This window comes from Equus przewalskii, chromosome 18 (assembly GCF_037783145.1).
Source record: "Equus przewalskii isolate Varuska chromosome 18, EquPr2, whole genome shotgun sequence".
Taxonomy (NCBI): Eukaryota; Metazoa; Chordata; class Mammalia; order Perissodactyla; family Equidae; genus Equus; species Equus przewalskii.
In genome coordinates this window covers 39,013,712-39,152,117 of record NC_091848.1, presented here as the reverse complement: position 1 = coordinate 39,152,117, position 138,406 = coordinate 39,013,712, and the positions used below count along the sequence as shown (strand labels likewise).

Sequence of the window (138,406 nt, the reverse complement as noted above, 5' to 3'; positions counted from 1 at the left end):
TATGAAGTAAGAGAAAAACAAGGGGAATGTGATTTAATATAGATGATACATTCTTTATTATAATTAGATAAAACTAAAATGAAAAAAATAATCTCTGGCTGACCTAAAGGAAGCACATGTTCCTGATAGGAAACAGGAAGTTATGGAAGTTCATAGAAAGGAGAGATTGCTTCTGGCCATGGGAATTAGGGAAGAAGTCATGTAAGCATGGAGTAGATAGCTTTTTAGTCTTGACCTTGAAGATGACTAGAATTTGGAAACGGAGGCAAGAGGCAAGAGAACATTCCAGGTAGAGAGTCCATCACAAACAAAGGTGAAGAGGCATGAAAATAAAACTTTGGGGAAATGATGAGTAGCCTGATTTGCATGGAATAAAGAGTATGTGCAGAGTAGTAGTGGGAGATCAGATTGGAGAAGACATACAATATGTTAATGCAACGGATCAGAGTAAAAGGATCTAATTTTGACTCATTCCTAATTTCCTCCCTCCATGGCTTCTCATCCCAATCAGAATAAAATCCCAGCTCCTTTCCCTGATCTATAAGGCCCTACATGGTTTGGCCTTTGCCTAACCTCTCTTTATCATTCTTTACTCCTTTGATTACTGCACTACAACTACTCAAGCTTTCTCTGATTCTCAAACATGTCAAGCTTGTTCCTGCCTTAGGATCTTTGCACTGCCTGGAAAGCTCTTCTCCATGATCTTCTCATCACTCAGTTGTTAAGTTAATATATCTATCACTTCTTCATCGCCTGACCTCTCAATTTGAAATAGTCATCTAGCATAACATGTATAAATATGAATTTCTGAGGACAGAAGGGTAACAGTGTCAGTTCAATCAGCAAATATTTATTGAGTACTTGCTACGTTCCATATGTGCTATATACATGAAAGACATAAAAATGAATGAAACACAGTTCCTGTTATCAATAAACTCATAACTTTTTCAGTTTTCAGATTTTTTTCCCCCAAAAATCTTGTGTCTTCCTAATTGTGGTGTTTCACTCTCAATCTTATTCTTATCTTTTGCAATCGCTTTTGGAGTCTTTCACATCCATAGATATAAACCATTAATACCCAGGGCTCACAATTTTTTGACCCCTTTTTGATTCCAATGGCCTCCTAGGGTAACTCAGTCATTCTCAGACTAAATTATATCTCAAACTTAAACATACGTTGAAAAACACTACCTCTAAAATCTCTAATTTTGAAATCTTTTCTGAAATAATCGGTCCTTTTACAACTTTTCCTCCCATTGAACTCATTGTTCATCTTCATTGTAACCTCCAATTGACACATCTCCGTTCTCTCAGACTACACGCTAGTCTGGCCTTGAAACTAGCCTAGGTCTCATGGTCAATTATTTTAGCTGTGCATTTTAGTCATGCATTTTCTACGACCTCAGAATTTTTGGTTTTCTTCACCTTCCAACATTTCTATCAGTCTCTACTAGTAGGCAAATCTAACCATAATTTCTATTCCTGTTTCTGGACTGTGTGGCACTGCAGGAGAAAGTCACAAAACTATGATTATAGTGTTCAAAATTCAACACCGTCTACCCATTTTCCAAATTAAGAACTTAGACATTATCCATGACTCTTCCCTCTGCCAGTTCACACATATTCAATCTATCAACAAGACTTGTAGATTCTACTTACTTAATAGGTTTCAAATCTGTCCATTTCTCTCCTTTCCTGCTGCCACTACTCCATTTAAAGGCACCATCATATCTCTAGATTATTACAACAGCCTTGTAAATTCACTCCGTGACTCCATTTTTTCCCCTACATTACTGACAATATGATCTTTCTTAAGATGCAATGCATATTGCTTTCTGCTTAAAAACACGTCGTTGCTCCCTATTCACTCTAAAGATAAACTTCTAATTCCCCAACAAGGCCATCTGATCTGGCTCCTATTATAGAGTTTATTATAATAGCAAATGGCTGCTGCTATGATTGCTGATTTGTCTACTTCTGTCAATTATACCTGTCTGGGCTCATCCCTGCCACCAGCCCTTATCAAGTTACACACACCCACACACAAAGAGATCTCTAGACATCTTAATCAGGATTTCATTGCATTTATGGATCAGTTTGGGGAGAGTTGGCATATTTACCATATTGAGTCTTCCAAACCTCGAATCTCTTTTTTTTAATGTCCTTCCTTCTACTTTCTTTCCGTCTTTTTTTGATGAGGAAGATTGGCCCTGAGCTAACATCTGCTGCAATCTTCCTCTTTTCTGCTTGAGGAAGATTGTCCCTGAGTTAACATCTGTGCCAATATTCCTCTATTTTATATGTGGGATGCCGCCACAGCATGATTTGATGAGCAGTGTGTAGGTCTGTGCCTGGGAGTCAAACCCACAAACCCCAGGCCACCGAACCAGAGCAAGCAAACTTAACCACTACACCACTGGGCTGGCCCTTGCTTCTACTTTCTTTAGGTTTAATCTGCTTTTCTGTTTCTAATTTCTTGAGAGGGATATTTAAATAAATTATTTTTCATTTTTATTTTTATAATATATGTATTTAGGAGAGTAATGCTTTTTAACTTTATTAATTTCCTCTAATTACAACTTGAGCTGCAACCCATTAGTTTTGTTTTGCCCCTATCCTACAGCTCTCCATGTTCATCATATTTGTCCTTTAAAATCCCACTCCAATTTGACCACTTTTCTGAGGCTTTTTCTGATCCACCACTGAGATACACATGATTGCTCCAACCTCCCAACCTCAGTAATGGTCTACTTGTTATTCGGTGAAAGACATTCATCATTTTCTATCTTGTAGCACAGGTACGTGATGTTGTTTCATTTCCTTTGCTCCTTGAGGATCCTATTAGTTTGATATGTTGCATTTTCATTATAATCCAGTTCAAAATACTTTCTAATTTCCTTTCTGATTTCTTCTTTGACCTATGGGTTATTCAGAAGTGTGTTGTTCAATTCTCAAACATTTAGAGATAATCTAAATTATCCTTTTGTTATTGATGTCTACCTTAATTCCACTGTGGTAAGAGAATATATTATGAATGAGATAAAATCCTATGAAATTTACTGAAGCTTGTTTTATGAGCTAACATATGATCCAGGTTGATTTTGGCAAATTGTGCACGCACACTTGAAAAAACGTACCTTCTGTCATTGTCAGATGCCATGTTTTATATACGTCAGAACAAATGGTTCCTCCTATGACTGTAGATTTCTTACTTCTGTCTCATTTTGCTTTATATATTTTCAAACTATGTTGTGGGTACATACAGACAAAATTTTTATATCATTTATGGCGAATCGATTCTTTTATCATTGTGTCATGTCCTTCTTTATCTCTACTAAAGCTTCTTGACTTAAAATTTACTATCTAATATTAATATAGCTAAATAAGTTTTCTTTTGGTTAATTTTTTTCCATCCTTTTACTTTCCATCTTTCTTTAGTTTTATATTTAAGATGTGTCTCTTGTAAGCACCATATACGTTTTAAAAATATCTAGTGTAAATCTTCCAATCAGAATATTTAGTCTATTTATATTTAATACAATTATTGGTATATTTAAGTTTTATCTACCATATTATTTGTTTTTTATTCAAGTAGCCTGTTTTATATCCCTTATGCTTTCCTTTTCTTCCTTTTTTTGATTGATCAAATATTTTTTGGTTCCATTTTCTCTACTATTAGCTTTTTCTGTTTATATATTCTTTTATTATTTTATTTAGTGATTACCTTTGGGATTATTACATATACCCTGGGCTTCCTATAGTAGATATACTTGATTAATTTGACCAATTCCCTGGCAATACTTGGACGTTAGAGCATTGTCATTCCATTTACTTTCTTCTACTTTTTGGTTATTATTTTTATGCATTTTAATTCTACATATATTTGGGACCCCACAAAACAATATTATTATTGTTTCATACTCTCAATATGCACTTAGATTTATTCATATATTTACTCTTTCTGTTTTCATTCTTTCTTGCATTTCCTTACTTTTATCTGGGATCATTTTCCTTTTCCTGAAGAACTCTCTAGTTGCTCTTTTAGTGCAATTCTTCTGGGGATGTATTCTCAGTTTTTGTTAGTCTGATACAATATTTCCTCTCTACTTTTGAAAGATATTTTTGCTGTGTGTATTTTGAGGGTCCGTATTTCTAGATTAGCAGTTATTTTCTTTTACATCTTATATTCTGGCTTCCATCATTCTGTTAAAAAGTCAGCACCAAATCAATTAAAAATTGAAGATAATATTTTTCCCCTTCTAGCCAATATAAAATTTTTTTCTTTGACCTTGGTTTTTATTAGTGTTACTATGATGTGTCAGGATGTGATTTTCTTTACATTCATCCTGCTTGGGGTTTGCAGGTCATCATGAATTAGTGGCTTGATGTCTTTCATCAGTTTTGGAAAAATTTTAGCTTTCATCTCTTCAAATATTGCCTTTGTGCTATTATCTATTCCTTTCTCTTTGTCTCGTTCCCTCTCTCCCCCTCACTCCCTCTCCTTCCTCTCCTTCTCTCCTTTAAGGACTCCAATTACATGTAAATTAGAATATTTCATGTTATTCTTTATGTTTTTTATGTTATTTTCTATATTTTTCATCCTTCTTCCTGTGTGCCAGCTTTATGGTAAGGTAGTCGTGAGGACCTGCTGCTGCTGGAGGAAACTGACCTGACTTGGAGCACCTCAGAAAACCTCTATGCCTGGATGTTGTTGAAAAGAATAGCAATCAGCAGCAGTATGGTCAAGGTTGGCATTGCAGCTGCCTGGGGCTGCGCTAAAGGTTGAGGCAGCAAGAGAGCAGCCAAATATTTTAAAGGGAGCCCTGGGGAGCAAGAGACCACAGGGAGTTTTGAAAAGCCCATTGCGTTGCTCTTTCTTCTTTGCTGGTCCTAAGCCTTCTTCTGTTATCATTTCCTTTCTGTTTAGAGAACTTTCTTTAGTCATCCTTTACTGGCAGGTCTGCTGGTGACAATGTTATTTAGTTTTCCTTCATCTGAGAATGCCTTTATTTTCCCTTCATTCTTGAAGTATATTTTCCGTGGATATGGAAACAGGGTTGACAGTTCTTTTCTTTCAGCACTTAGAAAATGTTGTGCCACTTCCTTCTGGCCTCCATGGTTTCAGATGAAAAATTTGCTGTCCAGGGCGCCAGGGCTGCCACTGCTGCAGGGTTTGAGCTGCACATCCTGCGCAGAATCACTTTGTAAATCAATAAACTACTTAACACATTAAAAAAATTTGCTGTCATTTGAACAATTTCTCATCTTTCCATTATAGACAATACATCATTTCTCCATAACTACTTTCATGATTTTTTCTTTCTGTTTCTGGTTTTTCAAAGTTTGATTACAATGTGTCATGGCTTAGATTTTTTTTCCTATGGTTTATCCTTTTTGTGGTTTACTAATATTTTTGAACCTATAAATTTGTGCCTGTCATCAAATTGGGAACTTTTTCAGCCTTGGAATATTTCTTTGAATGTTTCTCCAGCCCCACCCTCTTTCTCCTTTGCTCCTGGAACTCTGATGATGTAAATATTAGATCTTTTGTTATTGTCCCACACAGCGCTGAGGCTCTGTTCATTTGTTGTTGGTGTTCAGATTGGATGGCTTCCATTAATCCATTTTTGAGTTTACTGATTCTTTCTTCTGTCATCTCTAATGTATTCTTGAGTGCATTTAGTGAGTTTTATTTCATTTATTATAATTTTCAGTTTTACAATTTCTCTTTGTTTTTTTTTTATAGCTTTGTTTCTTAGCTGAGACTTTCTCTTTTTTTATTTGTTTCAAGAATGTTTGTATTTGCTAGTTGGAACATTTTTATGATTGCTGCTTTACAATCCTCTTCAGATAATTCCATTTCTATCTTGTACATTTTGGGTATTATGTTGTTAGACTCTGGATACTATTAATTTTTTTTTTTGGCAAGGTCACCCTGTTTAGATATAGTGCTCAGATAAAGTGGGGGTGCATGTTCAGCTGTCCACTAGGTCTTGTGACACCACACTGGGTCCTGTGACACCAACTGGCACCAACTCATTGCTGTTGGGTTTAGGTGGAAGTTGAGCTCCCTACTGGACCCCACACCAGAGGGGTGATAAGAGTGCCAATTAGCACCACCTCATACTTCCCTCTTTCACCTTGTTGCTACTGGGTGGGTGTGGGCTTTCAACTCTCTGCTGGGCTCCACTCAAACTGGGGATGGGGAAGTGGGGATAGTGGAGAAAGTGGAGGGCCAATCTGCATCACCTCATTTCATCTCATTGCTGCCTGGCAAAGACAGAAATTCAGCTCCCCGCTGGGCCCGGCTGACACAGAGCAGGAAGGAAGAAGAATGCTGACTAGTGCACCCCCTTTTCTCTCCTAGCAACTGGGTCAGCTCCTCGCTTGGTCATGCTGACACTACCTCAACGGGGGAATTGCAGTACTGCCTGTTATCACTGTTTGACCCTGCAGATGCAACCCTGCTGGGGAAATCAGAACGCTATCATTGGTTGAGGGATGAAAGTTCAGCTCCCTGATCAGTCGCACAGACACTATAGTGGAGGAGACAGTTCTTCCACTGGTGTTTGGTTAGAGTAGGATGGATATTGTAAAAACTGTTTTCTGTTCTGCTAAGCTGCTCTTTTTCCAGTTCTTTGGCTAGAGACAGCAGCCATTATGGAGGCCTTTTTTGGCTGCACCTGTTCGTCTTTCCACGTTATAGGCTTCTCCAGCACCCTGTCTGAAATATATAGGAAACAAAAGGAAACTCAAGGAATTTGCCACCATGTCATTCCTCAAATCCTGAGATCCCTAGGTGGTCCACCTTTTTCTTCTCACCTTTCAGAATCTTCCTATGTTTGTTGCGCTATGTGTAAGATTGTTTAGTAGAGAGAGGGAGGACTAGGAAGAAATGAGGCCACTCCCTCTTGGCCAGAACCAGAAATCTTAAGCTGTTCTTAAATGTACATTATAAAGTCTATAAATCTCAGTTTTTCTTGGCCATTCTCCTACTGCAGTACACTTTTTTTTAATAGAGTGATTCCTGTGAGTTTGCTTTCTAAAACCCCAAACATGATGTGATTTTTGTTTTGTCAACCTTTCCTTTCTTCCATAGACTATAGCAGAAGCTTTTGTGAGAGGCAGAATAATGCTTGGTGTGGTGCAGGGAGGGTCTATAAAGGCTTGTGTGGTCCCTGATAAATTAGGAGGCCAGTCTAGTGGCACATAGACTGTGCTGCAATGCATAACTTGAGTAGTGGCATATAGCTTACTTCCTAGGCTGGGCAGTAACATACAAAGCCAGCCCAATCTACTTTTTTTTTTTAATTTAATGGTGACTTTATTTGGTTTATTTCCTCACCAAGACATTGTAGATAAGAAGAGGAGGAGGGAATTGTTCTTTAGTATATAATGTTCCTTGAGTGTTGCCCTGGTATTTCTAAGGTCAGCTGTATTGGAAGTTGTCAGCTTTTCCCTGAAACCAAGCATGAGGTTCAATTTTGATGTCATATTGGAATCCACCTTTAATATGCCTGTTTTCTGCATTGCTCTGATGCTCCCTGAGACACTAGGAGCTCTAGAAGAGGTGGATTTAGTCCTAACTAAAGGTAAGTTCCTTATTGTTCTGGTTATGGAGGCAGCTTTGTATCATTATTAGAACAAATATGGACTCTGGACTGGCAGACTCTAGTTTGAATCTCTATTCTGTTTACTACTATGGGTCCGTTTGCAAGTTTCTTAATCTCTCTGAACCTTGAGTAAAGGATGATAATAACTGTTAACAGAGTTTCAGAGAGAATAAAATAAAATAATATGTACAAAGCATTGGGGATACAGTAAGCACTCCATAAATACTACAATCTACTATGTTAAGTTTAATAAGTGGCGAAGAAAGTTCAGATCTTCAGTAAGTTAGAACTGTATTGTTGTAAACCTATCCTGGGCTAACTCCATCTACAATCTCTAGAATATTCAATTATGGAAACTCAAAAGGAGCCAGAATTCTAATAATGAAGCCTAGCAGTCTCTGAGCTCATGGTAATAAATCCCCCAAAGACAAGAATCATATCTGTATTTCTCTTATATTCTCCACAGGATCCTCCCTACCCAAACCTCTCTGTTAGAGAAACTCTCCAGCCACAACCCAGAAGAGGGGAAGCCCTAGGGACTTTACCTTCCTTGCAGATTGGACCAAGGGTGGACATTAGCCCAAGTAGGGCTCATCCGAGTCTCTCAAGAATTTATAATTGAGACAAAGGTACAGAGAGTCAGATGGTGTAGGACATCAAATTCAAGGTGGTATAGGTAGTTGGGGGGCAGGGATGTGGGCCCCATGTCAACTTTTGTGTAAGCAAAAGTTAAACAGGCGTGAAATTGGAATCCTGTGAAAGAAGGTGGTCAGCAGAGAGGACAGATGAGCAAATCCAGAAAGAAAAGCTAAAGTGTGAGGACACAGTTTGAAAGAGAGACAGAAAGAGCCACAGAAGAGACAAAAACAAATAAGGACAGACATTCAGGGAAATGTGAGGAAGATAAGGGGACAGGGTATCAAACGGGACCCACACATTGGAATCGTCACCGAGAGTTCAGACGACGCCAGGTATCTGTTAACTGCACACACCACTGAGCCTCTGTTGCTAGCAGAAGCAGCCTCTTTACCCCTGATTGATGGTGATCCTGCCTTGCTTGAAGACTGTATAATGATCCCACTTAAGGTGATTACCTGGCAAGTGAGTGCCAATTCTCCTCATGCCCTACTTAGTTCTCCTTCACTGCCTCCACATCTACCACTAGAGCCAGATCCTAAAATGCCTGTGGGGCCAGTTACCAAGCCAAATTTGGAAGCAAGAGACCTGCATGGCAAAACAGTTACAAAATTGCACTAATGTTTATCAGCAAAACCCTGGGGGAATATACATGGAACTGAATTGTGAGGGTACCCCACAGGGATGGAGGAAAATAAATTTCAATTAGGCTGAAATTATTATGTAGGTGTACTTACCAGAGCTTCTGGATTCAATGTGCTATCACACACGGTTGGTAGAGTTCTAATTATTTTCTCTCTTTGTTCTGGGTAGACTGAAAATTGGATTCACTTCTGGCCTATGCTGAGTTGAGATGCCATATCTCTTGTAGAGGAAGGAAGAGAAAGATTTAGAGAGATGAGAATGTTAGAGTGGATCTGTTATATATTACCAGCCCCAAGGACATGCCTGTCATAAGAGCATTGAGAAATACATTAAAGGAGATAGTATCAACATATTTGAAAAGCACCACAGTGGCTGTCTTCTGTAGGTCAGAGATGAACATGGAAAATACTGATATTGAAACAGGTTCTATGATTTCAGTAAGGATGGTGACATCCCTGGGTGGCAGGGACTAATAAGTAGCACCAAATTACCAGAGATAACTTGGGCTGGTTATTTTAATACGCAGAAGAGCTGATGGGGTAATCATAATGGTTTGGCCCACAGGAATATTTGGCATTGAATAATTGATCACAGGGTGCCTAGCACTGGAATAGGAGGTTTAACATGTTTATCTAGGTAAAGAAAACTTTCTCTGAAGTAAAAGCCCTTTGGTGAGCATTTACAAAGGACACAAATGTTCTGACGCTCTGAGTTCGTTCTGAGAGATCCCTTCACATACTTCTTTCTCCAGGCCAACTTGTTATCAATCCTCATATCTTACTGCTTTCATATCCTGGATTGTCCTGCCAAATCACTAGCCCCCGTGCATGCATTTCTATAGAGCTGCTCCTCAGGCCAGCTTGCCTACAGGCGAAACAGACAGTGAGGTGTCCTGATGAGAATTCTGCCCACTGGATGGAATTCCCTGTTTTTCTTTACTGCAGGGCCACTCCTTGATGGGGCTGCTGCATTGCAGAAATCAACTCCAGCTGTCACGCAAAACTATCTATAAACTAGGCCCAGATTTTTTATTTTTCAGTCAACTGGCCATAGAGAACACTCCATGTGGCTTAAGCAAAGGACGAGGGTAGGATGGCAGTGCAATGGGAATAGGCATCCCAGGAGTGAAAGTCATCTGCTCATCTAATTTACACTTGCTCAAGCCCAGTCCCCAAGTATACCACATGATGAAGGAGTGTTGCTGGACATGCCTGACCCTATGGCTTGGTAGATCAAACACCTAATTCACGTGGAGCAGCTGGTGTTCCACAATCAAGTGCATGTTCAGTTTCTAACCACAGCCCAATAGCAAGCCAAGAGCTCTCTCTCAAGATGAGGGAATTTCTTTTCAAAACAGGCATGATTTTGCTCCAAAACCCTATGGACCTCTATTCTGACTCTCCTATTAGGGATTCCACAGAGTCCATACAGTATCATGACCAGTCACAGATATTTTACAAACCATTGGACTCACTGGTCATAAATAGAGTGACCATATAACTATCATCCAAACTGTGACGCTGTTGAGAGTGAAAGGAGGCCCTAGTAATAAATATTCTGGGACAACAGGCATAAATTAAAACTACCCTGAGATGTATGGTCATTGAGTCATAAAAGCCAAGTGGCTAGCTTTTTTGCTATGCATCCTTGACAGCCAGAGTACACATTGAAAGATGAGTCCAGGAAATTTTGATAGAGAACTCTCAATTCTAAAATATCCTGGATTAGGTTACTGAGTTTCGAGATAAGAAATCTTCAAGTATTGAGGGAGAAAAAGTAAATATTTAATCAGTTCTCAAATGTAAGTGTGCATGAGAAGCCCCTGGATGGTTTGTTAAAACAGATACTAGATTCTATAGCCGAAGTTCCTAATTCAGTAGCTGTAAAAGGGGGCCTAAGAATTTGCATTTTAACAAATTCCCAGGTGATGGTGCTGCTAATCTGGGGACCACACTTTAAAAAACATTGATCTACAGAGAAGAGGAAAAAGCTCCTCACAGACTGTCCTCAGTCCTTTTCCACGTCAACATTCAATACCAAAAGATAATAGAGCAATTGCTACAATATTCTAAAGAAAAAAATATACCAAGATGTGGTTGAAATTTTAGGGGTACTGACAGCTTTCATAAACAGGAACAAACTCAAGTAAGATTGCCCTGTGAGAACCTCTTGCAAAAGTCATGCAATGATGAAATCCAGGTAAGAAAAGATGAATAAAAATAAAGAACTTGGAATTGGAGAAGCTGCATTAAATATAAAACCAATACTAATTAGGAGAATTATGATTTTAAGATAGATAATAAATATTATAAACTTTGATAAAATATACTTATATATTTGTGTACACAAACAGAATAATATATCTCATCTATAAAGAATAAACTATGTAACCAAAATTTGAGCCTCCCTTAAGGAAGGGCAACGACTTTAACTTAAAAGGAAACTGAACAATATAACAGGTCCTAAAAGCACTTTTTTCATTCAGACAATATGTTGTAAATCACTTTTTTTCTCATAATAGGATCGAGAGGGCACAGTATATTTTTGACCTGAGGGTCGAAACAAAGGTTATACTTACTAATTCAGGTTCAGATGAGATCTCCAGGAATACAAAAGTTGATTAAGCTCTATTTTACCGAGAATTTCTCTGCTATATTTTCCTGCTATTCCAGGTAAAGAAATTAATACTCTTGTGCGGTCAAACTGTCTAATGACTCATCTGAGATACGAATCTTTGTGTTTGTCAAGAACTGTGAAATATGTTTGAGATCATGAAAAGAAGTCCGAAGGCCTGGCTAGTTCACGTCTTGATGATTCTGAACTTAAAATGAACTTTATGAACTCTGTCCTCCATGAAACTACCCCCCCACCAAAAGCACAGCATTTTATTCTACAGAATTATGAAAGACCAGAACAGTTTCTGATTTTTAAGATGGCCATCAGAAGTTTTTTTATCCCTTCTGTAGAAGCTGGAAAATAACCTTGAATAAAAATGGTCTTTTTCAGGTTTTCTAAAATAAATATAACTGGGAACTTTGCTTTAAAAACAAAACTAAGTTGGGAGGTGAGGAGCAGAGAGATTAGAGGAAATATGAGAGTGGCTAGCATTCTCATTTTTATACCAGGAAGTCCATTTGAAATCTGGGGTTTTAAAGCGCAATGACTCCAACTGCTCAACGTTTTCCATTGTTTTTTTCCCATAATCTGGGAGGGCTGTTTTCAAAAATAAAATCTCCTCAATTGAAAGATTTGAAGTTTAACAATTCCTCCAGTTTCACTTCACTTTCCTTTTCTTCTGTTAGAGTAGAAAAAAATTTAATTAAAACTAGCATTCAGGGCTGGCCCGGTGGCGCAGCGGTTAGGTTCACACACGTTCCGCTTAGGCAGCCCTGGGTTCGCCGGTTTGGATCCTGGGTGTGGACATGGCACCGCTTGGCAAAAGCCATGCTGTGATAGGCATCTCACGTACAAAGTAGAGGAAGATGGGCATGGATGTTAGCTCAGGGCCAGTCTTCCTCAGCAAAAAGAGGAGGAATGGCAGTAGTTAGCTCAGGGCTAATCTTCCTCAAAAAAAAAAAAAAAGACTAGCATTCATATGAACACATTTTAAAAGGATTTCTGTCACTCATTATATATGCAAAGAACACATTTTGGAATGATGTTCATCTACCATACTTAAGATTTTTATATTTAAGATATAGTAGACGTATCCTAGAATTCACTCATTATAAGTGTACAATTTAATGACTTTTAGTAAATTTACAAAGTTGTGCAACCATCACCATAACCCAATTTTAGAACATTTCCATCCCCCTAAAAAGAAAACTCTTGTCCATTTGCAGTCAATTCCTTCTCCAACACCAGTCCCAGGCAACCACTAATCTACTTTCTGTCTCGATAGATTTGCCTTTTCTAGACATTTCATATAAATGGGATCATACAATATGTGGTCTTTTGCATCTGGCTTCTTTCACTTAGCATGATGTTTTTGAAGTTCATGCATGTTGTAGTATGCATCAATAATTTTTTTTATTACTAAATAGAATTCCCTTGTATAGATATACTCTATTTTGTTCATCCATTCAGCAGTTGATGGAAATTTAGATTTTTTTCTACTTTTTAAGTTATTATGAATAAGGCTTCTGTGAATGTTTATGTACAAGTCTTTATGTAGATATTTATTTCTTTTGAGTAGTGTAGGGGATCAAAATTGGCCACCCCAAAATGTGTCTCTTTGGCTTGATTATTTTTAAGGACAAAAATCTCTGAAGGAAACTTTGACCTTCCCTCTAACTGCCTAAAAGAATTTCAGACAGAATGCCCTGAGAGGAAGAGGCTATCACTATAGATAATTCTAGGTGTGGAAGACCAGAAGGAATCTAATAAGGGCCACTTTTTCAAAAGATCTCTTTCAGGTCCCATTGTCTATAGATGGCCCAGCAAACATTTGTTTATCAAACATTTGCTTTTCCATCTCCATGTGAGTTGCCTTCCTCCCCTTTGAAATCCCAAACCACTACCCACAACATCCTCCTTTGTCTTTAGGTAAAGATGGAATTTAAGGTGGTGGCTTCAGCCATTTTGGTGAGTTACTCAGTTTTCCTGGGTTTCTCCCATGTACTCATATTATTAAACTTTGTTTGTTTTTCTCCTGTTTCTCTGTCTCCTGTCAATTTACTTCTTAGGCCAGCCAGAAGGACCTAGGGGGAGAGGAAATTATTATTCCTCCCCTACAGTAGATACCAGGGAGTGGAATTGCTGAGTCATATGGTAAATTTAAGATTTTTTTTTAATTGCCAAAGGCTCTTCAAAGTGGCCCCAACATTTTACATTTCCATTAGCAACATGAAGATCCCCACATCTCCACATCTATGCCACAAATAAATGTCTGTCTCTTTTATTATTGTCATTCTAGTGGGTGTGAAGTGGTATCTCATTGTGGTTTTAATTTGTGTTTTCCTAATGAATAATGATATGATACAGAGAATCTTTTCATGTGCTTATTAGTCATCTTTAGGTTCTCTTTGGTGAAATCTCTATTCAAGTCTTGCCTTTTCTTAAAAATTGGGTTCTGTCTTCTTATTGAGTTGTGAGATTTCTTTATATATTCTGGTTAGAAGTATTTTGTTAGAAATATGATTTGTGAATATATTCTCTAAATTTGTGGCTTGTATTTCCATTTCCTTAATGGTGTCTTTTGAAGTGCAAAAGTTTTGAATTTTGATGAAGTCTAATTTATAATTTTTTTCTTTTAAGGATTATGCTATTGGTATCATATCTAAGAACTCTTTAATCCAAGGACACAAAGAATTTCTTCTATCTTTTTCTCTAAATGTTGTAGAGTTTTAGCTCTTAGATTTAGGTCTATTATCCATTTTGAGTTAATCGTTCATGTGTGGTATGAAGTATGGATCTAAATCCATCTTTTTGTATGTGGATATCCAAATGACCTAGCACCATGGGTCTCTCGGGTACCATGGGGGACTATCTTTTCCCTCATTGAATTATCTAAACAGCTTTGTCAAAAATCAATTTACCATAAATATAAGAATTTATTTCTGGACTCTCAATTCTGTTCCATTGATCAAATATGTCTGTCCTCATGTCAATACCACACTATCCTACTTATTGTAGCTTTATAGTACATTTTAAAATTGAAAGGTGTAAGTTCTCTGATTTTATTTTTCAAGATTGTTTTGACTATTCTGGGAAACAGCCTTGCATACTTAGAATAAATTCCACTTGTTCATGGTGTATAATTATTTTTATGTATTAAAATATTTGGTAATATCCTGTTGATGATTTTTGCATCTAAGTTCAGGAGGGATGTTTGTAGTTTTATTTTTTTGCAGTGCCTTTTATAACAACTTTGCACTGGCCTCCTAAATGAGTTGGGAAATGTTTCCTCCTCTTCTATTTTCTGGAAAAGATTGTGTAAACTTAGTGTTAATTATCTTTTAAAGGTTTGATCGAATTCTCCAATGAGACTATCTGGGCCTGAAGGTTTCATTTTAGAGAGCTTTTTAATTAAAAATTTAATTTCCCTAACAGTTATAGGGCTTTTCAGATCATCTATTTCATCTAATTCATTTCAGTTTTGGCAGTTTATGGTTTTAAAGGAATTATCCCATTTATTCTAAGCTATTTATGAGCATAAACTTGTATGTACTACTCCTCTGTTATATTTTCTTAATGGCTGCAATATCTGGAATGATGTCTCTTATTTCATTTGTAATATTGGTAATTGTGTTCTATTTTTGTCAGTCTTGCTGGAGGTTTATCAATTTTACTGATATTTTTGAAGAACCAGACTCTTGTTTCCTTGGGTTTTTGTAATGTTTTCCTATCTCCAATTTTATTTTCTGTTCTTTATTATTTAATTCCTTCTGTTTGCTTTGGGTTTATTTTGTCCTTTTCTAATTTCTTGAAGTAAGAACAACTATTGAATGATACCTTTCCTCATCTTTAATGGAAGCATTTTAGTGCTATAAATTTTCCGCTCTGTACTGCTTTAGCTGAATCCTGCATATTTTGATATGTTGTGTTTTCACTTTTATTTTAGTTCTATGTACTTTATTTCTTTTGAGACTTCCTCTTTGACCCATAATTATTTAGAAATGTGTTTGCTCAGTTTCCAAGTGTTTCAAGAGTTTCCTGTTGTCTTTGTTACAGATTTTCAGTTTCATCCCATTACAGTCAGAGCACACACTCCACTGTGACTGCAATTCTTTTACCTTTGTCAAGGATTCTTTTATGGTATATCTTACGTTTTGTTTTGTTTTTTTTCTATTTGGTGAATGACCCAGGGGCAATCGAGAAAAATGTATTCTGCTATTGTTGGGTAGTCTGTTTTTTATATGCTAATTAGATCCTGTTGATTGATTGTGTTGTTCAGATCTTCTATATTCTTAAGACTTTTTCCCTAATAGTTCTATCAGTTGCTGGAGAGGAGGGGTGTTGAAGTTCCAACTATAATCGTAGATCCTTCTTTCTCATTGCAGCTTTATCAGTTTTTGCTTCATGTATTTGAGGCTCCATGGTTTAGTTTGTATCCATTTAGTATATTGTGTCTTGATCCTTTTATCATTATATGATGTCTTTTGTCTCTGGTAATTTGCTTTGCTTTGAAAACTACTTTGTGAGATATTAATGTTGCCACTCCTGCTCTTCTTTTTTATTATTAATGTATACATGGCATATCATTTTCCATCCTTCTACTTTCAACCTACCTGTGTATGAATTTGAAATTGGTGTTCCAAGTGAATTTCTTATATGCAGCATATAGTGTTTTTTTTTCTTAATCCATGCTGCCAATCTGTGTCTTTTGATTGGTGTATTTAGACCATTTACATTTAAGGTAAGTAGTGATATGTTAACACTTTAGTATGCTATTTTATTGTTTATTTTCTATTTGCTTCCTCTGCTTCTCATTGCAGTTTTTTCTCTTTATTGCCTTTCTACAGATTACTTGAACATGTTTTAGGATTCCATCATGATTTATTTATAGCACTTTTGAGTTTGTCTGTTTGTATGGTTTTCATAGTGGTTGCTCTGGGTGCTACTTATAACCATGTACTAGTATCTACATTTACCACTTCAAATGAAGTCTAGAAACCTCACTTCCGTATAGGTCCCTTTACCTTCCCCACCTTTAAGTATCATTGTTTTGAGTATTAGGTGGTATTATAATTTTTGTTTCAATCATAAAATATTATTTATAAAACTCATAAGGAAAACAATTGTCTATTGTGGGGACTCATATTTCTGCTCTTCCTACTGTTTCTTCCTGATTCCTAATGCTGTAAGTTTCCTTCTTTTATCATTTTCTTCTGTTTGAAGAACTTCTTTATCCTGTAGGGGTAGGTCTGCTACTCACAAAATATTTTAGTGTTCATTCATCTGTGAATGTTTTTATTGTCCCTTTATTCCTGAAAGATAGTTTTGCCAGATACAGAATAATGGGTCAAACAGTTCTTTTCTTTCAGCCCTTAAAAAGTATTTTGCCATTTCTTTCTTCATGGTTTCACATGAGAAATCCATTCAAATTAGTGTTCCCCTACAGGGAATGCATTGTTTCTTTCTGGCTGCTTCTAAGATTTTTTTTTTTTTTGTCTTTAGTTTTCAAAAGTTTAATTAAGATGTGTCTTGGCATGGATTCTTTGGGTTTATCCTGTTTGGTATTCAGTCAGCTTCTAGATTCATTCAATCGCTAGGTTGGTGTCTTTCATCAAATCTGGGAAGTTTTCAGCCATGATTTCTTCAAATACTCATTCATCCCCACTCTTTCTCTTCTACTTTCTGGGACTCCAAATATATGCAGAGTGAATATATTGTCCCTGAGGCTCTGTTCATTTTTTCCAGTCTATTTTCTATTGTTCAGATTGGGTGAATTCTACTGTTCTGTCCTCAAGTTCACTGATTCTGTCCTCCATCATCACCACTCTACTCTTGAACCCATCCAGTGAGTTTTTGTTTTATTTTTCAGCTTTATCATTTCCATTTGTTTCTTTTTTGCACAATTTCTATTTCTTTTCTGAAATTTTCTATTTTTTCATTTAAGAGAATTTGTAATCGATTGTTTTAACACTTTTATAAAGTCTGCCTTAAAATTCTTATCTGATAATTCCAACATCTGATTCATCTCAGTGTTGGCATCAGTTGATTTTGTTTTTCCTTCAAGTTGTGGTTTTCTTAGTTCTCTGTTTGTATTCTAGACATTTTGTCTATCATGTTAGGACCCTCTGAGCCCTATTTAACGATTTATTTTACAGGGAGTTACTCTATTTAGGTTTAACGTATGAATCTTAGCCTACTTTGTGGGTTGTAATTCCAATGGCTGTTTAATTTTCAGAGCCTTTGTGGTGTTATTTTGGTCTGCATGATGTATTCAGTGATGCTGGGGCTTGCACTAGTCTCTGTTGGTGCTGCCTGAGGGGGTGGCAGGAATTTCCTCTGGCTGGGTTACCAGCTATTTCTTGGTGAGGGAGGGGTGTGGAGAAATCCTTCTATTGATATCCCCCAGCTACCCAGGTTTTTCTGGGCCAGAGAGGAGAGTCTCAGTTCCATGGAGACAGTGGCTTCCAGAACCAGGTTGCTAGCTACAGGACTGCTAGCTGTGACAGGTCTTTTTTCACAGTCCTACCAGTCAGCTCTAGAGTCTCTGGCCCTCAGAGACAAAGAGGCTCCCCCAGCTGTACCACCTGCTTTACCTCAGTCTCTCTTACTGGTTCCTCCAACCCACTGCAGTCTGTCCCCATGGAAGAGTCTCTGTCCCAGCAGAGAAGGAGCATACTTCCCCCAGTCACTTATATTTGGCAGGGCTCCCCTGCCTAAAGTTGTCAGAGGGACTCCCACTAGATCCAGGAGGAAGAACGAGCTACTGGGCTACCTTTTGTTGCTAGATGAGAAGATGGAAAATGCCAGATCTGGGTGGCCACCTTCTTTTGGTTGGGGGATGCAAGATGCCCTGCCTTTATCTTGTTCCTCTGGTCCTAGGTTCCCAAATCAGCTCGCCTTCTTCTTAATATTCTTAAGAGTTTCCCTTTGCCTATTTCTTGTGCCATTTCCAAGGTTTATAAATTTGTGTTCAGTGGGGAAGAGCAAGGAAAAAAAGGTCCATGCTATCTTGTCCAGACCAGAAGTCTCTCACCTACTGAATTTTATGTGTTCATCATCTGTTAAAATTTTTATTTATTTATTTTTTGCTAATTTAGACCCAGTTACATTATGGATATCAAAAATCCTAAAGAGGGGCCAGCCCGGTGGCACAGTGGTTAAGTGTGCACGTTCTGCTTTGGCAGCCTGGGGTTCACTGGTTCGAATCCCAGGTGCAGACATGGCACTGCTTCACAAGCCATGCTGTGGTAAGCATCCCACATATAAAGTAGAGGAAGATGGGCACAGAAGTTAGCTGAGGGCCAGCCTTCCTCAGCAAAAAGAGGAGGATTGGCAGCAGATGTTAGCTCAGGGCTAATCTTCCTCAAAAAAAAAAAAAAAAAATCCCAAAGAAACCTTTGCCCAATGCAGACATTTAAACTATTTTCTCCACACACAATGAGGCTGGGAAAAAATGGATATATCAACACAACAGGATCTAAATTGAGCTTAAGGCCATATGCATAAAGATACTGTTGAGGCATACACATACACATACACATACACACACACACACACACACACACACACACCCCTCCTTTCAGGCCATCTCCTTCCAATCTGCTCAGGGAGGGTCTCTACATCAAGCACAAATGGATTCATAAAGCCACCAAAGGGGCTGGGTAAAATGGCCCCCTCCTCCTGGGGCTCTCTGAGTGGCAAAACCTGCCTGGATGCTTCTGCTTGGGAAACCTCAACTCTGCAAAGCTGAGTGGTGCCAGGAGAAAGGTGGCCCCAGAACTACCCAAGTTGGCCTGGCTCCTCTGCAAGCTTTAGTAGGGAAGAAAGCTTAACCCAGTCAAGGGCACCAAAGTAGATATTTATTTGGGGCAGAATCCTCAGGCCAGTACATTTTACTTCTTTTCTATTTATTTATATACTGTGATTCCCAAGAAACATTTAAAGTGATTTTAATGGGTACATAATATATAAGAAAATATAAATTAGACGTAGGCAAAGAAAAAAAAAGAGCAACATGAGGAAAACAAGGAACATGAATAAGGTTGGTGCAAAACTGCTTCTTTGTGATTTTCTACACTTGTAATAAATAACCCACGAGAGGGCATATCGCTGGGCTATTTCCTGTGCCATCTCTGGCTGGACCCTCAGGAGCACTCAGGACTGGGCATGGTGCAGCAAGGTGGAATCCTAACATGGAGATGCGCTATAGGGATAGAGACAAGTTCCCATGGACATTTCCGTATAGTACTCCATAGATTTCCCACTCCTGAAACATAGTTGATTTCTTCTTAAAGATTCCTGAGTTCTCCCTTTGAGAATGGCCATGGTTCTGAGCAGGGTAACCTAGTTGAACACTCAGGCTACTAAGTTCCAGAGGGATCGCATCCCACTTAGGGTCCATTACAAGTCAGAGACTATCTAAATATGCAGAGAATATGAACCAAGGCTAAAACTACAGTCATCAATTTCTCAAACTCTTGTTTTTAATATTCTTCTATTTGATTCTCAGAATCTAAGCCAAAACTGTTAGATACAGACTTGCAGTGTCCCTCCCACGTCAGCTGGAAAACTGGGTGATGCTGATGACGTGCCGAGAAGCAGCCACAGAAGTAGTGCTGTGCCCGGTGACTAAATGACCACACTCCTTCCACTATGGGAGCTCTCCCTCTCCTGAGGAATAGAAAAACACAGAAAAAATTCCAATCAGTTGAGAGCCATTGTCTATGCATACAATACACAAGGTACACTTGATTCTGGTGCAAATCCTGGGGCCGGGGGTGGGGGGGGGGGTGCTGGTGCTGGGACAGCAGATCACATACATCTTGATTCTTCATGAAGCCAATCTCTCCCCCAGACTTAGATCTCTCTTCCTTCCTACCTCTCTGGAGCTTCCCTCAAAGTCTCCAATTTCTGAAAATTTCTTAGACTCATTCACTCTGCTTCTTGCAGATTTTTAACATCTTCAAGTCTCCCTTAGACTGAGAAAGGTACCCTGCTTCAGTCATCAGTCCATCTCCCTACTATTCGTGCATGAAGACACGCCCAGTTCTACTTTCCCGATTGATTTGTATTCTCCTGAACCATTCCTTCTCAGCCCTATTGTAAAGAGTTTAGCTTCATACCTTAGTCTTTCTCTGAAGTTATTTTTCAAAGATCACTATTTAACCCCTTCCTGACCCAGCTCAGTGGCTTTTACTCAGAAGTTATTCCACTTGATCTCTGGGCTTTTTCAACTTGCTCTATGAGGGCAAGGACTCTGGTTTGCATGTCTCATATTTCTCTAAGTGTTACAAGGGAAGATTTTTATTTAGGGTTTGCTTTGCTTTTTGTGAGGAAGATTCACCCTGAACTAACATCCGTTGCTAATCCTTTTTTTTTTTTTTTGGCTTGAGGGAGTTTAGCCCTGAGCTAACATCTGCACCATTCTTCCTCTTTATATGTGGGATGGCTCCACAGCGTGGCTGATGAGTGGAGTAGGTCTGCACCTGGGAGCTGAACCTGCAAACCTGGGCCACCAAAGTGGAGTGTGCAGAACTTTAACCACTTGGCCACGGGGCCGGCCCCTTATTTAGGTTTTGAATATCTACAGCTGCAGTCTGTGAAGGTGACCTTTCTTACCTTATTTGAAATGGAAAAATAATATATCTGTCCCAAAACATACTGTTTAAAACATTGCATATGCATATATTTCAGGTTGCTATAAAAAAAATTTGAGTGTTTCCATTTTATCAGGAAAGTGAGTTTTAGGGGGCACAGTTTCTAATCAAAATGCTATGGGATGAATGCTTTCTGACACAAAGGAAAGCATGAAATGGGGCCAAAGGAATTTGTCCAGGGCTTGCTGAAGAAAAACCTAGACATGCTCAAGGAATAGACATTTTGAAAGTAGAAGATTAAAGCAGAAGAAAGTAGATTTTAAAGAAGATTTATTGAAAGCAGAAGATTAAGTATCCTGATCTAAAAAGTTTTTCTTTCTTAAATCAAAGAGTCAAGAAGGAATTTTCAGAAATCTTGGATTCTCTGCAGAAAGTCTGAGCTCACTTGGAGAGGAAAGGACACAGTTGCTTTCTCTGCTATGAGAACAGGTGTGCACAGGCCAAGTTTGGAACAAATCAGAAATGCCTTGGAAAGCTGTATCTGATAGGGCAGGATTAGAAAGAAAGATGATCGATTTGAAGGAGGCCAGGAACACAGAGGCCACTCAGTCTGAAACCACTGGAGCTTAAAGCTTGACGTTACAGCTTCTTATATTTCCGAGGTTATAGCCTTTGTGGAATGAAAAGACCACCAGACCTAGAGTGAGAAGACCTTGGCTGGAGTCCTGGTTCTGGAGTCAAATAGGAGGTTTCTCAATATGACTCCCATTTTCTCACGGGCACTGGGCAGAGACTAGTTCTTAACTATTTCGGGTTCCCATGAGATCATCTACATGGAGGCCCTTGTCTGTTGCTATCTACTTGTTAAACATTATTCTTGAGAGAGAAGGTGCATGTGCGCCAAAAGATTTCAATTAATTCATATTGCTATGAATATTTAATAAAGTATTTTCAATAAGTTTTGTAAAAAGTTATGGTAAAGCTGTAACTGCTGAAAGCTTGATTTCAGAAAATACTGACACGTGAACTCAAGGAGTGAACAGAAACTTCGTTATACGTAATCGAAGATCACCATCTAGTGGCCCCTTGTATTATAACTTCTGAAGCTGGCTGCAAGCTCCACAGATTTTGGAGGCTGGGAAAGCGTGTGGAAAGCATCAGCTCCACCAAAGAAAGGAGGGAAGAGCGAGACTATGGCCCTGGAGACTTCTGCTTCACTAAAGGAATCCGCAATGCAAGTTACAAACAAAACATTGTCCTCTTCAACTAATCTTCTAAATCAAGCTTTGGTCCTGGGCCTCAGGTCATTCATAATATAAGCAGACAGTTGAATGTGATAAAGTGATAACTCTTTGGCAGATAAGCTCAGATGGATGCAAAACAAGAAAGGCTTTTAAAGTTATCTTGAGCAAATTATTTGCTTCTCATGAGCAACTTTACAATTGAAAATAGGGTTTGCTTTCAGTAGAATTCTTGGTGTGTACATCTTGATGATAAAGGAAGCTATGATACTTCCCCAAAATGAGGAAGAAATAGTCACCAGAAAACATCATTGCCCCACATAATTTTCTTCTCTCTTTCTAATGAGGCAGCATGAGTTATTGCAAAGGGCACAGGTTTAAGAGTCAGAGGGCTATGTCCAAATTCTGGCTTCACTCCCTATTGCCTGTGTGACTTTGGCATGTTACTTAATCTTTCTGAGTGTCACAGGGGTGTTGCAAAGATTAAATGAAACAAGGCTTGGAAAGGGCTTACCCCAGTGTCTGGAAAGTAACTGGTGCTCCTTTTACCCTTCTCTCACTTATAAGAAGTCACATAATTTAACTTAGAAGAAAAGAAAAGAAAAAACTTAACTTAGAAGAAAACGGTGTTTGGATTTGGGGTGCAAAACTGGCTTTTAACTTACATTTTTCTGTTAAAATGAAGATAGATAGTTTGGTCACTATACGACTGAAGTAACAGTAGTTGTCTCAGCTTTGACTGACTCTGTTTTCTTTGAGGATGTAATTTTCTTACTTGGTAACATGGAAGAAAGAGTTGTATCCACTGAAAAAATGAAGATAATAATACAAACCTCACAGAGAGTTGTCAGGATTAAATGAGATGTTGCATAAATGTCCATAGTTCAGTACCACTTAGTGAGGGTACTGCTAATTTTCATTATTACTGGTCTTCGCCTCTCATGGGCCATCTGTGAGAATATGATATCATTGCCATTGATTATTTCCGAAATGCTTGAGGGCCTCTGCTGCCTTCTTCCTGAATCTCTCTCATCAAGGTTCTTCCCTAGAAAGACCAGCACTGTGGCTCGCATAATGTGCCTGCTCCTTTGCACAGACCGTGTGTGTGACTGGTTTTTAAACAAATCGCAGCAGAACTTGCATTTCCTGATGAGAGTTATATCCTTCAAAATGCGTGAGAGACTAAAATTCTTGTTGCTATAACATTTCTCTCCTCTGGGAATTTCCCTGAGAGCCTACTGCATATCCCTTTATCTCAACAAAAGCGAAACAAAAAGAGATTTGGGTCAAATAGAGAAACAGACTTTCATGGGTAGCTTGTAAGTTGGCTCTGAAGGCAGTTCATAAATTTTTTTTTTTTGAGGAAGATCAGCCCTGAGCTAACATCTGCTGCCAATCCTCCTCTTTTTGCTGAGGAAGACTGGCCCTGAGCTAACATCCGTGCCCATCTTCCTCTACTTTATATGTGGGATGCCTGCCACAGCATGGCTTGCCACGCAGTGCCAAGTCTGCACCTGGGATCCAAATTGGCCAACCCCAACCCTGGTGGCCCAAGCGGAACATGCGAACTTAACCGCTGCACCACCAGGCAGCCCCCCATTCATAAATATTTTTGAGCAATGGCAGCATAGTTTTGCAAAATGACAACATGAAAGGAATACCATCCTTTAGGTATATTAATTATAACATGATTTTTTAAAAGTCACATCTTAAAAAAAAAGTCTATATTCAAAGGCCCCAAAGGCCTATGTCTGCCTCTGTGCCCCTTTTAGGCTGGGAAGCTATGACTGACACCCATTGGTACCTTACCTATTCAGAGTCTTAAAGTTTTGACCCATAATTGAGATATCATGTGTGTTTTTTTTTTTTTCAAATCAGCCTAATGATCCTTTCCAGGAGGACTCAGAGGGCCTCATCAAATGCAAAAGGGCCTTGCATACTGACTTGCAGCACCCAGCAGCGGCACAAACGTCCTCTGTCGGTGGTCTAATTTGGGGTATGGAAATAGGGCTGCTAAGTAAAGCAAGGCAGCTATGACAGGAAGTAAAGCCTTAGCTGTGAAGACGTGTTCAAGTCCCAGCTCCTCTATGCACAAGGTGCTTATCTACTCTGAGCTTCATTTCCTCACCTGTGAAATGGGGGGACCCTGCCTGACCTGCCTCACGGGACACATGAGGGCTGCGCTAGGATGACAAGGCTCTTTGTCAGCAGCAGCATGAACCCCTCCCGCCCTCCGCCCTCACTGCGTCCTTCTAGCTCTAGCACGGGGGCTCACCAAGCCCACAGGACAAGCTGTGCAAAAAGGGAGGGGGTACCCTCAGTGGTGGCACGGCGTGGCCTGTGTCTGCCGTGGCCCAGCCCGACGGAAGGGTCCTTTCTGCCCACGCCCGACCGCAGCAGGATGCCCAGGCTCACCGAGCGCCTCTCCACACTCCCTTTTTTCCTGCCATTCTTGCCTGAGGTCACATCCAGGGAGCGGTAACTGGGTGGCTTCTCCTCAGGCCAGGGTGGGGAGCGCGAGCGGCGGCGGGGGCGGGGGCTCCCCCAGCTCCAGGGCTGCCTCTCCTTGTCCCGGTCGGAGCTCCCGGAGCTGAGGCCCGCGCGCGGCGGAGGCGAGTAGCTGCGGGGCCTGCGCCCGCGCCGCCTCGGGCCACCCTCCCGGGGGCTGGGCCCGCGCCGCCGCTCTCGCTCGGGGTAGCGGCTCCAGAGCGGCCGGTGGCTGGGCCGCCAGCGGACCTCGCTGGACGAGGGGCCGTCGCTGAGGCTGTCCCCGTCCGACCAGGGCATGGGTGACCCCTTGAGCCTGGAGCCGTGGTGCCTTCCACTCCGCTGTTGGCTCAGCTCCCTTCGCTCCAGCGCCCAGTGCTTAGGCTCCCGGTCCCGGAGCTCCGGGTGGAAATCAGAAGAGTGGCGCTGCCGTCCTCCCTCCCTCAGATCCCAGGGTCCCGGGGGAAGGGGGCTGAGCCGTGGCTGGCGGGAGGTGGTGCTGGTCCTCCGCGAGGATGGCAGGTCTCCGATCAGCGGGGGCAGGTGGATGACTCTGCGTTCCACCACCTCAGAGCCCAGGGAAGACAGCATGCTCCAGGGTTGGCCACGTATGGCTTTGGGGTCAGGCGGCAGAGGCTGGGCCAGGTTGAGGTTCCGCAACTCTTTCTCCAAATACTCTAGGACACCATTGGTGATGGGAGGGTGAGCGGTGGTCTGGGTCATTGGCATCTGTGGGAGGCTGGATCGCAGGGACAAATCTGAATGGAAACAAGGATAAGAACATGCAGAACTGCTGGCCCAAAACATGCTCCTCAGAATCAGGGCAGGAAAATGCCACATTATTTAGCTTGCATCCGTCCCCTCCCATCCTCAATCACCAAGATACCCACCATATTGGTCATGAAGGCCTGATGCAGCCAATGCTCCTACCCTTGCCCTCTCCCACCCCAAATCTCTGACAAGGTTTACCTCGCTGCAGCAGTGGGTGCATTGGATAAGATGAAAACTGGGAGCTCCTGTCCGCCCCCCAGAATACGGGTTTTTCCATTATCTGGGGGCCTAGGGCCTGAGCCTGCTTCATGTAGCGGTGGCGGGCCAGGGCTGCAGGGGAAAAAGGAGAAACGGAGACCCTCAGCCAGGGCAAAGCCCACACCTCCCACCTCACTTCTCTCCACCTAGCGGCCTTGACAAGAGGCCAGTTTCTCTCCTCAAAGTTCATGATGACCTACCTATCTTGCACGGGAGTAAGAGTTAAGAGAGTAGCGAATCGATTGTTCCTCTGGCAAGGAGCTAGGAATAAATTTCCTAGTCAAGATGGCAACGCCTGCACCCCAGGAAAGTACACTCTGAAAACTTGACTTCCTGGTCTCGAAAACATTTCATCTTCCTGCCCATTCCCAAGGTCACCTAAAAAGTATAGGTAGATACATGGATATTAGCAGGCCATGAAATCTCAGCCCAAGTCTAGAAGGTACAGATGCAAAGGGCCTAGAGGAGGCTGTGAGCCAGGGGCTGCCAGGGAAGCTCAGGGCTGCCTGCTCAGAGCAGAAAAAGAAAAAGAAAAAGAGAAGGACATAGATGCTGAGGTCCATGGGTAGAATATCTGGTAAAAGGAGGAGGATCGAAGAACATTTCTAGTTCTATTTTGCTCTATTTCTTTCTTTCTATTTCTAATACATCAGCCATGGGTGGGAGAAAACCAGTGGGAGGAAGGCAAGAGAATGCAAAAAGCTGAAGTGGATCCCAGTGGATCTTTTCTACTCTGCTCCTCACCTTATTCAATGTTGGGGTTTTCCCTACTTAGGGAGAATCTCTTAGAGGGAATCTCTAAGGGGTAGGGTGGAGGTGGAGAAGGGAAACACCATTTCCTTTCAGGGCAAAGAAAACAATATAGAAAAGCAGCACAAGGGATCCATAGAAAATGTCACTGCAGTCCCTTAGGTGCAAGTGGTCTGAAGCACACCACCCACAGTGAGCGCAAATTAAAAACAAAAGCATTTAGTTGTTTTTGTTCACGATTTCTATTTTGAGGTCATTGTGATAGTGCCACATGTCTCCCGAAGTCGCTGTCTAGTCACGCATACAGGAAACGTACTTGTGTGTTTAAGTGCAGGAAGTGCCTGCCTCAGGCCCCCAGCTCGGCACTCTTTCCATGTTCTGGGGTCCTCGAGCCCTGTGGCACCCCTGAAGCAGCAGGGCTCTGCCTGAAGCTTCCTCCTGCCACAAGTAGGAGGGGGAGAAGGCAGGCATTCCGGACCCGGCTGCACAGGGTGGGGGATTTACTGAGGCCAGCAGTTAAGGGGCCATTTGGATGGCTGCCCGGTGGCTCCAGCGTGAAACAAACTTCCAGCACAACAGGAAGTGGTAGCAGCAGAACCCCCAGAAATGCCTGGAGCTATGGCCCTCATGGTGAGTCACAGCCTAGCCCAGAGGAAATCGGATGGAAATTTATAGCAGCTCAGCCAGCTACCACACCTTCACGCCAACAGACAGACGGCACTCCTGACCCTCCAAAGACAAGCCCACATGCTCAGCACTTTCCTCGCCCTCTTGCTAACAGATGCCTCCCCTGAGCTCCCTATATGTGCCACCATCGGCACACCTGATGCCCTGATTAACACATGCCTGACATTTTACATTAACTAACTAGTCCTCAGAGAACTCCCTTAATGTGGGAATCAGATGAGGAAGTTGGGCTCAGAGAGGTTACCTTCCCAGCTCAAGGGCCCACAACGGGTAACCACCGGCAGAGGCAGGATGTGACCCTGTGTCTATCTGACGCCCAAGCCTGTGCTCCTTCTGCCAAACCACCGAGTCCCCAGACTCCTTTATTTCTGTGATGAAGCAAAAAAAAAAAAACAAAACACTCACAAACCCCAAAACCTTCTCCAGCAGTAACCCCTCACCTTATTTCTCTCCAGCTCAGTTCCACACCTTTCAAAATCCACTCCAGATTAGTCACTGCCTCCAAGGCCTGGGGGACATCTGATTCCACTGGGAAAAACTCTCCCATGCCCTGCCACTTTAGTTGAATCCCGGCTTCTTCCAGAGAGTACCATTCTCCCTTTTGGCCACTTCCTTCCCCTACTTCCCTAATTCAATGGGAGAGCAAGGGGGAGTTGGGCTTACTCCTTGCTCCCCAAATGACTTTTTTAATTAACAGGACACCCTGCACAGATTACTCCCTAGAGACCTTTCCAGATCCTCCATGAGCTTTCTTGTCAAATTTTCACAAACTCCAGAGATTAACCCACTGGCTCCCTTCTTAGCTGCTACAACGTTTTTACCAGGGTCCTCCCCTTCCCTGATGCACTGGAACTGGTAAAATGAGAGTAGAAAACACAGCCTCTGAGCTTCTCCCTTGCCCTCCTGTCCCAGAAAACAGCTCCATGGGGATGTCCAGACTATCAGGGTTTCCTGTCATTCACCTAATGGGGAATCAGATGGACAATAAAATAAGAAACATGGAGAAAGTAGCAAAGCTTCAAAAGCCTCCTAATAAGTTATCTCTGAACCTCACTGGAGTACAGTCTGCCTTGGTCACCTTTAATGAGTTTGTTAAAAATACAGACTTCTGGATCCCACTGCCAGGGACTCTCCTTCAGTCTAATGCAAGACAAGAAAATCTGTGTTTTCAACCAATTCCCTAATTGCAATACAGGGAGTCAAAGTGGAGTTGGCCACTGAGGATTCTCAATAACCTTCTGAGAAATATGGTCCTCAGGGATAGGTGTCCTTAAATATGGGCTATGAGAGTCAGATGAACTTCAACTTGAATCCCAGCATGTACTAGCTGTGTGATTCTGAGTGAGTTTCCAGAGCGTCTGAGCCAAGTCTCCTCATGTAGGAGGAGGAAGCTAGGGGCAGTCATACCTATTTCACAAGGTCATCAAGGTTAAATGAGCTAATACACACGAAATGCCTAATACATCACAGTCAATAGATACTAGCTCTTCTTGTTATAAGAAATTGTTATAAGAAGTTTCTTCTTTTGCCTTAGATCCCATAGGAGAGACAAAATTACACATTTGGAGACTAAATTACCAAAGGCATTTTATCCTCATTTCTGAGGAAAACTCAGAGCATATTCTTTAATATTTGTGACAGAAATGACAGCCAACACCAGCCCTTCTGCAGAGACCTGTGCCTCTCCTCCCCTGCAGCCAGCGTCACCTGTAGTGCCCCTGAAGACCTCCCTCCGCACGAACCTGTAACTGCTTATCATTCCTTACCAGCTCCTCTCCACTCTCACAGAACCCCTTCTGGGCCCTCTTTGGACCCATGGTCACATAGTCCTTTTGCTTTTTCCCATTCTACCAGTCTCCTCTGACTGGACTGACCAGTTACTTCAGCAACATCCTCAGGAGTTCCTAGAATCCCATACCCTTTGAACTCTTACCATTTCAGTTTTAGGGAACCACCAGTAGATGCTTCCTGGGCCCACACTGCCAGAACTGACTGTACAGTCAGGCAACCAACCTCAAATAGCCCTCCTTCCCAACCTGGCTTTCCTTGACTGATCTCTCCACCCTGCTTCCCTCCTCTAGAGCCACAGTTTAAACATGCCCCACTTCTGCCTTCCCCCCGACCCCATGCACTTTCAGCTGATGGCATCATCTTTGTTGAGGAAGAGGAACCAGTCCTGAGCATGGAATCAAGAGACCTATATCTATTCCAGGACCCGCCACTCACAAGCTGTGTGTAACTGTGGAGAAGTTTCTTTAGGCCTCACTTCCTTCCGCCGTGAGGGGTTGGGGAGTGGGTGGCATAGATCAGAGATTCTCATGTGGCCTGTGGTCTACTGCAGGGCGCACTTAGAGCTTCTGTGAGGACGAGGGCCAATAACCCATCTAGAGATGAAAGTTGTTTCTCCAGTTCTCATGGAAAAACTAAGATCCAGTTTCAATAACTTTCATCTTTAAGTTCTACTTTGGGCTGTCTACTAGTATTAAGTGAATTATCAAGGGTTACTAAAATTTGGCGTCATTTTCACTGTTTTCCTCTCAGGTCCTCTATTAACTCTTGCTGGAAAGTGGGAGCAAGTTAGGAAGGCAGGCTGTGGTCAGAGAAGTTCAAGAACCACTGACGTCGTTCTCAAAGCTTCCTTCTGTGTCTAGAATTTTGTTGGAAGCAAGTCCGGCTGATGTGAGCTCTCTCAGCTTCCTTCCTTATACTTTAATCATCTTCCACATTTTGATGGCTATCTCCCTCTCTTCAGAGGTCAGGCTGCCATTCCTTTCCTTTCTAAAGGTAGTCCGTTCACTGTAAGCCTGATGTCTCTCCCACTAGCTCCACCACTCTGCAGTGATCTCCTCCTCATCGTGCGTTTTACTCATTTTCTATTGGCCTTGGTTCTGTGCCTACAAATATGCTTAGGGTTATCTTATTCTAAAAACCAACAGTCACACACCTCCCTTACCCCATCCCCGAGCTTTCCTTAACAATTTTTGCCCCCTCCATGTAATCTCCTCTTGTCACCAAACTTAGGACAGTCTGTCCTAGGGGCTCACTTTGAAAGTGACGTCATCTGCTCAAGTCCAGGGACCTTTATTTGTGGCCTACATTTCTTTGTTTTACCATTTCTTCTAAATGAATTCTAACCACTTAGGAGAAACCTCTCTCTCCCAGAACCTGTTTATCAGCTCAAGGACAGCAGATATATTTACCATTTGTGCTGACTTTGTCCCCAGTCCTGCCTGTTTTAAGTGGCCCACTGACCTAGGGGCTCTAAGAAGCATCTTGGTTTTTCTCATCTCATTCTGCATATTCCTACTTCAGTGATGGTGACTTCTCCACGGCATCTTTCCCAGAGGCCCTGAAAGGTAGGAAGCTCCATGACCCAAAACTGAGTTCTCTGCTACTTTTCCTCTCTTTAAGGAATTCCTTGGTGTCTCAAACAATCTCATAGTGATCTACACAGAGGTAGCGTCAGCCGCTGCTGTGGGAATGTCAGGCACTCCAGAGTCAGATGAACATGGATTCAACACTGCCTCTGCTACTTACTAGCTGTGTGACTTCTCTGACTTTCAATCTCCTCATTTGTTCAATAGTGATGATATCTGCCTTCTAGGGGTGTGAAGATTCAACAGGGAAATATATGCAAAGGGCCTACAAATAGCAAACATCCAAAAAAAGTTAGTTCTCTTTTCCTGTAAGAAAGCAACCTCGGAACATAGGCCTGAAACCAGACTCAGCCCACTGACCTTCTTGACATTGTAGATTAGGTTTTGTTTCTATCTTAAGATGCAATTCCTTATTTTTCCTTTAAAAAAATTTCCTTTCAAATGGACCAAAATGATAAAAGTGGCTATCTCTGGGTACTCAGATTAGTCTTTACATTTTACTGAATTTCTCAAATTTTCTACAATGCAATACCTTACTTATATCATCAGGAAAAGGAAATGTTACTTAGAAAACACAAAATCTCCTTCCTTTTAAAGCGATTGATTCCACACCATCTATTTACTAAGAAAAGATTTGTAAAATAATTTTTATTCTTTTGCCTTTACCATGCATTCTGCAGCCAAATTTTCAGAGCATGTCATAATTCTGTTTTAAAAGGGCAATTTTCACCTCAAAGAAGGATCACGTTAAGGGCAAGATCTTCTTCTGTTCCCTCTTCCCTTCCTTTAAACACAGAGGTTCTCAAAGTGTGGCCCCTAGACCAGCAGCACCACATCACCTGGGAACTTCTGAAAAAACACAGATTCTTGGGTCCACCCCAGACCAACTGAACCAGAACCTCTGGAGGTGGAGCCAGCAATTACATTTTAATGAGCCCTCCAGGAGATTCTCACGTGAGCTTAAGTTTGAGAACCACTGCTCTAACACCTCTCTCCTCTGGTCTGTTTTTTTCAAGTCGTCTCTAAGGAGTGGGCTTCTCTCTCTCTGCTACATTCAAACCACTTCCTCCAGCCACCTCATGTCCAAGCAAGGTCAGTGCTAGGAGCAAATCCTGGAGTACAGGCTTCTCAGGGCCACTGAGGAAATGCCATCCGTAGGCAGAGCCATCTGAAGGAGGCCTCAGGCAGGCTAGCAAGCAGACAGACAGAAGTCCTCTCACCTGGCTCTACAGCTTCCCCGAGCATCATTTTTCTGGGCTGAGGCCAAAGTCCTCTGAGCCTGTGATGGGAGAACGGCATGGAGGAGATCCTGGAAGAACCTGAGGTTTTGATCTGGGCACGTGCAGCTGATCTGTCTGGGGCACCAAGCTCCAGTACCACCCTGTCCCACTGCTTGTCTGTCCCCTCTCACCTTCCTCAGGGCAGCAGCAGCGGGTGGGACAGCAAGGGCAGCGGATATAGCAGCAGCAATACTGAGGACAGCACTGACACCAGCACACTCCAATCAGCAGCAGGAGGAGCAGGGCTCCCAGAATGATGAAGATCACCGTCAGCCAGTCTGCAGGGAGACGCCAAGCAGGGGTTGAACTAAATCTGTGAGGCATGCTTCCAGTTCTAACATTCTGGAGGTCTAATAAACATAGCTCTTGACCTACAGGTTAAGGTTGACCAATATATTGGCAAAAAAAAAGTTTAGCTTTGATAAGGGAACTTTGGAGGTTGGCAATCCAACAAGCACCACCTGGGCTTGCTGGTTTCTGGTTTTGTCTTTTTCTGGATGTAAAAGTGTCATGATGGTGGGGTGGCCAAAGAGAAAGCTCCAGCAGCACTTACGCAGGACGATGAGCTTCACCTCCTTATCTGGATCTCCTGATGTGTCCCCTGGAGCCTCAATGGTGCAATAATACACTCCATGGTCCCACCACATCACTTCATTAATCACAAGATCTGCTCCTGCAAAGAAGGAGGGAGAAAGTACCAGTGGTTTCTAGCCTATGGTAGCTTCAAGACCCAAGCGTTGTCCTTCCACATCGTAAGAGGGCCCCTTGTAGTTCAGAGAAAGTTCCTTCCTGTGAGACCCTCCTCTTTCTTCAAACAGTATAGTGGTGCTGGAACCGACCATTCACTCACTGAGCCCTGCTAGGTAAGGATTGAAAGGATTTTGGATACATCACCTCACTTAATTCCCACCACAACTCTCAATTGGGTGAGGTAGAGATAGCTGTCTCTCAATGTCTATTCTCCCTTTCTCTCATGGTCATAGAATTTTTGGTCATGTACGTGGCCGCCCAGAATAAAATCAGTGTTTCTCATCCTCTCTTACAGATGGACACAGACATGTGACTCAGTTGTGGAGGACAGAAAGTAAGCAAAAAGGTCACATGACGGCTCCTAAGAACTTTCTTAAAAACAGTTTGGGAACACCTTTGCCCTTTTCTTCTTCGTCTCTTTTTCTACTCTGGTATCTGGATAGCAAATGTGATGGCTGCCATCTTGGACTGTGAGGAACAAGATGATATTCTTGCTGAGCTGGAAGGAGCTGAGGACTTGGGTCCCTGAGGACTTAATGGGACAGAGCCTCCACACTAGTTCTGGACTGTCCACCTCCATATTTATACGTGAGAATAAATAAACTTCTACATTGTTTAAGTCACTCATATTTTGGGCATTGCACTCGCAGTCAAACTTAATCCCCTTACAGTGGGTATGATTATTAGCTGTATTTCAGATGAGGAAACCAAGACTCCTGGAGGCTAAAAAAATGGCCTAATAACAGAGACATAATGCTCAGCAGACGTAGGTTCAAACCCAAGTCTCTCCACCTCACAGCTGGTGCTGCTAACTGCTAAGGTCCGATGTCTTCTCCAAACTGGGTGGAAAACTCCACAGCCTGCTACAAATGGATACATTTGGATCTTGAAGGGACAGGTTATGAGATTAACTTGAATAAGAAAGGATGAAATGTCAATATTTTAAATGTTACTCAAGAAAAGAATTCCAGTTCGTGAGCAACAAGCGCTGTGCTACCCCATTAAGACAGATGAATGATATGTTCAAGTTTAGTAAACGCAACAAATGTACACTAAAGACCTTTTGTGGGTTCATCACTATGTCAGATACTGTGGGAGACCTGAAGAGGAACAAAACCCATCCGTCTCTGTCCTGAAGGGGCTTAAAGGCTGGTCAGGGGCATCAGGGCAGCCTTCACGTCCCTCCTATGCCTAGTAGGTACCAGGGGACATCTTCAAATTCTTAAAGGCCTGAGCATTATAGACTTGCTCCTGCTTAGTCGGCAGTCATATCTGCAATTCTTTATTATTTGTTTGTCAAAAAACACTTATTGAGGAAATGAAACAAAACTGCGAGGTCATGCAACATTGGAGCTAACTTTGACTTCTGTTTCCTTCTCTTTCTACGTCAATCCCTACAATTTTTTTCCTACCCATGATTTTCCAAACCCTCTATCTTTCCCAGAAGCAAGCTTACCCCAGACTTGGAAGAACGGTGAGAGTGCTTTGGGGGAAATTCCCTCTCAAAGGTTAATGTGTGTGATAAATCTGCCCCAATTTTTATTAAAGATGTAAAGATTACTTTAGGGATGTGAGAGTAATGAGGGCATTTGGGTATGTTAATATTTTAAATGATCCAAGAACTGATTTGACAGATCATCCCAAATAATGCAAACACGGGCATCAAAGTGTCAGAAAACAAAGGCTCCAGGAAGTCACAACAAGCCTAGAAGTAAAAATAAGAAATGAGGGGAAATACTACCTTCTCACAGGAGTAAGAAAGAAGCAGAGTTTGATCCAAAGGTGGCTGGGAGTGGAGGTAGGGGACAGCACTGCTCAGAATTAGAAAAAAAGACAGAAAAGCAAGGACTATCACCTATGGGGACTTTCATCCCTCAAAAACTGTAAAGGAGACTTGCTAATTAAAGAGACTTTAGACTCTGGGTTCAGATCAGAGATAATTCTGCGGGCTCTGGAGAAAGTAGAACCACCCCGAATCTTTGAGGATGCACCTAGAGATTGGAAAAGAAAGACAGATGTTCCTTAAGGCCGAGAGTGCAAGGTCTGGCTTGGGGAAATCTGAGGTTGAATGTAAAAACATCAGACTTAAGGATTACAGCCAAGGTCTTATACACAAAATTGGACACAAGCATTAAACTGGCCCTCTGTAAATGATCCACCTTTAAGTCATCAGAGAATATTCACTGATGTCTTCACATTATTGCTATGGGTACCATGAGTGGCCTGCTGGGTGTATTCTCCCCCTTTTCTCCCTTCTAAACAGCAAAAATTTATTTGACACAGTACACAAAGCTCACTGAAATAGGCTCTGAATTCTGTGCCAATAACCTATTGCAGCAACCTTGGATTACAAGATAGGAATGTGGGGCGCTAACCCATCCATCCAAGAGTGTACTGAGCGATCATAACTAAAGTTCACTGCACACTCACTGTTTGCTAAGTGCTTTATGTGTGTCATCTCTCACTTAATGTAGACAACTCTCCAGAAGATAGGTACTATGGCAAGTCCCATTTTATAGAAATTGAGGGTAAAAAATTGAGGGGACTTGCCCAGGTTCACACACCCTGTAGGTACAGAATGGGAACCTTCACCTGAATCTGACCGCACGGTGAGGGCTCTAACCACATTCCTTGTACGAGGCACAAAGAATAGATATGCTTTCCACATAGCTCTGAGATATCACATTTGATATTCACTTCAGTGTGGGGATAGAGACCATTATGCTCATCTTTCAGATGAGGTAAGAGAGGCCAGAGAAACTATCTGCGGCTGGTCACTGAGCTAGCACGCAGAAGCAACAGGATACCAGCCAGATCTTTAGATTCTAAGCCCAATGCTCTTTCCTTTACCAATGGAGGGTGATGGTCTCAAGGTGGCCATCTACTTGGAAGCCCCTATTTCCTTAGATATGTAGAACAGGAGTGGCTAGAGGAAAACTCAGGAGCCTGGAGTTTGAGGGGGCCCTGAGAGCAATTTGTGGAAGGGATCAAAGGAGCCTGATCCACACCTTAGCCCTGAATCTCAGAGAAGCAAAGGAAACCACCCACTCTCAGACCATTAGCCAAAGCTGTAGGACATCCTCTCATCCAGAAACCAACTTCCAGGAGAGTGACTTCAGACGATGCAGCACTTTCTATGTATGTGGCCCTTTCCTCAAACAACGACAGTGACCAAGTAGACAGCAGGCAGCAGAAAAGAGGGGAAATCCCCACAATGACTCAGCCTACCAGGCCTGGTATCTACACCTCTCACCACCCCAGGTACCCTGCTGCCTCCCCCACACTCACGGTTCTGGATGGTGATCTTGCGCTGCCGGTAATCCACCCCCAGCACAGGCTCATTCTGCCCCCGCCGCTGGGCCACGATGCGCACCTCCCGCTGGTTGTCATTGCAATCATTTGATGGGTCCTGTCCCAGGGATAAAGCGGCCTGGTACGCTGAGGAGAGAGGACACACCCAAGTCACACAGCAAGGGGGAACTCCCGTGAAGAAACGTGCCCTTACTGTTCCCTGGGGGCAGTGAAGCATCTCAATTTTTCCTGAGCCTACGCATCCCCTGGGGATCTTGTTAAACATGAAGATTCTCATCTGTAGGTCTAGAGTGAGAATCTGAGATTCTACAGTTCTCATGAGCTCCCAGGTGACACCAATAAACTATACTTTGAGCAGCAAGACTCCAGACCATCCTAATAGGCCATCATTTCCAAATCCTGGCTGCATCCCCCTGTTTCCCATCCCAACTTCCCTTGCCTCATTTTCAGTCCCCTGGACTCTGCCCCGATGGAGTCCACCCACCTGCCCTTATAATACAATGCTTGAGAGCTGTTAAATCCGCTGGTGGCAAATGTCTATTACTCTAGTGTCTCCTACTTTCCCATTTGCCCCAGGCATTTTAAGAGTAACCCCAGGAAACAATGCCTCGATTTGGAGAGGGGTCTTTTGGGGACAATGTCCGGCTCTGTGGGTGGCTCAGACAGTTAGGTTTTGGGATTCACACCGGGAGAAATTAGTCAGGGCTGAAAGAGGTAAAGCTGATGCCTCCCCCCTCCTTTTCCTCATCTCAGGAAGCTCACTTCCTTCCTACAATCAGGGTGTCTACATCTATTCTCAAAATTTCTACAAGGTTAATTGTCCTGGGCTGATGGAAGGGATCTGGGGTTTGTTCGTTACGAGAGGGCAGAGTTGGGCAGCTAGGAAGAACTTTGGCTCCAGACAGCAGAACTGACATGAGAGTGGCAGCTGTGATTGAGAGGAAGGACTCAGCTAAATGTGGGGGGAGTTGTGCAGCACTAAGAGATATCCAACAATGAGTGTGTTCCCTGAGGCCAGTGAGCGTCCATCACTATGAGTGTTTAGTCAGCAGAGAAATGACCGTCCACCAGGAAGGCTGGCTGTAGGAGGGAAGGTGGCAGTGGGCAGGTTCACAAATGACCGCTCCTCATGCATCCTGGGGGGTGTCTTCTTGACTGCATTCCAAGATCAGGGCGGTGTTGGGAGGCAGATCTGCAACCCCATCTCAGTGCACTGGCATGCAACCAGGAGTAGATTAGGAGTCAGGACTTGCTCTGCCTTTTAATTAATGTCTGAACTGCCTTAAATCTTTCTAGAACAAGGTGGGACATAAATTTTAAAATAAATTATACGTGACCTTGAATAAGTTAGTTCATCTACCTGGCCTCAGTTTGTTTATCTATAAAATGAGAGGACTGCTTCAAGTAATCTTTGTGGCTTCTTCTCACTATAAGGGTTTGTGATCTGAAATAATTCCTACCCCCTAACGGCAGAACTTCACAGAGGGACCCAGGAAGAGAGAAGGGGGAGGGCACTCACATGCAGAGTAATAGTCAAAGATGGGGTCCTTGCAGAAGGACTTGAAGCGCCACGTCACCACCACGTCCTGGAGCTGGGCAGAGGTGGTGTAGTCACATTTGAGGACGATGGAGGCAAACAGGGTGACATAGCGCTCTGTGTGCTGGACTGCCACCAGCAAGGAGAGGCACCCTGCAGCCAAGAGTAGAAGATAATGCTGAAGGCAGATCAGGTCTCTGAGGGGTGACCTACTTCTGTTCATGGGGTGATAAAAGCAATGCAAATGAGCAAACACACCGCCTGACCAGTTGGAAACTCACAGGCAGAGTCTGAGTTCCTACTTGGCCTGGACAGGGTGTGGAGTAGAGACTGCAGACACCCACGTGACATTGAGGAGAAGAAGTGCAAGGACGACTCCCAAGGAGCTTATGGTCCATCGACAGTGATAATGCATCCAACAACAATAAAGAAATTATATTAAAAGAAGACCATCTAGGTACTGGAGTGACCTTGCTAACATATATATTTTTTCATATCACGTCTTTTCTTAAAACATTTTCCCATTTCCCTAAGGATAAAGTTCAACCTCTATAACCAGGATTATGGGGCCCATCGGATCTGCCTTCAGCCTCTCTCTGTTACCTCCTCTCCCTCCTGGCCCCACCCGACACTCAGGGCTTCAGCCACTCTGAACTTGTTTCAGTCCTTCCCATGCCAGGGTGACTGTCTTCTCCAGGTCTTCCCACATGTGGATTTCTCAGCTGGTGATACAGACTTTTCTTCCATATCACCAGCCACCACTCCATTCCCTTCACTAGGTTAATTACTCTTTATTCCTTAGGTCTTCAGCGGCACCCTTACCTCCTCAAGAAGCCTTCCTGACTGCAAGTCTGGGAAAGGGACCTCCCTCTGTTTTCCCAAAGTGCCTCGTCCTACCCCTGGGCAGCACTTTTCACACTTCTCGGTGATTGCCTGTTTACTGTGGGCTCTGAGAAGCTGACTGGGTTTGTCTCTAACTCACTCTTCAAACACAAGCACCTCATACTGTGCGTGTCACCTCCCTGGCACCCAACAAATGTTTACTGAATAAAGGATGGAATGAATGACCAACAATACATTAACCAGTGGAATTGGCAGTCCAGGTGGTCAACATAAGCAGAAAGCAAATAAAACAAAAATGATCGGACTGTGATAAACTTTATCAAGGAGACTTGAAGAATTTAAGATTTTTTTTCCTCTTTTTTAAAACTCCGTCTCCCTACCCTCCAAATCTACAGGCATACTTAAAGTTCCAGGTCTGCCTTGATGAGGAACCAGCTTGCACAGAAACGTCAGACGGGACTTTGGCATGGTCAGAGGTCCACACGTTCCCAACATACTAGAATGTTCCCACGTCAATATGGTTTCTAGTCTGAGTTATAAGGAATCTTCTCATGGGAGGTTTAGCAGAACACCACCACTCAAACTTGAGCATGCGCCCACCAGGAGGACCAGTGACAGCCCAGATCACCATCAGTAGGAGTTTCTGAGTCAGCAGGACTTGGGCAAGGCTGAAGAACTTACATTTCTAACAAATTTTAAGGAGATGCTGCTACTACTGCTCTGGACACCATAGTTTGAGAACCACTGGTGTAGACTAGATTAAAAAAACCCAGGCTTTGGACTCAGATACAACTGGGTTCAAATCAAACTTTACCACTTACTTGGACATTGGCAAGCTGTTTATTCTCTCTGAGCTCCTGTTTCCTCAGCTATGAATGGAGATTATAATAGTATTAATGTCTTCAGGTCCTTGCAAGAAGGCAATGAGATAATAATCTACTTCCGGCGCTTGGCATAGTCCTAGCATGGTGCCAGGCCCAGACGCTGCTGTGTTAGTGTCAGTATGTGAGTCTCTTTCCCTCTTTTCCCTTATTACAGGGGCCAAGGAGAAAGGGGTTCAAGCTGGGATTCTCTCCAATAGAGACTCAGGTGGAGCCACCTTCACTTTAACTGAGTTACTCCCACAAACAAAACAAATATAGTCACCCCCTGACAGAGCAGCTGGGTGGGACTGGATCCATGGCCAGAGTCACATGGTTCTGGGTCCTGCCTCACCTTCTAGACACAGCACTCATAAGACAATCTGCTGTGGCTTATGATGGGCACCTGTAACCATTTATCTCACGCCCATGGAGAGAGAGCAGAATGCTGCTCAGGACAGGCTCTGGCCCCCAGAAATGGCCTGGGCCATCTCCAGGGCTGGGCTGTAATGAGGATGTGCCCGTGACAGCAGTGCTAGAGAGAGGGTCTGCAGAAGTGGAGGCGAAACCTATTGGTGGGGAAGACATCATAGAGGGAAGAGATTTAAATCAGACACTAAGACTCAGGGAGGATTAAGATTACACATAAGAAATAGGGAGAGGGCAGAGAAACTCATCAGTTCAGGACGGAAGAAAGGAGTGAGCAAAGGCCCCTATCCAGAAGGAGCAGTTACTTGGGGAACCTGGAGGGAACCAGCCCAGCTGGTGTCTCCTGCTTTATGGGAGCCAGAGGGGTAAACAAGGCGGGGCTGGTGATGGTGAGTGGGAGGTGTGGAGAGGGAGTGGAGTGTGAATTGTACTCCAGCATCTATTTCTAGTTAATGGATAATCACTGAAGGTTTTTCTGAACAAGAGTAATAGGGTGAAAGTGGTGTTTTTAGGAAGATGGACGACTTCCTTATTCAGCTGTGAATGAAAAAAAGAACTTCATTTTGAAAATAAGCCTTGAGTAGTCTGGGGAAAAATAGCTGCTACCTTTACCAGCTGTGGGATTCCTGGAATTCAGTTCAAGCAGAAGGGACGAGCCAGCCCAGCATCTCAAGCCCACCATAATTTGCTCTTTTATATTTGCTTCTCCACCCTCACCACTCCTTTGTTTTTTTTCCAGAATTGACCTGAAATTGACCTTGGAGCTTTTGCCCAACACAGCTTTAACTGAACAGCAGAAGCAGCTACAGGTAAAATTTTGACACTGAATAGGATGCCATTGTCAACATTAGCTTATTTTGTTCAGTAACACGTATGGGTTGGAATAGAGATAAAAACACTGATCTGTGGTCTAAACAAAATCTGAGGTCCACATAGCACTTTCAAATATTTTCTTTTACAGCCTAAATATGATCCCTGGAAGGAGACAGGCTGTGACATTTTATACACAGCAAATCTGGGACTGGAAAACGTAAGTAGCTTGTTTGAAGTCATTAATTTCTAAGAGAGTCAGAGTCAAGATTTTGCCCCTGAGCAGTGCTCTTGTCACTCTGCCTGGCTCTTCTTTAAATAAGGGGAGATGTTTCGTATTCATTAGCTTGCAAATAATCAGAGTATGGGGCCAGGCAACATGGGACATAATTAATATACAATGGCAGCAGTCACTTTGATACAATGATTATTAACCTACATGTTCTTTATTTTGCTGAATGGTAATTCAACATAAAAAGCAGTTTATTCAAAAGACTCTAGTCAACATTATTTGTACAGAGGTGGAACATTTGTGGGGAGGGTTGGGTTTGCTAGGAGTCGGGAAGGGAATTTTGTTGGAGGCAGAAGCTACTCTGGGGTAGCTTTGAAGATTGCTGAATCTGACACTCTGAGGGAGGAGAATGGGGACAAAGGCGATCGCCTTTATTACCAAATCTTCACTCAGCTCCCCTTCCATGAACACCTTTATTATGGGCAAACGACACCTGAGGTGACACAACTCACCTTTACCAACGTCAGCACTGGCTTTGCTGCCTGGTTACCACTCTCTTTCCTGTCTTCAATTTCATCCCTTATGTGAATTTCAAGCCTTGAAATATGCCAGGTTCCCACATGTTTTGGCCATATTGAGCTCATTCACACTCCCTCCAAGGGTCTGCCGGCCCCACAGCATCCTGCACAGCTCTCAGACCTTCGCCCCATGCCCCCTACCACCCTTACACAGAAAGTGGGAAAGGGTCCCAGGACAAAAGGTACTGAGCAACCAGCAAATCCTTCTCCCTTCTTCTCAGTTGTTGCTCTGGATCTCAGCATCTCCTGTGTGCCAGGTGATGTGCATATATTATCTCTACTTCTCACAAAACCCCCTAGAGTGGCATCAACTCTGCTCATGAATGTGGGCCAAAGTTCCAAGACTATAATAGGCCAAGCCCTCTCAGCCTCAGGATTTGAACTAGGGTTGTGCTGACACCAAAACCCAATCTTTCCTAAGCAGGTAAGCTTGACCTTTTAAGTGGAGGTCAAGCACTAGACTCTCAAAAAGCAGGAGGATTTTCCAGATTGGGAAGAAGAGAAAGGAAGTAGCAAGATAGCTCATTGCAAAAGCAAAAACCTCCCATCTTTCTTTTCTTTAGCCTCTAACTTCTCTGTAAAACTAACCACATTGGGTATGCACACTACTAAGCAGGAAAGATTTTCAAGAAGAGACCAAAGACAGCAGAATCTGGGCTGAAACATCAACAGATTCAAAAAGATAAATGCCCTGTTTATAAGACGTCCTGGGGCATCTTTGCTCTTTTAAACTTAATACTGTGAGTTTTCAAAGTCTTAAATTTTTTCTGTTCTTAGATTTCCTTCATCCTGTGGCATCTCCTCCTCCCCAATTCACAGCCACCTAATTTCCTAGCTGTCTCTATAATTTTCTCTTGAAAACTTTAAATCTGGAGACTGACTTCCTGAGTTCAGATTCTGCCTCCACTCTCCCACCAGCTAAAAGATCTGACAATTTCTTTCCAAACTACAGTTGTTTCTTTATACGCAAAATTGCGATGATGATAATACTTGCTTGATAGGGTTGTAGTGAAGATTAAATGAGACAATAGATGTCCAGCATTTAGCAAAGAGCCTGGCATGTAAGAGATACTCAGTAAACATTAGCAGTCTTTTGTATCATTTGTACAGATCTTGCCTACCTTAAGAGAGAGACTGAGATCAACTGAGAAACCCACATGAAAGTTTTTTGAAAGTATTAAAATGATACAAATGTAAACTATCATTACTGTTTTCTCTTTGCAAAATGAGTTAGCGCATTAAAAGCTTTTAAAGCTGTGTCCTTTTGTACCCTGGCAAACCCATTCACAGTTTGTCTCTTCTGTGAAAGAGGAAGGGAGGGAGACCCGTCATTTAAGGGTAGGAAGGTAACTTCAGATGAGATACCAGAGCTCACGGGAAGGAGGTATGGGGAGGGGGATTCTGTGCTTCCCGCCATGAGGTACTTTCCAAGACTACCCTACTGTGCAGAGTGGGGACTACCATCCTTTATTAAAGTGGAAGGAAAACACACCAACGAAAGAGTATCTTTACAACTAAATGCCATGTGTTCCCAAATATACGCATATCTTTGCACATTTAGTTACTCAGTCTGTCTTCCCTCTGCAGTATCAGATGGATCATGATGCTTTACAGTTTCTAAACACACTATTCATACAGCATAGGGATATACGTACAAAAAAATTTTTTTCTTTTAACTAAGAACTGTTTTCAGGTAACTGGATGGCATTTCCCTTCCTTTCCACGTGAAGGGTCTTGCTTGGAAGGGAGCGGCAGGTGGGGAGGGAGGGCATGGTGCTTCCTGGCAAGGGGCAGTAGCATAGTGCTGGCTCTGACGGAAGGTCTCAATTCCTGAGAGTTTTTCAGGTGCCCAGGCACCTCTGCCCCACTAAGCAAGTTAACAAAAAGTACACAGGATTAATCCTATCAGAGTTTATGTCTGAGCAAGCTATCTCCCCAAGTCTGTTTGCCATTGGTCCTGGTTACATTTCCTTAGATAACAGTGCAAATACGAGAAGAATCAGGGGACAGAGGGACTGGCAGTGAGGCCAGACAAGCAAGGGATTGAGAGAGTCAGGAAGAGGAAGGGTACAAAGAGAAGCAGCATGGGGTGGGGGGAGGAAATATGTCTACATATTACATGTTAACAAAGGTCTGGCGTGTGCTATTCAATAGTGCTGGGGTGGTGCTAAGCATGTGGTGACCCTGAGGAGGAAACTGACACATACTGAGCACAGATATGTTGTTAGACGTGATATTGGGCACTTTATTATACAGTATCTCTTTTAACCTTTGCAAAAAAACCATGAGATAAGCCTTATTTTTATCTCAATTTTACACATGAGGAAAATCCTCAGGGAGATTAATTAACTGGTTTAAGGTCACACAGCTTACTGAGTTGCAAAGCTAGCTTTAAACTTAGACCTCTAAAACTCCAAAGCCTACACTGTTTCCAGCGTACACTGCTTCCTGCCTTTTGGATAAGTTTTCTAATAGGGGAGCTTTAACCCTTTAAGGGATATTCACAAATTTAAGGGATACTCACAAATTTATTTTAGCCATTTTCTATAGAAATACTTTTTTCCTTTTTTGCTAATAAATATAAAGTAAATAATAAGAAACTTCAAACATAGAGAAGAGTATAAAGTAAAAAGTTCCTCCTTGCTCGCCAAGAACTCTACTCCCCAGAGGTACCACTCTTGATAATTCGGCGTATATCCCTCCAGATCTTTTCCTATGTTGTTATTTGATTTTATTATTTTATGTACATTGATCTGCAACTTTGTTTTTTCTTCAAACTAATGATATATCATTATATATAGATTTATATATATATATTTTTTTAGTGGCTGCATGAAAATTCCCTACATGAGTGAACTATAACTTATTTACCCATTTTCCTAATGATGAGCATTTTGGTTGTTTCTGATTTTTCACTACTACGATGCTGAAATGAAGTGTTAAATGAATATCTTTATATGAAGTATCTCTTCACATGCATGCTTTTATTCCAGTAGGATATATTTCTCAAAGGGAGACTGCTGGGTCAAAGGGAATAAGGCTTCTATATTTTAATAGATATTTCAGGAAAGAAATGTATATTTCCATGAGTAGTGTGTCATAGTCCCATGTTTCACCACAATCTCTCCAACAAGAGAAGACATCAATCTTAAAATTTTTTTAGAAACTACTAGGTGAAAAAATAGCCACTCAGGTAGTTTAAACTTGATATTCCTTGGTGATTGGGGTAGAGGACAACAAGACCAGGTTGAGAAGCTGATGCTTGGGGTTTCCCACAGTCAGTCACTCGGGCCAGTGACTCATCCGTGTCCCCAAACGCTAATCTCAGAGCACATGCAAATTTAGGTCTCACCAAAATGACAAATTTCTATGTGACCTAGGCCTTCAGAGGTCACTCATTCACTCATTTATTGAGTACCTGCCATGAGCCAGGCACTGTTCTAGATGATGGGGGCACAGTAGCAAAAAGGAGAGACAAGGTCTCTGCACTTCTGGGATTTAAATACGCTTGGTGGGAGAGTCAACAATAAAACAAGTAAACACACAGACAAGGTCACTCCTGTCATGGATAAGCTCTATAGGGTTGCTCAGAAACCGCTAGAGTTTTAAAACTCAAATCCCACTACTGTATAATAAGGGACTAGACAGACAGACATAACCAAATGCTCCTGGTAGCTCTTCTTGGTTGTTTCAAATTCTAAATCAAACCACAAATCTGTGTTTCCCGTCTCAGTGAATGGACAAGACTGAAAACTGGGAATCGTCCTTGACATCTCTGTCTCCCTCACTCTCTATATACAAGCTATTATCAAATTTGGTTTATTTATCTCCGGACTCTCTCTCCCTCTCTCCATCTTCAGTACCACCCTAGTTCAGGCTGCCATCATTCCCAGCCTGGATACTGCCTCAGCTTAACTGGTACCTGGACATACTCTGGTTCTCCTCCACATGGATTCCACACTGCTGTCAGTCTCCCAACTCCTTCTCCTTAAAAATCTCCAAAAGCTGTCCCTTGTTCTTAGGACAAAGACAAAGCCTGCTATCATGACCCATGAAGCCATGCATATGTGGTCCTGCCCACCCCCGGCCTCATTTCCACCTGACTTCCTCCACTCAGTCATGCTGATATTCTTCCCACCCCACACACTGTCCGAGCTCCTATCCAACAGTCTTGCACATATTATTCTTTTACTTTGGAATAATCATTCCCCAGCTCTCAAGTCACGCATCCCTTCTTCAGGGAGGGCCTCCCAAATGAGCAGAATCCATCTATGCGCTATGCTCTTGTGGTATCTTGTAATCTCTTTCTCATGGCCCCTATCATAGTATGATTTCTATATTTGCTTGTATTCCCTTTAGACCATAAGCGCCATGGGGGCCAGGGCCATGTCCACTTTGGATGCCATCACGCCTTGTATATGGTACGCATTAAACATTTGCTGAATAAAAGAACAAATAAATTTATGCAAGACAAAGCTAAACTGCTTGGAACAAATTTTAAGTGCTCTAAAAGTACAGAGAATAAATGGTTAAAGTTAACCATTTGTAGTATGGCCAGACAAAAAAACAGGAAGAAGGGTGAATGTCAGGAGGAGAGGGGGTACAGGATGCATGCCCATATCAGTGAGGACAAGGCTGTCCAAGTTAGCAAGGCCAGAAAGGGTGAGCCTTGAATTTCAAACAAAGAGCTTTAACTCACTCTTATAAACTATGGGGATCTCTTGGAGGTTCTTGGATGGAGGATTAAAGTGAAGGTGGAAAAGATTAACCCAGGTACGTTAACCCATCATTTGGGTAGAGGATGGTTATAACTAGACAGAGAGGTAGCAGGCCTAGAGGGAAGGAGATGGTTAAGATGATAAGGTACGCTAGGGTGAGGTTTGTCACTTGGAATAGAAAAGAAGGGGCAGATTCTGGGAGTAAGCAACAGAACTTGGTGATTAACTGGGTTTAAGAAAAGAAGAAAGTGTCAAAACTGCTTTCCTCTGACCCCATCTTATCCTAAGATTTGCAGATTAGAAGATCCAGAAATAAGGACTAGAAGAGACAAGACATGATCAGAGTCTTCCCAATTCTTAAAATACACAATTTTACTTCTCTCCCAAGGACTTTGAATAATGAAATAAAGTTATTAGGCTGAAAGAAACCCAGGCAGAGGGTACATTAATTACCCAGTATCTCATCCACTGCATTGTTTTGGGGCAAGATGTTCAACAATTCGCATTTAGTTAGACATCCAGGAGGCAGTCTGTTTCTCTTTCTGCATAGCAGGATTCCATTAGACAAAACAAACCCGCTCCAAGGCATGAAACAGGTGAAAGAGCAATGGACTAAGAGTGAGGATGCCAGTGATGTGGTCCCCGCTCTCAAACCAACTCCATTGTATCAACCTGAGATGTGTGACTTCCCTGGACACAGATTTCCTAATCTGTAAAACTGGCTGAGAGGGGAAGACAGGGACTGGTAGTGATTCTACTTGTGTTCGGCAGAGCACTGGGATTCTGGGGAGGTACTTCAGGGGCCCAAGGGGGCAAGGGAGGAGCCAAGTGGGCAGTCTCCCATCCACCACCCTCACCACCCTCACTCGGAGAAGTCTCACTTTACTATCTACTATCTCAGGGATCAAGATGTCATTAAGTCTTCAGTATGATCCCAACCTTCAACCTCACCAGTGAGGGAAAGTTACTGGTCTACATGCTAAGAATCTTGTCCCTGCGGAGTCAGCTGTCTGATTTCCCAAAGAATGATAACACAAGTTGAGAGCTGTGTGGGTCTGTAAGTTAACTACAATCTTAAAAACTTTCCACAAAAGCACAGATGACACACAACACTCTTTTAGAATTTGAGGGGGAAACTAACCTTTCATTCCAGGAATCAACTTTGAGGTTGGATGAAGGTAACTAGAGCTCTTAGCCAGTAATACTAACGGCTGAAGGTACTTCAGCTTTATCTCAATCTTTTAAGGAGCAAGTATGAGTTGTGTGATAACAATTTATTTCTTTTTAAAGGAAAAAACTTTGGAGAATGGCAACAAAAAAAAAAAAAAAAAAAAAAAATCTGACAACTGATGTCTCCAAAGCTCAAAGCATAGGGACTGTAGTAACTTCCCAGGACTCCTTGACCTCAAAGGCTCCCTCAGGGGCCCCAAGCTATGCTGAGGAAGTGAGTACCCGAACCTGACTTAATTTCACTCCCAGCCCACGCTTTGCAATTGCAGAAACGTGCATGCTAATCAGAGGACTGGATTGCTTCTTCTTGAGAAACAGAAGAGAACAAGGTGGTGGACCAAAATGAACGCACTCTAGCAGAGGGTTTTCCAAAGTTCTTATCACACTTTGCAGCGGATCTTGAGAAAAATCAACTTACTGGATTTTTCTATTTACTACTGTTAATTTGAGGACTATTGTCTATGAATTTAAATGTTATTAAAATAATATTTGATGTCAATTTATTTTTTTTACCCAACACAGTAATTTTTTCTGTGTGTACACCTTTTCTTTCTATTTTATAAATCTTATATATGTGTGTACATGTCACAATGTAAACTGTTTTTCTTACTGGGAGCTGTGAAAAAAAGTTTGAAAACCGTTTTGGTGGATACTGGGAGTGAGAGAGGAAGCTTGATTTTCAGTTTGATCTTAGAGACATTTTAGGAAGTTTGGCTTAAAAAATAAATAAAGAGGTGGGGAAGTGGGGAGGGACCCAGTATTTCCTGAGTGGTGACCATGCTGTACACTCTGTGCTTGAAGTGAACCCACCCAGCGAGGGTTGGCCTTGTGAGGTGTGGCAGGGAGGGGCTTGTCAGGAATTTCACCTGTTTTCTAGATGAGGGGAGATGAATTCCTCCAAAATCACAGCTAATAAGAGGCAGGTTCTGAATTACAACCTGCATGTCATCGGACTAGTCAGCGCAGTTTCTTAGCTGTGGGGGAAGGAGTAGGGGGAAGTTTAAACTGTTTCTTTAAAGTTAGCTTTAAAAAAATCCTACTTGGGTCTAGATCATGACTACATTATCACCACAGCTAACATTTGTTAAGCCCTCACTTCGTTCCAGGCTCTGTATTAAGTGCTTGAAAGCCTTCATTTCATTCAATCCTCACAGAAACCTTACAAGACATGCACTAGAATCATCTCCATTTACTGGGGGCTTTCAGCAGTTCAGGAACTTGACCAGAGCCACACAAACATCGTGGATGCAAAATCCAAATGCACATTACATAGCTGAATGCAGTTTTGTTTACACTTCCTACACATATTCAGCGAAAATATCTGCTAAAATAGATATTTGCTAAAATAGCTACTTCCCCTTGAAGTGTTGGAGTCAAAACGATTGAAATCGCAATTTCTCGCCTATGAAATAAAAGTGAGTTTAGAAGTTCACTTAGGACTTCTTCGCGTTCGGCGTTCTCTGGTTCTAAAAACGTGTCATGCAGGTGGGCTTCCATGTAAAGAATGCCAGGCGAGCGTGGCCGTCGGTATTATTTTACCATTCAGCATCCCGGCTACTAAGCCTGCATGGCTGGTTCAAGAACACCTGGAGCTCTGCTTTCTGAGGCCCCTGTCCATTTAGCAACTTGCTTACCATAAGAAGATACCCTTTGGTTATAATCACTGTATTTGAGAAGTGTTCAGTGTTCACTACTCTTCATAAAAATCAAATAGCTTTTAAAACATTATGTTGGTGATTTAAGGATTAGGGGTTATACTGTAATGGGATTTTTATCTATAAGGCTTCTTTTCTTATTCTGTAGGCTCTGGATGACTGCTGGCTACAAAGTCCTAATTCCGGGGATGGGATGCCCAGGGGCAGAGGTGGGAGTCAACTTCTATTTTCCAGAAAAGGCAGCTTATGCAGCTTCGGAAATCTCTAGGGGCTGAGGAGTCTGAGCTGAACACAGGAGGCCCAGGAGAGAAGTCTGTGCAAAACTGTGGGATTTTCATGAATTTGCTTGCAGTCTAAACTGGTGACTGCTCTGGTGGAATCTCGGCACTTCAATTTAGGTGAGGTTTAGTCCATTTCCTTGTGTATCATAGGTGTCCAACATCTAGTCTTGTCAGCTTCACAATTTATAAGAAATGCTGTAAGCCAGAGAACCTTAGGAATACCAATTTTGCAGTTTTCCTACCCTTTTGCAATTCTCCTTCCTTTTTATTCCCAGCATTAAGCTTTATTGTCAAATCTTGTCTGATTTGGTTGCATCTGAATGATTTTCGTGTCCTATCAAGCTTGTAAACATGAAATTCTGCCTCTACCTTCATATTACATCTTTTCCCTCAGAAAAATACAAGACTCAAATTGGTCTGTGAGCCAACTGAGCTGACCTCCACCGACAGCTTAGAGGTAAGAGGGCAGCTATTCCTAAAAGGGGGGGGGCGGGGGGGAGGTAAAATGAAGTAAAACAGGGCAGAGCTTCCAAGGGAACTCACACATGCTTGTTTGCTAGGTCCCGCCTAGATCCTAATTGACAAGGGCCGAAAGAGCCTGCACCTTCCTCACTCAGATATCCTTCGCTACCTTGTGTCACTCATGCAGATACACGCTCCTGTCGTATTTCCAAGAAAAACACGGAGACACCCAAAACCATGCTTCCAAAGTAGATAGGGGATCGGCAGGTTAAGAGAATGAAGGAGAGGGGGGGGTGGTTGAGCACCTAATGGGGAGATACTGAACAAGGGTGAAAGTCAGGGAAGTTCGTGGACACAGAGAAAGTAAAAAAAAAAGTGACTGAACATGGTTAGCAAAGAACCACATGTTTTGGTCCCATAAAATAGATTCTGAATCATACTCAACATTCCATTGCATACTGAGGATACATTATAAGCTCCCAGGAGGGAAATAAATGTATTTCTGGTCCAATATGGTTGTCACTATGTCTAAAACCTAAAAGGAGGTATCAGAGAAAAGGAAAAAATTAGGAATTTTAAGAGTGGCGTTTTCGCCTCTATCAATTCAGCTTTAGTGCCAAGAGACCAAGAGGTGCTTCACGACTGCAGGAGGGGAAGCCCAGAGGCTCCTGGTTTCTTTCTTAGTTGCACCTGTTTCGAAAGGGCGTGGGCTAATAAAAGAAGAAAACAGGTTCCCACAGGCAGAAACTCGATCCACTCCCCGCTCGTCCTGGCGCCCATGCCAAGAGCCACCGGAGCGCGGCCCAGGCCTCCGCTGCCCTGCCTGCGGCCAGCTCTGCAAGGCCAGGCAACAATGGCTTCCTGTCTCCTTGGGCCCAGGGTGGGACCCATTTTCCCACGGCTCACCTGCTGGGAGCCAGGTGAAGAGCAGCAGCCAAGGTGCAGGCAGCTCAGGGCCCATGCCGGCCCCTCTCTGGCCCCTTTCAGCTCAGGGGTTCCGGGGGCACCGTGTCTTCCTTCATCAGCGGCCGCCCAGGACGCACCACTTCTGCAAGGAACCCCTCCGACGTCCCCTCGCTCGGCACAGAGCGGCGGAGGGCGGGCCGGGTCGGCGGCAGGTACGGCAGGCTCATCCCGACCTGGGCCGCGGCCCCGCCCCCCGCGCTCCCGGGCTTCCTGCCCCGCCCCCGGGCAGCCGCGCCACCTTCCTCACCTGCCACCGCCTCTGCCGGCTGCGGGTAATTCTCTTCCTCGCTCAAACGCCGTCTCCTGCCACGCACCCTCCCGCCTGCAGAGAATGTTACCGTTTTTTTCCACAAGTTCTCTGGAAATCTTACCCCTAGCAAGTTTCTCCCCCTTTTTTGGTAGAATTATGTGGCTAGAACTTTCTACGGAGTATTTCCTGCATTATATTTTCATTCACTCATACGTTCTTGGAAAACTTTTTTCCACTAAAAACACACTTAATATGTTTACACGTAATATCTTTTCAGATTCTAGAAACTAAAGATGTAGGAAATGAACTGGAGAAATAGGTTTAATTTTCCACAATTACAAAAGCAACAGATGCTTATTATAGAAAAGTTAGAAAATATAAATTAATGGAAATAGGAAAAAAATCTGCTCCCACCACGCAGCGTTAGGCTTGTTAATGTTGGTATATTCCTTTTTATTTCCCATCCTGCATGCACTCAGCAGCCCCCACAGACCTCAGCCCTCACAAGAGCAAAGATTCTAGGTGTCTTTGCACCAGGCCGCTTAGGATGTAATCCCATCTCTCCTTCCTTGGTGGGATCCCACACGGAGGAATAAAGCAAAGCAGAGGAGGAAGGCACACTCACCTTCAGGAACCAACCAACCAACTATGTTAACTTGGAAAGTCTCCATACACTGGTCAGTTTAAGTAGACAGAGGCCATTTTATACACTTCTCCCTTATCAGGGATTTTTCATTGTGCTCCCCCTTCTGTAGCAAAAACCATCTCCTCCTTCTCAGCCGCCATCTTTTTTCTCAGGAAAAGAATTATAAAGATACATTAAACGTGGTTTCTGCCCCTCAGGAAGCTCTCGTTCTGGCCACTGACCTCGGAAGTCAACATTATTCCTCCTGAGTGAATCTCCTGCCCTGCTCTACTGTAAAGGGACCTCTTCCCTGGGGCTACTGGTGTCCATCATCTCCCCTCCACGAAGAAGAGCTTCCTTGTCCTGAATCTGATTGGAGGTCTCACCCCAGTTTCTTCTCCCCATCTCTCTTCCCCTCCTCCACTCCTGGGTCTGGCATCTGGTTCCCCAATTGGGCCTCTCCACTTTAATTGTTTTTCTTGTAGCTTCTTCCTTTCCAGAAAGTAGAAAGTAAATTCAGGAAGTGCATGGCCAAAGGCAGATGGTACAGTGTGTTTAGGAGCCTTTAGATCTTCCACAGTGGGATCCCAGCACAGCAGCAACTGCAGGCGCAGCCACAGCAGCAGGATATAAAGTGAGTGAGGGATGGTCCTCTAACCCCCTCCAGAGACCTTGCACATGCTCCTAGGAACACTGTACATGTTTGAGTGTTTGTGACTCTGAGGGGTTTGTGTGGTTCCTAGCTTTGTGAATTGTTCTAGGCAAATTTTCACTTCCAGTCTAAAAAGATATGAGCCCTCTCCTTCCCACATCTACCTCCCATGCCCCTCGGCCCTTGCTTTGGTATAAAGGTCATTTTAATATTCATCGAAGCCAGCGTCTTTCCATGTGTATTTTGTGGAACGGTAGTTCCATGGAATGTTAATAAATAGTATATGGAAAAAAGACTGTGATAAATTCAAGAAATGCCAGACTAAACTAAATGAAGCATGTTTTCAGGACTTATCAAACCCTTAGGGTGCTACTGTACATTTAAATTTCCAAGGGAATATGTCATATAACATTTCCCAGCTTATTCAATGACAAAACCCTTTTTTTTTCACACATATCTTAGGGCAGATGTTCCATGGAACATATTTCAGGTAATCTTGGTGGTCTAACCCAACTGTAATTGGGGGGATATGTGGGAGACTTCTATAGGAACAAAAAAATATGACTTTCACAAAGGTTATCTCAAGTGCAGTAGAATTAGTGTTTCCTTATTTTCTTTGGGGAATCGTTCCTTCCGTTGAACTTCTACCTCCATTGTGCTCTGAGAGTGGACACTTAGGTTGACTTTATGTATTTGTTCCTCCACTACATGCATCTTTTGTTCTTCACCACTTATCATATTATGTACCAAGCAATGTTCTAAGTGCTTTACATGTATTATCTTATTAAATTCCCACAATAACTATATAAAATAGGGTCTTATTATCAATCCCATTTTATGGATGTGGAAGCTGAGGTACAAAGGAATAACTTGCCCAAGTTACAAAGCTCGTAAGTGGTGGAGTTATGAGTCTAAGTGAGGCCGTCTGACTCCAGACCTTGTGCTTTAGCTATTTCAACACACACTCTCACCTAGCTGTGTCTTCATCTGTATTTACAGCTAGCTGACTCTATCAGTGTGTACTAATCCAGCTTCTTTCCACATATGTCATTATCTCTAAATAAAGGAAAATTGCATTCCACTGCCATGAGCTCTCCTGGGCCAGTCATTCTGCCAATATGTGCCATTGGTTCAATAAAGATTAGATAAGAGTATACATTTGGCTCAGAACCAACAAACAGTTCTTTCATACCTAGATATAGAAGTGAAAATCACTTGACTTGCTGATAGTGACTGAAACAAAATTGTCCTCAAATACAAAGTAATAATAATAGCTACCATTTATTAAACTCTTAGAATACTGCGAGGCACTATTATAAGCACTTTTTGTATTAATTTCAGTAATTCTCTCAACAACACTATGAGGCAGGCACTATCATTGCTCCATTTTACAGCTGAGACACTTGAGGCCCAAAGGTTCAATTACTTATCTATGGTCATCCAGCTTGTAAGTAGGGGCTGAGATGCAGACTCAGGTGATCTGCCTTCAGAGCACACATCGTTAATCACTACCCTAGACATACTGTGCTTCTTTGTGTTGACTGGTCTAGGGTCTAAGCACAAAGTACTGAGCTTATGATCTCATCATTTGTAATCACACTTTCTAGTTGAACTTGTTTCAATGAATGTTTCTGAATATTGCATCTATATATGCACGTGCATCTGTATTTAAGGGTAATGTGATACTTGTACATCTACATAAGCATTTATCAAAAATGGAGAAAAGAAATGGCAGGAAAGAAAATAAAGAAACGTGTAAGTAAAAATCATGCTCCAGGCAGTTAAAGCTAAAGGGAGGCAAGAAATGAAAGCAGCTAACTGATCCCGCAACATTTCAAGTGTATCTTATTAATCTTTGAATGCCTAGCATCTAGCACAGTACTTGGCATATAGGTAGTGCTCAGTAAATATTTGTTGAGCTCTTTATCCATAGTTCCTGGAGGAAGTGACATGTGAACTGGGTTTGAAAATGATTAAGACTTTGCCAGAGCAATCCAAGCAGAGAGACCAGCATGTGCAAAAGTTATGGCACCAGGAAATAGCATAGCTGAACTGTAAGCACGTCAGTTTTGCTAGACTCTAGAGCAAAGTGGGGAGTGTAGGAAAGTATGTTAGAGAGGTAGCCAGGTAAATAAAGGGCCTTGCATGACAAGCTGGAGACCTAAGACTTCATACAGTAGACAATGGGGAGCCAGTGAAGGGTTTTAAGCTGAGTGAGTCATGATCAGACTTGCATTTTAAAAATATAAACTTGGCAGCAGTGAGAAGAATGGTAAGTGAGAATTGAGATGAAAGGCAGGGAGACAAGTTAGGAAACACTTACTAGAGTCAAGGTGGGAGATACTGATGTCTAAAGCCAATTCTTGTGTTGAGAATGGAAAGGAGAGAATACTATGGCAGATATTTAGTATGTAGAATTGACAAGATTGATGATAAATTAGATGTGGGGATTGAGAGAAGAATATGTGTTTCTGACCATTGAGCCTGGGTGGATGGTGATGCCTTTAAAGAGAATAAATATATAGAAAGGTTTTGAATCACTTCAGACACATTGCACCTGAGAGAACAGTGGACTATTCAAATGAAACTCCTATGGATGGTTGGACACCTGTATTAAGTGCAATTGGTTGAACGGGGTTGGTAGGAGCTGCATGCCTGTATACGGAGGTCTGAGTCAGTAGACTGGGAGACTTCCTTTTTGGTTAGTGGGCTATAACAAGACAATTCATCTCAGAGTAGGGCTAAGAGCAGGAGGTGGTGTAGTCTAGTGAAATGACTTTGGAAACAAATATATTTATTATTACCTCTCCTATTCAACTTTATACTGGATATTCTAACTAGCACAATAAGAAAATAAAAATTAAAAGGCTTGACAAGAAGAATAAAGATGTTATTCACAGTATTATGATTATCTACACAGAATATTGAAGAGAATCTGTACATTATATATAAGGATTAACAAGAGAGGTTGCTAGAAACAGGTCAATATATTGATGTCACTGAGAAAGAGGGAGCAACATTTATCTGGAAGATGTGACTTTAAAATGTACATTTGCAATAGCAATAAATCTATAAAGTAACTAGGAATAAATCTAACAATATATGTGGAACAGCTTTATGGAGAAAATTGTAAAAGATTATGGAAAACATTTTTGTAAAGACACAAATAAATGTGAAGATGTACCATATTCATGGATACAAATATTCAGTATCACTAAAGAGGATAATTTTCCCCCGAATTAATCAATAAGTTCTGTATATTTCTAACAAAAAATCTGAAAAATCTCCCCAGAATTTAACAAGCCATCCTAAAATTAAATGGTGGTAAATAGCCAAGATAATTTTGAAGAAAAATAAGGAGGAAGAGGGAAATTTGCCTCTTCAAATGATAAAGCTAGAGCAGTTAAAACTATGTGGCATTGACATATGGATAAACAAATGGAGCATAAAAGAAATTCTGAAAGTAGACACTCATGTAGATGGGAATTTGATATGTAACACAGGTGGCATTATAATTCAATGAGACAACCTTAAACTATTTAATAAGTGATGCTGGGACAATTAGTTTGTTATGTTAAAAAATAAGATGTATCTTTATTACATACCACATACACAGTTCCAAACTGATTAAAATCAAAATGTTAAAAGCAAAAATTTCAAGCTTTTAGAAGAAAATATGGTAGAATATCCATAGGATCTTGAAGAAAAGAATGAATTCTTCAACAGAAAACAAAAAGAATAATTCATTTAGGAAGACTGATACAGAAGACTATATTAAATTAAAAAGTTGTATAAACAAAACATATATACAAAATGAAAAAGCAAACCACAAACTGAAAAAAAGACATTTGCTGTGCATTTTAAAGGCAAAAAAAATTATAACCAGCATATATTAAAAAAAAAAAAACTCCTAAAAGTAAGGAGACAACCCAATGGTAAGGGAGATGACCAGGCAATCACATGAGAGGAAACCTGATTCACTATTAAACATAGTAAAAAAGGCTCGACCTGACTAGCAGTCAGAAATTGTAAATTGAAAACAATAAATGCTATTCCACATCTGACAAATTCGTTAAAATGTAAAGGTCTAAGCCAACCAAATGTTGATTAGGATGTGAGAAGTTTAAATTGGTTCAACTAAACAATTTGACAAAACCTTAAAAAGTCAAAGGTGCACGTATCCTAGGACCTTGTGATTTCCCTTCTAAGAGGTCTCCACACTAGAGAAATTCTCACTCTTATGCACACAGATAAATGTGCAAGGATGTTTGTTGCAAAGCAACTTGTGCAAAGCTTGCAAACAACTTTCCATCAGGGGGAAATAAATAAATAAGATGGGGTTTACCAATGGAATGAGATAACATGCCATGTTACAATGAATTAACTAGATCTATACCATAGGTGAATATTAAAAATATAATGTTATATGAATAAAGAAGTTGTAAGATACTATTTACAGTATTTTGTCAAATGTTAAGACACAAAATAATATCATATAGTATCATGGAAGATTCCTATAAGTGGAGAACAAAGTATAAAAATATTCAGGAGAATAGGATTCACCAATCTTAGAATGTTGCTACTCCTGAGAAAGAAGAAAGAGAGCAATGGGTTGGGAGGAACTTTAGCTGAATCTGTAACATTTTATTTTTTTTAAATATATGAAACAAATACACTAAAAATGTAAAAACAGTTAAATTTAGTTGGCATAAGTGGAGCTGATTATATTATTTTGTGTGCTTTTCTGTATCTTAGGCATATTTTGTAATTAAAAATACTTGTAAGACAAAAAAAGGGTGAGCACTTGGTGTAAAATCAAGTGTGTTTGTGCCATGACCTTTCCACTGACATCCAGCGTGACTTTATGTAAATCACTTTTGGCCAAGAATGTTTTTATCTATCAAATGGGAAACTGGATGAGACAACCTCTTTGATCCTTCCCACCTCTGGCATTCTACAGGTCAAAGGTGAGAAGGACCCAGATTAGGAAGATATCAGATCCCTTGGCTGGACAGAGGAATACAGAGCTCTCTAAGGGTGACCTCCGTCAGAGAAGGGCATTGTTGGACTCTTATTCTAAGCAGAGGTGTAGACTCCATATTCTGTCAAAGCCATGCAGAATACCGAGGTACTTTAATTGCACTTGTCATGCAAGACCCAAGAATCTGGTTCTCTCAATATTTTATTATAAAGAGAGAAACCGGGGACAAATAGGGGGCTGTCTTCCTGAGACTGGAGCCATAGAGAAGAGGTCTAAGTCCTCAGATGATAGCATCAAAGGTAGAGAGGCTGGAGTTTTGCTGCCACCAGAGGGATTGTTTTTTCTCTCTAGTGTTTATTCCTCTTGTCACAAGGCCTAGTTTGCTATTCAGACTCAGAGCTCCTCTGAGATGATGAGCTCAGCCCATGTGCATCTCAGTAAAGCCCAGTAAGGGTCAGAATATCCAGTTCTTTCCAGCCCACTCCAGAAAGCCTGATTCAATCACTCTGTGGGGAGGCCCAGGAAGCAGTATTTTTTCAAAAGTTCCCGGGTGGCTCTAATGTGTAGTCAGAGCTGAGAAGCCAGTTGAAGAGTGAGCTGGGTGAGAGAATGCCCCACATCTTTGTTACTGAACAGGGCATTCCCCAGGGCAGTCCCTAAATGGAACACTTTCCAACACATTTCCTATCTCCACTTCTCTTTGGCAACTTTCTTTGCCACCACCTCGAGTGACAGACTAAGAGAGTTTCTACTCCAAAGACCATGGGCCTGAGATGTGTAACTTTTCCCTTTTCTCGTTTCTCCACCAGGACAGCATAACATACTCCTGGTACCTTTAGAGGGAAGTGAATCTCAGCAAGTAGCTGAGTAACTCTAAACAAGCAATTCAGTCTCTCGAAGCCTCAGTTTCTTTATTTGTAACACAAGTGGAGTTAGGTTAGATCAGCGGTTTTCATACTATACTCTGAGAAGCTTGGCATTTGTTTGGTAACTAAGGGGTTGCCTCTGCCAGAGAGGTCGGTTGGAAAAATTACTGGATCAAAGAATCCAGAAAGTCTTTTCCAGAACCAACGTTTGACAATTCTAAATTTTTTTTTTTAAAGATTGTCACCTGAGCTAACATCTGTTGCCAATCTTTTTTTTTTTCCTTCTTCTTCTTCTCCCCAAAGCCGTCCAGTACATAGTTGTATATTCTAGTTGTGAGTTGTGCCTCTGGCTGTGCTATGTGTGACGCCACCTCAGCATGGCCTGATGAGCGGTGCCATGTCCACGCCCAGGATCCAAACCAACGAAACCCTGGGCCGCCGAAGCAGAGCACGCGAACTTAATCACTCGGCCACAGGGCCAGCCTCGACAATTCTAAATTCTATAGGAATAGATTTATGCTACTACCAAAGCCTACCATGACTCATATGCTTTGAGGCCTTCTGAAGATCATATTTACCAACCCTGGCCTAAAACAGATACTGCAAACTGGCTGCTTGCAAGCCAAATACAGCACACAGACCTGTTTTGTTTTTGCCTGAAGAGCACTTTTTACTTTCCTTGATATCTTTTTTAAGCTTTCCAAATTTGAAATACAAGATGATTCTGAAATCTGCACAAATCAGAGGGATATGCCTCAATGAACTATCACAAAATAAATACACCTTTGCAAACACCACTCTGGGCAAGTTATAGAACATTATCACCATTCCAGAAGCACCCTCCCAGAAGCCCTCTTAATGATTCCCTCCTTTCTCTTCTCCAAAGGGAACCACCATCTTGACTTCTTATGCTATAGTTGGTTTTGCCTCTTTCAACCTTTACATAAAGGAAATAATGTAGTACACATTTTTGGAGTTTGTCTCTTTTGCTCAATATTATATTAGTGAGATTCATCTATGGTTTTGCATGTATTCGTAGTTTATTAATTTTCATTTCTGAAGAGTATTCCGTTGTTAGAATATACCACAATTTATTTGTCCATTCTATTGTTGACAGACATTTGATACATTTCTACTATTTAGCTATTATGAATAATGATGCTATAAACATTCTTGTAAATGTTTGGGGGACCATACACCCACCCATTTTTGCTTCTATAGCTCAGAGTCAAATTGTGTAGTCATAGAGTATGTATAGTGATTTTAATATATGTCCATACATTCTTTGACCCTTTTCCCTTCAAAAAAGAGAGTCTAAATCCATGACCCTCAAGTGTAGGCTGGACTTAATGACTCACTTCTAATGAATAGAATAGCAGAAGTGACAGTGTGTTACCTCTGAGACTAGATCATAAAAGGTCGTTAGAGCTTCTTCCTTGCCTGCTCTGTGGGAAGCCCGCTGCAATATCATGAGAACACTCAGGCAGTCCTATGGAGAGGTCCACATGGTAAGGAACTTAGGCCTCCTGCCAATAGTCATGTGGGTGAGCCATCTTGGAAGGGAATTTTCTATCTGTGGTCAAATCTTCAGAACAGCTGACATCTTGGCTGTAAACTCATGAGAGACCCTGAGAAAAAAGCGATACAGCTAAGCTACTGTCAAATTCCTGATCCACAGAGTGAGAGAATATGTGCCTGTTGTTTTGAGCCACTGAAACATTATTGCTGTTATGCAGCAAGAGGTTACTAGTATAGTAAGCACATGTTAATGGTGCAGAAAATGCCAAAGATTTTCCCAAATTTACCTACAGGCCACCAGTGTGTGAAGGTTTTAATTGTTCTACACCCTCGGCAATAGTTGAAATTGACAGTCTTTTCAATTATAGCTCTACTGGTGGGTGTGTAATGGTATTACATTGTGGTTTAATTTGCATTTCCCTGGTGACTAATGAAGTTGAGCACTTTTTCATGTTTATTGGCCTTTTGGACTTTTGGATATCCTTTTTTTGGCTTTGGTGAAATCGTTTGCTCATTTTTCTACTCAGTTTTCTATCCTTTTCTTGATTTGTAGGCGTTGCTTATGTATCCTGAATATGGTCCTTTTTGTGGCATAGGTTAAAAATATCTTCTCCCAATTTGTGACTTGCCTTTTTGCTCTCTTACTGATATTGTTTGATGAACAGATATTTTTATATTTATTTTAATGAAGTTTAACTAATCAATCTTTCCCTTTAATGTCCTTAAGGTTTTAGAGTCTTATTTAAGAAATACTTGGCCTTCTTTAGGGTCATGAAGATATTCTCCTCTATCATCTCCTAGGAGCATTATATTTTGCTTCTTACATTTAGATTACAATCCACATAGAACTGAGATGTGAAGTAGGGGGTTAAGTTTCTTTTATTCTCATAAAGATATCCAATTGACCAAGCCCAATTATTGAAAATTACTTCCTTTCCCCACTGCTCAGCAGTGCCAGCTTTTCCAAAAGTCATATGCCCATACATGCGTATATCTGATTCTGGATTCTGTTCCACTGGTCTATTGATTGGCCTATCTTTGTGCCAATACCACACTATTTTAATTACTATAGCTTTATAACATCTTGATATCTACTAGAGCACGTTCTTCCATCTTATTTTCTTTTTCAAGAATAATTCGACTATTCTTAGCCCTTTGCATTTCCACACACATTTTAGAATCAGCTTGCTAATTTCCACAAAAATCAGTTAGGATCCTAATTGGGATTGCCTTACATTGATAGACCAATTTTGGAGGAATTACCATTTTTATATTATTGAGCCTTCCAATTTATGAACTTAATATATACCTCCATTTATTTTTATATTCTTCAATTTCTCTTAATGATTTTTTTTTTAGTTTTTTGGATAGCAATGTCACATATCTTCATGAGGTTTATTTCTAGGTATTGATATAGTTTGATGGTAAATTATATTATTTCAAAATTTTTATTTTCTCTTGTTTGTGACTAGTATATATAGACATTCACTTGATTTTTATACTCACCTTGTAATCAGCAAACTTGTATCTGATTATTTTTGCTGAATCCCAGAAATTGTATATGAAAAATTATAGAGGTTAATTCTGTTTTACCTCAGAGATGTAGAGAGCTAGAAAGAGTGTTATTCCCATCCTTACAACAAGAAAATTCTGGACAAACTGAAGACTGATGAAGATCTTGATCTGTTAAGAGAACTATTGTCACAGGGCAAAATTTGGGGACAGACAAGCTCTTCAATGGAAAAACAGGATCAGAGCATTTGACTACCTGGGGCAGATGCCTCCAGATGCCATATAAGTCAGAAACAAGAATCAGCCAGAACATTCTAAGAAATTGCTAAAGGCCGAGTGTGGGCGAGTGTGACACAGTGAAGCCCCTGGAGGTTCACACCTTCTTGCAGTTTCTCTGTGAGCATTTCACCAGCAGCTCACAAGGAAAACTGGATAAAGTCCTGAGGAAATTTTCTTCACAGGGATGGCTGGCTGGATGATGGGGACTAGAAATTGCTGCCAAAACGCTGCCCAAACCCATGTATGCTATCTCCCCTATGGAACAAAAGGCATAATCTGCAGTGGTAATGGAAATAAAAACTGTATCCTTAGGGCTCTAGTGGAAACCCATAGCCACTGGGGGAGTAAAATAGGAAAGAAAATGTTTGCCTGTGAGAGAAAGTCAGGAATGGGTTCTGACCCAACACTAGATCTGGAGGAGGGGCAGGAACCCTAGTGAACACACGCAAGAAGCAGCTTCACATGTCTGACTAAAACTGAAACAGTTAGAACATTAGAGAACTGTGTCTTTCTCACCTCTTCCCCCCACAGCCACTCTAGTAAGCATCAAGTAAAAAGAAGAATGGAATACACCTAGGAGAGCTGCAAAAGGCGGATTCTTCCTGGGCAGTAGTTTAAAGGGAAGACTCAAAACAAAGCAGAGAGACGTGAAACCAAGAGTAGACAGACAGTGAGAGAAACAACACTGGCAAATAGCCCACACGAGGTATAGCTACAGACGTTTGAAGCCTGTGGTGCACTGAAGCTAACGATAGCAAGGGGAAACTGCAGACCCAACTCAGCTCCAAACAAAACACAAATCCTCACAGTACTAAGGGCCCAGCAGAAGGAAAGGCACGCTCCTCTCGAAGCATAAAACTTATTTACCTCAGTATCTATTATCTTATATAACACGCCTGACTTTGAACAAAAAATTAGGAGGCTGTCTTAGTCTGTTCATAAGGGTGGGGCCCTAATCTAATAAGATTGTTGTCCTTATGCAAAGAGGAAGAGACACCAGAGAGCTCTCTCCACATACGCACAGAAGACAGGCCATATGAGGATACCGTCAAAAGGCGGCTGTCGTCAAGTCGGGAAGAGACGTATCACCAGAAATCAACCCTGACAGCACCTTGACCTTGGACTTCCAGCCTCCAGAACGGTGAGAGAATAAATTTTTATTGTTTCAGCCACCCAGTCTGTGGTGTTCTGTTATGGTAGGCTGAGCACATGAATACGGTATCGTAAAAGACTAGAAAGCGATGTAAGTTTAAAACAGTGTAGAACATGATAGTCTCCAAACTGTACCTTATTTCACACACGTGTAAGATTTTAATACATTACTAAGAAAGCTTCACAAATTAGTGAAGGAGTGAACCAGAATTGAATAAATGATATTGAAACAACTGGTTAAAATTTGAAAGCGATGTAGATTCTCAAGTCACACCAGTTAGAAAAGTTAATTCAGCATGAATTGAAGTTACATGTAAAACAGCAATCTCAAAAACTAGAAAAAGAATAGAAAAGTTACAGTTCTAGTTGGAAAACAGGTTTTCTCAACTTAAGAGGAGTGGAAGAAATCATATGAAAAAAGTCCATAGTTTTTATACTATGAAATATGTAAAGTGTCTTAAAAATGTCCTTAATGCAAACATGGGGAAAGAAAATATAGAAATGAGTATGTTCAATATATAAAATCATACACAAATTAATGAGAATTTCTTCAGGAGATGACAAGTTCTTAAAAAGACAATTCATGAAAGGGAAAATTACCCTGACTGGTGAAATTGATTAATTTTCATTTTGCTCATGAAAGCATAAGCTGACACAATTCTTTTGAATATCAGTTTGGCAAAATGTATGAAAGACCTTAAATATATTTGTATCTATATTTCCTTGTAATTTCAGTTCTATAAATATATTTCCTCCAGTAGTGGTTTTAAAATATGTTCACAGATTTTTTTATACTCCTGCCTTAAAAAAATAGCATCTGGGGCATGGCCCAGTTGCATACTGGTTAAGTTTGTGTACTCTGCTTCAGCGGCCCGGGGTTTGCGGGTTCGAATCCTGGGTGTGGACCTACACACCATTCACCAAGCCATGCTTTGGGGGCATCCCACATACAAAATAGAGGAAGACTGGCACAGATGTTAGCTCAGCAACAATCTTCCTCAAGCAAAAAGAGGAATATAGGCAAAAGATGTTAGCTCAGGGCCAATCTTTCTCATCAAAAAAAAAAAAAAAAAAATAGGGGGCCAGCCTGGGGGCACAGTGGTTAAATTCACTTCGTTCTGCTTCGGGGGCTCAGGGTTAGCTGGTTTGGATCTTGGGTGCGGACATGGCACTGCTTGGCAAGCCATGCTGTGGTAGGCGTCCCACGTATAGAGTAGAGGAAGATGGGCACAGATGTTAGCTCAGGACCAGCCTTCCTCAGCAAAAAGAGAAGGATTGGTGGCAGATGTTAGCTCAGGGCTAATCTTCCTCAAAAAAAAAAAGATAACGTCTAATTCTCCTCCCATTGAGTATGGTCTGGATTTAGTGACTTGCTTCTAATGCAAAGTAGAATGGCCAGTATGTGACTTTGGAGATTAGATCATAAAAGGCACTGTAGTTTAATCTCTCTTTCTTGGATAATTCCTCCTGGGGGAAGCCAGGTACCATGTTGGAGGAGAAGTACACAGGATGGGGAACTGGGGACTGCTGCCAACAGCTAGCAAGGAACAGAGGTCTTCAGCGAAGGGCCATCTGAGTGGGCTCTCTCTCTCTCTTTTTTTTTTTTTTTTGAGGAAGATTAGCCCTTAGCTAACATCTGCTGTCAATCCTCTTTTTGCTGAGGAAGACTGGCCCTGAGCCAACATGAGTGCCCATCTTCCTCTACTTTATATGTGGGACACCTGCCACAGCATGGCTCAACAAGCAGTGCATAGGTCTGCACCTGGGATCCGAACCAGTGAACCCCAGGCCACCAAAGAGGAATGTGAGAACTTAACCACTGCACCACTGGGCCAGCCCCTGAGTGAGCCCTCTTGAAGCAGCTCCTCTAGCTCCAGTGAAGCCTTCCGAGGACTCTAGCCCCCGCTGACATCCTGACCGCAACCTGAGATGATAGGCCCTTGACTCAGAATAACCAGCTAAGTCTCTCCGGAATTCCTGACCTACAGAAACTGTGAAATAATAAATATTTTTTAAAATTGTGATGTAGACAGAATTGTGTTCCCCTGAAATTAATATGGTGAAGCACTAACCCTCAGTATGACTGTATTTGGAGATATGGCCTTTACAGAGGTAATTAAGGTTAAATGATGTCATAGAGTGTGGTCCTAATCCAATAGGACTATTCTCTTTATAAGAAGAGGAAGAGACAGCAGGCCTTAGTACACACCAAGGAAGGACCCTATGAGGACACAGTGAGATTGTGGTCATTTGCAAGCCAAGAGAGGCCTCAGGAGAAACCAAACCTGCCAGCACATTGATCTTGGACTTCTAGTCTCCAAAACTGTGAGAAAATACATTTCTGTTGTTCAAGCCACCCAGTCTTTGGCATTTTGTTGTGGCAGCGATATACATAACATAGAATTTGCCATTTTAACCATTTTTAAATGTACAATTCTGTGGTAATAAGTACTTTCACTTTGTTGTCCAACCATCCCCATCATCCGTCTCCAGAACCTTTTCATCTTTCCTAACTGAATCTGTGTACCCATTAAATGCTACCTCCCCATCCCCGCTCCCACCAGCCCCTGGCAACACCATTCTACTTTATGTCTCTATGAATTTTACTATTCTAGGAACCTTATATAGAAGGAATCAGATGCGTCCTTTTTTGACTGGCTTACTTCACTTATCATAATGTCTTCAAGGTTTATCGGTGTTGTATCGTGTGTCAAAATTTTCTTTCTTTTTAATGTGTATAATATTCCATTGTATGTATATACCACATTTTGTTTATCCCTTCATCCCTCAGTGGTCACTTGGTTTGCTTCAATCTTCTGGCTATTGTGAATAATGTTGCTATGAACATGGAGGCAGAACTATCTCTTCAAGACCTTGCTTTTCACTCCTTTTGAGAATATACCCAGAAGTGGAATTGCTGGATCACATGATAATTCTATTGTTTAAATTTATTTTGTGTATGTGAAGAAGATTGGTCCTGAGCTAACATCTGTTGCCAATCTTCCTCTTATTGCTTGAAGAAGATTGTCACTGAGCTAACATCTGTGTCAATCTTCCTCTACTTTATGCGGGATGCCACCGCAGCATGGCTTGATGACTACGTCTGCGCCTGGATCCGAACCTGAGAACCCTGGGCTGCTAAAGCAGAGCACACGACCTTAACTGCTATGCCTCTGGGCTGGCCCTTATGTTTAATTTTTTTTTTAAGGTTTTATTTATTTCCTTTTTCTCCCCAAAGCCTCCTGGTACATAGTTGTATATTCTCCATTGTGGGTCCTTCTAGTTGTGGCATGTGGGATGCTGCCTCAGCGTGGTTTGATGAGCAGTGCCATGTCTGTGCCCAGGATTCAAACCAACAAAACACTGGGCCACCTGCAGCAGAGCATGCGAACTTAACCACTCGGCCACGGGGCCAGCCCCATGTTTAATTTTTTGAAGAAATGCCATACCTTTTTCTATAGCAGTGGTACCATCTTACATTCCCACCAGCAATACACAAGGTGCCAATTTCTCCACATCCTCACCAACACTTGTTATTTTGGTTTTCTTCTTTTTTGATAGTAGCCATCCTAATAGGTGTGAGGTGGTGTCTCACTGTGGTTTTGATTTGCACTTCCCTAATGATTAGTTGTGCTGAGCATATTTTCATGTGCTTATTGGTCATTTGTATATCTTCTTTGGAGAAACACCTATTCAAGATCTTTGCTCATTTTTGAATTGTTTGTTTTTTGTTGTTGTTCGAGGAGTTCTCTAAATATTCTAGATATTAATCCTTTATTAGATATGTAATTTGCAAATATTTTCTTCCATTCTGTGGGTTGCATTTTTACTCTGTTACTATTTTGATACACAACATTTTAAAATTTTTATGAAGTTCAATTTGTCTATTTTTTCTTTTGTTGCCTGTACCTTTGGTGTCATACCTAAGAAATCATTGCCAAATTCAGTGTCATAAAGGTTTTGCCCTATGTTTTCTTCTAAGAGTGTTATAGTTTTAGGTCTTACACTTAGGTCTTTAATTAATTTTGAGTTAATTTCTGTATATAGTGTTAGATAAGGGTGAAACTTCAGTCTTTTACATGTGGCTATCCAGTTTTCCAAGCACCATTTGTTGAAAAGGCTGTTGTTTCCCCATTGAATGGTCTTGGTGCCTTGTCAAATATCATTTGACCATGTATATGGGGATTTATTTCTGGCCTCTCTATTCTATTCCACTAGTTTACATGTCTGTCTTTATGCCAGTTCCACAAAGTGTTGATTACTGTAGCTTTGTAGTAAGTTTTGAAATCAGGAAGTGTGAGTCCTCTACGTTTGTTCTTCTTTTTCAAGATGGTTTTGGCTATTTCCGCTTCTTTGAGATTCCATATGAATTTTAAGGATTTTTTTTTCCTGCAAAAAATGTCATTGAGATTTTGAAGAAAATTGCATTAAATTTTTAGATTACTTTGGGTGGTGTAGACGTCTTAACAACATTAAATCTGTCAATCCATGAACATGGAATATGTTTCCATTTATGTCTTCTTAAATCTCTTTAAGAAATGTTTTGTAGTTTTCATTGTGCAAGTCTTTCATCTCCTTTGTTAATTTCCAAGTACTTAATTCTTTTTGATGATATTGTAAATGTAACTGTTCTGTAATTTTCTTTTATGTTTTGATTATTTTTACCCATCTTTATTGCGGTAAAATTGACAAATAAAAATTATACATATTTAGGTTGTATACATATTTAGGTTGTATACATATTTAGGTGATTTTTTAAAAGGTGTACAACACGATGAGTTAATATATGTGTACATTGTGAAATGATTATCACAATCAAGTTAATTAACACATCCATCACCTCACATAGTTATCTTGTTTTGTCTGGTGAGAACACTTAGGATCTACTCTGTTAGCATATTTCAAGTATTCAATAAGTATTATTAACTATAATCACCATGCTGTACATTAGATACCCAGAATTTATTCATCTTATAACTGAAAGTTTACATCCTTTGACCAACATCTCCCCATTTCTCCTGTCCTCCAGTCCCTGGCAATCACTGTTCTATTCTCTGGTTCTATGAGTTCAACTTTTAAATTTCATGTATAAATGAGATCATACAGTATTTGTCTTTCTGTTTCTGGCTTATTCGACTAAGCATAATGTCCAGGTTCACCATGTTGTCACAAGTGGCAGGATTTCCTGCTTTTTTATGGCTGAATAATATTTCATTATATACATATATATATCACATTTTCTTTAATTCATTCATTCCTCTATGAACACTTAGGCTGTTTCCATACCTTGGCTATTGTAAATAATGCTGCAATAAGCATGAGGGTGCAATTATCTCTTTGAGATACTGATTTTTATTTCCTTTGAATATATACCCAGAAGTGAGATTGATGGATCATGTGGTAGTTCTATTTTTAATTTTTTGAGGAACTGCAAACTTCTATAATTGCTGTACCAATTTGCATTCCCACCAATGGTGTACAAGGGTTCCCTTTACTCTACTTTCTTGTCAACACTAGTTATTTCTTATCTTTTTGATAATAGCCATTCTAACAGGTGTGACGTGGTATCTCATTATGGTTTTGATTTGTATTTCCCTGATGATTAGTGATGTTGAGCACCTTTTCATTTACCTGTTGGTCATTTGTATGTCATATTTGAAAAATTGTCTATACAAGTCTTTTGCCCATTTTGTAATTATGGTAATTTTTTGCTACTGAGTTGTCTGAGTTCCTTATAAATTTTGGTTAGTAACCCCTTATAAGATATATGGTTTGCAAATATCTCTCCCATTCCATAGCTTGCTTTTTCATTTTGTTGTTTGCTTTTCTGTACAGAAACGTTTTAGTTTGATGTGATCCCACTTGTTTATTTTTGTTGCCTGTGCTTCTGTGTCATATTAAAAAAAATATTTGCCAAGGCTAATGTCAAGGAGATTAGCCCATATTTTTTTAAGGAGTGTTACAGTTTTAGATCTTACCTTTAAGTCTTGAATCCATTTCAAGTTAATTTTTGTGTGTTGTAATATAATGGTCCAATTTCAATGTTTTGTATGTGGAGATCCAGTTTTCCCAACACTATTTACTGAAGAGACTATCATTTCCATGTTGTGTATTCTTGGTGCCTTTGTCAAAGATCAGTTGACAGTATATGCGTGGTTTTATTTCTGTGCTCTCTATTCTGTTCCGCTGATCTATATGTCCTTTTTGATGCCAGGACCATACTCTTTTGATTACTATAATTTTGTAATATAGTTTGAAATCAGGAATGTGATGCCTCCATCTTTGTTTCTATTTCTCAAGATTGCTTTGGCTGTTCGGAGTCTTCTGTGGTTCCATAAAAATTTTAGGACTTTGGTGAGAGTGAGCATCTTCATCTTGTTCCTGATCTTAGAAGGAAAGTTTTTAGCTTTCTTTGTTGAATATGATGTTAACTACGGGCTTGTCATGTATGGCCTTTATTATGTGGAGGTAAATATCTTCTATACTAATTTGTCCAGTTTTTTTTAATCAAGAAAGAATGTTGAATTTTGTCGAATACATTTTAGGCATCTATTGAGATGATCATATGATTTTTATCCTTCATTCTGTTAATGTAGTGTATCACATCTATTGATTTGCATATATTGAAGCATTCTTGCATCTCAGGGATAAATCCTGCTTGATCATGGTGTATGATCCTTTTGATGTGCTGCTGAATTCAATTTGCTAGTACTTTTTTGAGGATTTTTGTATCTATGTTCATCAGGAATATCGGCCTGTAATTTCCTTTTCTTGTAGTGTCTTTAAGTGGCTTTGAAATGAGGGTAAGTCTGGCTTTGTAATATGAGTTTGGAATTGTTCCCTCCTCTTCAATTTTCTGGAAGAGTTTGAGGAGGATTGGTGTTAATTCCTCTTTAAATGTTTGGTAAAATTCACCCCTGAAGACATCAGGTCCTGGGCTTGAGAGTTTTTTGATTACTGCTTCAATCTCCTTACTCGTTATTGGTTTCTTCAGATTTTATATTTCTAATGTTCAGTATTGGTTTCTAGAATTTTATCCATTGCTTCTAGGTTATCCAATTTCTTGGTGTATAATTATTTATAGTGTTCTCTTATGATCTTTGTATTTCTGTACTATCAGTTGTAATTTCTCCTCTCTCGTTTATAATTTTATTGATTTGAGTCCTCCCTCCTTTGTTCCTGGTTAGTCTAGTTAAAGGTTGTCAATTTTGTTTGTCTTTTCAAAAAACCAACTATTAGTTTCCTTGATCTCTTCTATTGTCTTTCTAGTCTCTATTTCATTTATTTCTACACTAATATTTATTATTTCCTTCATTCTGCTAACTTTTGGCTTAGTTTGTTCTTCTTTTTCTGATTCCTCGTGGGGTAAAGTTAGATTGTTTAATTGAGATCTTTCTGTTTTCTTAATGTAGGCATTTATTGTTATAAAATTCCCCCTTAGAATTGTTTTTGCTGCGTCCCATAAGTTTTAGTAATTTGTGTTTTTATTTTTCTCTGTCTCAAGATTTCCCTTTTGATTTCTTCTTTGACTCATTGGTCACTTCTGATTTTAGTAACTTGAGTCTTCTCTCTTTTTTCATAGTCCATCTGCCTAAGGGTTGTCAATTTTTTTGATCTTTTCAAGGAACCATCGTTTGGTTTCATTGATTTTTTCTGCTGTTTTTCTATTCTCTATTTCATTTATCTCTGTTCTAATCTTTATTATTTCCTTCCTTCTTCTGTCTTTGGGTTTGGTTTGTTCTTCTTTTTCCAGTTCCTTAAGTTTCAAAGTTAGGTTTTTGATTTGAGATCTCTCTTGCTTTTTAATGTAAGTGTTTATAGCTATAAATTTCCAGCTTAGCACTGCCTTCACTGTGTCCCATAAGTTTTGGTGTGTTGTGTTTTGTTTTCATTCATCTCTAAGTATTTTATAATACCCTTTGTGATTTCTTATTTGACCCATTGGTTAAGAATATGTTGTTTAATTTCCACCAATTTGTGAATTTTCCAGTTTTACTTCTATTATTGATTCCTAATGTCATCCCATTGTGGTCTGAGGAGATAATTCATATGATAGCTATCTTTTTTTTTTTTTTTTGAAAGATTGGCACCTGAGCTAACAACAGTTGCCAATCTTCTTTTTTTTTAATGCTTTTTTCTCCCCAAATTCCCCCAGTACATAGTTGTGTATTTTTAGTTGTAGGTCCTTCTAGTTGTGGCACATGGGACGCCACCACAACGTGGCCTGATGAGTGGTGCCATGTCCCTGCCCAGGATCCAAACCAGGGAAACCCTGGGCTGTGGGAAGCAGAGCATGCAAACTGAACTACTCGGCCACGGGGCTGGCCCCAATAGCTATCTTTTTAAATCTATTGAGAGTTAATTTATAACCTAACATGTGGTCTACCCTGGAAAATGTCTTATGTGTACTTGAGAAAAATGTGTATGCTATTGTTGTTGGGTAGAGTATTCTGTGTATGTCTGTTAGATCTAGTTGGCTTATTGTGTCCTCTATTTCCTTACTCATCTTCTGTCTGGTTGTTATACCTATTACCGAAAGTGGTCTGTTGAATTCTCCAAATGTCAGTGATTATTGATAAGGAGGGACTCCTGTCATTTTGCCGTTTGTTTTCTATATGCCTTACAGATATTTTTTGTCTTTCATTTCCAGCATTATTGTCTTCTTTTGTGTTTAGCTGATATTTTTTGTAGCAGAATGTTTAAATTCCTTTCTTATATCCTTTTGTGTATATTTTGTAGCCATTTTCTTTGTGGTTATCATGGGGATTACATTACATCCTAAAGCTGTAGCATTCTAATTGAATTATACTTGCTTAACTTTATAGCATACAAAAACTTACTCCTTTACAGTTATGTCACCACCCCTTTCAGTTGTTGATGTTACAAAATTACATCTTTATACATTGTGTGCCCAAAAACATAAACTAAGTCTTTTAAATGCATTAGTCTCTTAAATTATGTAAAAAAAATCTTTTAAATGCATTAGTCTCTTAAATTATGTAGAAAACAAAATGCAGAGTTACAAATCAAAGTTACAATGCTACTAGCTTTTAGAATTTCCCATGCATTTACCTTTATGAGACCTTTATTTCTTCATACGGCTTTGAGTTACTGTATGAGAAAATTGAGTATGCCTTCATTTCACCCTTCAGGACTCCCTTGAGAACTTCATCCAGGGAAGACCTAGCAGTAACCAATTGCCTCAGCTTTTATTTATCTTGGAAGTCTTAGTTTCTTGCTCACTTTTGAAGGATAGTTTTTCCATATAAAAGACTCTTGGTTGACAGGGTTTTTTTCTTTTAGCACTTTGAATATATCGGCCCCTGATCTTCTGGCTTCCAAAGTTTCTGCTGAGAAATATGGTGATAATCTTATTGAGGATCCCTTCTATATGACAAGTCACTTGTCTCCTGATGCTTTCAAGACTTTCTCTTTGTCTTTAGCTTTCAGAAGTTTCATTATAATATGTCTCATCGTAGGTCTTTTTGAGTTTATCTTACTTGGAGTTTGTTGAGCTTCTTGGATATTATATTCATGTGTTTCATTAAATTTGTGAAGTTTTCACTTCACAAATGTGAAGAAATAATGATTTCTTCACATATTCCCTCTGCCCCTTTCTCTCTCTCTTCTCCTCTGGGACTCCCATGGTGAGTGTGTTGGTTGATTTGATGGTGTTTCATGGGTCCCTTAGGCTCTGATAATTTTTCTCCAATTTTTTTTCTTTCTGTTCCTCAGACTCAATAATTTCTTTTGTGTTATTTTCAAGTTCACTAATTCTTTCTTCTGCCTGCTCAAATTTTCCTTTGAATCCCTCTAGTGAATGTTTCGTTTCAGTAATTATACTTTTCAGTTCCAGAATTTCTTTTTGGTTTCTTTTTAGGTTTTCTGTCTCCTTATTGATATTTCCATTTTGTTCATACGTCATTTTGTTGACTTTCTCTGTGTCTTCCTTTAGTTCTTTGAGCATCTTTAAGACAGTTGTCTAGTAGCTCTTCCATCAAGTCTTTATCAGGAGCAGTTTCTGTTGATGTATTTTTTTCCTTTGAATGGGCCATACTTTTGCGTTTCTTTATATGCTTTGTGATTTTTGCTGAAAACTGGACATTTGAATCCAATAATGTGGTAACTCTGGGAATCAGATTATCCACCTTCCCCACTGTTTGCTGGGGGAGTTTTGTTATTATTTTTGGTTTTTTGATTGTTGTAGGCTGTCTCTGTGCCAAAGGTCAGACTGAGGTATAAACTTAAGGTCTTCTCAGGTGTTTTCTGAGCCTGTGCCTTTCCCTGGGCAAGCATGGTCACTTTATAATGTTCTCCATGTATGCAGTTGCTTTTGAATGTCCTAGTCTTTAATGTCTGGCTCCAAAAAGGGAAAAAAGAGAAAAATGAAGGGACAGAAAAGGGCCAGCCCTTCAAATCCCCTGTAAGTCACTTCGGCTGGAGCAGGAAGATCTTGCAACAATGGAGGCAGGTGCAACAACAATGGGGCCCACCTTTTTGTCTGCACTTCTGTATCAGAAGCAGCAATCAGGGATCAGAGCATAGATCCCAGATATGTGGGGGTCAGGGTCTTTTATTCCCACCCTGACTCCTGCAAGCTGTGTACAAGCTGCTCCAGGAACATGTGCACAACTGCATGCAGTAAAACTGGGAGTGGGGGATGGATATCTGCTACTGCGCTAAGAGCTGAAATTGACTGAAATTAGCCACAATTTATAGTCCAAGACTTCCCCCAGAAAATGAAAGCCTGCAATAGACTCCAGAGTTCCAGAATAGTTACATCAGATTCTGCCAGTGCAATTGTCCAGGCAGGGAGACAGATTCCTGGTGCTTCCTACTCTGCCGTCTTCCCAGAATCTTCTCTATCACCTGTTATTTTCAAGCCTCATTAAAAACAGTGTAGGCAATGTATTTCTAATAATTCTTTATTAACATTCTGATCTTCTAAACCAATTTACAATAATTGTTTAGTCTTATCTCTATATGTTTAACTGGCCTTCAACTCACCACTGTTTTGGTGGTATTTTTCCAATCATAGCTTTTCCATCCTTAGGCTTTCAATTTTAATTTATTTCTTACAATTCTGAAACACCTCTTTAAGTAAGTTATTTAGAAAGGTTACCTTGGTGGTGGTTTTTTTTCGGGGGGGGGGGTGGTTAGCTTCTTGGTAATTTATTTCTATTAACTTCACACTTAACTGGCATCTTATCTGGATAGAGAATGCTACCTCAAAACTATAGATGTCATTCTGTGTTTTTCTGACATTTGGGGTTGAGTAAGAAGTCAAGCTCATTTATCTTTCTCTGCAGTCATTCTACTTTATCATTTTATTTTGAGCTTTCTTCATCTTCGGAAGTTAAAGTGTTCACAATGATTTATCTGGATGAAAATCCATTTTCATACTTTTTTTGACAATCTGAACACTTTGAGTTCCTTAATAGTGCCCTTTTTAGTGTATACACGGAAATTTCTTTTCTTCTGGTAATAGTTTTTGCTTGATGAATTTTATGTTTCTCTCTCAAGTACATCTCTTAATTTTAGAATGCTGGTTTTTTTTTTTTTTAGGCCTCTATTTCAGAAAGATTCCTCTTTAATTTAATTGTAGCCAATTTAACCCTTAGCTATAGTAGGAATGAAATAACAGAAGCAGTGGTTTTTGTTTGCCCTCCTTGGTTGTACAGCTGTCACGGGTGTACATCACTTTGCCCCCGAAGTGAAATCCTCCATCATCTTGGTGGTGGAAATCAGCAAACGGAGGCTACTCACTCCCAATCCACATCCATAAGAAATCACACTTTTTATTGTCTTACCAAAATCTGTAGAATGTTCTTTTATCTTATAAATGCAGAGATATTTTTTCTCTTTCTAATTAGCTTATTTTCTAGGTTTTTTGAGGAAATTTCAAAAGGGAGGACTTTTAGTCAGCCTCATCTTAATGTCATGTTTGGAACTCAAGCCATGGAATTATTTCTTAAAAATATATTCAGGGGCTGGCTCCATGGCGGAGTGGTTAAGTTCCTGTGCTCCGCTGCAGCCGCCCAGGGTTCGGATCCTGGGCGCGGACATGGCACCGCTCGTGGGGCCACGTTGAGGCAGCGTCCTACATCCCACAACTAGAAGGATGTGCAACTAAGATATACAACTGTGTACGGGGGGGGTTTGGGGAGATAAAAGCAGGAAAAAAAAAAAGATTGACAACAGTTGTTAGCCCAGGTGCCAATCTTTGGGGAAAAAAAAAAGGAAGATTGGCAACAGTTGTTAGCCCAGGTGCCAATCTTTAAAAAAAAAAATATATATATATATATTCAGACCTAGGTCAATGAATTCAAATGCAAGGAAAGGGTTAAACTTCTTCCCCAAGCATTGGCAAAATCTGTAGAGAAAAGAGGAACAGGCTTTATGAAAGAAAGCTACAGGGTCTAGAGTCATTGAGGAAGAAGGTTTTCACAGGCGTAGAAGGCGTTGCTCCTCCTACTGCGACGTGAACTAGCACAAACAGAAGACAAGCAGGGTCATTCTTCGACATTAGCCCAACAGGAGAAGCAGCCAAGATGGATCTCGGATGGTGAGTGACCAATCTTATTATTCTTTGAAAGATGATTATGAGTTAAGTGACCTCAACGGCAGACTGAGGTTGAGGATGGTGCTCTTTTTGTCCTTCCTGCCTGAGAATACTAGTATATGTTAAAGGCATATTTAGGTAGAAGCCAAAAGCAGAAACATCTGGGAGAAAGAAAGGTCTGTAGTGTGAAAGTTTAGCTGAAGTCCGAAGCCATTCCCCCCTTCTTGGATCATCCACTCTAGGTTGATTCCATACTCCAAGCCAGGGAAGCTTTTTAAAAAAACTTCTACCAAAGACATTTGACTGCCACTCAAATGTGAGAATTATTTGAGCTCCCCCAAATTTTATTGTTTGTCGGCATTTTTTTAAGTGATTAATTTTGATTTTGTAAATTTGTTTTTCAAATATTGAAATGTTTCAGTTGTTGACTTTAAGAATCAGGAAATTTTTTAATGTTTGCACAATTGTGACAAATGATAAAAGTAAATTTTGACATGGGGATGAGAGAAGGAGATAGAGAAGGTAGAAGGAGAGGGTCAAGGGAAAAGAAGAGGAAGAACAGATAGAAGAAGAAAATGCAGAACCCAGATAATGAATCACAAACAGGCCATGGGAGATTCTGAGCAGGAGGAGGTAGTGGAAAGACGAGAGTAATTCAATTAGCTAGTGGGTATTGAACATGCATGACGTGCTGTGTACTTTACGGCTGTTATTTCACAGAGTTTTAATCTTCGCAATGACTCTCGGACAGATAATAGCATCATTGCGTTTTATGGATGAGATAACTATAGCTTAGAGAGGCTAAATAACTAGCTAAAGGTCACACTACTCATAAGGAGTAGTGCTAAAATCTTTCTTGCCACTTTGCTCTGCACCACAAGGTTTCTTCATGCCCTGGTAGGTCCCCGTGGCAGTGACTTACTGGAAGGAGTCAGACCCACCCTTCTCTTGGATGGTGGCAGTTGGTGTCAGCCATCATTTACTATTGTTCTTTGAAAATCTAAGCACCCCTCGTCTAGCCGGTGCTTACTGGTTTGGGAAACTGCTTTGCTGCTTTTATTTCAGAAGATCGGGAGTTAAATTTCCAAGTAAAAAATCCTTTTCCCTTAAGTGGAATTTTGAAATGTTACACATATATGAAAAAAAACAATTACAGAATTTACAATTTTTGTGGAGCCGTAGAGGTGGGAGCACTTAATTATGCTAACACCGCCTGCCGACGTCTGTGGAGCCACAGGCCACATCTATATGGCTCTTGTTACGATTCTCTTTGTTTTACAGCTCCTGAAAATTGATCATAACAGGAAATTTTAAAGTATAAATGGCTGATAAATAATGTTTAGTCTCAGGGCCAGCCCGGTGGTGCAGTGGTTAAGTGAGCATGTTCCGCTTCAGCGGCCTGGGGGTTCGCTGGTTGGGGTCCCGGGTGCGGACATGGCACCGCTTGGCAAGCCATGCTGTGGCAGGCGTCCCACATATAAAGTGGAGGAAGATGGGCACGGATGTTAGCTCAGGACCAGTCTTCCTCAGCAAAAAGAGGAGGATTGGCAGTAGTTAGCTCAGGGCTAATCTTCCTCCAAAAAAGAAAAATAATAATGTTTAGTCTCATCTGAAATAAAACAAATGCAAACTACAATAGTGAAATATCACTTTTCTTTTTATCAAAGTGGCAAATATTTTGTTTAAAAAGCAAGCAAGCTAGCAAAAATCCTACATATTGCTAAGAAGGGAGGAACATTCATACCCTTATTATCTGCTGATGGTAATATAATCTTCCTGGTCAATAATATGGTGATGGATATCAAAAGCCCTTAAATGTATATGCCCTGTAAGCAAGCAGGTCAACTTTCAGGAGTTTATTGTAAGGACATAATCATATGTGTTTCTAAAGTTTTAGTGACATGGATATGTTTTCTTGCCATTGTTTCTAATAGGGACAATCTTAGAAACAATTTAAATATCTAAACATAGGTAATTGGTTAATTATGGAACATCCGTAATGGAATACCATACAATCATTAAAAATTCTATTGTAGAACAATTCTTAATGTGTTTAGCTTAAGAGAAAAACAGAATGCACAGTGCTCCTACTTCCGTACATGGTACCTGTATACACATAGTGATAATCAGAAATACAGCTGATTTTTATTTTCTACTTTGTGTTTTTGAACTTGGATCACATTTCCAGACAGAAAAATAAACATAGATATTTAAGGAAAAGAAACCAATAGCTGGCTTCTCTCAGAAAAGCAGACAGCTCTCTAGTGGTATGTGATCACTCATAATTTATGGAATTCCATTGTTACGGCTTTTGCCCTTTGTGTTTAACTTGTTTGTCTTGACTCCTTTTCAAAATATATGCACTCTACTCATAACTCGCTAGATCCTAATAGGCCTGTTTTCATATACTGTTCCATGTGGGAGAGACCGGAGCTCTCATTTCCTTATTTGACGGATGTGATGGCCTGGCTCTAGAGTGAGCTGCATGTTGGGGGGAAGAACAGTGCAGTGGCTAAGTGACCACACTTTGAACCAGAGTGCTGGCATTTGAATTCCAGCTTCTCCCACTTTCTATCTTTGTGACCTTGGATGAGCTGCTTAAATGATTGTAATCCTCAGCTTCTTATCTGTATAATGGGGATAATTGTGACGTGTCACAAGGTAGTTGTGTGATTTTAGTGAGATAATCCATGTAAAATGCTTAGAACCCTGCTGTGATAGGTACTCAGTAATTATTATTATTAGCTGTTTTTGTTACTGTTACTGTTAGGATCAAGAACTAGAGGGGAAGTGATTTGTGCAAGATTACGCAACTACTTGATGGCAGTGCTAGGACTAGAATTCAGGAAGGTTTTTCCCACCAGAAGTGTTCAATAGTCTCTGGGCCTGTCAGGACTCAGGGCTCCCAGAGGAGCTGACCCGAAATAGGCAGAGCTCAAGGACAAGGTCAGCCACAGAGAATGACTCTGATGTCAGTGGTAAGTCAAATGCTGGAAAGGAGGGTGAGGCTAAGGAAGCTAAGAGCCAAGTTAGGTGCAAGGATGAAGCAGGGAACAAAGAGCTAGGGCAGGAGGGAAGAGTTGGCTCAGAGACCCTGCTGAGGCTCTTATAGACCAAAAGCTTTGGGCTTCATGAGAGGTCAGCATGGTTTAAAGACCCAAGGTCTGGGTGATTAAATAGACAAATGGAGTTGCGGGGGAATTGCAAGTATAACTGTGAGAAGAGGCCTGATGGGTAGTAACGATGGAAGATGAGGTGGAACCTGGGAGGAGCCAAGACAAGGAGCCCCCGGAGCCCAGGCATCCAGTCATGATTATCCTAAAGTCACAGCCTAAGCTTGAAGAATCATAAACAAGCAAAGATATGATAAAATTTGCTTTAAAAAGTTCCTCTGGCAGCAGAGTGCAAAACTGATTTAGGGTGACAAGAACATCATTTAGGAAACCATTGGAATAATCCAAGGAGAGGTGTTGAGGACGTGAAACCAGGGTAGTTATTGTGGGATCAGAGAGGAGAGGATTCATTTAAGAGATATTTAAAGACTAGGATTGATGGGATTTGGGTTTTCACAGATGTGGAGCTTAGAAAGAGAGATCTGAGTGACATTCTTCACAAAATAGGGGATATAGGAAATGGATGGGGTTTGGGCTGGGGGAAAGAGAGGACAGAAGTTGAGTTCGTTTTTTAACATGCTGAATTTGAGATCCTGTGGAGCAGCTAGACGGTGATGTCCAAGTAGACAAGTAGATATACAGGTGCAAAACTCAAGAAAGAAGTATGAGCTGAAGTGGACATTAAGAGTCTTCAGCATAAGTACAGCTGACAGTTGAAATTCTTGCTGTGGGTGAGATCGCTAGGGAGGGGGGATGGTGGAGTGAAAAGAAGCCGAGGATGGACCCTGGAAAACTTTGACTTTTAAGGAGGTAGATGAGGATGAAGAGTCCACAATAGACACCAAGAAGGGACTAGAGAGAGATTGGAGCCAAACAAGAGAAAAGTGGTGTCACAGAAACCAAAGGAAGAGAGAGATACAAGAATGAGGAGGATGTGTCCATGCAAAGAGAAAGAATATTTACCAAACTTCTACTTTGAGCACATGAGATACAATAGAAAAAGAGACTTTAGGGACTAAGTGTTAAGGGTTGAATTGTGTCCTCTCAAAATTCATATGTTGAAGTCTTAACCTCAGTACCTTAGGATGTAACTATGTTTGGACAGAGGGACCTTATGGAGATAATCAGCTTAAAATGACATCATTAGGGAGTGTCCTAATCCAAGATGACTGGTGTGCTTATAAAGAGGAGGAAACTTGGACACTGAAACCTGCATAGAAAGAAGACGATATGAAGAGACGTGGAAAGATGGCCATCTATAAACCAAGGATGGAGGCCTGGAACAGATCTTGCCCTCACAACCCTCAGAAGGAACCAGCACTGCCAATCCTTTCATTTTGGACTTCTGGCTTCCAGAACTGTGAGATAATAAATTTCTGCTGTTTAAGCCACTCAGTTTCTGGTACTTTGTTACTATAGCCCTAACAAACTAATACAGTTGGTGAGTGTGCATAACACCTTGGTGAAAGTGCATACAGCCAGAGAAGGAAACTGAATAAGTGTCTCAGAGAGGTGAGGAGGGGGGACCAAAAAAGGATTAGGTCACCTAAGGTAAGAGGAGAAAAATATTTCACAAAGCGGAGAGGAGTCACAGTGTCAGATTCTCCAGAAAGGTGAATTAGCAGAATGACTGATCATGTGAGTCCAGAAACCCCTCAGTGACCTTTGCAGAGAGCATGCCCAGTTGAATAGAAGGAGTGGACCTTAGAGAGCTGAGAACATGGAGACAGCTGACAGACCACGCCTGCAAAATGTTTGGTGATGAAAGGGCACCTCTCACTGGACCAAACTCACCCCCGCCATCTATAAAGAGCCGCATGAGAACAACTTCAAGTCAAGTCAGCCAGACCTGGAGTCTTCTCTACTTTAATAGCCAAACAGAGGAGAGAAAAGTCAATACTACTTTTTCCATCCAAAACTGGCTTGGGAAGGATTTCGGGAAGAAAAGAATTTTGCAACTGTTATTCTATGTGTGGGATTTTTGATCCTGACACAGATTCCATTCTGTTTGGTTAAAGTATAAAAACATTGGTGTTCAAGGCTTCTCAGAGATGAAGTCTGTGGTGAATCTGGTGATGTAAATAAGACAACAAGCCCGAGTGGTTTGGGGGAATCGCTTATAATTTCCATCAAAAAGGAGTAAAAACCAGTAGAACTGGAATAGAGAAGTATTAAAGCAGTTTCTTAGAAAGCTTTGAAGTCAAAAGGAGTCTAAAATTTGCTTCCTGTAGGTGCAAGGATATTACTGGCCAAACAACCCAAATGTCACAGTTCTACATTGTTGGGGATCAAATTAATCAGATTTGACTGTACTGAAAGTTTTACTAAAAGTAAAAAAGAATAAACATTTAGTTAAGTAAACAATTGGTCAATACTAGCCAGAAACCAACCACGGGGTAAAACCTGAAATAGATAACTACCAAAAGATAAACAGAGATCACCATTCCCATCTTACAACTATTTTCAACCAAGTAAACAATAAATCTTTATCAAGAACTGATAGTTTAAAGACACTGTGGAGAATACAGAAGAAATAGCCAACGTGTAATTTTTTATAGTCTAATGGGAAATAGAAACTAACACTTATGAAATACCAAAAGCAACCCAGTGCAGTTAATAATAAGGTGATTTAAAAAATATATAAATGACAAAAATATTCATTCTCACTAGATATTAAAGAAATGCCAATTCAAACACCGATGAGATATTTTCATTTATCAGATTCAAAAGTAAACAAACAAAAATCCAGCTAGAAAATGGGCAAAAAATAAAGACATTTCCCCAAACAGGATATACAGATGACAAGTAAACACGTGAAAAGATGTTCAATGTCATTGGGCCTTATGGGAATGAAAATTAAAACTACAATGAAATAACACTACACACCTATCAGAATGGCTAAAATAAAAAATAATGGTAATATCGAATGCTGGCAGGATGCAGAGAAACCAGATCACTCATACATTGCTGTTGGGATTGTAAAATGGTACAGCCACTCTGGAAAACAGTTTGGCAGTTTCTTACAAAACTAAACATACACTTGCCATATGACCCAGAAATTGCATTCTTGGGCATTTATCTGAGAAATGAAAACCTATGTTCACACAAAAACCAGCACATGAATGTTCATACCAACTTTATTCATAATAGTCAAAAACTAGGGGAAAAAAGTGTCCATCAGTGGGTGAATGGTTGAACGAACAGTGGTACACTTATTCGGTGGAATACTACTCAGCAATAAAAAGAAAGAGCTATTGATACACACAACAACTTGGGTGAATCTCCAGGGAATTATGCTAAGTGAAAATGTCAAACTTAAAATATTACATACTGTATGGTTCCATTTATATAACATTCTTTTTTTTTTTTTTTTGAGGAAGACTAGCCCTGAGCTAACATCTGCTGCCAATCCTCCTCTTTTTTGCTCAGGAAGACTGGCCCTGAGCTAGCATCCGTGCCCATCTTCCTCCACTTTATATGTGGGACACCTGCCACAGCATGGCCTGACAAGCGGTACATAGGTCCACACCCAGGACCCGTACCAGCAAACCCTGGGCCGGGAAGCAGAATGTGTGAATTTGACTGCTGTGCCCCTGGGTCGGCCCCTGAAATTCCTGAAATAACAAAATCATAGAGACAAAAGAGCAGATTGGTGGTTGCCATGGTTAGGGGTGGTGGATAAAGGGGAAGGTCTGTGGCTACAAAGGGATAGCACAAGGAGCCTTGTGGTGATGGAATGTTCTATATCTTGATAATGGTGGTTGTTACATGAATCAACACGTGATAAAATTACATTGAACTGCACACACACACACACACACAGATGAGTGCCCATAAAACGGGAAATCTGAATAAGCTCTGGGGATTATACTAATGTCAATGTCCCAGTTTTGACATTGTGCTGCAATTATACAAGCTGTTACCATTGGGGTAAACTTGGTGAAGCGTACACAGGACCTCCCTACATATTTTTTTTTCAGCTTCTTTTGAATTTTAAATTATTTCAAAATAAAAAGTTTAAAAAGTAATTTTTAAAAAACTAAATGTTCATCTTCACTAAATGTTAAAGAAAGGCCAATGCAAACACCAATGAGATATTTTCATTTATCAAATTAACAATGTATGTTTTGTTGCAGGGGGGTGAGGATAATAATGCTAATGAGTGTACAAGAAGAATGGTACTTTCATATACTACTGACTGTGGGATTACGAATGGCTATAAGCTTTCTGGAAAGCAATTAGTCAACACGTGTCAAGAGTCTTAAAAACGCTTATACAAGTAGACACTCATTCTGGCCACTGCCTCTTTATCTATGTTCTGAGTAATTTTTTCAGTTCATTCAGCACCTTTGCTCCAAGTGCTCTGCCATACCTAGAAATACACCAAAGATGAGCAAACATAACTTCTGTCTTCAAGGAGCTCAGTTTAGTGGTAAATATATCAAATGTGATAATTTTTTTTGTAACAGTAGGTGTGCAAGTTTCCACAGGAGCACAGAAGTAGCTGTTTTCTATTTGTCTATAGGAAGTATTGTGTCTTAGATAAGTGCCAGAGTTTTGAGTCAGGCCAGTGTTAATAATAAGTAGTTAATGACTAGTTCTGTACTTATTAGCGGGATCACCTTGGGCAAGCTCTCCAGCTCCCTGTGCTCACAGCTGTACAATGCGGCTACGAGCACTTACCAATGCCACGTGGGTTATAAGGATTTATAATGGATGTCTTGTGGAATTAAAATATTTTATGCTTCACATTCTTTTATTTAAAATCTATGACTTCCTATATTTTAAATTAAGTCTTAAATTTCTTTAGCTCTGCCTTTTCTGATTCAGATCTAGCAAATGGATTCTTACCTGGAACCCAGAAGCTGCTATAGTGGATCTCCTAATTATAGACAAGAGAAGGGCAGGCTTGATACAGATGAATAAGGTAAAAGCCACACAAAAAAGCCACCTGAGGGGCCGGGCTGGTGGCATAGTGGTTAAGTTCACAGGTTCTGCTTTGGCAGCCCAGGGTTCGCTGGTTGGGATCCCAGGTGCAGACATGGCACTGCTTGGCTAAGCCATGCTGTGGCAGGCATCCCACATATGAAGTGGAGGAAGATGGGCACAGATGTGAGCTCAGGGCCAGTCTTCCTCAGCAAAAAGAGGAGGATTGGCAGCAGATGTCAGCTCAGGGCTAATCTTCCTCAAAAAAAAAAAAAAAAACCACCTAAAATATCTTTTATGTAAGGTAGGATGCCAGAACCGTTAAAATAAAATCTTGGGGCCGGCTGGTGGCATAGTGGTTAAGTTCGGGCGTTCCTGTCAGTGGTCCGAGGTTCTCTGGATCAGATCCGGGGCGGGGACCTACCCACCACTTACTAAGTCATGCTGTGGCCACATCCCACATAGAAGAACTTGGAGGCTGTACAGCTAGGATATACAACTACATTCTGGGGCTTTGGGGAAAGAAAAAAAGAAAGAGGAAGATTGGTAACAGATGTTAGCCCAGGGCCAATCTTCAAAAAAAAAAAAAAAGTTAGAAGAAAAGGAAAGCAAACCCAAACCCAGTCTCTTTAATGCCTCTAGTGGTATTTTCACACACACAGTGATCCCTTTACACACCACTTAGGTATTGATCCATTCAGTTCTGGGAGGCCTTAGAAAAAGACATTTCCTTAGATTAAAGGAACTTTGGGCAGGTTACTTACTTCTCTAAGCCTCAGTTTCTCCATCTGTTAGAAGGTTTAATAGTTTCTAGTTTTCAGAGGCTAAGGATTAAGAGAGTAAATGGAGGGATACGAAATGTGTGGCTCAGAGTAGGATGGAATAAGTGATTGCTGTGATGAACAGTGACGGGGCTCAGAACCTTCAACAGGTGTTGTCCCTGAATCCTTACAATGACCATGTAAGTTAGGTATCATTTTCCCCAGTGAAAAACCAAATGAGGAAATTGAGGTTTAGAGAAGTTTAGTAACTTAGTCAAGGTTGCACAATTAGTAAGGGGCAGAGTGAAGAGACTTATTCAAAAAGTGCCAAACCACACCAAAAAAAGTACACATCTATCTGACATTCTAATGATAGTCATATAGCATTATCAGCTAGAAATTAAAACAGATTCAGTTCTATATCCCACTGAAACCTTGAGGTCACCAGCTGTGTCCCCTGGCAAGTGGCCTAACCTCTCTGAAATTCAGTTTCCTCATTTGAAAAACTTTTACGTTTATTGTATAGATTAAATGAACTAATTTGTTTAAAGTACTTAGCAGAGTACCTAGCTTATAAGCAATCAGCTAACAGATATCAACTTTAATAAAATTTACTGGACACGTTACTGTGCTAAGCACCAGGAATGCAAAGGGGAATGAAACGTGTTCCCTGCCCTTGTGGAACTCAGGACAGGACAGCCACATAGCAGCGACATTTTAATGCAATGAGAAAATTGCTATAATAGAAGAGTAAATAATGGGATTTGGGAGAGAGGAAGATACAAATGTGGTGAAAAGAAAAGAGAAGGCTGGCAGGGAAGGTTTCAACTGTGACCTGTGGAGTGATCTGGATCTCAAAGGAAGAGCAGTCCTTTGCAGACAAAGAAGGCAGGAAAAGTGTTCCAGGCAGAAGGAACAGCTTGTGCAAAGGCAAAGAAAGCAAACAGCCTTACAATGGTCTGGGAGGGTCAGGAGATAGCAAACAGTTCAGCGTGACTAGACGGTGAGTTGTATGGGTTGATGGATAAAAGCAGAAGAGAAAAATAGGATTCAAGCTGCAAATGGCCTCATGTGTCTTGCTAAGAAGAGTGACTTCTAGCCCATGAGGAATAGAGGACAAGTCTTTAAAGCAAGGAAGTTTCATAATCAGATTGTCTTTGAAGAAAGATAATGATAGAGTAAAGGATAGTGAGAGGGAACCAGCCAGGAGGCTGTTGCAATAGTCCAGACAAGAGATGACGGAGACCCCAAAACTGGCTGCCAGTGAATTGGAAACGGGTGGTGAGGAGGAGGAAGGAAGGACGACATAAACACAATGTGTGAAATCCAAGGTATGAAAATGGCTCGGTGCCTTCTTACCACAGTCATCCCAAAGGACCCAAACAAAAACAGAGAAGACCTCTTTCAAAAATAATCTCTTTTGTTTATATGCAAATAGTCCATGCACAGTGAAAATGCAACTCAAGTGTGATAACAATTGCAATATTTTGTTACCAATCCATGAAACACAAAGATTGAATTGACTTACAAATGCTGTCCTTCTTAAAAATTCCAACTCCTCACATTAAAACTGTAGCTAACCAGTGCAAGGCTTATTTGAGGTTGTTTTCAATTTTAAACCAGATTTGAGGAAAGTTATTTAAGGCATTTTTCAAAAGAGGGCATCCCTTACTCATATTGTTGAAGAGCAGGAAGAGCGATATCTTGATTTACTGGGAAATTTCTTTCAAATAGCAAAATTTCTGTGTGGTGGTGGACCTTTAGAATCTTCCAGTTAAAGGTGTACGAAGGGAGCTGCAAAAATTACACCTCTATCGTTCTGCACCACCAGCTTGAAAATTACAAATCCAGCTTAATAAATGCATATTTTAAGGGTTCACAGAAGTCTTATGTGCATTGCTTTTGGTTACAAAGATGCCACAGGGAAGTGAGCCTTTGGGTGTACGATGCCCCCTCCTTCAACCCTGTTGTGAAATGGAAGCTTTAAAAAATCCAGTGGTTTTTTTTTAAAACAAGCTTAGTCATATTGACTGTGTTCTGTATGCCCCAATCTATTTTATTGTACCTTGTAGTGAACATTTTATTTATACTCTTATATAAATACTTTGCATAAAAAGGTGGTTTCGCAGATCTTCGTGCTTCCCTAAATTTGAAAGCTGCTGCCATTTGTTAAAATGTGTTAGTTTTGTTATGTACTATATGCATCCTTCAGCACGCAGAGGAAAAAAACATACGGACTTAACTCTTCAAGCAAACTTTACATTCAGAATATTATCTCATTTTATTTCTTCTAACTGAAGTTGTAAAGGAAATGGGAAATGTCAGATGCTTTTGTGACAGAAATGACAGTTTCTCAGAATGTGTAAGTGTATACCCTTAAGCAAATAGGCCCCTGTAAATTCAGTGATCGCAGTCTTCTGAATTTGGGTTTAATGTTCACAGCTAACATTAGAGATCCAAAGGATAGTGAGTTTGGAGTCAGATACTTTGTTGAATTCTGAAAAGCACCATCACCAATGCTGGTAGTTTATTGGGATCTATTTTTAGACCTGCCACTGTGTGTATTTCACCCGCCTTGGAAAGATTTTATGTAGTTTTGTTCTTTGTTAACTAATCGGCCATCTTCTGTGTAAACTGTCAGAGGAAGTCCTGAGACTGTAAGAAGAATGTAAACCTCACTGAATAGCTAGAATATAGAATTAAATTAGAAGTTAAGCATACCTAGTCTACCCTCCCCTCAAGTGAGTGCTCTCTACTGTGCCGTCCATGACTGGTGGCCATGCAGACGCCGTGGCCGTTTAAAATAGGAAGTGAAGGAGAACCAATATCTCTTGGAGAAGCCTATTCCTGAGACAGAGGGCTTGGGGAAATATTGTGACCTACACGATCTAATCAGAATCTACTTCATGCTCTTAAGATGATATTTAATCAGTAGGACATCATAAGTGAAGTTGTTCGTGTTGAAAATCACTTGGTGGCAAGGACATACCTTGACATCATGACATTGGTGTCTCCTGCACTCACCTGCAGGCTCTGGGAGGGCAGGGACCCTCTGCTTTTGCTCACCTTGGATCCTAGGACCAGCCCAGGGCCTGCACTCAATCAGGGCTGGTTAAGCATTTGTTGAATGAATGAAGGCAAATTAAAAAGTAGAAATTCCAAATGGTGCGATTACATCTGTGGATTTTAAAGTATTGTTGGAAAATGGGAATTATTACCGAGATCCAAAGATGGTAGGCACAAAGGTAGAGCATAAAAATGCGTGTATTTGGGGGCCGCCCTAGTGGCGTAGTGGTTAAGTTTGCACACTCTGCTTCAGCAGCTTTAGGTTCGCGGGTTCGGATTCCGGGCTTGGACGTACGCACTGTTCATCAAGCTATGCTGTGGCAGCATCCCACGTGCAAAATAGAGGAAGACAGGCACAGATGTTAGCTCAGGGACAATCTTCCTGACTGAAAAAACCCAATGTATTCCTGACTGAAAAAACACCAAATGTGTATTTGTGTGTCACTAGAATCTATAGTTATATCAGTACCCATGTACACCCTGGCACTACCCCTGAAACTCTGCCTAGCCCCCTTCTTGAAGTGTGCACACATGGCAGGCAGGCACGCTGGGAGGGGTGCTCTGGATGTGGTCTTGCTGCTATAATCCTGTCTCTAGTGGCCTTGGGGTAAACCATGAGTCCCTTGGTTCCCCAAGCTACGGTTTTCCTCTGGCGTGGCCTTGGCTTTAGCTGTGGTGCAGTCCTATGGGGCCTATCCCCCTGGGATAGGCCTCAATCCACGGGGAGAGACGCTGAAGTGTCTCCACCCACCACACTGCAGAGCTCGTGCTTCCCAGAAGCTCCTGACTCTGTGTTCTGCAGCACCTGACCCCCAGCTGCCATCCCAAACACCGCCCCTCACAGACCCTGGGTGTGGGATGGCTGGCTGCTCACCTGCTGAGGTTGCTGTCTCCCGCCTGAGCTCTACTCAGCCCCACCTTCCTCGTCTCCCCCGCTGCTCGCCCAGACTGCTAAAACAGCAGCTCATCTAAAGGCCACACCCATCCCAGGTACAAATCTTTATCTGAAATGCATGCATCCTGATGCTTACCCTTTTGACAATTTTTCCTTAATGGACCTTTTAGCACATGCTAATGTAATCTTCAATCCAAATAAATGTATTTTGCTGCTGAATTTCGGGTATGTTTTATCAAACCACTATGTGATTTTGAGAGAAAGTGCAGACAGGAATCTTTTGCATTCGCTTGATAGACTCTTGCAAATAACTGTTGGAGTCCCTTGCTTTGCCTTTCTGTCTTCTTCTTAGAGGACATCTAAGCAAAAGGGTGTCACTGGGTCCTAGGTCCTGTGTTCAGAAGTTGACCCAATACAACTTAAGAAATAATGCACATTGCCTCTTTCTTAGCACGCATGAATGATGACTATGAATTTGCATCAGGAGAAAGTGAATAGAAGAAGCTACCCCCGGGCAGCTGGGGAGACGGAACAAGCCAGCCTAGGATGAGAGGGGGGTCTATGCTAGAGGTTGTAAGGATGAGGGTCTCTCCCTACCTCAGCAACCCACTTGTAGGATATAAATACTGAGGCTGAAAAATTTTGACTCAGACAAAGAAAAAGACTCAACCTCTAACAATTAACTGTATAAAATTTGCTTTTAAGTGGAGGTCAAGATTGTATCTCCCCCCCAAAGAAAAAAGAAACGTACTACTTTTCTAAGAATGTTCCTCCAGAAACATGGAACTGAGAGCTATTTTTTTTTATTGATCTGGCCCTTAGAAAACAATGGGGCTTTTTCTTTAATTTACCTAAGGAATTGACATTAAAAAAATCTATGGTTCTGCACCAGAAAGATGCAGAAAATGTTAAAACAGAGGCCAGAAATACAAAACTGGAGATTTTTCACAGCAACATTTTATGTGTGGCATTTGGTTACAAGCGTGCAATGTGGAGAAGTGAAGCTTTGGACTGTGAAATTGGTGCTAATTTTCTTACCCACTAGTCTAGAAGCTCTCTAAAATGTCACATCATTAATTTAGTTGCTTTACCAGGAATCAGTGCATGTGGTTAGTGAGTGTGGTTTTTTGTTTTTTTTTTTAAATTAATAGACTTTATTTTTAGAACAATTTAGACTTACAGAAAAATTAAGAAGATAGTACAGAGAATTTCCATATACCCTCTCCCCTGCACAGTTTCCCCTGTTATTACCATTTTGCATTAGTGTGGCATATTTGTTACAGTTGATGAACCAGTGTTGATATATTGTTATTAACTAGCGGCCATACTTTACATTGTTTCCCTCTTTGTGTTGTACAGTTCTATGGGTTTTGACAAATTTATAATATCATGTATCCACCATTACAGGATCATACAGAATAGTTCCAATGCCCTAAAAATCCCCTGTGCTCCACCTGTTCATCCCTCCTCATGTGCCCTGGCAACCGCTGATCTTTTGACTGTCTCCATGGTTTTGCCTTTTCCAGACTGTCATCTATTTGGAATCACACAGTATGCAGCCTTTTCAGACTCATATTGCTTTCATCAAGCAATATGCTTTTAAAGTTCCTCCGTGTCTTTTCATGGCTTGATAACTCATTTCTTTTTATCACTGGATAATATTGCATTGTATGGATGTATCATAGTTTGTTTATCCATCACCTGTTGAAGGGCATCTTAGTTACTTCCAGTTTTTGGTGATTATGAATAAAGCTGTTATAAATATTCGTGCGCAGGTTTTTGTGTGGACATAAGTTTTCAACTTATTTGAGTAAATACCTAGGAGCTAGATCAGATGGTAGGCTTCTGTTAAGTTTTGTAGGAAACTGCCAGAATGTTTTCCCAAGTGCCTACATCATTCTGCATTCCCACCAGCAATGAATGAGAGTCTCTGTTACTCAACATCCTCATCAGCATTTGGTGTTGTCAGTTTTTCAGATTTTAGCCATTCTAATAGGTGTGTAGTAGTAGCTCATTGTTGTTTTAATTTGCATTTCCCTAGTGATGTATGGTACTCAGCATCTTTTCATATGCTTATTTACCATCTGTATATCTTCTCTGGTGAGGTATAGGATCAGATCTTTTGACCATTTTTAAACTGAGTTGTTTTCTTCTCTTTGAGTTTTAAGAGTTCTTTGTACATTTTGGATACCAGTCCTTTATCAGACATATGTTTTGTAAATATTTTCTCCGAGTCTGTGGCTGGTCTTTTCATTCTCCTAGTGGTTAGCGTGTTTATGCTTTAAGGAGAAAGGGTTCTAAAAATACAATTTTATAACAGCAGTAAATGGAAAACTTCATAGCAGATGTTTTATGCTCTTTCTGGGGTGGTGTCAGGGAACCCTATCTGTGGACCCAGCAGAGATTCGTTAAAAGGGGAGAGTCAGGGGCCGGTCCTGTGGCCAAGTGGTTAAGTTTGTATGCTCCACTTTGGCAGCCCAGGGTTTCGCCGATTGGAGTCCTGGGTGCGGACATAGCACCACTCATCAGGCCATGCTGGGGCAGAGTCCCACATGACACAGCTGGAAGGACCCACAACAAAGAATACACAACTATGTACCCGGGGTGGGGGGAGAGGCTTTGGGGAGAAAAAGGAAAAATAAGATCTTTAAAAAAACAAAAACGAAAACAGGAGGAGAGTCAGGTCCTGAGGGCTGTGGCTGACTGTCCTGTGCTGTTAGAGTTTGTACAGCAGAGCTGGGGATAAGAACAGGACCCAGCCCTGAGCTGCGTCTCTTCTAAATTAAGAACAACTCAGGAACCATGTTTACACTCCAATCCTGGGCCCCCTTGCATGGATTACACTATGCATAGGGTGTGAATTGCTGTCCATGAATCAAGTGTGTAAGATACTATCACTTTCCTTATTTCCTTTAATTCAACCTAATCCCACCTCCAAGCCCCCGTTCTGCCAGTTGGACAGGGGACTCCATCTTGATCATACAGGGGTGCGCTTCCCCTCCTGAAGCCCAGTCAGAATTCTGGAAGCTTACTTGGTACCTAGAAAGTGCTGGAAGCACCTCAAGTCCTAGTCTGTCCTGTTTGCTATTGGCAGCCTCACTACCCAGCTTACAGTGGTCTGTGAAGTCCGGCAGCTTTCTTCCTTCATGCCACAGTGGGGAATGGATTATCTGCTAAGGCTGGGCTCTCTGAGCCAAGGCCACTACCTCTCTAGGCATGAGCCATCACCCCTGAGATTGTTACCCCCTTGGGAGCACTGAGAGGGACCCACTGCTCACAGGGCCCGCACACCTCTGCCCTTCCCTTCCTTCCTCTTGCATCTCAAAGGCGCTCTTCTCCCTTTTCTCTCAACCTCTAGGACACCTGTATTGTCTCTTCTATGGGCTTCTTCTATGGACTTTCGCAAAAGCCCAGAAATGCCTTTGAATTCAGGTCTCTTCTGCTTTCTCCCTGCAAAAGTCTCTGTGTCAAGAAAGCTCAGGAAATAAACGCTAACTAACCTTTCAATAAACAATGCTGCTACAATTATTTGTAGAAACTATTTTATCCTATATCAGAACCACCATCACCACCAACACCATCCCCGGAATACTTTTAGACTGTCTCTTGACTACTGGTCACAGGAAGCCATTTGTGTATAGCAACCTATATATGGCTGGAATTGGAAAATTTGGCTAAGTGTTGGATGTTTCTAAGCACCCATAGGTTTCCAGCTTTGTCTCCCAGAGTAGATCCTAACTATGTGGTCCCAGGAGAATATCTCTTGGGCAAGGTTGGGCAAAGCCATCAGGAAGGTATCTGTTTCCCCCACCCAGTTACCATCTACAGCCACTCCCTTCCTGCTGCTTTTCCTTGTAGCCTCTCAGACCTGAGAACATCCGGGAGGGAGGCAGCGAGGAAGCAGCCTCACACAAAAGCAGCTTTCTGAGGTTACCAGCAACTTCCTCCTCAATAAACCCAAGGAACTGATCTTCTTTATTCTGCTTGACCTCTTCTCGGCATGTGATACTGTTGACCACCATCACTATTGAACTCTGCCTGTCCTTGGCTCCGATGACCCTTGGGTAAGGCCTCCTTATCAGATCTTTGAGTGGTGCAAAGCTTGGAGGGATAGCTAATACAGTGGATAATGTATACGCGCTACAGAGTTACTTTGATTGGCTATACACTGGCCCCAAACACTGACACAAACAAGATGGGGCCAGGGACTCAAGATCTGACTTGAGAAGTGAAAAAACATCACGGTCAGCCAACCTCCCAATGTAGTCGTTTACAGGCTAATTTGATCTCTGACTCATTAAGGAAAGTGATCGTGTCACTGGCTGTTCCATTCAGTCCCTCTCTGCAAGGGGGTGTGTTGACAAACTCAGGGAGACAGGTACCAGTGGGAGAGCTACCAAGTTAGTTAGGGTTCTGGAGACCACCTCATATGAGAAACAGCTGAGGATACTGACAATATTTAGCCAAGAGAAGAGGCTATGAAGGAAATTTAATAACTGCTTTCAACTATTAGGAAGGGTTTATATAAAGGGGTAAATATATATGTATTCTAGTAGTTCTAGAAAACAGGAGAGGTTCAACTAAATGGTACTTATGGGTGTGGGGAGTAAGGAGTGGGAGATTTGGGGTTATTATCAAGAAGACTTTCCTCTTATAACCATATTATCCAGTAGTGAATTTTCTAACATAAGTGAGAAAGCAAAGACTGGACATCCATCTATCAGAAGTGACATTGAAGGGGGGTCTTTGCTTGAGTGAGAGACTGGAATGACTTCTGAGGTCCCTGAAACAGCCTTGCAAGTCTAATTAAGTCGTAGAGTAAGAGGGTCGCACGACACCGTATCGTCCCTTATATCTGTGGCCTGCCGTACCACCTGTCTGCCTTTACTTCTATGTTACAGCCTTGGAGGAGGCTGCTGTAGGCAGGAACTGACATAAGCAGGTGAGAGAAGGGATATAGAAACGAGAAAATGATAAAACAACTTTTTTTAAACAACCTACTAAATGCCAGGATCTGTGCTAGGCACCATATGTATGTTATCCTATTTAATTCTCAAGGCAAGCTTATGAGATATTTAGTATTACTTGTGTGAGGAAACTAAGGCCCAGAGAAGTTAAGGAAGCTCCCCAAGAACACACAGGTGTTAACTAGTGGAGCTAGGATTTGAACACAGCTCTGTGATTCCAAAGCCCAGGGTGACATGTTATTTTTACTCAGCCTTCATTTATAGCAACTGATACTGCTTTCTAAAAATGTTAGTATGGACATAAAGATTCCTTTTAGAATAAATTTACTTAAATAAAGTAAGTTAAGAGAAAAATATCCTATGAAGAGTGGTACAGATTTTACATAGATCTTGAGTGATGCTAGGAGCTAGAATGACTGAAGGTTGGGAAATACTATTCCAAATATTTTCAAAGCAGGACTTGTCAAGTCAGTCTATTTTATATTTTGACTGCTGAGTACACAGTAGTCAAAAAAAAAAACACTGGGAAAAAAAAAAGCAAACTTGTAAACTCAGTGGAATGTAAATTAACTCCTGTGCTCTGATAGGTGGGTAATTTCATGTGTTACAATAAGGAAACCAAATGGACACACTTAAATAAAAAAACGATGATTGTAAAATCCAGAGGAAAACCCCAGGTGGAGCCTATCTGAATCAAGGATGAAGTTTCCAAGGTGTGCACATAGCGTAGCTGAGGGGAAGTGAGGACTCTGTAAGTCAGAGAACAGGACGACACAGGAGCCTGATGGGTTTGAGCCCTGGATGGAAGGTGGAGGGGTTTACAGACCCTTTTGGGGAAGAACGATCATCACCTTTTCAGTGACAGAAGGAAGATCTTTGCAGAAAGCTCAAATTGAGAACTGGAAAGTCCGAAGAAAAGAAGATAGGAAAGAAATATGAAGACTAAATAGGGGCGTAGCGTGCTCTGTGGCGGGTAATTTACATGTACGATCTCATTTGTTTTTCACAACAGTGAGCAAGGAAGCTATTACTAGTTACATTTTGTAGGTGAGAAGACTGAGACTGGGAGATGTTCAATAACTTGCCTGGGGTCCAATGCTCGAGCCAGGATTTGACCCTGGACCACTGGTTCCAAACCTGCGTTACTTCCCCCACACCTCACGTCCTTGCGCAACCCAGACAACAACGAAGGCCTTTCACTTTGTCACTTTTAATTTCTTCAGGGCACTGCTGGCCTCCACAACAGCAGGGAAGGCCTGCTGAGAGGGGGCTGCCTCTCTCCTGAGCTCAAATCCTGCAGCCTCAGAGGCACGTAAATGCTTGCACGTTGGGCAGAGGGCTTTGCAGGGCCTGATCGGTTCAGAATAAGCACCCATGCATTTGGGGCAGGGTTATACTAGTGACGCCTGTCTCTGCTGAAGCACTAGGTTTGGAAAATCCACTCGGCATTCACAACCCGTTCACACTTCTGCCTCTGACTTGTCCCGCATGCAAGAGCACCACCCTCTTCCAGGAATAGCAAACCAAGGTAATAGAAACATTCTAGATTAGGACAGTTAGGATTAGATTAGAATAATCTGAAAATAAGGGCTGTGTTTGTTAATTGGGTTCCAGCAGGATCCATGGAGAGGTACTCAATGAATGGTTTCGAGGGAAGGCGAGAGGTGGAACCCCGGTCTCAATGCTCGCTCTTGTTGCGGACTGTCTGCAGCCGCCCTGCCGAGCCAGACGCAGTGCCTTGCACATGGCTGCTCAGTAAAACATTTGTTGAACTGAGCTGAATCTTTACCTACGGGCCTCAAAGGCTGCGCTCCCAGATCTCTGTCAATCTGTCAGGCAAGGTGTCTTTGTCTTGTTTGTGGCTGGGGCTGTCTTTGGGGGGTTTCCTCAGGGCTTTACACTCACTCACTCTCCAAGAGTGCATGTGTAGTCATTCTCATCAGTGGAAATGCCCACCTGACAGCAGAAGTTATCTGGAACCAGCAAGAACACTGCCCCGTCTGCGGTGTTGTTTCTCTCTAGTCAGTTCCCCTTTCTGCATTTGAGTTCTAGCCTCAGCCCTAACATTATTTTCTTTCTCTACAAAGGAGTGTTAGGAGGTATGGGGAGCTCACAAAGGCTCCTCTTCATTTATCCTTAATACCCTGCTTCTGTGTTCCTCGGGAATGCCACTGGGCTTATGCCTCTGGTCTCCAGAAGCTGCGGTGGATGGGCATTTGTGACAGGTAGGTTCTTACATACTCGGGTGCCGGGGGAGCATGGTGTGAGAAGAAGCTGCATCTCGGGCAGATGTTCAGAGGTGGGGCTAACGGCCGGCAAGGGAGTGGGTAAGAGGGAGTGTGGAGTACATGCTTAAAACCTTTGATCGTTAGTCAGGCTTTATTCTCAGGCTGGCTACATTGGAGGTGGGACATTAAAAAATCCTGTCTGTGCCAGCCAAATCCCTTGATCTGCTCTGGTGAGCTAGGAGACAGGACACGCAGGAAACAGAAGGCACCACTTACCAGAGAACTTGCAGCTGCTCTTGGCCTTGGAGTGCTGGGGGCTCCAAGTAGCTCTGCTCCCGGAGAAGCTATCGGAGGCTGATGGCCCTGCCTGAACCCCTTCTGCCAGTGGGAATTCCAGACGTTGGGGGCAAAACCCACAGCTCTGCAGTAGCCTCTGCTTTCTTATTTGGCTTTTCGCTTCTATCAGAAACCTTTCCCCATTTCTTCGTCTCATCTAAGTGCCCCATCCCAATATTGGCCCCTCTTGGCATCAGAGACCAATAACTCATTTGGAAAGAAATAGTCTTAGGTCAAAAAAGAGCCCAGGCGGTGGTTTATCGTGTTCTGTATACCATGAACATATTTGCATTTGCAAATAGGCTTAAAATAGTGCCTCCACTAATAGTTAAGGGTCTGGAGAGACAGGTGAAAATAATTTTTGGCCAAGGGAACTTCCCCCTTCACTCAAAGCGTAATAATGAAGGAGATGACCTGTTTCTCTGATATGCAACCTCAATCTTGGGACTAAGGCTCTGGACCAACATGAGTCTATTTAATTATGTGCACCAGTTCACAGCTCTATATTATGTCTTCTCTTTGCTACCGCAAATGATGCTATTTACATGGGCTATCCTGTGTAGAATGGAAGGTTTTATAAATCTCTGTTCATTCATATGTTCTAAATATATTTATTGAATGCTTACTATGTCCTAGCTGTTGGGTTTTTAACAGGGAGCATAAAATACATGGTCTCGAAGCTTCTAGTCTCGTGGGAAGACTATTAGTCACACTAACAATGACCATGAAGCAACAGTGCTTTGTAGGGAAGGAAATGGTGCTTTGTGATTGTGCTCACTGTTTAATACCTATGTCTTTGATCTTGATATTTTGGTTATTCTAATATCCCTGGATCTTAGGTGTTCCTTGCTGGTGGATGTGAGGATTGGATGTTATGGAGTTAGGCTAGGGTAGGAGAGAAGGGAACACAAAATGTGAAAAGGTGAGCCAAGCCAGATTCTTTAGGAGAAAATGAAGGTTCAGATATCATGTTTCAAAAATCAGATAGAGGTGAGAGTTGGGTTTAAGGGTCACTGGGCCAGGAGACTGAAGATGTGAAGAGATAGAGCAAAACACATCTGAAACAAGCAAGGGGGTAGGGGAGGGCAGGTGCAGTTCCTGAGTAGTTATCCAGAGTCCAGGCAAATGTTGACAATTCACCTTTCATGGTCAGGCAGATAAAAGGATTTGGGAGACAGGAAGGGAGGAAAGGGTCATAGGCTGGGCACACAAGCCTTTGTTGGACACTTGTCCTCATCTCTAATACAATATAGAGACTTGTTTCTGAGCTGCACGTCAGAGTACACTCAGGCTGAGGCTGGGGAAACAGACGCCATTTTGAATATGTGTAGAGGAAGAAAAGCGTGTCTTCAGCACTTTGCATTTCCCTGTCAAGGTGGGAAAGGTCCCATTCCCTGTTCTTCTCCTTCCTTTCATGAGTATGGTTCCTTTCTGAGTTCCATTTCCTATTTAGATAAATTAACTTGAACTTAAATCTTAATAGCTAAAGACAAAAAACACTTCTCCCTTCCAGCTATCATTTGCATTTTAACAGGGGCTTTCAAAAATGCCTTAACCCAAGGAATGACTAATTTGGGAATCCCAACCAGAGTAGGGCTGGTATGCGGAATGGGGAGAGGGGGACGTCCCTCATATTGTGCCCTTGAAACATTGGCTTTCTCTTTGACCATGACTCTAGTTCTGAGAGAACAGGAAGGGGCTCCCTTAGGGGGTCAGGATTGGCATGGCTGCCTTTTCCTTAGTTCTATGGGTCTTATTCACGGCAGGCAGAGACCTTGACTGATGTGCATAGACTGAGAGAGGGGTACCTATAAACTTTGCATGATGCTTACCCAAGGCACTTTTTGGCACAAAGGAAAAAATGGTTCCCCAAATCATTGACAATTTGAAAAAGTGGTGCTCCTTGACTCAGAAAGGTCCAATTCTACATATGACTAGAGCTGGGCCTCTCTCGTTCACACAAACTTGCTGTCAGGAGATGGGAAAAAGCTAAAGGCTATGGCCGTGTTATGCTCCTTTGGGTGAGTGAGGGGAATGGCCTCAATTTTAATTCTTTAGTTACCTACAATCCTGGGGAGTGAGTAAAAGCATGCTTCTCCTCCTTATGAGTGTGCGAAGACATTTCTTCTTCGTACCTATGCATCTTTGACACTGTTCCCCTCATATCTGTGTGAAAACACCGTGCTCGAAAATGAGAGAGGGAAAGGACAGCTAATGAAAGGAAGGCGGTGTTAAGTAAGAAAATTCTCCACAAATGGGGCTCAGGGGGATTTTCTCCAAGAAGAGATTGGAAACCAAGTCAGACATGTGAGCCAGCCTGAGCTAGAAAGAGACGTGGCTGGCAGGAGAGTTCAAGGAAAGCAGCTCAGGATGGGTGACGCGTATCCATAGGGAATCATCTCCTCTGGCCACCAGACACCAGGAAGTGTTCATATCGTCGTCATGGCATCGCTCCTGCTCATCTCTTTCTTGTCATGCCCACTGTCCCTATCCTGATTCAGCCTCTTCATCTTAGGTCCACGAGCCTTTGATATTGGCTTTCTTGATCACCCTGATACCAGCCCTCACCTCCTTCTTCTGGCCATTGACAGGCTTATTTTCTTTAAACTGTCATTATACACTTTTTCTGCTTCCAAACTATTAATCCCAAACTCTCTGTTTTCTATCAAATCAAAAATAAACTCCTCGGATTTTCCAGGCCCCATTAAACTATCCTACTCTTCTCACAGAAGCTATTTTCCCACTATTTGTCCAAAGTCAACCTCTCTTCCAGTCCACTCATCTTTTCTTTTGTCCTTTAAAAAGGCCCTAGTCATTCCCCCATTTCTGTGTGTCCTCACAGACTATTACATTTGATTATGGCTCAGAAAGTTGCCAAAGAAGATTATACCAATAAGAAGGCTTGAACACATGGTTATGCCTCTGCTCTTGTACATGTGCATGCATGTATGTGTGTGTCAAGAATATGACTGAGGTATTTATCCAGTTAAACTCAACCAAACATTTAAAAGTGGCTCCTCGGGAGGCAGGAGTTCTTTAAGACATGTTAACTGGATGCCTAGGATGCAGGGTGGTACCTCTTCAGGAACCTGTTTGAAGCGCGGTCATGGGAAGAATTGCTGGAACCTTGCGAAGCCTCCAAGGACAGAGGTAGATGGTCACCACACTGAGTTCTAGAACATCAACCATTGCTAATGTGAAAGGAAGACAGCAGTTCTCTGAGGAAGATTCTGTTAAGCAATGCAGTGGCCTAGGCTGACAGCCCTCCAGAGTGGGAGTGTCACAATGAGTGGGCTCATTTGGAGCCAATACTGGGTAAAAACCTCATCCGCTCTAACAGAAGTACACTCTCTCCTGCAAGCACTAATGTGCGTAGCTCACTTTGTTCCTGTCACCAGGGTACACTTCTGAAACCGAGTTTGATTCGATTTTAAGGCCCAGTCCAAATATCACCACCTTCACCCTACCCTTCGGGGCTATAGGATTGCTTGCTGTTCTCCCTCTCTTCTGAATCCCTGGACCACTTGTAGTCAGCTCAGCAGACCCTGCACATTCAGGGGAATCCTCTAAATGCACCGTACCCTACACTATGCTAAAAATGAGAGGAATGGACTCCAGATGGCAGACAGAGAAAGGTGGTGTGGCCAGATTTTCTCCTTTATTTTTCCTTCTTCCTGGGTATGTAATGAGAATCTTAAAGGTAAACTTAAAAGTTACGGAGTTCAACTACCCACCCAATTCAAGAATCCCTCCTAAAATGTCTCCTCTGCATTATCACCCCACATCTGCTGGAGCAGTTCTGGTGATGAGGAGCTCATCACCTCACAAGAAAGTCTAGTCCTTGGTTGTAGCACGCTATTCAAAGTTCTTCACTATCTGAAGCTGAAATCTGGTTCTCTATAACTTCCAATTATTGAAGCTCCTTGCCCTTCAGCAACAGTGCGTGTGTCATCCCGTGGGGGCCCTTTAAATATTTGCAGACAGCCATCATGCTCTTGCAGGCTCCTCTTCTCCAGGTTCATTACCCACCTCCTTTCAACTGTTCCTCATTTGACATACTTTCACTATTCCCTGGTGAATTGTGCTGCTCGTTCTCTTGATAAACTAATCTGTCAGCGTCATTCAAGTATAACCGACCTCACCGAACGTGATACCACAAGTGATGTGGTCTGATTAGCACAGAGTACAGGGACCAAAGTCTACACTAAGACTGAATTAATTTTTAGGTAGCCGTGCCACACTCAATAAATGTGATTGTTACATTTACTGTGGATAAGCTATTTCTCTGTCTACTCGTCCCGCTTTACAGTTGTTGTTTTAAAACTTAAGCACAGGTCTTTACCCTTATCCTCACGAGATTCATCATGCTACTATCAGATCTCTTTTCAGGCTTTATGAATACTAACTCAGCTGACCAGCTTAATAGCTATCTGACTGTTTTTTGTGTCATCTGCACATTGGAAAGCAGAAGTATGATTGCTGTGCTTTCATTCATAGTTTTACTGAATATGTGAAATTGAAAAAGTAAAGGAACCCTGTAGCATCCACTGTGGGATCAGTCTATTAAATAAGAATGATTCCTGGCACTCAGTTGTTGAATGAATGAATGAATCAATCAATACCTTGTCCTCATCCCACATATTTAATCCCTCTCCGTATCCTGTTGATTATAATCCAAATATTACTTGAATGTATCTACTTCTTTCTGTTTCTGCCACTACCACCCTAGACCAAATGGCCATCCTTTTTCACTTAAACGTCTGCAGTAGCCAACTGATTGGTCTTCTGGTATCTGGTCTGGCTTCCCTACTATCCATTTGCTACACAGTAGCCGGTCATCTTTTCAAAGTGCAAACCTGATTATGTCACTCATCAGCTTTAATTTCTTCAGTGGTTGCCATGCTCTCAGAGCAAAGACCAAAATCCTTACCTGAGCCATAAGATGAGCCTGGTCTGGCCCCTGTTGACCTCTCCAGTCTCCTCTCCTACCTCTCTATTCACGTTAGCCACATTGACCTTCTCTCACGTGCCCTCCTGCCTCACTGCCTTTGCACATAGTTTCCTTTGCCTAGAATCTTTTCAAGCCACCCCCTAACCCTTCACTAGTTAGCGCCTATTCAATCTGTTCTGTTTACAAATTGTGCATAACAAATTGCTTCCAAACTTAGCAGCTTAAAACAATGAATATTTTACTCTTTCTCACAATGTCCTGAGTCAGAAATTTGAGCAGGCTTCTGAGTGATTTTTCTGTTCCTTGTGGCATCAGTTGAGGTCACTTGCTGATATTGAGTTCATGAATGGGCTAGTCTAGAGGTACACTGTGCAGTTCAGTAGCCACTAACCACATGTGGCTACTGATCACTTGCAATGTAGCTTGTCTTAATTGAGACGTGCTGTAAGTATAAAATACGCACACGATTTTGAAGATTTAGTACAGAAAAAAGAATGTAAAATATCTGTTAATAATTTATATATTGATTACATGTTGAAATTATAATATTTTAGATATATTGGATTAAATACATTATTAAAATTAATTTCACCTACTTCCTTTTAGTTTTTTTAACGTGGCTGCTAGAAATTTTCAAATTACGTATGTGGTTTGCATTATATTTCTACTGGACAGTGCTGTTCTAGAGGAAGGGTCAGTATTTTTTTCTATAAAAGGCCAGATAGAAAATATTTTCTGCTTTGTAGGCCATATGGTCTCTGTCACAGCTACACAACTCTTCCATCAAAGTGCAAAAGCAGCCGTAGACAATAAGTAAATAAATGGGTATGGCTGCATGCCAACAAAACTGTCTTTATAAAAATAGGTGGTGGCCAGATTTGGTCTGAAGGCTGCAGTTTGCTGACCTCTGATCTAGAGGATCCAAGGTTTTATTTACATGTCTGGTGGTTTGGCAGAGATGGCCGGAAGGCTTGGCTCAGCTGGGACTATTGACCCAAACACCTACACATGGCCTCTCTAGCATGATGGTCTCAGGGGAGTGAGACATCTTCCGTGGTAGCTCAGAGCCCCAGAAAGAGTATTCCAAAAAAGACAGAAGCTGTAAGGCTTCTTATGATCTAACCTCAGAAGTCCCAGCATCCCTTCTACCGCGTTCTATTGGTCACAAGTCTGTAAGGCCAGCCCAGATTCAAGGAGACGAGAGGAGATGCCCCTTCTTCATGGGAGGAGTAGCAAAGAATATGTGTCCATCTTCAATCTACCACATCACTCTTCAAATCTCACTTTAGACTGGTCCTATTATAGGCTCTCAACCTCTCCTTTATGAACCTCTCCTTTGTAGCACTTGTCATCGTTATAATTTTACACTTATTTGTGTGATTATTTGATCATTATCTTGCTCCTCTACTAAACCTGAAGCAACCACGTGAAGAGGAGCTGTTTCTGGTTTTGCTCATCATTATATTCCCAGCACCTAGCACCAAGCCTGGCTCAATAAACATTTGTTGAACGAATGAATGACATCAGGGCACGGTCCAGCAAGTCTGGCTTTTCCAGTCACAGTATGAACCGGCAGAAGGCAAAGGGCCAGGCCCTGAGCGCTGAACTAAGCTGGACCTAAGCCTCCCTCCCCAGAGGCTGTGGCATCTCCTGCTTTGTTTGGAGCAAAGACTCTCGCCTGTGCTGGGAGGGGATAAGCATTGCCACCTTCCACATTGGTCCTGGAGCTTGAATTGTAGTTATCTGTGGACACTCTGTCTTTCTTTTTAGTATTGGGTGAGGGACCAAGGCCTACACATCTTTATACTCCCCCACAACCTCTAGAACAGGCCCCACACTGAGGAAATTCAGTAAATGTTTGCCTGAGAGATGGTCTCAATGAACAACTTTCCTTAGACAACAGCAAACTTATCAGCATTTTTCCTACTGCCTTGATCACCACTAACATTCTAGACAAAGTTGTGAAATAGGAAACATTTTTCTTCTTGCTCCCCGGCTTCTGCCTTGGAATCTTTCTCTCACTTCCTGTGTCATCATATCTGCACTTCCTGTCCCACCCCATTTCTGGCCACCCCCCGCCCCCGACTAAATCCCTTCATACTGCCTTTTGCCTGAACTAGATCCCACACGCTCCTTCAGACCTGAGACACAAAGAATCCCTTCTTTATCCCCTCCTTTTTCGTCCCAAATACTCACATTTCCCCAGAGCTCTTCTAGGAGAGGCATAGCTGAAACACAGTAACCCATGTGCCTGGAGCTAGGCCCACGCCAGGACACTGATTACCTGTCCAGGGCTGAAGTGGAGAGGACCTTTCTCTGTCTGGTGCATAAAGGGCGCTCAAACAATATTTGTGGAACGAACGGAACCTCAGGACAGAATCTCCCCTGATACAAAGGGATACTTTTGGCCCCCTCCCACTCCATCCCAGCCTGTTTCCTTGAGCGTCGCACTCTGATTCCAGTAGCCACCATCACACCTGGCCCTGGTGATGTGCTGCTCCCCTGGGACCCTGAGAGTGGGTAGAGTCAGCATCCTTTGCACTTGCTCCCAAAGCACAGCTGGAACTGGCTGGAACTTTTAAAGGAACTACGCTAGCGTTAGAAAGAACACAGTGAGGCTGCGTAGGTTTAAATTTCAGCTCATTTACTAGCCAGGTGGCTAGGGCAAGTTCCTTAACCTCTCTGAGACTCCCTTTCTTCATGTGTAACATGGGGCCGATAATACCACCTTGTTGTGAGCAATAGCAGTCTAATTACTCATCCAGCTGACTCTCGCTCATGTTCTGTGATGGGCTGGGCATATAACGGAGGGGAAAGCGGTGGACGGTAGGTGCACTTCTTTGGTTTCTGAAGTGAACCTCCAGCCACATGAAGGCTACACATTTTAGGTTTTGACCAGTTCACCCACCTACAGGCCTTATTTTGCTCACAGCTGACAGAGATCTCCTCTCAGAGAATGCCCCCCGCCCCGAAATTCTTAGGTTCTTTCCTTTCCCATTCCCCTTTTCGCTCTCTCCTTCCAAGAGCAAGTTTCTACTTCTCGGGGCCTCTGGAGAAAGCAATGACTCGTGGTTGTGGCTGAGAGTTCATTCCTGAGGGAGCTGTGACATTTCTGTTCTTCTTCAGAGCCAACAACATTGAAGAAACTGGCTTCCTAACCGTGCCCCTCTCCCCTGCCCACACCCACACACCATGGCTAGAGTGGAGAGAAATTCTTCACATGGGGCATTTATGCTCTATAAAAGGGAATCATGTTAATCTCAAGTATTTTAACACACATTTTAATAGGATCTCTGACAAGCCAAGTGTCTGAAATGTTGTCCAGGACAGTGTACAGTCTCCAAATTAATGTCACTGAAGTTTACTACAAGGACTGTCCCTGCTGGGCCAGGGTTTTGAGGAGGGACATGATTGCTGTCCCCAAATCCTTGAAGGGCTTTGACAGAAGTGTATTGAGCTTACTCTGGGTAGTTCCAGAGAACAACACCAGTATCAACGAGAGGAAGTGAAGAAGAGACAGCTTCTCACTCAAGGGAAGAGAGTTTCCAAATGGAGAAGTCAAAGATAGCCTTGACTTCCGTGCCATACCCAGTGCTCCTCCCCACTGCATGAATTACAGGGATCATTTGTCCAAGATTTCCCAGGGCCTTACTGATTTCATGTAATTATTTGAATTAAAGGTGATTTGTTAAATTTATAGCAAAATATAATTTGATTTTGTATCCCTGTTCCACACATCACTCCAGGAAAAAAAATCTTTGGTTAGGTCAAGTATACTGATTTTTGGTTTTTGAACAATGGGTATGTCCTGTATTTGGTGAGAGTTCAGACTCAAAAGGTTCCAGTCCTCAGATTCTGTGATAAATAGGATTCTAGAGATAATGGAGTATGAGGAAGTGCACAGGAATCATATAGAGAAGTCTCTTTCCAGGCTCTACCATTAAGTGGTGTCAGCTTTGGCCCAACAGATAATGCCCAGGCTCTGAAACTACTGACATCACTGCAAGGGAGGCAGAGAGCAGTTGGAGCAAGCATGAGATTCATCTAGTGAACACCTGCTGTGTGCTTCAGCAACTGAATACATTTGCACCTCATTGTCATAAGGCACTAACTTTCTAATTAGTTACTAATTAGCACTGAGGTTTTAAACATAAAAGAGTTCCTATAAATCAAGAAGAAAAGGCCAAAGACCAAAGTTAAAAGCAGGTAAAAGAAATGTACAGACAGCACATGGAACAGGAAATATTCTCTCTTACACATTTGAAAAGATGCTCTTACTCATAATAAAAGAAATGCATTCTAAAATTACAGTGAGAACCACTGCACACCCATTAGGAAGGATTCTATAGAATTAAAAAAACAGAAAATAGCAAGTGTTGGCAAGAATGTGGAGAAATTGAAACTCTTATGCACTGTTAATGGGAATGTAAAATGGTGCAGCTGCTATGCAAAACAGTATGGCAGTGCCTCAAAAAATTAAAAATAGAATCACCATATGATCCACTTCTAAGTATATACCCAAAAGAAATGAAAGCAGGGTCTTGAAGAGAGAATTTATGCATTCACGTTCATAGTATTATCCACTATAGCCAAAAGGTGGACATAATTCAAATGTCTATCAACAGGTGAATGGATAAACAAAATGTGGCATATACATACAGTGGAATATTATTCAACCTTAAAAAGGAAGGAAATTCTGACACAAGTGCTACAACATGGGTGAATCTTGAATACCTTATGCTAAGTGAAATAAGCCAGACACAAAAATACAAACACTGTATGATTCCACTTATATGAGGTACCTAGAGTGGTCAAATTCATGGAGACAGAAGGTGGAATGGTGCTTTCCAGGGGCTGGGGGGAGGGAGAATAGGGAGCTACGTTTAATGGATATAGAGTTTCAATTCTGCGAGATGAAAGGAGTTCTGGAGATGGGTTGCGGTGGTGTTTGCACAACAATGTGAATATATTTAATACCACTGTACACTTAAAAAATGAGTAAGATGGTAAGTTTTATGTCATGTGTATTTTACCACAACAAAAAAAATTTTTTTAAATTACAATGAGGTGTCACTTTAACCTTCCCTGTTGGTAGAGATCACAAGTTAGAAAACATGCTATGTTGGCAAAAACTACATGAAAATAAGTATGCTCATGTTATGTTGGTGGAAGCATAAACATGTAATCTTAGGGGAGAACAATCTTTCAATATCTGTGAAGATTAAAACCTCAATTACTCTTTGACCCTTTGGTCAAGAGATTTTACTTCTAGAAAGATAGCTTATTACCACATATGTGACTTGGCATATGATGAAGGTTTTTCATTGTAGCAAAAGATTAGAAACAACCTAAATTTCCATTGATATGGGCTGGTGAAATAAATTATTGCCATCCAACAGTATACAACAGAATAATGTGCAACTGTTAGAACAAGAATACTCAGTACATGCTGATACAGAACAATATCTAACGTAGTGGTAAGTGTGCAAAACTGTGTATTGTATGCCACAATTTGTCTTTAAAAATAAAATGAAAAGGGGCCGGCCCAGTGGCCTAGCGGTTAAGTTCGTATGCTCCACTTTGGCGGCCCAGGGTTCGCCGTTCAGATCCCAGGTGTGCACATGTGCACCGCTTATCAAGCCATGCTGTTACAGATGTCCCATATATAAAAAATGGAGGAAGATGGGCACAAATGTTAGCTCAGAGCTAATCTTCCTCAAAAAAATAAATAAATAAAATGAAAAAAGAATATGAGTCTGTGTTTTCATTTTTTTTGCCTAAAATAACTGCCAGTAGAGGCAAGAAACCATTAACAGGTAACATGGTCACTCCAGTTATGACTATGGGGGAAAAATAGATAGCTAGGGGACAGGATTGGGAGATTTGCTTTCTACTATTGATCACCTTTACCTTTTAAATTTAGCACCATGCGCAAGTACAATCTATTCAAAAACTTTTAACTGAAAAAAGAGAGGTTATAGTCTAGAAAGGAAGAAACATAACAGATACATTTAGCCCAAAGCCCTGTGCTGGGTGCTCAGGGAGCAGAGAGGAAGGGTGTCTGGGACAGCCCAAAAGGATCAGGGATGGCTTCTAGACAAGCAACTCCAAGGAAGAAATTTCTGTTGTTCATCAGGAAGAGTTGTGCATCTTCTCTTGAGCTGTGGTTTGTTTTGATCTGATGGACAGATCTGTAAATTAATCCACCAGTTAGGTTTTCCTTTTCACTTTGGCTGTTAAAAAGCTACAAGCCAAACTTGTGAGCCACACCATGCGAGGTGGGCAGATTGTCTATGGTAAGCATCTAGCACTGGCCTTGTACTTGGCTCCGCTTTATCTTCCTGCATTTGGTTTGCTTTCCACCTGTTTCCAGTGTCGGTCATCTTTCCTTGTTCTGTGCTTCCCTGTAAGCCTCTCTACAGCCTTTTTGGTCTAAGTTGGGGTAAGTGGGTGAGTGAAGAAAGAGGGAGGGAGGGAGGGGAGGAAAGAGAGGATAGAGGTTGGAAAGCAATGCCTGTCATTTTCCATGGCTCCCTCTTGTAGATTAAGTGAATACTCTGGGGCAGTGGTTCTCAAAGCAGAGTTCTTAGATCAGCACCATCATCAACACCTGTGGGTTTGTAAGCTGTGTGTTTCACCCAGCCTACTAAGTAAGAATCTCTGTGGACAAGGCCCGGAAAACTGCTCTAACACGCTCTCCCAGGCGATTTTGATGCACATTAAAGTTGGAGAACCACAGGGAAAGCAAAGGAAAGTTGATTTCTAAACATGAATACTCTCCATTTGCACCATCATACCCATCGTATTGATCAAGATAAGTAACGCAAACTACTGCAATAAACTATCCCCAAAATTTCATTCGCTTAACACAATAAAAGTTTACATTTTGCTCATGTCACAGTCCAGTGTGGATCACTGTCGGGTGGAGACAGCTGTTTTATTAATTGGTTCGGCACACCAGCTTCCTTTCATACTGAGACTTTGCCATCCTCTAGGCCCTTGGACTCCTCCTCTGGATCCTCTGCGTCCAAGGAGACAGGGGAGGGAGGAAAGAGAGAGGAGGCTTTAGCGGCAGGTCTGGAAGCAACACTGGTCTTTCCTGCCCACAATTCCATTGGCTGGAACTCAATCTCATGGCCCATCTAACTGCAGGGGAGGCTGGGAAATACAGTGTTCCTGTGGAGGTAGGAGGAAAAGGAACCGTCTTTCATGAACACATAGCATGGTCCCTGCCACTCCCACAGACCTAAGGGAATCCCAGACTCCACTTGCCGTGTTTGGTTTTTGGTTTCATTTTCTAATCAAGTTTTATCTTTTCTTTTTTAACTCTAGCACTATGGGACTGAGCAACACTCTCTTTGTGATGACCTTCCTGCTCTCTGGTAAGAAACTTTTGGCTTTGTAAAGTCCTAGAATTCTTCCACTGTTTCTCAATGAGTCTGACCACTGCAAGCCTGGGCCGGAGACACAGTGGGTTTTACTCACTTCCTATCCAGTGTTGCACAATACCATATGCACAAAAGACTTTCCTGGAGAAGAAGGAAGCATCCTGATTGAGAACAGGTATCTCAGCTGATGGCAGGCCCAGCCTGGGATGGAGCCCTGCCCTTCTGTGCATCCTCCTCCTCTGCCATCTCACACCCCTGGTACTGGATGCACCAAGTAGGGTAGGTGGGCCTGTCCAGTGACACCCGGGGAGCCAGGGAAGGTCCCTGCTCTGACATCTCTGAAGCTTAACTCTTTTGTTCCACACATAGTCTCTTCTGGCCTTCTGTGTCCTCATTTCTGGCATTCTCAGGCTTTTAGGAAACAACTCTTGGGCTAAGGAGCATTGGTTTCCATGTTGCCTACCTTCTCCCTCTTGCTCCACTGCCTTCCCCACCAGCCCAGATCCGTAGGTCATAGTTGCCCCTGCTTACCCGGGAGGATCAAGGAACCCAGCCCTGCTGCCACCCACTTCAGTGGCCTTCAGCTAGTTACATCAGCTGATTTACCATGAAGCTAATGAAGCTGAGCCTCAGAATTCCTCACTTGCACAAGCTCTTCCCAAAGATCCCCAAGACTCCATGAGGAGCCCGAGCAGTGAGGTCACACGTCTTATGCTTTGGTAAAATTTCCTAAGTGAGTTATTTTAACCACAATAAATTAAGACCACTGTCTCTTTCCACGGCAACTTTTCTATCACATTCTCCTCCAGTTAGGTGGCATTGTAGGCAAAATGTAGGCATTTTGCATTTGAATTCTGTATATTTTTTCCTTGAAGAGCCCCTCCCCTTACCCCAAAGGCATTTTTGCAGTGTCAGGCCTCACAAAACTCCCATCTTCCCTGTTTGCTTCTCCTCTCTGAGTTTCAGTTTCTTTGTCTGTAAACCGGGTTGGCCGAGGTTCCTGTCACACGTCCTGTGACTGGGTGTCTTTAGTTTCTCCTGTCCCACCCCTTCCTGGTTCTCATTTTCCCCCACCCTCAGCACGGAGAGGGATGCCCCCCAGTCCTGGTGTGGGGCAGACAGGGAGAGGAGCTGAACCTGCAGTTTGACCACAGAGGCACACAGGCTGCCCCCGAGTAGCTGGCCTGGCCATGAGCTCACCTCCTCCAGATGACCACAAACCAGGCCCTTGGCCACTGTCCTCATGTTACCGAAACCAAAGTGAGTTCCCTCCTGGGGAGTTAAATCATACTCTCTACCAGAAGTAGTTGTCTCACAAAATAAGGCATATTTGCAGCAAATAAGGGACCCTGAAGAATCATTTCCAGAGTCATGGCGTCCCCAAACAAAGGAAAGTAGAGACCTCTTATTTCAGGTGGGGAATGAATATTCAAATGGGAGAGGTGGGTATTTGATTGCACAGGCTCAGCTGGAAAACACGCTTCCACTGCAGGTTATGGTCATGAGGCCTAAGCTCCTCCTGGAGAGATCTTAGCATTAAAAATAAGGCAAAAGTCATAGGCGTAGCTCTTGTAATGAGGCTTGGTCTGGTTCAGGATGGTTGGTGACTGCATCTCCTTACCATAACAAAAGGAAAAAAACAATTTGGAAGAACAGTTAAACGCTTCCAAACCCACCTTTGAGTTCCTGGGGCAACTAGTCAGTGACACTCATGCCTGCTGTGGGAGTCCAGGAGCCAGGCATCTAGGCAGAGAGGCTCCCTCACATTGGTGCTGGCCCAGACAGGCCCTTTGTGATTTCTGTTTTCTGCTTAGCACCTTGGAGCTTGTTGAGTCCATGACTGTGAGGTCTATCGATGTGTCAACTGATCACCTCACTGACTCGGGTCATAACAGCAGCTTCCACCTCCTGGGCCCAATGACCTGCTACTTTAGCTCTTGGGGAGGTAGAAGGTATGTGAGGGCAAGAGCAAGGGAGAAACGAAGTAAGACCAGGCTCTGGAGAAATGATCCAGCAGGAACTCCTTCCCATTCCACTTATTTTATTTATTTGACAAATACATAGATGTAGCACTTCCCTTGTACCAGGTCCTGTTCTAAGAATTCTATAAATATTAGCTCATTTAAATATCACAATAACTCTCTGCTTTAGGTCTTGTTACGATTCCCCATTTTACAGTCGTGGAAATTAAAGACCAGAGAGGTGAAGTAATTTGCCGAAGACCGACATAGCCAATAAGTGGCAGAGCTTGGCTTCACGCCCAGCGGTGTAGATTCAGCATCTGGTCGCTTAACCTTGACATTATGCTGCTTCTCCTAATTCTTGCTAGTGAACAATTCATAAATGGTAGGATTTGCTCCTTGAGGAACCAAACAACTTTGGTGGATAATGTGGCTTGTGCTTCAGCCAAGCTCACGAGCTCCCCACCAGCATGCCTTCCACCTCCCCGCGGTGGACCCCTCAGCTGTCCCTAAAGCTTGGGCCCCGATCCTTCTCATCACAATGACCACCCTGGCTCTTAACACTTGGAAGAGAAGGAAAAAAATAATTGCCGAAAAACGAATTTTCAGAAAAGTCTGAACTAAAGTACCATTTTCCCCCAAACTTTCTGACTCTGCACGCTGAAAGTGAGAAGAAAGCCGAGAAAGCCTATCAAGACTGTGTCCAGGTGTCACTTTCACCCTCGCTTTGCCTTTGAAACAGCTTGGACACTTCTTAGCTTCTGAAAGGAGAGTTATCAATATTGAAACCTTAAAAATAACTCCCCCAAAATGGTAACTGTTTAAGTTTTACAGTGGTGAGAGAACAAGTGACTAGGTTTTTGGCAGTACAAAGTTCAACTAGGATAGGAAAATGGGGACACCTGATTAGAAGATGACATTGTCAACACTTCACACATGATTAAAAACAAGAACAGCAGCAACACAGATTCCATTCTTTTAAAGATGGAAAAGAATCAATGGGCATTTGTACCTGTCTTTCTTCTCAGGACACATGTCTGATTACTGGGCTGGTCAGCAGTGACCTGGCCATAGGCAGGCATCCAAAAGGAGAAAGGAGATGGATTGGCCAAGATAATCCACATCAAAATGCAGCCCTGAATAATTTATTTGATGGCAAAGATAGAACAGTACAGTGAAATAATTCTGTTGTTTTCCTTTTTCCCCCATATCTTTTGTGTCCTCCCCTAGTTATAGAAATTAGACATTATAGTTGCTGCCCCTGCCATTGAGGTAAAAATTGTATGAGAGTTTAACATTGAAAATGATGGGAGGGGCAGCCGTGACCTTGCAGAATTAGATTACAATTTGAGCTTTGTATTTATAAAGCTAAAGGAATTTCTAAGTGCCACTTGCAGAGGCACCTCTAACTATCAAGCTCTGTGTGTGGCTACCGAGTACCTCTGTAACACTTGAAAGCTGGAGCCAGAGTGGTATTTGGAAAATCAGTAGTTCACACAGCAGGAGGAAGTTTCTTTCTAATTTGACCTTTTTTTTTTTTTTTTTTGGTGAGGAAGATTGTTGCTGGCTGACATCTGTGCCAATCTTCCTCCATTTTGCATTTGGGACGCACCATGGCTTGATGAGTGGTGTGTAGGTCCACACCTGGGATCCGAACCCACAAACCCCGGGCCACCGAAGCGAAGCATACAAACTTAACCACTAAGCCACTGGGCCAGCCCCTAATTTGACTTTTGATAGTTGCTCTCTTATTGTCTGGGGGTTCTCTGGGTCCTAGGACTTTCCATTTCTCTTGAACAATACCTCTGGTTCAGTTAATGTACTGAGAGTGTAGTCGGGCATCTTTCTCCACTTCAAGACTTACATAAAGTTGGCTCAAACCCTCATTCCACATCCTATGGAAAGATCCACTGTTTCCTCCCAGATTTTTACAGGTTCTCACATGGGTGGTTGCACAGGGATTATGTTTCCACGGTTGCTTTGACTTCCCATTTCCTACTGCTATTGAGGGTAGTCACTAAAATCACCACCTGGAGGTGACAGTTCAGACCTAATTCCCAAACTCCCAAAGAATTGTCTTGGAGCCCAATAGTTCTCCCAGTGGAGCCACTCTTCTGTGTTAAGCTACTATTTCAGAGTCTTTTGAAATACATGTATGACAGCCAGTAGGGAATATCTTACCCCTGAAGTAATTGATCATTTTAGTAGAGTGTTTAGTCAGTTTCAGAGAGAATGGGCAAGTTCATTTAATGACAAGTTAGTTTAGTGGAAGTCAGTCACTGAATAGGGTAAGTGTAGGCTTGTTTGGGAGCAAGAGTGAAATAGGTAGGGAATGTAGAGGCTCCAATGGCAGACAGACTCCTCTGGGAAGGAGCAAGAGTTTGAGAGGCCGTAGCTTAGTTTTCCTTTGTGAGGAGATCTTAATACCATTTTCAGAATATGCAACTGGGGATTTTGTCCTCCTGAACACTGTTGAGATTTACAGAAACAGAAACACTTGTAACCCTTTCTTTATAGCCAAGATTTTACCTCTAGAGCTGATCTGTTCCACAGAACTGCCTGCTCTTACATTTCCAGGCCACAGGGACCTCAAAATCACAAGAATACATTTAACACCCTCTAAGAGTATTTACCCATTCTTGGTTTCATTTTCACCTTCTTTCATTCCTTCTTCCTACAGACATCTCTATTGAAAAGGACTCAACTCCCTCTACTATTTAAAAATCACTTTTCTAGTCCTTACTACGAAGTAACAGACAAGAGAGTAAAAATAGTTATATATAGTTGTGATCACAACATATATGCAAATCTCTGAATATGTTTTATTCAATGTTGTTTTATACATGCTTTCTAAAATTTCTAAACGCTTTTCATTTTTATAATTTTTGAAACTGTATTAGTCCATTGAATTAAAATGTTATAATTTGCTTTCTTTTTCTTTTTTGTGTTATATTCGTTTAGAAGTTATTGCTCCATTGTCTTCTTTGGTTTGTGGTAGCTAAGGAGCTTTCAGTCTCATTGTCATTATTTTGTAGATATTCATTCTGCATTTTTTAAAGAATGAGGATAATTGATTTTATTCTTCTTCTTTGTAAGTTTGGAAAAAACATTTCATGCTTTATGTTTAGCAGCTTCACCACAATGTTTCTAGGTGCAGATCTATTTTTATTTATTCATTTATTTGTGTGGAAGATTGGCCCTGAGCTAACATCTGTTGCCAATCTTCCTCTTTTTGCTTGAGGAAGATTGTCCCTGAGCTAACATCTGTGCCAGTTTTCCTCTATTTTGTATGTGGGAGACCGCGACAGCATGGCTTGATGAATGGTGTATAGGTCTGCGCCCCGGATCCAACCCCGCAAACCCCTGGCCGCCAAAGCAGAGCACACAAACTTAATCACTAAGCCACCAGGCCGGCCCCATAGGTGTGGATTTATTTTTGTTTATCTTGCCTGGTACTTAGAATGCACTTTTGATCTGAGGTCTCATGTCTTTATCAATTTTGGATATTCATGACCTTTATCTCTCCAAATATTGTTTAGCTACCACTTACTCCATTCTCTTCTTCTAGAAACTACTAGAGCTTCTCAGACTAACTCTTCATGACCTTTAACCTCTTCTACATTTTTAATTCTCTCTCTCTCTGTGCAGCACACGAGTCAAGGGTCGGGTGGATCAGTACAGACATGGAGATCTTCTCTTTATTGACGGGGCCCTTAACAAAAGGCTCCAACAGTTTTATGGGCACTAGTGTAGGGGTAGAGGAGAAGGATGCAGGGGAAGGACTAGGAGTAGAAATACTGAGTCAACATGGGGAAAAGCGTCTCCAAGCTTCTCCCTCCTCCCCACCATGAGGCCTCAGCGGGGGCACCTGAAGACCTCTTTCCAAGGTCTCAAATAAGTAAACCTAGGAACAAAGACACCTGAGCTACTAATGTAAATATGCAAAAGAGCAAGACTTGCTGGAGGCACTAGAGTCCTTGACTGCAACTCCCCTGAGAGACTGCCACGCACGGGCTGTGCACCAAGTCTGGTGTCGGGAATGCAGCTTTTCCCCGTAAGCCTGCCAGGTAAAGCCTTTGTAATTGCCCAGGGTCAGGCCTGAAAAATCACACATAAGTTTTAACCAGGAGCCAGATTCCTCAGAAGATAACCAAACATACCATATCATGTCAGGTCATGATAAGTACTATGTTAAAAAATAAGTCAGAGTAAGAAATAGAGAGTGATAAAGATGCTGTCTTCAATAGGTTACTCAGAGACATCTCCCAGGAGGGTAGCTATAGGAAGATGAGAGATCCGTAAGAAGTAAAGAAATAACTATGAGACTGTCTGGATGAAGAGCCTTCCAGGAAGAGGAATCAACATGAGCAAAGGCCTTGAGACACAGTGTGCCTGGTTTTTTGGAGGAATAGCAAGGAAGCCAGTGTGGCTGGGGCAGAGTAGATGATGGAAAGAGTTCTGAAAAATCCCAAGGACCAGATTACATAAGACCTTGCAGGCCATGGGAAGGATTTTGGATATAGTTCTCAGTGTGAGAGGAAAGGGTTTGGATATAATTTTCACTGTGGTGGGAAGTCATCAGAGACTTTCAAAAAGGAGAATTATGTCATCTGAGATATTTTTTAAGGATCATTTGAACTTGAGCAGCTAGACTTGAAGGTAAGGAAGGAAATAGGGATATGGTTAGGAGGCAATTGAGATTAGCCAATCAAGAGGTAATGGAGCTTGGCCTGGGGTAGTATCTGCGGATACAGTGAGAAGTGTTGCAATTCATAATATATCCCAGTGAAGTGGAAGAATTGACGGAGTGGTGGTAGGAGAAGGAATGAAATGAAAAGACAGGGGGCAGTGGTCACCAGGTGAGATGCTTGATGTTGAGAGTTTTCAGGAAGTACAGTGGTGACAGTCTGGTCTGGGATCTGATCCAGGGAGGAGACGGCTGGAGTAGAGTGGATGACAAGATCACTAGAGAGGAGAAGGACATGAAAGTGAGATACTGAACACTGTGTTCATGAGGCTAAAGTCACCTAGACAGGGGCAGTGACGGAGAAGATGGTAGCAGCAAGCCAAGTACTCAGTGAATAAGGGGGCACATAGGAGGAGGATGGACAACAGCACAACAAGGGGTAGTGGGTAGTGTTGTCTGATGGTTTGTACGTCAAAGAAGCTGGGTTTTTTTTGACATATAATGATGTGTTTTACATTTTACACTTACATTTTACTTTATATGATGTTTTATATATTTTAATAGATATTTCATATGACATATAGTAGATGCTATATATTTTCTGACAGATATATAATATATAAATATACATAATTATATATATAATTTATATAAATAATAGAATACATGGTATGCATGAAATCAAAGCAAAGTTAGTCTTAACAGAAATATCATCTAGGCCATGAAAACTCCTCGAGAACCATGTGTGCCCTATAACAGAGACTGTCTCTTTAGCAACTGTGAAAGAAACAAATATTCAATGACATTTGTTAAAGCACAGTAAGGAAGACATTATTAAAGAGGCAGGGGTGCTACTGAGATAGGCATAGGGACCTCTGCAAAGGGATTTTACAGTGAGGGAGAGATATTGGGCTCAACTCCAAATGCAGCACCGGCAGGTGAGAATTTATAGTCAAGGAGCAGGGTGGGGGGTCAGTGGACGGAAAACTACTAAGAGGAAACATTAGGGGTAAGTGGGGTTCTGGCTAAACTGACCTAATAGGATTCTTGCTGAAGACGGGCCAGGGTGATCAGACATCACCTGGGAGATGCTGGAGGATGAGGAACCCGATCAGATATTTCAGGGTGATCAGATGGTGAGGGTGGGGGATTCTGGTTAAACTAACTTAGCAGGGTTCTTGCTAAAACTGGATTTTACAAGGAAGTGCATAGATGGGCCTAGGAGAAGGTCAGGAGCCTGACTAAATTTTCGTCAAGCAAAGAAACTTTGTCATAACCTAAAAGAGAGTGTCCCCAAGATCTCTTGATAATACAAAATTCTTTTTCTCCGCTTGCCCCTTTTCTTTGCTTCCTACTGGCTCCTCACCCTTCTCTTACACATGAGAGTTCAGCTCTGGCTGTGGGAGTTCTAGAGCTCTTCAGCCGCATCTGTGCAGATCCTCCCTTGGGTGTTTTCCACACATGATTCAGATGACTACTGACAGCAGCGAGTGGGGGAACCATCACTGAGACAGAGGACAGGAAGGTTTGAAAGGGAGGAGGAGAGTATCTGTTGCTATCTAAATAGCGGTATTCAGCAGGCAGTTGGACATGGAGATCTCAAATTCTAGTGAAAGTTATTGGCTGGAGATAAACCTCTGTGAATTACTAGCTTATACTTGGCAGTTGAATGCAGGAGGATGGAGGAGAAAAACCAGAGAGTGTGGAGAGCAAAGAGAAGATCAAGAGTAGGCACTCAAGGTAATCACCGTTTAAGGAGTGATCAGAGAAAACTGACCAGGAGGTCAGAGATATGGAAAGAACAGTTTCAAGCAGGGGAGATGGCCAACAAGGTGACATTCAACAGAGTGGTCCAATAAGATGAGGTCTGAAAGAGCTCTGCATGTGGCAGTAGTGGGAAGCCAGTGCCCACCTTTGCCCAAGAAGTTTCATCAGAGAGGTGGGGGACAGAGGCTGGGGGTGGAGGCAGAAATTCCTCCTTACCCTTTCAGGGAGTGTGACTGTAAGAGAAAGAGAAACTAAAAGCAGTAGGAGAGGGTACTGCTGAAGTAACTGCTGTGAGGAAGGGAGAGGGTAGTAAGCAGAGTCAGCAGCCCAGAGGCCAAGTTAAGTGGGACAGGAGACATTGATTTGTAATGTCACCAGTCTGAAAATTGAATAATTTCCTCCAGGAGTGCTCAAGCATTCAGTTGTAAGAACAGAGATGTAGATCAAAAGTAAAGTGTTCTTGGGATGAATTCTGCACAGAGGGTCAAGTTTATTGAATTTGCTGGCAAGAGAATGATTGAAAAGTTATGCTGTCACTGTGCTATCCAGTGAGATAGCCGCTAACCACTTGTGGTTATTTAAATTCAAATTAAATAAGATTAAAAATTCAGTTTCTCAGTCACTCTAACGACATATCAAGTGCTCAGTATGGACTGATGAGTACCATATTGGTCAGCACAGATATAGAACATTTCCATCATTGCAGAGAGTTCTTTTGGAAAGCACTGCACCATAGGGTCTAGAATAGATAGAGCTGAGGTCTTGCTGACATCAAAGAACAGATATAGGAGGAGTAATGAAGAGCAAATCTTGGAGGAAGATATCTTGTGGACAGAGATAGGAACATTGAGGTTTAAGATTCTAGGGGCAGAGCTGTTCTTGGTGATAAAGGTCAGGGTTATGTCATGGGAGAGGGGCTGCTGAAACAGCCTGTCGATGAAGATCTTTGAAGTGGAAAAGATCAAAGAACTTTGAGGCGATGTTGTTGGTGAACTCATCCATGCTGGAGTCTCCGAAATTGATAGCAATAATTGGTTGGAAAGAAAGGCCTTGCATCTACTGCCAAAATCCTCAGTGTGCAAGGAAGTAGTGACAAATGATTGGTAGCTAACAGCAATGAGAGAGGGGGCCACCTCAAAAGGGAAAAGGTGTTGCTCAAGGTCTCCATGAAGTGTGATGAAACAAGCAATAGTTGAGGACAAGTGGCGTTCTTTGAGTAGGAGCAGATCTCAAGGAAAGCACAACCTTGGGGGAAATATTTGATGAAGAGGTTGAAGACATGGAAGAGTTTATTACAATGGAATGAGGCTCCAGAGGGCCTAGTAAAGCTTTAGAGGAAGTTTAGTAAAAGAAGGAAAATTCATGAGTACAGATAAGCATAGTAACATGAGGAAGAGACGATCTTTGAATACAGTCATTCACCACTTAATGACAGAGATATGTTCTGAGAATTGTGCCATTAGGTAATTTCATCATTGTGCAAACATCAAAGAGTGTACTTACACAGACCTAGATGGTATAGCCTACTACACACCCTGGCTATGTGGTACTCATTTTATGGGACCACTGTCACATATGCAGTCCATCATTGACTGAAACATTGTTATGCAGCACAGAACTGCATATAAGAGACACATTTGAGGTAGTGGCAGGGAAGACTGAAGTCCCAGGTGGGGTCCGAGACCTCAAAAGGTTAGAAGACTATAGTTTCTGTGAAACATTCAAGCAGTATATTGCTGAGGAAGTCCTCGCCTTTTTTTTTTTTTTTTTTTTGGTGAGGAAGATTAGCCCTGAGCTAACATCTGTTGCCCATCTTCCTCTTTTTGCTTGAGGAAGATTGTTGCTGAGTTAACATCTGTGCCAGACCTCCTCTATTTTGTATGTGGGATGCTGCTACAGCATGGCTTGATGAGCAGTGTGTAGGTCTCTGCCTGGATCTGGGATGCTGCCACAGCATGGCTGATGAGCAGTGTGTAGGTCCGCACCCAGGATCCAAACTGGTGAACCCCAGGCTGCTGAAGCAGAGTGGGTGAACCTAAACCATTATGCCATCGGGCCGGCCCCACCATCATATATTTTTGAAACAAACTCCTCCAGCTGATTAGGGAAGTGTCTAGATGGATCATTGAGTGCCTAGCTCCTGATATCATCATATTAACCATTTTCAACTAGACCCAGACCATTTCTATTACCCAAGTGCTGGGGAAAGGAGAGAATCTCAATGCTTACGCACCAATGAAGTCCCACTGAGTCCAGCAGCCGGGTGCCTAAGGTCTGCGGTCATAACAGGGGAGGCTGAAGCCACTTAGGGAAAATAGACCTTGAGCTAAATCTTCCCCATAGCGTCAGAGAGGGGATCAGCATGCGTAGCTCTGAGTGATATCATGGAAGCCAGTGGTTGGTGAGGAGCTATGCAATATAAATTGTGAAATACTTTCAGTTCCACTTAGAACAGGCATCAGAGTGATTTCCTCCCTAGGGTGAGGAGAAAGGGTTTGGGTGGGATGAATGGAAACAAAGTTTTCCGGTCATTAGCTTCTCTGTCCTACTCTGGAGACAGAGGGAGAGATCCTCTGTTGCAGCTTCTCACCTGGAGCTCTTGTGAAAATGTAGATCCTCCCATGATAGGGCTGGGATTGGGCCAGAGATTCTGCATTTCTGACCAACCCCTAGGGGATGCTGATGCCTTTAGAACACAGACCACACTTTCAGTTGGTAGGTAAGAAGGGGAGCAGTTAGATGGATGGAAGAAAAAACCCTTATAATCTTCGGGAGGGGAGCCTGGGGTGTATAAGTTGGACCAGTATGTGAGTGGAGCGAGAGGGTGGGAAGGAGACAAGGGATCAACAAGATAGAAAAAGCCAAAGGCAAAGTCATTTCCAGGCCGAGAAGGCACAACTAACCACAGAGTAATAACATAACGTTGACCGTTAACTGGCAGAATTTTCAACTATATGTTTGGTTTCTCCATTAGGTTATCTGCCCTATATCATATGGCAAATTAGTCATAAAACTAGAATGAGTTTCCCCAGGGCTAGCTGCTAGAAGCTTTTACAGTAGGTGGCACTGTTACGTTATCATTCAGAGTTTAGCAAAGGCATAGCAAGAGCCCCAGGGTTGCCTTGTAAGGTCATTAGTGAATGCAGTGAAGCTTCCTAAGGTCCCCCTTTCACTGTTCCAGGTACCCAGGTAGATTTCCCACTGCCCTCCAATATGGGAATGCATCCTGTACAGATGCTGCATTTTATACTTTCAAGTGTTTTACAGGGTTCTAGTGAGCATAATGTAACAATCAGTGATTCAAACTTGTGCCAACACTCACTGATGCATGGAGTCCTCGTCCCCTAAAGTTCAAGACCGCTACCAACCCGCTTGATTATATGTTCTCACTGGGCCACTCTGCACACAGTTCAATTTTGCCAAGTGCATCTCACTATTTGTCCATCTACTCCCTCTTAGAGGAGAAACCCATGGATTAGATCAATTTAATTTCTCCTACCGCCCCTCAAAGAACACCTCAAATGAAACCCCTCTCACCTCTCTCACCAGCCTACTTCCCCTTTTCTCCTTAATGTCAACATCCTTTACTGAAGTCCTGAATGATGAAGCTTTGTTTAGAACCCACCGTCACTTCCTCCCCAAGGTGGCGTCTAACTTCACATTAACTAAGAAACAGCATTTCCACCCTCACCCTGCACTTCTCACCATGACTACTTGTTTTCTTGGCCAAGAATCAAGTAATTCTGTGACCCAGAATAGGTCCTACAAAAACCCTATAATCAATCACATTTAAGGAGTTTGGTGGCCCAAATCCCTTCCACAAATTCCAATATGCCCTCAAGGATGAAAGCTTTTCTCTGAACTCTCCCAGCATGTCCTCCAGGGGTTGTGAAAATGTCCAGGGGCAATGCATACTGGAAAGAGCAAGTTTGTGACACCTGGGGTTTCCCCAATACTCCAAAAACACATCCTCACCTTCCCATCTATGATTCATATCCAGAATTTCATTCATGTACTTTAAATGGTCTTTGACTACCACAATCCCAAAACAGCCATTATATTTACCCAGTTCTCTTTCTGATCCCTGAAAGAGCTTAGAGAGGTCACTGAGAATAGAGGAATTGGTTGACTATTTGTGTCACTTCCAAACTGTTTTATATCCTTGGGAGAGCTGGCCATGGGAAGAGCAGTCATGAGGAAAGCTCTAAAAGGGAACTATTTGAATTTCAAAAATATTACTCAATGTGATCCCCAACTACTGAGGCATAATGAAAGAAGCAATATCAAATTTGTTACCATTATCAGAAGACTTTTCACTATGGCAGCCTAAGGAATAAGGAGGAAGGGAGGGGCAAGGGGAGCTTTTGGTGACTGTGTAGAAATAATGGACCTGTAACAGCTACGGTGAAGAGAATGGAAGGGTACAGGAGGGTAACAGAGGGGCGAATGAGTTGTCTAACTCTGTTGGTTTTCCCTGTTCTGGGATTGAAATTCATGGAACCATAGTACTGGAAAGATCTTTAGAACATTTAGTCCATCCTTTCATTAAACAGATAAGAAAACTGAGGAGAAGCAGTTCTTATAAGGCCACACATTTAGTTAGTGGTAGAGTGAGGACAAAAGTCCTGTTCTCCAGGTGCCAGTCTGTAAGCACAGTTGCAGAGTTTAATATCTAGTTCTTCAATATCATTACTGATAAGACAGCATCTGGGTCTTGTATAAAGAGAAATGGAGTTGTTTTATTTTCGTTCCTCTTGTTTCTTCTTCCCCAGTCTCCACCTTTCCTTTTTTAGGTGCTGCTTCGATAAAGAGCCAAGCGTATTTCAACCAGACTGGAGAACTGCCATGCCTCTTTCCAAACTCGCAAAACATAAGCCTGGATGAGCTGGTACTATTTTGGCAGAACCAGGATAAGTTGGTTCTGTATGAGCTATACTTAGGCAAAGAGAACCCTGACAATGTTCATCCCAAGTATAAAGGCCGCACAAGCTTTGACCGGGACAGTTGGACCCTGAAACTCCACAATGTTCAGATCCAGGACAAGGGCTTGTATCAATGTTACATCCATCATAAAGGGCCCAAAGGACTGGTTCCCGCCCACCAGATGAGTTCTGATCTATCAGTGCTTGGTATGTAGTCAATGGCATGTTCAGATCCCTGGCCTTCTCAGATGAGACTGCAATGAGCAGAGAAATATTGGTGTTGGGAGGAGGGGACCTGTCGAGAGAAGGCAGAGGGCAGCCATTTCTGGGAAGTCCATCTGAAGGGAATGCAGAGTTTGGGAGTAGGGAACTGAAAGTCCTTTGTACTTTTTATAGTTTGCTTCTGAAGGATCAGAAAGAATCTGCCTTGGGGACAAAATAGAGCTAACTGACCAAAGGTAATGTGGCTAAGTGAAAACCATGGATAATTTGGCAATTACTAAGTTTAAATAACCATATAGGCCTCAAATCTCTTTTACGTTCATTTTCTCCTTTGGTCCACAATTTCTCACCCACTAAAACTTTGCCTAGAGCTGCTAGCAAGGGTGATAGCTGATTGATTTGGGTTTTCCCTCCAACCTCCTGATGGTTACTTATGAGTTGTATTCTGCCCAACCATGAGCCCAGTAGATAGGAGGGAAATAACCCAGCACACACTATCCAAAAACTGGAAACCAGCTCCTCTGTTTTTCCAGGCCTTAAAAAACCTAGATCTCACTACAGGTTTTTTTTTTTATTATAATGCAGTAAAATTAATTATTTTTATTTTGGTATACAGTTCTATTAACTTTAACTTATGCATAGATTTATGTAACCACCACAATAAACAGGATACAAATCATTTCCATCAGCCTAAAAGAATTTCCCCATCCTATCCGTTTATAGTCACACCCTCTCCATAACCATAACCCCTGTTTTTCATCCATAGTATTCTCTTTTCATCCTGCAGTATTGTCTTTTTGAGAACGTCACATAAATGGAGCCATACAATACGTCACCTTTTAAGACTGGCTCCTTTTATTCAATATAATGCCTTTGAGATTCATCCAAGCTGTTACATGTATCAAAAGTCTGTTGCCTCTTATTACTGACTAGCATTCTACTGTTTACCCACTCAACCCATGGAAAGACGTTGGGTTGTTTTCAGTGTTAGGCTATGATGAATAGAACTGCTGTAAACATTCATGTACCAGTTTTTGTGTGAACATTAGTTTTCATTTCTCTAGGGTAGATACCCATGTATGGGGTTACTAGAGCCAGATTAACTTTTGTTGAAACTGGAAAAGGCAGATCAACATCAATTCTGAAACTACAGAGTAAAGCAGAGGCACAAGTAGAAATAGAAGAGAGAGTTGCTCCCTTTAAGCCCTGTGTGATTCAAACTAGGCTGCAGGGCTGTGGGAACATTTAACCAAGCGCTTAATTGATGCTTACACAGTGTGGCCAGGCACCACTGAGGAACGTGGTGTGTCTTAGGTGGGACACAGACAATCTTTTTTTACTTTAGCAGTTTTAAATATATTTTAATGTGTATTAGGAAAACAATAGCTATCGTATCCAACCTGTGATTTCTGCTCGTACAAGAAGAGTGCTTAAGTAGTGTGTTGATATAGCAAAATTTGCAAAGATGGCATGCAAATCACTCAAGTGCTAGAAATAATATGCTAAGTTATAAATTAGTCTGTAGACATCTCCAAACCACCTAGCGACGATGGAAGAAGAACAAGGGATTCGTCTGGCAGAGGACTAGGTGCCAGGCATCCACAACAGCCATAATAATCTGAATGGCAAAGCAAGGCAAGAGAAGCTTTGTGTTTATCAAGATCATATATTTTCCCTGAAAATGGTTTGGTTTGGCCTTCATCTTATAGTATATGATGAAGACACCTTGACAGTTCTACCCAAAACCAGTGTTCTGAATTTCTAAATCCAAAACCCCCATCCATTCACGTACTATCACCCTGCTTGGGTTTCTGGAAGATACAGCCCAGAAGATACCAGTACCATGAACTCTGTTAATTCCTGGTGGGATTTTGGTCTCAATTCCTTCCTGCTGTCTTAGTTTGGTGAGCTGGAATGTATCCCATGCGACACTTGGGTCCTAAAGTCAGACCACTTATCCTTCCCAAGACCCCACTGCCTAAAACAGTGGCCTCACTGTAAATCTTTGGTGACTCAATTTCAGCTCTCCTGTGGCTCAGAGAGTACCTGTTTGATTTGGGTAAGCAGGAAGTAAGCATAGCCCAAAACTCCATTCTTGAAAACTAAATATGAGATCATTATGTGACTCTCACCATGGGCTGAGGCCCAGGTGTGCCCCAAGTGAGTTCCCAGATCAAGTACCTAGTTATTTGCTGTCCTATTCTAGATACGTCTAAATTTAGACTGATTTCTTTCTTTTCTTTTTTTTTTTTTTTTTTGGTATCTCTATTCTGCTTTCAGCTAACTTCAGTCAACCTGAAATCATGCTAATTTCTAATAGAACAGAAAATTCTGACATCATAAATTTGACCTGCTCATCTACCCAAGGTTACCCAGAACCTAAGAAGATGTATTTTTCAGTACAAACTGAGAATTCAACGACTGAATATGATGCTGTCATGAATAAATCTCAAAATAATATCACAGAACTGTACAACGTTTCTATCAGCTTGTCTTATTCATTCCATCCTGAAACAAACAATGTGAGCATCTCCTGTGTCCTGCAGCCTGAGCCAATGGAGACACTGCTTCTCTCTCCACCTTACAATATAGGTAAAGCTGCTTCCCAAGACTCTTTCTTTTATCAGGTATCATGTACAAATGGTTAAGGCAGATCATCCAATGTCTCCTGCTTACCAAGAAACCTCCAACTGGACCATTTTATGATACTGTTAGGAAGGACCCAGACAAAAGGCTCCCGCTTCATCTGAGTGCTTCAGGTCCAGGAGGCTGTGAACCTATGCTGCACTTGAGGAAGCGTGTTCTTAGCCCTGAAACTGACCCAGTTTTAGGGCACCTTTGGATAGAAGATTTTGAAGTTTAGGTCAGAAAATGCAGGATTCCTCCAGGCTAGAATCCTTCCATTGATTAACACACACACACACACACACGCACACACACATATCCCATGCATACTGCACTTGTTATGAGTTCAGAACCATTCTAGACATTGTTGGTTGCAGGGATGAAAACTAAAAGGTGTAAGAGATGCTCTCTGCCTTTGAGGACCTTCCAATAGTCAGAACTCCATGATGTACACGCATGGAAAACTGGATTTTAAAAAGATTGAATTCGAATATAAATTATATCCCATGGAAATATGTGACTAAATGTAAAACAAGAGTGACTGAGAATCAGTTTTATAGGCATTCAGGAGTGGGCAAGTTCCTTATGGGTCAGGGAGGGCTTCCTAAAGGAAGTGAGAACTTTTCACACCAGAGAAGAAATAATTGAGCTTAACAAGTGTGGTGAAGAGATGACAGGGACTCTAACTTGTGGTGGCTTCCTGAAGAGAAAGAAAATTCTGACACAGCATCCAGGCTTAGAAGGTGGGAGGACCAGAATCAATTAGCAGGATCTGATGTGGGCACAGGCGGTGGTAGTGGGCATCAGTGCACATGTGTCAAGGAAAGCCTCAGAAGCAGAAATGCTTGTGGCATGTTGACAGCATAGCACAGGGACCAGTCTAGCTGGAGCAAAGGGCTGAAACTAGGCAGTATCTATGAGCCTGCCATTTTAAAGTCCAGTCTTCGCCCTGGAGGGAATGCATCCATATTTGAGACACCACTTTTGAGGAGCAGTAACTGTAAGATTCTCTCGTGGAATAAAGGCACTCTGCACCCATGCTGCCCCCATCACTTCTTGTTCTGATCCTGACTACTCTCCCCACCCAAGCCTTCTGCTTGCCTTGGCCTCTCCCCAGCTCTGGCCCTTTGGTGTGCCCTCTTCTAAGGCATTCATCGAGCTCCTTGTTTCATCCTCTGGCTTTGCTGCCTCCTCACTCCTGGCATGTCATCGTTCAAACATAACTTAGCCTATGAACATATTCTTATGGACAGCCTCTGGGGCCAATCCCGACCAGCCAGCTTTACCAGTGGGCCAATCCTCTTTTCTGGTACGATTTTCTTCTGCTCAGACACCTCTGCCTCTGAGAGTCCAGTAAGTGGTGAGGCTGCCCAGCCTATCCTGGTTGTTTCTCCTGTAGCCTCTCTTAGCCTGATAGAAGCCTCTCGCAAGCTACCCCTGAAGTTCAGCTCCTCCTTGGAGCTACCAACATCACCACACATGACATGGCCTGGGGCCCTCTGCCATGGCTCCTACAATCTACAGATGAACAGGACCTGGCTACCACGATACCCTAATCACGGCTCACCTTTCTGCTGCTTCTCAACTACTGCCAAATCCTTCCCAGCTACCACCATATTCAGAAACGTTTCAGCTTTTGCTGCCTCAGGAAGACAGGGCTTGCCTCTCTGTGTCCCTACCCTACGGGATGATCAGTGATAGGTTAGAGTCTGAGTCAAGGAACCTTTTTGGGTATCAAAAGGTGACAGTCTCCATGTTAACAAGTCTAACCCCCCTCACTGGGAATGCCAAACAGGCTCAAGTGGGTAAACTGGGACAGATTCAAAAAGTGTTGAATATAGCCTGCCATGCCAACAGCTCCTTTTCCTAATGTTCCAGGAACAGGGTATGTGTCCACAAGTTGCAGCTAAGCTAATAGGAGGTCAGTTGGTTCCATTTTCCTGTAATTTGAGATTAACTATTAGAACTGTTCCTGTAAATGTCTATAAAGTGGGCCACTCAGTTCTAAGTTTTCCCCCCGAAGCTTGTTTTTCGACTTCCTAGAAACTTAGGAGTCCCCATACAAGGAAGTAAGTCCTGACCTCCCTGGAGCTGATTCTGACCCTGGTGCCTCAGGGCATGAAGAGATGACAAAGGTTTTCAAGTAGGTGAGACTTGATGAAAGCTGTGCAGGAGGAAAAAGAAACCAAACTAGAGGGAGGAGGCCTGTGAGGAGGCTGTCATATTTGTCCAGGTGAGAGGTGTCCAAGCCTGACCTAGAGAGGGCCGTGGGTGGAGGGATTAGGGGGCTGAGGAAGCGGGGCCGCACACAAACGGCTCATTCACAGCCTCAGCATGGGGACCTCACCCAGATTCCAGAACTAAGGGCCAAGTTGACACTCTTCTTCTAGAGCACCGTCATTGTCATCCCCGCTTTGGGAAAGGAAGGCAGCTCAGTCCAGGCATTTGGCCAGAGGCACAGGCTTGGTTCTTAGCTGCTGAGGTCCTAAGACTAGGACTTTGTATGGCCTCATATCGTGGATTTCAGACTCATCTGGCAGTAGAACCCTGGGGAGACGCTGGCATGTAAATAAAGAGAACAGCAGCAATTGTAAACCTTTTGTAATCCACCTTCTTGGCTGATTGAAAACTTGTCATTTCTAGGTACAAAGCCACGTGAGAAAGCCCAGCATGAACAAGACCACATCCGCTGGATTACAGCTCTACTTCTAATATTGATCGTTGTGTGCGGGATGGTGTTGCTTTTAACACGAAGGAAATGGAAGAAGAAGCAGCCTGGCCCCTCTCATGAGTGTGGTGAGTCATTGCTTGTCCTCTTTGCAGAGCATCACTTGCAGCTTGCTTCCTGATCAGCTGCCTTCTGGAGCTCGTTGGCTGAGTCCAGACTGGCAAAAAGTCAGCAAGTGGTTGGAGGAAAAGGTTTTCCTTCAGGGTTTGGAGCCTATATAGATGGGACTCAACTGACGATAATATTGCTGGGGATTTCTAGAAAAGGCATTTCTAACCTAAGGTTTACAAATGTTCTTTGGGTTTCCAGGCAAAGCTGATTATTCTTTGCTTTACCTACCTCACTTCATGAGGTTACTGTGAGAATTCCATGAAGTAAAACGGTGAAAACATTTCTAAATGTTAATGATTAGGGACCTAGTGGTATTCAAGCAGGGATACTGGATGGGGGGAGGGGAAGATTTGATGGCCATCAGATTTATCTTCTCATCTCTAAAAGTCTAGGTTGCCCGAGAAATAAGTTGAATGAATTGCTCCCCACTGACTTTTTAAAAGTAATTTTAACTTTTATTGATTACCAAGTATTACACACCCATTACCAAATGCACAAAAAATAAAAATCACCTATAGTTCCACCAGTAAGAAAAAAATGACTATGCAGATGACATTTTGGTGCATATCTTCAAGATTTTTCTATGTCTAAATAAATCTGTATCATTTCCATAAGTGGGATAATATTATAAGGACTCTTTTTCACAATTTGGATAATATCACATGTACCGTCTTCTAACTTTTTTATACTAAATGTAGCAAGAAAAATTTCAATGTCATTAATTATCATTCTACAGCATCATTTTTGAATGGCTGCAAGATAGTCCATTAAGTGGATACACTTTAATTTATTTAACCAACTCCACATTGTTGGACGCTTGGGTTGTTCCCTTAGTTTTGCTGTTGTGAGTAGCACTGCATCAAGCAGCCTCCTCATTCTGTCGCAAAAGTAGCATTGTGTTTAATGGGAGGCCAAGTAGTCTCTGACTTTATAATAATCCCATGCCCATTTGTGGGTTGGGCTGGTTTGGATGAAGTTGTAAGACAAGGTTGGACTCTACCCCAGTAATTGCCTCCAGTAGAAGTTTGGTTGGTGCTAATGATTAAGGTAACCTTCTTACTTATGATAAAAACACAAGATGAATAATGCTTCTGGTCAGCATCTTATTTAAGATTTCAGTGTACTGATTTTAAGATCTATCTAGAAAATAGATGGATGACATTAGCAGTCATTCATTTCATCCTGCTGTATTTTAAAAACAGGAAATTGGGGCATGATTACCCAATAAATTTCATATTTCAATAAATTGATACAAAGTGTATGGCAGAGCCATTCAAATTGCCAAAGTGCAGGATGTGCTGAGAGATTTCTATGATGTAAAACTGTAAATTCAGAGCACAGGGTCAGATGTTTGGCTATGTCATGCTTGTTGAGGTTTTGACTTTTCAAGGCGAGAGTTTTGAGCTTCTCTTTCTTTTGATCTCATTGTCATTTAGAATTTAGAATGTCATTGTCATTTAGAAAAATGTGCAAAACCAACCTTCAGCTTGGGAATAAGCTGTCTCCTAAATTTGCTTTCACATTGGAATGATTATCTTACAAATGAAACAAAGAAGAAAGGATGGAGAAAAAGAGAGTAAGAATGTTTCTTCCCCCAAGAGGCAATCGGAAAAATTCAGGAGACTAGATAAGGGAGTTAAAGAGGATGTGTGTATACACATAAGAGAAGTTGGGAGGGGGTTCAAAAAGCTATGTGTGTGCATATGAGATGGTCAAACTGAGATATGAGTAGTAAAAGGCAGAAGACAACAAGAGATCATAGCGTATATATGTATGACCCCCCCAAGAAAGGAGATAAAGAATATTGGTGGGAAAAAGTTATTTGGTCAGTTACCTGTGCCAGTGAGTTTGGTCAAAGAGAAGAGCCTTGATATCACTGGAGGGAGGGAGATGTACCAAATAACCATGCCACATAGATATGAAATGTTTGTAAATTTGGGTTCTGTAACTTCAGCAATGTCTGCACTTGCTTTGTGAATACTTCCAGCATGGGCTATATGATAGGGAGAATAATGCCCCTAACAAGATGTCTACCTCCTATACTCCAGAATCTATAATATGTTATCCTACTTGGCAAAACGGACTTTGCATATGTGCCTAATGTACTGACTTTAAGATGATTGGATTATCCAGGTGGACCAATCTAATCACATGAGTCAGAGACCCTTTGCCAGCTGGGTTAGAAAGATGAGATGAAAGGAGGAGAGATCCAAAGCTTGAGACAGGCTCAACCCACCATTGCTGGCTTTGAAGATGGAGGAAGGGGCCACGAGCCAGGAAATGGGAATGGCCTTCAGCTGAGAGCCAGAAAAGAAATGGGGATCTCTGTCCTTCAACCACAAGGAACCAAATTCTGCCAACAGACAGACATGGAAGCAGACAGGATCCAGCCACAGAGACACAAGTAGGAATTTCTGCAACAATGGAGATTCCTCCTGACCCAATATTAGTCCTTTTTCTCAGAGGAGATAGCCCTCAAACTAACTGACTTGGCATAAAAAGTCCTTTCCAGTGTTTGTTCAGTAATTATAGTTTTTCTATGCCTCAACCATACATATTTACCCTGCTTAGGCTGTTAAATGAATAAAAGGGAAATGCCATGGTTATTCTGGCTGGTTTCTAATCTCTCTTCTCTTTTTTTGTTATGTCAAATAGGGCGGCTAAGGCATGAGAAATTGTAATCTTGAATTACGGTCTTTTCCCAATCAGAAGTTACCCTATCAGCTCACCCATTGGAGAGAAAGACCAAAATAGCTCCTCCTGAAGTTTTACTTCCTCAATGGGTCTTGTGTGACTGAAATCTGAATGTAATAGTGCCCCAGCAACCAACAGTTTTTACAACTTGCCCCACTCCACCAAACTTGGAAGAGTTTCAGCATTTTCAGGAATGATTTCTTAAAGGTCACATGTCTTTTCCAAAATAAATCATTTTTAACCACCATTTAAACAGAAACCTTCACGGGGCTTAAAAACGGAAAGTTGGTGATATCATCACATCTGCCCTTCAAAATGCTAAATTTGTAATTGAGTTCAAAAGTTTAAAATCGGCTTTTTTTATTATCTGCTTTCATTTTAAAATAGAAGCGTTTTTTTTTTTTCTCTTGAAATGATGAGGATGAGGATGAAAGGCTAATATAATTATTCTGTGTTGGTCTGCAGGCATCTGAAATAGTGTATTCAGCTATAAACCCCACTATAGTTAAGAAGAACTTTGACAAAAATAGAACATAACCAGATTTATAAAGTGTCTGGAAGCTCAGTCAGATAAGAAATAGCTTAAGTAACTGAGGATGCTTAGGCAGAAAAAAGTCTTAGGGAGGACACCATGCTGCTTTCAAGTATCTGATGAGTTGCCATAGGGTACAAACGTCACAGTCAGCTGTGGCTCCAAAGGGCATCTCAATGGATGATGGTTATAAGAAGGTATAAGGAAATAAGAGAGACTTTTCTAACAATTAAAACTCTTTTAAAATTATATAGAAGACATAGACTTCTCCTTCCTCCCATGAAGCATTAACTGCTACAGAAATTGCCCTCCTGCTGTAAACAACTAGAAATCAGACAAAATAAATGAAACACTTTGGACAACAGGCTGCAGAAAACTATAGTCCCTGAGGAAGGGAAAAGATGAGGTGAGCCCTATGATTGCCCCCAATTGACTGCCTGAACTCAGTTTCCAGGCTGCTCTGAAGGCAGGGGGAGCCCTGATACCAAAGTTAGAAAAAGTCATTATGCTAAGGTTTTGTTTTTGTTTTAAAGATTGGCACCTGAGCTAACAATTGCTGCCAATCTTTTTTCCCCCTACTTTTTTTTCTCCCCAACTGCCCTGCCCCAGTACATAGTTGTATATTTTAGTTGTGGGTCCTTCCAGTTGTGGCATGTGGGACGCCGCCTCAGCATGGCCTGATGAGCGGTTCCATGTCCCCGCCCAGGATCCGAACCAGTGAAACACCAGGCCATTGAAGCAGAGCTCACAAACTTAACCACTTGGCCATGGGGCTGGCCCCAGAGAAAGTCATTACAAGAAAAGAAAACTACACACATCCCTTGTGAACATAGATGCCAAAATCCTTAACAAAATTAGCAACTAAAATCTAGCAATATATTAAAAGTATGATACATCATGGTCAAGTGGGGTTTATTTCAGGAATGTAAGGTAGGTTCAGCATCCAAGAATCGAGCAGTAAAACTCACCAAATTGACAGACTAAAAGGAAAAACCATGTGATCAGGTCATCAGACACAGAAAAAGCATTTGGCAAGATTAATACCCATTCAGAATTTTTAAAAAGAAAGAAAGAAAAACTCTCATAAAAGTAGGAATACAAAGGAAATTCCAAACCTGACAAAGGACATCTACCAAAATCCTTTAGTTAGTATCATATTTAATGATAAAAGACGGGTTGCTTTCACCCTAAGATAGGAATAAGGCAAGAATGTCACTCTCACTACTTTTGTTCAACACTGCAGTGGAGGTCCTAGCTAGTGCTAGCCAGGCTAAAAAAAGAAATAAAAGGCATACATATTGGAAAACTGTCTTTTTTTTTTCTTTCACAAATAACATGATCATGTTTGTAGACAAGCCTAAGGAATACGTTAAAAGCTATTAGAACTAATTGAGTGTAGCAAAGTCATAGGCTACAAGGTCAATACACAAAATCAAAAATCAATTATACCTCCATATACTAACAGCAAACAACTGGACACCAAAGAGAAATTTTTAATACCATTTACAATAGCATCGAATAACATTAAAGGCTTGGGCATACGTTTTTAAAAACAAGTACAAGACCTATAGACTGAAAACTAAAAAATGTTACTACTGACAGAAATTAAAGCAGACCTAAATAAATGGAGAAATAGGCCATGTTCATGGATCGGCAGACTAGATATTAAGATCCTAATCTCTCCAAATTAATCTATTGGTTCAATGTAATACCAATCAAAATTCTGGCAAGCTCTTTAGTGGCAATTAAAAAGCTGATTCTAAAAGTTATGTGGAAATTTAAATGCTATGCTTGCCAAAAGCGTTCTGAAACATAAGAACAAAGATGAAGGACTTATACTATCTAATTTCAAGATTTACTATACAGTTGTAGTAATCAAGACAGTGTAGTAATCAAGACAGTGTGGTATTCATGAAAGCACAGACATATCAATCAAGGGAACAAAATGGAGAGTCAAAAATAACCTCACTTGGTCAACTGGTTTTGACAAAGGTGCCAAGCAATTCCACGCAGAAAGGATAGTCTTTTCAACAAACGATGTTGGGACAGTTAGAGATCCACATAGAAAAATATGAATCTAAATACACAAAACAATAACTTGAAATGGATCATAGACCTAAATACAAGAGCTAAAATTAAAAGACTTTCGAAAGAAAACAGGAGAAAATCTTTGTGACTTAGGTTAAGCAAATCTTAGAGAGGACACAGTAAGCACAAACCATATCATAAAGAGATAAAATTGATAAACCAGACATCGTCAAAATTAAAAACTTTTGTCCTGTGACTTTTTTAAGAAAATGAAGTCAAGCCACAGATTGAAAGAAAATGTTTGCAAAATATATATCTGATAAAGGACTTATATCCAGAATATATAATTATATATTACTACTCGGTAATAAGAGGACAATCCATTTAACAAAAGGTGGAGAGCAAAAGACTTGACCAGATAATACACAAAAGAAAATACACAAATGGCCATAAGCACAGTCACACAGTCACAGCATCATTAGTCATTAGGGAAATAACAAATTAAAGCTAAAATTAGATACCACTACACACCCACTAACATGGCCTGATAAGTATCAAGTGTTGGAGAGGCTGTGAAGCAAATGAAATTCTCATGCCCTGCTATACCACCCAGCAATCCTAGATATTTACCCATGAGAAATATAAACAAATGTCTGCACAAAGACACACACAAATGTCTATAGCAGCTTTCTTCCTAATACTGAAAACCTGGCATCCAGAATTTTCATGACTTGGGGAGTGGGTAAATGAATGGTAGTATATTCATATAATGGAATACTGCCGAGCTATAGAAAGGAATGGACTGCTGGCGACATAAAACAACATGGATGAATTTCCAAAGCATTATGTTAAGTGGAAGATGCCAGGCACAAAAAGACAACACAACATATGGTCCTATTTATAATGAATTCTAGAAAAAACAAAACTGTGGCGACATTAAGCAGGTCAATGGTTACCAAGGGATGGGATTGGGGAAAGGGATTTATTGAAAAGGGGCAGGAGTGAAATTTCTGGGCTTATATAAATGTGCTACATCTGCATAAATGTTCTAAATATAAAAGTTCTACATCATATGTATGGTTATGGTGGTAGTTACATGACATGCATTTGTTAAACTCACCAAAATCTATATGGAAAATGACTGGATTTTGTTGTGTATTAATTATAGCTCAATAAAGCCGATTATTTTTTTATTTTTTAAAGATTTTATTTTTTCCTTTTTCTCCCCAAAGCCCCCCAGTACATAGTTGTATATTCTTCGTTGTGGGTTCTTCTAGTTGTGGCATGTGGGACGCTGCCTCAGCGTGGTCTGATGAGCAGTGCCATGTCCGCGCCCAGGATTCGAACCAACGAAACACTGGGCCGCCTGCAGCGGAGCGCGCGAACTTAACCACTCGGCCACGGGGCCAGCCCCTAAAGCTGATTATTTTTAAATGTACACACATACACACAAACGAGAACTGCCAATGATAGGAAGTGTTCAAAACCAACAGAGATGTTGAGTGGATTCCTGTAGTCCTTAAATGCCTCCATGGATACCCTTGCTGTGAGGCTCTGCATGGAACAATAACACTGTCACATTAGTCAGCCTTGAGGAACTTCCACCCCAGGCTGCATCAGTACTTAAGTCCATACCAATAGCAGCTCAGGCTTGGGAGGTCTAGCCAGCCAGAGATTTCCCACTTGGGCCCATCCATGCAATATTGTGTAGTATCTGGTAACGCCAGCTGGCTAAGCCATTTAGGCGTCAACATCTTTAAGATTTCCTTTTCCTCCTCCTCCTAAACCTTACTTTCAGAAAAGGATTGGAAACTCTTTTCCAATCACTAAATGATAGCTGAAACTAAATGCGTTACCCCTCCCAGCAGTATTTTTATTTTAGCAAAGAATAGAGCTGTAGGTGAAAAACATATTTCCAGCATTAGAACTTAAGGCACCCTGAGCAAAGGAAAGCATTTACTTTTTGGATGCAAGGAGCCCCTTCTCAGTCCCCCCGAAATCGCATCAAGTAACCATCTATTCCCATTTAAGGCCACAGTGATTTCTCTCTGAGTCCTTAGGACTTTGGAACGTCTTCAAACTTTCCCTCTTTTAGTATCTATGGGCAATATATTTTCTGATGTTGTTTTAGTCTCTTTCAGAAACCATCAGAGTGGAGGAGAAAGAGAGTGAACAGACTGAGGAAAGGTGAGTCCTGACCCAACAACATTGTTGAAAGAGGTACGATCCTTAGAGGGTCAGAAGCTTGAATAGGCTTCAATCTGAGGCATGCTGAGATCCCAACAAACACGAACTAATGGAGAGGGAAAGGAAAGTGAGACTAGTTAGGACCTGGAGGGAAATGTCCTAGCTGTAAATGGAGGGCAGGGTGTCCAATGCACACTGCCCAAGGGTCGTGGCAAGCTCAGTCATGGTCAAGTAAAAAACCAGTACCAAAGGGATCTGATGTGGTATGCATGGCTGCATCTTATTTACCATGGTAACCCCAGTACCTAGTACAGTGCCTGGACCAGGGGGTGTCCTACATGTGCAGAATGAATAAATGAGGAGTGAGAACAGGCTCCCTTTAGCCTCAGTGTCTTTGCATCTGCTGTGCCCTAGACTTGGAATGCTTTTCTGCCACTCCTTCACCTCATTGTTCAGACCTTAGCTCGAGCTGCACTTTCTTAAAAACCCTTCCCCAAGTAGATTATGTCAGCCTGTTAGAGTGTCATGTGGGTCCCTGTGCTTTTTCTTCACCAGGTTATACTTACATATTTGTGTAATTATCTGATTAAACTCTATAAACTGAACTAAACTGAACCCTGCAGAGGGCAGGGACCATGTCAGTTAAGCTCAGCATTGTGCTGCCAGCACCTCGCACAATGCCTGACATTTGGTAGCTGCTCAATAAATACATTTTTTTCTATTATGAAATCGCAGCAGCAGATATATTTGAATCTACAGAAAGCAGCCTTTATTGTAATCCTAACAATTTTCTGTAGTTATCATTTTCCTGGTGTCTACTGGTTGAGAGATGATAGGACTTACTCATAGAATCTACACTCTAGTGGTTTGATAAATATATACCATGTTAAAAGAAGTTGCAGGGAAAAGTAAACGCCATTCATCAGGGCTTTAGTTTCTCTTACATTTCCTTTCAGCTGAGAAATGTTATAAGTTGTTTATTTGATTTTTACTTATTTTTCATTTATTTGGTTGTCTTGCTAGATGCTTTAATAATCAAATCCAAATAAGAACAGCACTTAAGCACCCCTCAATATGGCATAGGGAGACATGGGTATATCTTGTTCTTTACGTTATCTTTTGTTCACATATTAAGAGCTATGGAAGGCAAAATGCGGGACAGTGCTTTAGTTTGTCTTTTTTAAGAGTTCTAGTTTTCAGGATTTAAAACAAAATCAATTTATTTAAACTAAAAACACAAAACAAAAACAGTTCACCCATTTTTGCCACCTGCCTCCCCTGCGTCTGGCAGCTACCAGTCTGTTCTCTGTATCTATGAGATCAATTTTTTTTTAATTTTTAGATTCCATATATAAGAGAGATCATACAGTATTCATCTTTCTCTGCCTGACTTATTTCACTTAGCATAATGCCCTCAAGGTCCATCCACGTTGTTGCAAATGGCAAGATTTCATTCTTTTTATGGCTGAATAATATTCCATTATATATATATATATATATACCACAATTTCTTTATCTATTCATCCATCAATGGACACTTAGGTTGTTTCCATATCTTGGCTACTGTAATAAATATCTGTTGAAAGAATGAATGTGTGCATGAAGGAATACGTGAAGATTCCTGGTGCTCAGTCCTTTCACAACATGATACAATCAGATTGTCTGTACCTCCAACCCCCACTGAGGAACTGGGCTCTCAAGAATATCAAGGCTCTAGCCACACAGTCGTAGGGTCAACGCAACCCTAAGTCAAAAGCTTGGTCACAGAGACACAGTCATGACCCCAAGGTGCATAGCCCCCCAGAGTGCCCAGCACTTATCTGGATAATCCAGCCGCTGAGAGTCTAGGAATCATGGATGGTGAGCCCAGTGCTGAAATCTTGCCTGTGCTGGTAGACCCAGCTCAGAAATGGTCTGGAAGAGGCTGCAGAGGGAAGGCAGCAAGGAATTAGCAAAGGGGGGGGGGGCAGGCCCAGACAAAAATAAAAGGTAGTTATTGAAGGAAGCATGGACAACGCCTCTCTTGTCAATAGTTCATTTCTTCTCCTTGCTATTCGTTGCTGTTCTAACAGCCCCCTATATTCTGCCCTACCATTGAAATCTAGAAAAAGAAAGTGGCTCTGCTGTGAAATCTCACCCCATTCTTTTTCTATTTTTCCAGAGTAGAAAATCCTGAAATATCCGCTGAAGTTCAGTGTGGTGGTAATATTTTGAAGACGACTTCAGGCGACTAAAGTACTGCACATTTTTAATTAAAGAGTAAAATTCGTATGACTATCCATTTTTTATATGCTTTCTTTTTCCAGTTTTTGGCTGATGTTTTTCTTGTCTCTAAACCTTCCCGGAAGGCAAGAAAATATGACCATTAATAATAGTGGGGGCTCCAGGACTCCCGCTAAGAGAAATCCTGCCCATAACACCAGCTCTGCTCCCCAGGCCGGAGCGGATTTTAACTGCTTCTTTTCATTTCCGAGTATATTTGTGGGCCTAGCCCACCTTACTGGTTCCTGGCCCAGGAGTAATGTTTAAGACTAACACCTCATGTTTGCAATTCAGCCTCTTTTCTTACTTTTATAAATTGTCTTTTATGTAGAACTCCCAAATCCTAGAAGAGTGGATTTCATCTACTCTGAACTCTTAGCGCCTCCTTCCATCTTGTATACCTGTGACTGAATACCTACCTCTTCAGTCTGGCTGGGAGTTATATATTTTAAACCTTTATAGTGTTAATATTAATATTTTGACATATAAAGAAATGTGTACTATAATAATGTAATTACTATGCCCTGAGAAGAGTCCACCCCCTGCTAAGGAGTTCTTGTCCCTCTGTGAGGGTCAGTAAGGAAAGCAGTGGCCTACTGTGCTCAACAATGAGCAGACCAACTCAAAATTTGGAAAATTAGGAGAGACAGAGATGGAACCAACTCTGGATCCTGGAGCCATTTCTATCTGAGCTGTTGCTAATATTGAGCAGGATCCACCTGCCCAACAAGCTATTGATAAGCCTTAGCAGAGAGCATTGGATAAAGCAGGAGAGCACTATGTATCATGAACCCTACTTCTCTTCTTGAGAAAAATGACGGAGGTGATGGCCTGGGGCAAGTGTGCAAGAGCCGACAGAGAGACCATGATACTCAAAAGAGAAAAAAAAAAAAGATCTTGACCAACAGAAATACATGTGAATGTCCAGTCTGTCCAGCCCTTCAACAAGCCTTGGAACAAGCACACATGGACAATCTGTCCAAATGGACTTAAGACAGACAGCAGTTTCCCTGGTGGCTGGTGAGAGGTTTTGATGATACCCAAGTTCTTGTGATGTTTTTTCTGTCTGGAAGCAGAGCTGGGGAGGATGAGCCATCATCCTGAGAATAGGATGCATGGAAGGAGGCTTAGGACTCTTTCAACTAATTGCTAAGAGAGAAAGAGCTGGAGTGGCATTAGGAGGATCAGGATGCAAACCCTCCAGAGGCTGACTTAGCCTGCAGATGTCCTAAGGAGGTATCAGCTGGCCCAGAGCAGGACTAGCGAACTTGTGTCTGAGGACCGTTTTTGTATCATTCTCAATGATGGGAAAACTGGACATAGGCCAGGAACATACCAGCCCAGGAGAAATGAGTTAGGAGACCCTGGCTCTAACGCAGCATCACTAAGGGATGGAGCAGCCTCAGTTCAAACCGAAAGAGAACTTGTGGAGGCCAAAGCTACAGAAATAGTTTTTACTCCACGCAAAGGACCCTAGAGGGTTGTAGACAGCTGTGCTAGCCATGCTCATCCTTGTAATATTGCCATTTATGTGTTCCGCCCTGCCCCTGCTTTCATTAGGTTCTAAGCACTTTGCTGGTTCCTAACGTGTTTTGTACAGAGTTTTCAATAAATTTTTATTAAATTGATTTAGAAGTCTACATTTTCTGCTTCTACTTCAACAGTACTACTTAACTCTTGTAGTCTGATGTTACTCTGTCCTCCTGATGTACTCCCTTCCTATTAACGTCTCTCGGGAGGCCCCTTTCCCCAGTCCCCCTGGCTGGAAACCTCTGACTCATCCCACGCCCTCTCCTCCTCCCTTTCCCCTGACCATCAGATAAGAAAGGGGGCGTACATGATTCTATATGTTTACTTCAGTAATGAGAGATAAAAAAGTCAGGTAAGAGAGATCATTTTTGGGGGAAACTGGGAAATTTAGTGTTAAGGAAGGGATCTTGCTTTTTCAGTTTGTAATCTTTCATACTGTGTAATTTTAAAATTATGTGATTGTACATAAACAAAAGCTTAATGTAAAAATATTCCTTGAAAA

The 138,406-nt window shown here is 41.7% G+C and overlaps 2 protein-coding genes across 20 annotated transcripts; one reads left to right on the top strand and one right to left on the bottom strand.

The window, feature by feature from the left end:
* Positions 1-19,400: 19,400 nt before the first annotated feature.
* Positions 19,401-50,790, bottom strand: ILDR1 (immunoglobulin like domain containing receptor 1). 8 transcript variants are annotated; one of them, XR_011529177.1, is made up of 9 exons: positions 50,561-50,790; positions 37,539-37,709; positions 35,996-36,145; positions 32,511-32,630; positions 32,089-32,235; positions 25,804-25,935; positions 24,763-25,592; positions 23,181-23,297; positions 19,401-20,180 (listed from the first exon to the last, which is right to left on the bottom strand). XR_011529177.1 is itself a non-coding variant. In XM_070582627.1 (9 exons), the coding sequence occupies exons 1-9, from the start codon at positions 50,613-50,615 to the stop codon at positions 19,994-19,996; spliced, it is 1,932 nt and encodes a 643-aa protein (XP_070438728.1). In that variant the 5' UTR covers positions 50,616-50,790; the 3' UTR covers positions 19,401-19,993. The 8 variants fall into 8 exon arrangements, 6 of the variants coding, with proteins under 6 accessions (XP_070438728.1, XP_070438731.1, XP_070438733.1 ...); XM_070582627.1 differs by lacking the exon at positions 23,181-23,297 and adding an exon at positions 23,013-23,152; XR_011529178.1 differs by lacking the exon at positions 32,089-32,235.
* A 24,077-nt stretch (positions 50,791-74,867) lies between these two features.
* Positions 74,868-138,002, top strand: CD86 (CD86 molecule). 12 transcript variants are annotated; one of them, XM_070582619.1, is made up of 8 exons: positions 74,937-75,020; positions 91,637-91,842; positions 107,593-107,642; positions 120,836-121,192; positions 123,488-123,799; positions 126,476-126,628; positions 134,067-134,112; positions 136,274-138,002. In XM_070582619.1, exons 2-8 carry the CDS (start codon positions 91,832-91,834, stop codon positions 136,344-136,346), a joined length of 1,002 nt encoding a protein of 333 aa, XP_070438720.1. In that variant the 5' UTR covers positions 74,937-75,020; positions 91,637-91,831; the 3' UTR covers positions 136,347-138,002. The 12 variants fall into 12 exon arrangements, with proteins under 12 accessions (XP_070438724.1, XP_008514419.2, XP_070438722.1 ...); XM_070582620.1 differs by having other exon boundaries at positions 74,960-75,020; positions 120,857-121,192; XM_070582623.1 differs by lacking the exon at positions 91,637-91,842 and having other exon boundaries at positions 74,868-75,020; positions 120,857-121,192; positions 134,057-134,112.
* Positions 138,003-138,406: the final 404 nt, after the last annotated feature.

Coding starts and splice junctions, on each gene's coding strand:
- ILDR1 (XM_070582627.1), bottom strand. CDS start 50,615: ATGGGCCCTGAGCTGCCTGCACCTTGGCTGCTGCTCTTCACCTGGCTC. Junction 32,236..32,510: donor GGTGAAGCTCATCGTCCTGC/GTAAGTGCTGCT, acceptor GTCTCCCTGCAG/ACTGGCTGACGGTGATCTTC. Junction 25,936..32,088: donor CTGCTGCTGCCCTGAGGAAG/GTGAGAGGGGAC, acceptor TTTCCCCTGCAG/CCCTGGCCCGCCACCGCTAC.
- CD86 (XM_008516196.2), top strand. Junction 107,643..120,835: donor GATGACCTTCCTGCTCTCTG/GTAAGAAACTTT, acceptor CTTCTTCCCCAG/TCTCCACCTTTCCTTTTTTA. Junction 126,629..134,066: donor TGGCCCCTCTCATGAGTGTG/GTGAGTCATTGC, acceptor AGTCTCTTTCAG/AAACCATCAGAGTGGAGGAG.